This window comes from Papio anubis, chromosome 7, assembly GCF_008728515.1.
Source record: "Papio anubis isolate 15944 chromosome 7, Panubis1.0, whole genome shotgun sequence".
Taxonomy (NCBI): domain Eukaryota; kingdom Metazoa; phylum Chordata; class Mammalia; order Primates; family Cercopithecidae; genus Papio; species Papio anubis.
Window position 1 is genome coordinate 83029146 of NC_044982.1, and position 105534 is coordinate 83134679.

The 105534-nt window shown below is 49.6% G+C and overlaps 6 protein-coding genes and 1 long non-coding RNA gene across 20 annotated transcripts; 3 read left to right on the forward strand and 4 right to left on the reverse strand.

The window, feature by feature from the left end:
• The first annotated feature begins 3017 nt into the window (after nt 1-3017).
• Nucleotides 3018-28536, forward strand: LOC101005856 (myosin-6). Its single transcript, XM_009211222.4, has 38 exons — nt 3018-3088; nt 3428-3640; nt 4898-5041; nt 5290-5446; nt 5542-5569; nt 5835-5946; nt 6253-6345; nt 6841-6904; nt 7167-7265; nt 7811-7914; nt 8009-8147; nt 9660-9928; nt 10213-10383; nt 11586-11895; nt 12926-12996; nt 13282-13369; nt 13459-13576; nt 13723-13846; nt 14133-14269; nt 16210-16465; nt 16625-16867; nt 17015-17191; nt 17476-17621; nt 17881-17971; nt 20086-20475; nt 20807-20933; nt 21021-21139; nt 21475-21671; nt 22192-22375; nt 22612-22777; nt 22882-23006; nt 23911-24219; nt 24410-24613; nt 25498-25623; nt 25823-26098; nt 27223-27318; nt 27956-28090; nt 28455-28536. The coding sequence occupies exons 2-38, from the start codon at nt 3440-3442 to the stop codon at nt 28476-28478; spliced, it is 5820 nt and encodes a 1939-aa protein (XP_009209486.1). The 5' UTR covers nt 3018-3088; nt 3428-3439; the 3' UTR covers nt 28479-28536.
• Nucleotides 28537-30750: 2214 nt separating this feature from the next.
• Nucleotides 30751-33726, reverse strand: CMTM5 (CKLF like MARVEL transmembrane domain containing 5). 6 transcript variants are annotated; one of them, XM_003901598.5, is made up of 5 exons: nt 33114-33703; nt 32020-32172; nt 31399-31491; nt 31141-31225; nt 30751-31049 (listed from the first exon to the last, which is right to left on the reverse strand). In XM_003901598.5, exons 1-5 carry the CDS (start codon nt 33243-33245, stop codon nt 31036-31038), a joined length of 477 nt encoding a protein of 158 aa, XP_003901647.1. In that variant the 5' UTR covers nt 33246-33703; the 3' UTR covers nt 30751-31035. The 6 variants fall into 6 exon arrangements, with proteins under 6 accessions (XP_003901647.1, XP_031524102.1, XP_009209484.1 ...); XM_031668242.1 differs by lacking the exon at nt 32020-32172 and having other exon boundaries at nt 33114-33719; XM_009211220.3 differs by having other exon boundaries at nt 31141-31491; nt 33114-33715.
• Nucleotides 33727-34085: 359 nt separating this feature from the next.
• Nucleotides 34086-43954, reverse strand: IL25 (interleukin 25). Of its 2 annotated transcripts, XM_021941027.2 has the most exons (3): nt 37510-43954; nt 37089-37309; nt 34086-34866 (listed from the first exon to the last, which is right to left on the reverse strand). In XM_021941027.2, exons 1-3 carry the CDS (start codon nt 37516-37518, stop codon nt 34611-34613), a joined length of 486 nt encoding a protein of 161 aa, XP_021796719.1. In that variant the 5' UTR covers nt 37519-43954; the 3' UTR covers nt 34086-34610. The 2 variants fall into 2 exon arrangements, with proteins under 2 accessions (XP_021796719.1, XP_021796718.1); XM_021941026.2 differs by having other exon boundaries at nt 37089-43954.
• EFS (embryonal Fyn-associated substrate) lies at nt 43954-53801 on the forward strand. 4 transcript variants are annotated; one of them, XM_017961043.3, is made up of 7 exons: nt 43954-45480; nt 49355-49633; nt 49908-50048; nt 50150-50872; nt 51235-51324; nt 52543-52800; nt 53266-53801. In XM_017961043.3, exons 1-7 carry the CDS (start codon nt 45463-45465, stop codon nt 53338-53340), a joined length of 1584 nt encoding a protein of 527 aa, XP_017816532.1. In that variant the 5' UTR covers nt 43954-45462; the 3' UTR covers nt 53341-53801. The 4 variants fall into 4 exon arrangements, with proteins under 4 accessions (XP_017816532.1, XP_009209482.2, XP_003901644.2 ...); XM_009211218.4 differs by having other exon boundaries at nt 50150-50444; nt 50691-50872; nt 52543-53801; XM_003901595.5 differs by having other exon boundaries at nt 52543-53801.
• Nucleotides 53802-57282: 3481 nt separating this feature from the next.
• Nucleotides 57283-63911, forward strand: SLC22A17 (solute carrier family 22 member 17). 3 transcript variants are annotated; one of them, XM_003901594.4, is made up of 10 exons: nt 57283-57553; nt 57748-58251; nt 58344-58447; nt 60791-60945; nt 61544-61709; nt 61909-62054; nt 62219-62324; nt 62484-62755; nt 63003-63114; nt 63279-63911. In XM_003901594.4, exons 2-10 carry the CDS (start codon nt 57985-57987, stop codon nt 63565-63567), a joined length of 1617 nt encoding a protein of 538 aa, XP_003901643.1. In that variant the 5' UTR covers nt 57283-57553; nt 57748-57984; the 3' UTR covers nt 63568-63911. The 3 variants fall into 3 exon arrangements, with proteins under 3 accessions (XP_003901643.1, XP_003901642.1, XP_009209476.1); XM_003901593.4 differs by having other exon boundaries at nt 57286-57553; nt 62484-62701; XM_009211212.4 differs by having other exon boundaries at nt 57301-57553; nt 57751-58251.
• A 2479-nt stretch (nt 63912-66390) lies between these two features.
• On the reverse strand, nt 66391-81581 carry LOC110743741. The gene is made up of 3 exons (XR_002523257.2): nt 81040-81581; nt 70062-70142; nt 66391-66654 (listed from the first exon to the last, which is right to left on the reverse strand). It is a non-coding gene; the product is annotated as an uncharacterized LOC110743741 (long non-coding RNA).
• Nucleotides 81582-84615: 3034 nt separating this feature from the next.
• On the reverse strand, nt 84616-102918 carry LOC101002474 (bcl-2-like protein 2). Of its 3 annotated transcripts, XM_031668245.1 has the most exons (7): nt 88294-89921; nt 87815-87929; nt 87045-87112; nt 86624-86730; nt 86062-86149; nt 85825-85976; nt 84616-84863 (listed from the first exon to the last, which is right to left on the reverse strand). In XM_031668245.1, exons 1-7 carry the CDS (start codon nt 88642-88644, stop codon nt 84824-84826), a joined length of 921 nt encoding a protein of 306 aa, XP_031524105.1. In that variant the 5' UTR covers nt 88645-89921; the 3' UTR covers nt 84616-84823. The 3 variants fall into 3 exon arrangements, with proteins under 3 accessions (XP_031524105.1, XP_003901639.1, XP_003901640.1); XM_003901590.4 differs by lacking the exons at nt 84616-84863; nt 85825-85976; nt 86062-86149; ... (2 more) ...; nt 87815-87929; nt 88294-89921 and adding exons at nt 97935-100863; nt 101483-101922; nt 102405-102492; nt 102790-102918; XM_003901591.5 differs by lacking the exons at nt 84616-84863; nt 85825-85976; nt 86062-86149; ... (2 more) ...; nt 87815-87929; nt 88294-89921 and adding exons at nt 97935-100863; nt 101483-101922; nt 102405-102492; nt 102737-102913.
• Between the last annotated feature and the right edge of the window lie 2616 nt (nt 102919-105534).

Here is a 105534-nt window from a genome sequence, read left to right on the forward strand (position 1 = left end):
GGGGTCAGGGAGAATCGGAGGCAGGCCCCACTCTGAGATGGGGAAGCAGGCAGAGGGAATGAAGTTGAGACATAGAGACAGATGCAATGGGGAGCCAGGCAGAAGAGAGGCAACCTGTGCCAGGGAGGCCAGCCCTGCCTCCTTGGCACCCTCACGTGTGGCCAAAGCCTCCATCCCTGTCCTCATACGCCAGGACTCCCAGCAGAATGAGGAGCTGTTTCATGGCAGCTGAGGGAGGACAGAGAGCAGTATGTGAGAGCCAGGGAGAGAAGCAGCCTGGGGAAGGGAGAGGACAGTACAGAAGAGCAGACAGGGGCAGGGCCTGGGGCTGAGCGAACACCTTCCTTCCTCCTCCTTCCATAAAGCGGGGGACTAACCCCCCCCCATCTCCACTACCCGCTGCCCTGCCACCACCACCTATACCAAGTGAGGCCTGCTCAGAGCACAGGGTTCCCTGAGGACAAAGCCTGGTCTTTGTCACCTGGACCCGACCCAGACTGACCTGGTGTTCTCAGCTCCTTATCATGTCCCCAGAGCTATGGGAACCAAGCAGTGACGCACTGGGCCAAGGGCTAACCCCCTGGCTCGAATTCTGGGGCCTCGAGTAACCTAGAGCTGGGACAGGTGGCCTGCATCCCCTGGGGGTAATGATTTGGCATAAGCACCTGCAGGAGATGGAGATGTGGGGTCAACTCAGGTCCCTCCAAGGACACTGAGAAAAGGTCCAAATGCCCTGGGGAGAGAGGTGTGTTCCTGAGCCCAGGAATGGGGCAGCTGCGTCCTAGGGAGCTAGGGAGCTTGGGGAGAGGCCACATCTTAATGGAAAGTGCTCCTGCCCAGAGAAGCTGACCCCTGTCTCCCTACCCACCTCCACACCCTAGAGCTATATTGAGAGGTGACAGTAAACTGGTGGGAGGGGGGCTGGGAGAGTGTTCCTGGGTGTGAGGGTGGGGGGAAGCCAGAGCAGGGGAGTCTGGCTTTGTTTCCTGAACACAATGTCCACTCTTAGTCATAACAGGAACAGCCTGCTGAAGACCTGACACCTACAGCCTCTGAGAGGTGGCAGCATTGGAGGATGGGGAGCAAAGCCTTGAGGACCTGGGGTGCTTGAGGACACCCACAAAGAAGGGCATGTGAGTATTAGCCCTGGAGGGCTTGGAAGGGGGCACCAAAGTTCTGCCTGGGGAGGGGGCAGGCAACAGAGCCCCACCCCCATGGAATGCGGAGCCTGGGGACTAGCTGGTGTAAATCCCCAGGCCTGCCAGGCACCTGCACCCTCTGGCAGCCCGGAGAGGCAGAAGGGGGCAGCCCCCCACCCACCCCCCTCCTCCCTCAGGCCCTGGGATTAACACCATCTGCTTCTGCCCACCCCACCCCAGGAGCAGAGAGTAGCAGGGGAGGGCAAAAGCCTATGTGTGCAAATGTGGACGTGCAAATGTGTGCATCCGTGTACACAAAAGAAAGTAGAAAAGAAATCTGCAAGCTTGAGTGGGTAAGTGTGAAAAATCTGCATGTGTGGCTGAAGATGGGCACAGACACGGTCAAGTCTACATGTGAGAGAGCTGAACTGGGGCTCTGTGAAAATCTGCCTGAGGCGGCAGGGGAGAATCCCTTCCATTGTTTGAGCAGGTTGGATGATGGCCACTTTATCAGGGGCATCAGGGAAGGGGTGGGGACTCCAGATGTGTCCCCAAACCCGGGTGGCCTCAAGACCTCCGGAGGACACTTGTCTGGAGACTTGGGGAATAGAAGGAGACCAGGCATGGCACTTGTGCAGACTGAGGCCAGGACAGAAGTTCCTGACAAAAGAAAACTGAGCCATGGAAGTGGACAGCAGATCCCTTCCCTGGGCACCATACTCCAGTTTTTAGTCCCTAGCACTGGGGACTCCAGTTCCAAGAGCAGGAAGATGCTCCCAGCCTGGGGCTGTGTGAGGGCAGGTCAGAGTGGGAAGGAGAGGCTGGGGAACAGGGGAGGAAAGCCCATGGTTGGGAGGGAGAGGACAGGCATTTGGTCTGCAGCAGAAGGTGACCCTCACCCATGTGTTCAATTCACCCTTCAGGTTAAAAATAACTGAGGTAAGGGCCATGGTGGGGTGGGAGAGGCGGTGCGAGAAGGTCCTGTCTTCCCACTATCTGCTCATCAGCCCTTTGGAGGGGAGGAATGTGCCCAAGGACTAAAAAAAGGCCATGGAGCCAGAGAGGCTGAGGCAGCAGACCTTTCATGGGCAAATCTGGGGGCCCTGCTGTCCTCCTGTCACCTCCAGAGCCAAAGGATCAAAGGAGGAGGAGCCAGGAGGGAAGAGTGGTGGGAGGGAGGGTCCCTCCGGAAGGACTCCAAATTTAGACAGGGGGTGGGGGAAATGAGATATAAAGGAACTGGAGCTTTGAGGACAGACAGAGACTCCTCCAGGCCAGGTAAGAGGAGGTTTGGGGTGGGATGCCCTGTAGCCCGTCCATAGATCCCCCACCGTGAGGGACCTCCTTCACCAGGAGTGGGGTGCAGATCAGTTGGAGGCCTAAGGGCTCTGTTAAAACTGCCTATCTCCAGGCCCAGGAAAGTTCCCCCTGACACAAGGGGGTTCCACAGGAAACCCAGAAACCTCTTTTCTTCTCTGACTCTCCATTTCTTTCTCTGCATCATTCTGTGTCTCCTACATGTTGCTCCCATCTTTCCATCTTCCTTCCTCCTTTGGATGGCTTCCTTCCCTTGATCCTGGTTTTATCTTGCCTCTTGGTCTTCATCGACACTTGTCACAATCGTGCTTCTTTGTCTCTCTCCCTTGCCCTTCCTTCTTGGCATGTGTTCTCACATCCCTGCCTCTCTGCTTCTAACCCTGTTTCCACACCCGGTCCCTCACACTAGTACTGACTCGGTGCCCTTTCTTTTCTGCCTCTGCGTCTTTCTCTTTCTGACTCCCTGGTCTGTCCTGCCTGTCTGTGCTCTGGGGCTGCCTCCACCCCCGGTTGGCCTGCCTCTGTTGTTCTTCAGTCTCCTCATCTGTTCTTTCTGCCCAGCTCTACCTCTGTGGTTCCTCGCTCCACCCACGGTTCAGATTCTTCAGGATTCTCCGTGAAGGGATAACCAGGTGAGAACTGCTCCCATTTTCTCTGCAGAGAGCAGGGCACGCTTCTCCTGAGAGCCAGATTGCTGCACCAGGGTTCTGCTGTCCCAAGCACTCAGCGTCACCCCTCAGCAAACTCCAGCCAATGCCACCCCAGGCAAACCCCTTACAGAGATTGTCCTTCAGCGTCACCTCAGAGAGCAAGAGAAGCAGAGCCCTGAGTCGGGGAGGGTGCAACAGCAGGTGCCTCTCCCAGGGTGGAGGAGAGGAGCGGGTGCAGGGAGGGGGGCTGCAGAGCACAAAGTCACTCGCTGGAGCCTGGGCCCCCTCAGGAGTAACACAGCCCTCCTGTCTCTGACCCAGGGGAGCACCAAGATGACTGATGCCCAGATGGCTGACTTTGGGGCAGCGGCCCAGTACCTCCGCAAGTCAGAGAAGGAGCGTCTAGAGGCCCAGACCCGGCCCTTTGACATTCGCACTGAGTGCTTCGTGCCAGACGACAAGGAAGAGTTTGTCAAAGCCAAGATTGTGTCCCGGGAAGGGGGCAAGGTCACTGCTGAAACCGAGAATGGGAAGGTGAGTGGGGCATGGCGCCAGGGCGGAAGGGAAGGAGGTCTGGGGAAGAAGATGCAGAGGTGGAGCCACTTGCAGTGGGAGCTGAGAGGGCTGGAGAAAAACCAAGGCCAGTGGGGATGCCAGGACATGCTTCTTTGAGGAGCCCAGAATCTGATCTCTCTCAAATTGACCTAAGCAGGTGCAACAGGTGCCACCCAGGGCCATGTGCCCCTTGCCAGAGAGGATGCTGAGGGAGAAGGACCTCAGTGTTCGTCTCAAAGGTGTCTTGTACATAAAGAGGACACAAACACAGCATTAAATGATGCCCCCTTCTTGCACTTGTATCCCTCTTCCCTGTGCCTCAGTTTCCTCTGTAGGTCCACTTTCTCAAATTCTGTTCACCCAAATCAAGAGTAAATTCTTAGACCCAGATGAACACAAAGATCAGAAACTGTTGAACTGAGCACTCCATCCTTGACTGGCACTCAGAAGCTGCTGGTCCCTGGTTTGCTCATGCCAGCCAAGAGAATCACCCCTGGTTACCAGCTGTGGCTCAGGGCTGTGTGTCTCATGAACTTGTTGACTGAATGTTACAACCCATTAAAGTGTAGAATAACAGGCCACAATCCCCTGGGGCTTTTGACTCTGATCCCAGCTCTGCCATCCGCTAGTCACTGTGCAGGCAAATCATTTAGTCATTTAGAGCCACGGATTTCTTCACTATAAAAAACGCTGGAATACCTATTGGCAGGATCTAGTGACATCAGAGCATGGCAAACTGCTGCCAATCAAACCACACCAACAGTGATGGATGGGGAGTGTGGAGTAGATGGGTGAACTGCTTTTCCAGCAGGGGTGAAGGTTTGCCCTGAGCAACAGATACTCTAGAGCACTGCCCGTGGGAGACAGCCTTGGGGTCAGCATAAGGTGTGCACACATCTGAGAGCTGCCAGTCTCCAGGTTTGCCCCAAGATCCTTGGAACATAGGGACTGAAGAGTGATGGTCATGGGCACAGGGTGTCCCCAGGATGGTCTGGGCATCTGGCAAGAGAAAGGTATCCTAGGACAGTCTCTAGGATGGGAGATACAGTGGGAAGGGACATTATCTGGGGAAAGTGTCCCGGGGGACATAGAGGGTAGGGGCTGGGGCACTGGTCAGAGCAAGTGGAGCAAGGCTAAGTCATGGCCTGTGTCCTGGGAAGAGGTCAGTGGGCAATGCCGGCAAGGGTCCCGGAGGGAGTGTGGTCACCCATTCTCCCGCCTATGTGCCCCCTCCAGACGGTGACTGTGAAGGAGGACCAGGTGTTGCAGCAGAACCCACCCAAGTTCGACAAGATCGAGGACATGGCCATGCTGACCTTCCTGCACGAGCCCGCGGTGCTTTTCAACCTCAAGGAGCGCTACGCAGCCTGGATGATATATGTGAGTGGCTCCTGCACACTGCAGAGACTTCCTGCCCTGCACGGAGGCCAAAATAAGCCAGGGAGGCTCTCCCAAGGAAAGGGGGAGGACTCTACCAAGGGACCCAAGTCCCCTTCCCCACTCCACCCCTAGTCAGTCACAGGAGGAGCAGAGCCAGCTGAAGTGAACAGGGACTTGCCTGGCTGCCACCACCACCTGTCCCAGGTTGTCCCTACCAACCTCATGACCAACCTTGTCTCCTGCTCCAGACCTACTCGGGCCTCTTCTGTGTCACCGTCAACCCCTACAAGTGGCTGCCAGTGTACAATGCTGAGGTGGTGGCCGCCTACCGGGGCAAGAAGAGGAGTGAGGCCCCGCCCCACATCTTCTCCATCTCCGACAACGCCTATCAGTACATGCTGACGGGTGAGCCTGGTGGCCCCTGGCCTCTGCCCCTCCTCCCGGACACACACCCAGACCCTCAGCCCTCACCCCATTGCTTCTCCTCTTTTTTCTTCCAGATCGGGAGAACCAGTCCATCCTCATCACGTGAGCAAGTGCCATCCTCCCACAGAAGGGACTCAGCTGGGGGCATACAGGCTGATGCCTGCGGTTTAGCTGGGAGGAGAGGTTTAAGGCTGGGATTGCAGGGAGCATGGGGCACTGAGCTCTCATTAGAGGGGTGCCAGAGCAATGAACCATGACAGGCATATCCTGCCGAGTGCTGGGCTCTGATGGCCAGGCTGGGAAGGGAAGCATGCTGTATGGAGAACAGTAGGAATTCTGAGTTTTGATTGGTTCCTGTGGCCCCCAGGGGAGAATCCGGGGCGGGGAAGACTGTGAACACCAAGCGTGTCATCCAGTACTTTGCCAGCATTGCAGCCATAGGTGACCGTGGCAAGAAGGACAATGCCAATGCAAACAAGGTGCCATGGGGGCCACAGGCTCGGCAGAACAGGGGTGGGGGGGGCAGGCTGACCCGAGTTACCTGTGACGTGGTGGGGACAGCCACACTGAACTGGACTTCTGATGGTCAGCCCAGTGTGGAAGACCTTCCTGACAGGAGACACTCTCCCTGAGGTCTGGGTAGGATCCTACGGAGTTGCAGACCCACCAGAGGTTCACCCAGCCCCCAACATCCATTCCTCAGGGCCAAGGCAGCCTCCCGGCCTTCTCACCACTGCCTGGAGGTGGATGGAGGATGAACCCTTGTAGTTCTGTTCCTTTCATAGGGCACCCTGGAGGACCAGATCATCCAGGCCAACCCCGCTCTGGAGGCCTTCGGCAACGCCAAGACTGTCCGGAACGACAACTCCTCCCGCTTCGTGAGTGCCTTTGACCACTCCCAATGGCCTCATCCATCTTTGACAAGAAAAAAGGGGTGCTGTTTTGCCACACCCAGTTGACTGTACTGTATCTGGCTTTGTGATATCAACATGCACATGTTGGTGGGAAGAGAGCTTAGGCTTTGAAGCCAAAGGCCTGACTTTCCACTTGCTCAGCAAGTCCTCACACCTCTCTGAGCCCTAGTTCCTTCACCTGTGAAACCTAATACTGGGAGGATTAGGTGAGATCATATGAGGGGTACGAGCAGGTGGCATTCCATGTGCATTCCCCTCTGGGCCGAGGTTCCACTAGGAGGTCCCTGCACATTGTGTGAGGGTGGCATCCTCTGCCCGGCTTCGCTTATACTCAACTGAGACACCAAAGAGGTTGTTTACATTTCCAGAACCATCCAGGACTTCTGGGCTGAATAGAGGTCCAGGATTTCATTCTGTCCTTCCCACCAGTTCCCTTACTCTGTCCCATTCGTCCGCCAGGGGAAATTCATTAGGATCCACTTTGGGGCCACTGGAAAGCTGGCTTCTGCGGACATAGAGACCTGTGAGTACCAACAGGGAGGCTGCCACCCTCCAGGTCCCCCTCTGCCTTCTCTCCCTGCCCGGTGGCCAGTCTCATCATTCCTGCCATCTCCTGTCTTTGTCTGCATTTGCCTCTGGGCTTTAGAATCCTTTTTGTTTAAGCCACATCTTCTCGCCGGGCCCTCTTCATCATACTGTGGGTAACCCCTGCCCCCATGGCCACCTTCTTCTGGCTCTACTCTCTTTCTTTCCTCACCTGCCTTCTTCCCCTCCGCCCACCTCAGACCTGCTGGAGAAGTCCCGGGTGATCTTCCAGCTGAAAGCTGAGAGAAACTACCACATCTTCTACCAGATTCTGTCCAACAAGAAGCCGGAGTTGCTGGGTGAGCCTGCCTGCCACCCCCCACCCACTGCTGTCCCTGCTGCCCTCCCCAAAGCCAGCTGTGTGCAGGGCAGGGCCCTCCTGCTCCCCACTGTGCCCCCATCTTGCTGCTCACTTCCCTCCTCCCTCTGCTCACTCCGCCAGTTCTATCTCCCTTCCCGCCCAAGATCACCTGCATCTCCTCTCGCCTCCCTGTGCAGTCACACACCTCACTCCTTCTCCACCCTTCTCTCCACTCCTCCCTCGGCTTGTCTTTGCCTTCTCTTTATTTGCCTCCCCATCTCCCATGTGTCACTCCCCTGCCACCCTCCCTCCTCCTTGTTATTGGAGCCCCTGCCAGGGCCCCTCTTCTATCCTTTCACTTCCTCTGGGTTCACTCTTGGTCCTGGCTGACTTCTCTTCTCTCCCTGCTCCCTGTCCTCCCCTCCTCCATTCTCCCCATCCCTTACCCCTCCTTGCCCCCTCCCTCCCTTTCCCAACTCTCCCTGCCTCTTCCCTGCCCTCCGCCTGCCCCCTTGCCCCTGCCCCGCCCCTTGCCTGGTGCAGACATGCTGCTGGTCACCAACAACCCCTACGACTACGCCTTCGTGTCTCAGGGAGAGGTGTCCGTGGCCTCCATTGATGACTCTGAGGAGCTCATGGCCACTGATGTGAGTGAGGGGGCTGCTGCAGCCTTTCAAGGGGCCCTAGGAGCTCCTGGGGCCACCACTCCAACCCCTCTCTTTGCTTTTCGCTCTGTCCCAGAGCGCCTTTGACGTGCTGGGCTTCACTTCAGAGGAGAAAGCTGGCGTCTACAAGCTGACGGGAGCCATCATGCACTACGGGAACATGAAGTTCAAGCAGAAGCAGCGGGAGGAGCAGGCGGAGCCAGATGGCACTGAAGGTGGGAGGGGCAGGCAGGCAGCACTGGGAAGGCCGGAGGTGCTGACCAGGCTCTCCGAGGGACTCAGATCCTAGAGAATCTGAGGCTTGTGGGGCAGCGGGGTGTGTTGAGGGATGGTGAGGGACAGGGACGTGGGAGAGGTGGGCAGACAGAAAGTCCACCATAATCCCACCAATTCCTCAACCTCCTGCACTCACCAGAACTGAGGTGGGGATTTTTCCTCCATGCCCAAGACTCGCCCAGCCCCAGGAAGCACAGCCCCTGAGCTCTGCACATCACCATCACTAATGCAGGGCCTTTGCTCCTCAGCCCTTGGGTAAGCCCCTGGTGGGCTCATACCATGTTCTATTTGGGAAGCAGTGGGCCAGGGGTCAGGACACAGCCTAGGGCATTCGTGCATCAGTTTCCTCCTCAGTGAAATGGATCAACGATCTTTACTTACTCCTCTGGTGGCTACTGTGAGGTCCTTTGAGAAAATGTGAAGGTGCAAACAGTGTTAGATAGGTGCCCAAGAACATTCCTTCCTACCTTCAGGGACCCGTCTCCAAGTCTGCCCAGATCAAAATGTCAACCTGAGGTTCATGATAACATACCAACAGTTATTACAACATTCTTGAAATTACACCAAATAACTCCTCTAAATAGAGAAATCCCCATGTTAGGTGGCACATTTGGAAGGCTGGGGGTGGGAGTGTGGTGCTGTCTGATATACTCTTGGGGGTCTTGATCTCCCAGCCAGTCAGATTCGGTAACATGTGGATGGAGAGGACAGCATGGCCAGTCCAGGGCTAAACATTGGGGTAGAGAACGAAGGAGACAGGGAGCAGAGGACATCTAGCCCCTGAGCCACATCCCTGCCCTGGAGAGGTGAGGGACACAGTGAAGGTGGGGATATGCCCACAGCAGTGCTTGCGAAAGACCTGGCCCAGAGATGCCAGAGATGTAGAGAGAGAGCTGAGAAGAGCCAGCTGTGGCAAGAGACCATAAGGGGGCCTGGGCTCCAGCCTGACTCAGGCACACATTGGTTGAGCAGCCACAGCAAGCCCTGTGCTCTTCCAGGCCTTGATTTCTTCGTCTTTAAGGAGAAGAAATTGGACCTGATGCTTCCTAAAGTCTTGGCCCCAGGACAGAGAAGGAGGCTTACTCATTGAAAATGCTCAGTCAGGCCAGGTGCAGTGGCTCATGCCTGTAATCCCAGCACTTTTCGAGGCCAAGGTGGGCAGATCACTTGAGGTCAGGAGTTTGAGACCAGCCTGGGCAACATGGTGAAACTCTGTCTCTACTACCAATACAAAAATTAGCCTGGCGTGGTGGCTCACATCTGTAGTCCCAGCTACTCAGGAGGCTGAGGCAGGAGAATTGCTTGAACCCAAGAGGTGGAGGCTGTAGTGAGCCAAGATCGTGCCACTGCACTCCAGCCTGGGTGACAGAGCAAGACTCTATCTTAAAAAAGAAAAAAAAAAAAGAAAGAAAGAAAGATAGTGCTCACTTACTCCTTTCCCTCTCATCAAGATGCTGACAAGTCGGCCTACCTCATGGGACTGAACTCAGCTGACCTGCTCAAAGGGCTGTGCCACCCTCGGGTGAAAGTGGGCAACGAGTACGTCACCAAGGGGCAGAGCGTGCAGCAGGTGTACTACTCCATCGGGGCACTGGCCAAGGCAGTGTACGAGAAGATGTTCAACTGGATGGTGACACGCATCAACGCCACCCTGGAGACCAAGCAGCCACGCCAGTACTTCATAGGAGTCCTGGACATCGCTGGCTTCGAGATCTTTGATGTGAGTTGGGACCCCTGGGAGGGGGAGAACAATCACTCGCTGGCTCCCACATTCAACAGCCATTTGCTGAGAGCCAGCTGTGGACCAGACATGAGAAGGCAGTGGGGACTGTGTGGTGACAGAGGCAGTCATTGTCCCTGTCTTCAGGGGAAGCCCTCCTCCACTGCCCTGACATGGAGGGGACAAGCCACGCCCTGCTGGGCTCAGGCACAGTGCACGAGCACAGCCCCAATGGCCACTCACACCCACTTCCTGACTGCTCCCACCCCTCATGCCCCCTGCAGTTCAACAGCTTTGAGCAGCTCTGCATCAACTTCACCAATGAGAAGCTGCAGCAGTTCTTCAACCACCACATGTTCGTGCTGGAGCAGGAGGAGTACAAGAAGGAGGGCATCGAGTGGACATTCATTGACTTTGGCATGGACCTGCAGGCCTGTATCGACCTCATCGAGAAGGTGCCTTCTTGGCCTCACCACCTATGTTCCCTCCTCTGCCATCCAAAGTGGCAGCCGAGTCACTTCTACACACAAGAAACTAGAGTCCCAAGAATCCCAGGCCTTTCTCCAGGCCCAGCTTCTCCCCACTGTGAAGTCATGGGCATGAACAGGATGATCCCCGCTCCGTTCTTCCTTTTCCAGGAGCTTGCACTTTATGTCCCTGTGTGGTGGTCCCCTCAGTGTCTTAAGAGTGAGATGTGGTGAAGGAGAGGCCCCTGGCCCCTCTGCCCATGACAAGCGTCATTCATGGAAAGATCCTAGGCTGAAATTAGAGATGTTTGCCTCCCACCACCTTCCTGTTGGTTGAGAAATAAGCTAGTCTCCAGCTCTCTTGCCTATGGGCATTCCTGAGAAGAGACAAGGCCACAGGCGGAAGGCCCTGTGGCCCAGGTCTGACTTGCTCTCAGGAAACCTCTGCTCTTTGTCAGCACAGGCCAGAGCCAGGAGTGTCTGATCCACACCCAGCCCAGCCACGGCCTTCAGAAAATGGGAGCTTCCCCACATATTTTGAGTCATTATCCAGATTCTTAACCAGAGTTCTCATCTTTCAGAGCCCTCAGAATCCCATAAAACTGTGTGTGACAAAAGCATGTGTACATTCATACATGTGTGTGCATGTGTGTGTGTATGTGTGTTTGTGTGTACATGTGTTTTTCTGGAGAGACAGTTTTTAGTTTTAACAAATTCTTAAAAGGATTCCTGCCCCCAAGAAAAGTCAAGAACCACCACGTTTTCAGAAGTGCAGAGTATGGTGAAGAACCTGGATCCTTCTATCTAACCCTTGAAGAATTGCTACTGGTGTCATATAGACAGAGCCTGGCCCAGTGCCTTTGACACACATCTGTCCCTGCCCTCCTGCCTCTGGGGCAATGAGCCATCAGAGAGAAGAGGCTGTGCTGTGAGGCACTGTGGGCCTTGCGGAGGGTGATTAGGAGTGCATGGCTCTTTGTTGTATCCACTGGGCAGAAAGAGGGAGGAAGGGGCTCTTTTAATTCCAGGAATATTGGATTCCTATTTTGGGCTAAGAGGTACCAGCACAGCCCCCCTTCAGCAGGCCAGTGCTACTGGCTCTAGAGTCCTTTTCCTGTCAGGGTGTGGGACTGTGGAAGCCTGGGAGCGTGCTCAGTGATTTTCTCTCTGCCTCTTCACCCTGCCCTCAGCCCATGGGCATCATGTCCATCCTGGAGGAGGAGTGCATGTTCCCCAAGGCCACCGACATGACCTTCAAGGCCAAGCTGTACGACAACCACTTAGGCAAGTCCAACAATTTCCAGAAGCCACGCAACATCAAGGGGAAGCAGGAAGCCCATTTCTCCCTGATCCATTACGCCGGCACCGTGGACTATAACATCCTGGGCTGGCTGGAAAAAAACAAGGATCCTCTTAACGAGACTGTTGTGGCCCTGTACCAGAAGTCCTCCCTCAAGCTCATGGCCACTCTCTTCTCCTCCTATGCATCTGCCGATATTGGTAAGTGGGCAGCCCTTGCGCTGGGCCAGGGGACTTCTGAAGGCACAAAGGGCCAGGGTCCTGATGCTTCAAAGCACATGACTCCAGAGGCAGGCACAGGGCAGCCCATGAGTCAAGCCACCTCCTGGCTCACCTCACCACCGTGCATCTGGGCTTCTGTAGCACTTGCCGTTCTCTGCTTTGTGTTATGGGTGTTGATATAGCTGTTTCATGTTTCATCAAGATTGGGAGTAACTGGAAGTCAGTGAGGGTGGCGCATGCATCCCTGTACCGTGCCCAGCAGGGAGCGATGCATGAGGGAGTTCTCAACAAACATTGAGAGGACACTGAACAAAGGAGCCTCCAGTTCAGAAAAGGAAGAGAAAGGATGTGGCTTGAAATGAAGAAGATAAAGTGTAAGAAGAAAAGTAGAGGCTAGGCGCAGTGGCTCATGCCTGTAATCCTAGCACTTTGGGAGGCCGAGGCAGGTGGATCACAAGGTCAGGAGTTCGAGACCAGTCTGGTCAACGTGGTGAAAACTCCTATCTACTAAAAATACAAAAATTAGCCTGGTGTGGTGGCGCATGTCTGTAGTCCCAGTTACTCGGGAGGCTGAGGCAGGAGAGTTACTTGAACCCAGGCAGCAGAGGTTGCAGTGAGCCAAGATTATGCCACTGTACTCCAGTGTGGGCAACAGAGTGAGACTCTGTCTCAAAAAAAAAAAAAAAAAAAAAAAAGAAGAAGAAGAAAAGTAGAATGTGGAAAGATATAAGAAGGAAGGGCAAGTCTAGAAGAGGGAGGGCTAAGGGCACTGATGTATGTCAGTGCCTACTATGGGCAAGCACCAGTGAGCTGCCCCAGAGGCGTGGTCTTATCTAATCCTCTTTACAACTTTGGGAAGTTGTTACTGTTATCCTCATGGTAAACTGAATCTTGGAGAATTCCTTACCCAAAGTCTCAGAGCTACCAAGCTAGCAGCAGAGCTCTGCCTCTGCTCAAGGGCTCCTCTATTTTCCAGCTCCTGTTCATTATTCCTCCTCTCGTTATTTAGGGGAGAGTGGTAAAAGCAAAGGAGGCAAGAAAAAGGGCTCATCCTTCCAGACGGTGTCAGCTCTCCACCGGGTAAGAAGGGCCCAGGGGTGCCAGGACACTTGGTGGAATGGCCCAGCCCAGAGTCTTCTGGCTGCATCACCTATTCTGATGCTTGAGTTTAATGAGGAAAGAAGCTAGAGTTACTTAGTCATTTTTTGGTGTGTAGGTTCCACACAAGCCTAAACTCACATCATAAATTATGTGCCAGCCCCTGTCCCTTTGATGATTCTGGTGAAGAGTGTCTGGGAACCAGGGTTTAAGGGCCTAAGAGATGGTCCTTGTGGCTCCTAACTCCCCACCTTCATCTCCCTCCAGGAAAATCTGAACAAGCTGATGACTAACCTGAGGACCACCCATCCTCACTTTGTGCGTTGCATCATCCCCAATGAGCGGAAGGCTCCAGGTGAGCCAGGAGAAGGCCTTAGTCTGGGGAGGACAGCTGCCATCCACTTTACCCTAAGGCTGACCCTTTTCCCTTCCCTCCTGCCATAGGGGTGATGGACAATCCTTTGGTTATGCACCAGCTGCGCTGCAATGGCGTGCTGGAGGGCATTCGCATCTGCAGGAAGGGCTTCCCCAACCGCATCCTCTACGGGGATTTCCGGCAGAGGTGGGTATGAGGGCGCCCCAGAGCTCAGAGAACAGGGAAGCCAGGGCTACTCTGGTGGGAATGGGAGGCTGCAGGTGGCCCTGGAATTCTGTGGGCAGAGCAGATCACTGCAGAGCATGGGTGACTCTGGGCACTTCCTTCCTCAGGTATCGCATCCTGAACCCAGCGGCCATCCCTGAGGGACAGTTCATTGACAGCAGGAAGGGATCAGAGAAGCTGCTCAGCTCCCTGGACATTGACCACAACCAGTACAAGTTTGGCCACACCAAGGTGAGTCTAGAGCCCCACTGGGTGGTTGCAGGGCAGGTGGCCATGTTGAGTGGAGCAGAGAGGAGTTTAGGAGGCAGAACCCTAATTCTGGCTTCCTTATCAACCTTATCAAGGGCTGAAACCCAGGCTTCACTCCAGTCTTGTTTGTCTAATTTTTACTCTCACTTCTAGAAGGCATGGGGTGATGGGTCACCTGGGAGCTCATGCAGGGTCTTCCACCCTCTTCTTCCACCCTGGATACTCCCCTCTGAGGCTGCGGCCTGTTGCATCTACCCCTTGCCTGCAGGTGTTCTTCAAGGCAGGGCTGCTGGGGCTGCTGGAGGAGATGCGGGATGAGAGACTGAGCCACATCATCACACGTATGCAGGCCCAAGCCCGGGGCCAGCTCATGCGCATTGAGTTCAAGAAGATAGTGGAACGCAGGTGAGACAGCAGGAAAAGGGAGGCATGCACTAGAGATATAGAGGCATATCTGCAATGTCAACTAGGTGTGGGTCAGGAGACCTGGGTTCAGACCTACCATCTGGCCTGGGAAAGTTACTTTACCACTTCGAATCTCATTGCAAATTCCTCTTCTTCTTTTTTTAAGAAAATTTTCTATAGTAAAATGCAAATTAAGACACCAATGAAATACCATTTTAAAACACTAGACTTTCTTTGCTCAGATGGTCTACAAATTTAAAAAAATGAAAGAAACAAGTAGATAATAATAAAATGAAAGAAAAAATAATCTTAAAAAGTTTTAAAAATCACTAGACTGACAAAAATTAAGAAGCCTGATCCACTGCTTACAGATGTGTAAATCAGTGCAACTTCCTAGAAAAACTGTTTATCACTATCTTTTTTTTTTTTTTTGAGACAGAGTCTCGCTCTGTCGCCCAGGCTGGAGTGCAGTGGCCGGATCTCAGCTCACTGCAAGCTCCGCCTCCCGGGTTTGCGCCATTCTCCTGCCTCAGCCTCCTGAGTAGCTGGGACTACAGGCGCCCGCCACCTTGCCCGGCTATTTTTTTGTATTTTTTTAGTAGAGACGGGGTTTCACTGTGTTAGCCAGGATGGTCTCGATCTCCTGACCTCGTGATCCGCCCGTCTCGGCCTCCCAAAGTGCTGGGATTACAGGCTTGAGCCACCGCGCCCGGCCATCACTATCTTTTAAAGTTGAACAGCTGCATACTTCTCCATTCCACTCCTGAGTACATTCCTAAAGAGAAACTCTTATACATGTACACCATGACATGAAAAATAATCTTTTTAGCAGCATTGGTCATAATAGCAAAGATCTTAAAACAACTTGAATTTCCATCCACAGGGGAATGGGTAAATAGTATTACAGTCATTCAGCGGAACATTATAAAACAGTGAAAAGAAGTGAACTCCAACTACATGGTACAATATGTTTGAACATTAAGCATATTGTTAGTAAATAAAGGCAAATCTTGGAAGGATACACACAGTATGATGTAATTTTTATAAAGCTCATAAATAATCAAAACCAGTCATTCACTGTTTAAAGATATATACATACGGCTCGGCACAGTGGCTTACGCCTGTAACCCCAGCACTTTGGGAGGCTAAGGCAGGCGGATCACCTGAGGTCAAGAGTTAGAGACCAGCCTGGCCAACGTGGTGAAACCCCGTCTCTACTAAAATTACAAAAATTAGCTGGGCATGGTGGCAGACACCTGTAATTCCAGCTACTGAGGAGCTGAGGCAGGAGAATTGCTTGAACCTAGATGGCGGAGGTTGCAGTGAGCCAAGATTGTGCCATTGCACTCCAGCCTGGGCGACAAGAGTGAAACTCCATCCCAAAATAAATTAAATTAAATTAAAATAAAGATACATACATATGCGGTTAAAACAATTTTCGAAAAAGCAAGGAAAGGAAGAATAAGATTCAAAGCAGCGGCTGCTCCTGGTGGGGTAGCAGGGGTGTAGGAAGGAATGCACAGGTAGATTAATGGTTGGTAACATTTCAGCTCTTGGTTGGATGGTAGGTTCATGGATAGTCATTTTGCTTTCATGCTTCATAACTTACATACTTATTATAGACATTCTTATACGTAAACCCCTACATAATTTTTAACATATTTGAAGTTCTTATGAGAATCGAAAAACTGAACAGAGAAGACATTCTATAAGTGGTAGTTTCCATTACCACTAATATCCTAGCTGGGAGGATGTAAACTGCCCTTTCATCAAATTGATTAATAAATATTTATCAGGCAACTCCATGTTCAGTGTAGTGATGTTGGAGGGGGGTGTGCACAGGAAGGAAGTCTACATGCCTACGAACTTGCTTAGTAGGGCCCATGATTGGGAAGCTCTCTTTCATAGTGCCCCACCCTGCCTCCACATTTCCTTGTCAGGGATGCCCTGCTGGTAATCCAGTGGAACATTCGGGCCTTCATGGGTGTCAAGAATTGGCCCTGGATGAAGCTCTACTTCAAGATCAAGCCGCTGCTGAAGAGCGCAGAGACAGAGAAGGAGATGGCCACCATGAAGGAAGAGTTCGGGCGCATCAAAGAGACGCTGGAGAAGTCCGAGGCTCGCCGCAAGGAGCTGGAGGAGAAGATGGTGTCCCTGCTGCAGGAGAAGAACGACCTGCAGCTCCAAGTGCAGGCGGTGAGGCCACATGATTATCTCTTCAGCCCTCGCCTCCCCTCCCCTAGATTATAGCCCATCTCACAACAAGGTACTGGGAGTCTAGGAGTGCCAGCTCTTTTTAAGACCCTAGGTCTCCTCTCTTTAACCATCAGCTTCCTCCCTGTTCTCTTCTCCCAGGAACAAGACAACCTCAATGATGCTGAGGAGCGCTGCGACCAGCTGATCAAAAACAAGATTCAGCTGGAGGCCAAAGTGAAGGAGATGAATGAGAGACTGGAGGACGAGGAGGAGATGAACGCGGAGCTCACTGCCAAGAAGCGCAAGCTGGAAGATGAGTGCTCGGAACTCAAGAAGGACATTGATGACCTGGAGCTGACACTGGCCAAGGTGGAGAAGGAGAAGCATGCAACAGAGAACAAGGTGAGGGCAGCTCCCTCTGGCTTCAGCCCAGGTCTCCTCAAGACTCCCAGACTAGAGTGTGGTCCTGGTCCTTGGCATGGAAGTCCCCATAGATGTCTCCAGGCTGGTGATCTTTGACCCTAAAGGGGATGGGTTTTTGGTCGGCAGGTGAAGAACCTAACAGAGGAGATGGCTGGGCTAGATGAGATCATTGCTAAGCTGACCAAGGAGAAGAAAGCTCTACAAGAGGCCCATCAGCAGGCCCTGGATGACCTTCAGGTTGAGGAGGACAAGGTCAACAGCCTGTCCAAGTCTAAGGTCAAGCTGGAGCAGCAGGTGGATGACGTGAGTAGTAATAACCATGCTCCTGCTCTCAGAGCAACATTTTGCAGGCAACACCAATGGCCCAGAAAGTCCTGATCCCTAGAATTGACTTCTATGGCCCTTGGAGCTTTTTCACTCTCTGTAGTTCCTCACTAGAGTAGGTCTCTGAATCCTTTGTGTTTGCAGGATTTCTCTACTGGTTTGACTTCCAATCCCACTGGACTTCAAGTTTAGAAGGAGGCAAAAGAGCATACACTGTGGATGTCATGTTTTCCACACTTTGCTTATTTTCTTCTCTTCATCAGTTGGAGGGATCCCTGGAGCAAGAGAAGAAGGTGCGCATGGACCTGGAGCGAGCGAAGCGGAAACTGGAGGGCGACCTGAAGCTGACGCAGGAGAGCATCATGGACCTGGAAAATGATAAACTGCAGCTGGAAGAAAAGCTCAAGAAGTAGGACACTATGGTGGCCAGGAGGGGCTAATGGAGGTGTCTGACCTGGTAGATAGAATGCAGGGTGCTGCACCTCCATTGCCCACTGTTGCTTTGGGCACAATGGGAATGAGGTCAATCACAGCCCTCTTCCTCCACTCTCTGGGCTGGCCTGGGTAGGGGGAGGTGCTGATTTTGGTGTACTAAGGCCAAGAAGACAATGAGTGCCGGAGGAAGGAAGGTTATTTGTCACTCCCCCACCCCCACCCTTCTCCTGCAGGAAGGAGTTTGACATTAATCAGCAGAACAGTAAGATTGAGGATGAACAGGCACTGGCCCTTCAGCTACAGAAGAAACTGAAGGAAAATCAGGTGACTTTTTTTCCCCAGTGCAGGAAAGTGGGAGCTCAATAGCCCTGAGGTGACTGAGGCTGCAGCAGCTGCTTAGGGTTCCAATATCTGGAACTCCAGGCAGCCTCATAGATCCAACCATCCCTGAATTACAGGCACTCAGGAGCACTAGCCTTCCTCTGTAGAGCAAGAATACATTGTGTTAGCAAAACTGTTTGAGAAGGGAGACTCATACCTACTAAAGGGCTTCTCCTTTTGAGATCTGCTCTGCCTCAGGAACTTTCTACTCTAAGACAAATGATAGAGCTCTATTCTCCTCTAACCCTTCCTCTGGTAGTTCTGCCCTCTGAATGTGAGGTGAAAAAAAAAAAAAAAAAGCTTCAAGGAGCACCTTCCTGTGAGCTGCTCTGTTCACATTCTTCCTGATACTAACCCAGTCACTAACCCAGGCTGAGTCCCCATAGGGCACTCATGATAAGAGCCAATTCCTACAACCTTGAGCAAGTCACTTACCCTCCCTGATCCTCAGATTCTCTTCTCACCTGTAAAATGACACCGATAATACCTACCACACAGGACCAGAGGGGATAATGTATTTGAAACCACTTTGTCAACTGGGAAATTCTATACAGGTATCATATTAATATAGCCCAATTTAGAGAAGTCAGCCAACCACTAGCCTAAGAAGACATTGTTTTGTCTTCTCCATGGCCTTCTCATTCCTCTGCAGGTCAAGATTAAGTGAACAGCCATAGTCTCCCTTAGCTTTAATGAACCTCAAACCTCAATATGCTTTTAGCATCGGGTTTGTCAGAAGAGCCTTGAAGTCCACTGTCATCCCCATTTTAGAGCTACAGAAGCTACATGGCCAGGACTTGACATAGTGACCCCAAGGGCAACAGGAACTCAACTACTGGGGCAGGACCTTGTCCTCTCACTTTGGGGCAGACTGTGGCTGGTAGATAGAGGTAGTCTCCCCTCTGCACTTGAGGCCCATGGCCCAGGCTGCAAGTAATGTATGAACATAATTCCACTCCTCTGGGGCTGCACAGGGATTGGCCCACCTTCATTAGTAATTTGCCCTCCCATCTTCTTGGATGCCTCTTCTGTGTTTTAGCTAGAATGTCGGGCCATCCTCAAGTTCTTCTACCCTAGGTCTGGGCAACTTCTTTGGCCTCTTGGACTCAGAATAACAGTCCTGTTAATCTCATCAGGTCTTGGCACTAGGCTGTGGCTCCTCCTTCATCCCCAAGATCTTGCTCAGAAGTCTCACCTTTTCCATCCTGGGAGCAGAGGCATGGTGGTCCTCTCTGCTGCTCCTAGGACTCATTCATGGACAGTCCTTTAAAGCTGTCCATAACCCCAGGTGAAGGGATTCCCACTGAACCCCCGTTTTGCTCCTGGCTAACCAGACAACAGATCAAAATGGTGGATAGGACATTCTCCCAATTTAGCCAGGACCAAGGCTAAGGTCAGAAAAGTGAGGTAAGGGCATTTAAAGAGGATGAGGAGATGAGGTGAAGAGGAGAGTACCCTGCTAGCGCTTTCCTGGCCTGGAAGGGAGCAATCGTCTTGAAACCCAGCCCTGGGCATAAACACAGCAAGCCTGGGAGAGCAAGGAATATGGTTGATTGGACTTTGTGGTTAACTTAGAGAATTGCAAAGGTATTTGATTGTTTTGAGGCATATTGTCACAAATATTTGTAAAATACAAGCACTCAATTTCCTGCCTTATGGATAGCGGAACACAGCCTAGTGAATCTGGGGACTCTGAACTTCTTGATCTCACAGGATCCTAGGATTCCCCTTCAAACACAGATTCTCAGGATTCGGGGCTGTAGATGCTCAGACTGGGTCTGAGATGCCCTCGGGAGCTTCAACCAAATTGCTATTGATGGCCTATGCATTATAGGATGTTCAGCAGCATCCCTGGCCTCTCCCCTCTAGATGCCAGTAGCAAGCCCTACCAAGTCATGACAATCAGACATTGCCAACCATTCCCTGGGGCACAAAATTGCCCCTGGTTGAGAACCACTGCTTGAGAGGGACGTGAGTTCCTGGTAGCCTTTTAGAGCTGGGGGGATTCCAGTGGAGGGGTCCAGGCAGTGGGTCTGAGCCCTTTGTGTCTGACCCAGGCGCGCATCGAGGAGCTGGAGGAGGAGCTGGAGGCGGAGCGCACTGCCAGGGCCAAGGTGGAGAAGCTGCGCTCAGACCTGTCCCGGGAGCTGGAGGAGATCAGCGAGCGACTGGAAGAGGCCGGCGGGGCCACGTCCGTGCAGATCGAGATGAACAAGAAGCGCGAAGCCGAGTTCCAGAAGATGCGGCGGGACCTGGAGGAGGCCACGCTGCAGCACGAGGCCACGGCCGCCGCCCTGCGCAAGAAGCACGCCGACAGTGTGGCAGAGCTGGGCGAGCAGATCGACAACCTGCAGCGGGTGAAGCAGAAGCTGGAGAAGGAGAAGAGCGAGTTCAAGCTGGAGCTGGACGACGTCACCTCCAACATGGAGCAGATCATCAAGGCCAAGGCAGGCTCTGCTCGGCCTCCCCTCTCCCTCTCCCCTGCACAGGGGCACCTCCCTCACGCCTTCTCTCTGTCCAACATCTCCCTTGTCATTCTCATTCCCTTCATCACCCTTTAGTCTCTCTTCCTCTCTCTCCTGCCCCTCTCTGGCTCTCCTCTCCCTATCTCTTCATGTTCCTCCTTTCTTTAATTCAAGTACCTCTTCAGACTGCACCCTCCCACACCTTCTGTGTCTCCTTCCTGCCCTCTGGCGTTCCCCATCTCTGACCCTCTCTTCCTTCCTCTGGTCAACTCAGCCCCTCCCACACTCACCTTTCCTGTCTTGCTTCCTGAAGGCAAACCTGGAGAAAGTTTCTCGGACGCTGGAGGACCAGGCCAGCGAGTACCGCTTGAAGCTAGAAGAGGCCCAACGCTCCCTGAACGACTTCACCACCCAGCGAGCCAAGCTGCAGACTGAGAATGGTGGGTGCCTCTAACCAGCCCTGCACCTGCCTACAGCAGGACATAACTTGTGGAATGGCCCACAAGCCCCTCTCATTTCACCTCCAGGAGAGTTGGCCCGGCAGCTAGAGGAAAAGGAGGCGCTAATCTCGCAGCTGACCCGGGGGAAGCTCTCCTATACCCAACAAATGGAGGATCTCAAAAGGCAGCTGGAGGAGGAGGGCAAGGTGAGGCCCAGTGGGGAGGGTGGGCAGGCTTGACGGCAGCCCTGGAGCAATTCACCTCAATGCCAGAAACGGAGCCTGGAGCTGGAGCGAGTCCTCTGCAAGGGAAAGACCCTCCAGTCTAGGTTCTGCCCTGCAGCTAAACGTCATTGAATGCATCTTTCCTTATTCTTAAGGGAATGGGGTGAGCAGACTGGAAAACTCCTCAGACAGTGAGGTTTCATATCAGCCCACATGGTGAATAAGGCTGGGCTTGGTTGAAGTACTAGACAAGAAGAGAATCTAGAGAATGGGGCACAGGGAGTCCCTCCCACCTCCTGGTGCCCACCCCTCCCCAGGCAAAGAACGCCCTGGCCCATGCACTGCAGTCAGCCCGGCATGACTGCGACCTGCTGCGGGAGCAATACGAGGAGGAGACGGAGGCCAAGGCTGAGCTGCAGCGCGTCCTGTCCAAGGCCAACTCAGAGGTGGCCCAGTGGAGGACCAAGTATGAGACGGATGCCATTCAGCGGACTGAGGAGCTCGAGGAAGCCAAGTGAGCTCCAGATACCCCCTTAACCTGACTCTCAGAGAGGAAGGGGTGAGAGGACCTGGGGTGGGGACCGGCAGAGTGGTCATGGGAAGGAAGTGGAAGAGACAGGAGGAACTCAGAGGGCAACAGAAGTGCTTGGAAGAAAGCCTGAACTCTATACTCTGTGACCTCTGGCTGGCCCTGACCCGCTTCCTGTGACAGGCGAGCTTTTGGCCCGGGTTATACCTGATGCTCACGTATAAGACGAGCAAAAAGCTTGTTGGTCAGAGGAGCTACCGTCGATCAGCCTGTGTGGGGGGCGAGGGCAGGGGGCACTGACGCCCACATGCCATTGCAGGTAGGGAGGATGCCTGGGCAGCACAGGCTGGTGGACTCTGTTCCAGGCACGAGCAGGCTCAGCTCCTGCTAGGCTGGACTTACGACGTCTCAAGGAGATACAGGGAGGGGGTGGGAGGAGGTCCACCCAAGGCTCCACTGTTGCCCAGTAGAGTCACACACACACCCTCCACCCTCACCTGGGCAGAAAGAAGCTGGCCCAGCGGCTGCAGGATGCCGAGGAGGCCGTGGAGGCTGTTAATGCCAAGTGCTCCTCGCTAGAGAAGACCAAGCACCGGCTACAGAATGAGATTGAGGACCTGATGGTGGACGTGGAGCGCTCCAATGCTGCTGCTGCAGCCCTGGACAAGAAGCAGAGGAACTTCGACAAGGTGGGCCCTGGGTGAGGGCTGCAGCCAGCATGCAGGGCAAGGGGGCGTGAGGGGTTCAGTGCGAGGCCAGAGCCATCCTCCTTGGAGGCTGGGGAGGAGGGCAGGGCTGAGCCCAGGCTCCGGGCCAGGGACAGATCTTGGACATGGGGCTGAGGCTGGGGGCTGGGGCACTGGGAAGCAGGAGGGCTGGGGGGCTAAGGCTGGGGGTCTGAAGAGTGAGCCTTGTCCCCGGGCAGATCCTGGCCGAGTGGAAGCAGAAGTATGAGGAGTCACAGTCGGAGCTGGAGTCCTCACAGAAGGAGGCTCGCTCCCTCAGCACAGAGCTCTTTAAACTCAAGAACGCCTATGAGGAGTCCCTGGAGCACCTGGAGACCTTCAAGAGGGAGAACAAGAACCTTCAGGGTGTGCTGGGGGTCCAAGAGGCCAGAGATGAGCTGGTGGGAGGGAGGGCCATGAGGGGGCAGGGGGAACACAGGCTTTGAGCTTTCTGGCCCTCTGGTCCCCAGAGGAAATCTCGGACCTTACTGAGCAGCTAGGAGAAGGAGGAAAGAATGTGCATGAGCTGGAGAAGGTCCGCAAACAGCTGGAGGTCGAGAAGCTGGAGCTGCAGTCAGCCCTGGAGGAGGCGGAGGTGAGGGCCGAGAGCTCCCAGCACCCCAACCCTGGTCTGCCACTGTCTCCCACATCTCCCTCACCTGTAGGTGACCCTGAACCCAAGACAAAATCTATTCATTCCATATTCTTTGTTCAATGTTATCTACCCACTATTCACTAACCATTACTACCTCCAAAGCCAAGGTCTGCACAAAGGAAAATGTCAGTCTGATTAGACGCCAAAGGTTTTGTTTCTTACCAGGTTTTAAAAGTTGGAATCTGGCCATGATAATAACCACTTAAACAGTGAGTAGGAGTGTGGGCTCCAGAGTCAAACAGGCCTGAGCTGGAACACAGCTTGAGGACTTTCACTGTGTCATTGGGCAAAATCTTTAATCACTCTCTGCCTCAGTTTTCTCATCTGTAAAATGGAATTAATTGCACATACCTCATACAATTTTACACATGATTATTATAAAGATTAAGTGAGGTAACACATTTAAGCACTTAATATATATTAGCTATTGTTACTCTTCATTTTTATGCACCTGGGAATAGCCCTGAGTTTTCTGGGCTTCTAACTTTTCTCAGGAAAGGGTGAGGGACCTGGAAAACAAAGATAAAATTTTGAATTTGTGGTTATAAAAATTCTTCTCTTTTCTATAATACTTTAGACAGGTCAGGAATTTACGCAGTGTTAGTGCCGGAGGGTCTGGCAATTGTGAAGTCCAGACCCTTTCCTTGACAGAGGAAGCCCAGGGAGTCCAGCACTTTCTCCCCAATAGCACCATGGGGGGCATGAATGCAGATCCCACCTCCCCATCTCTTCTCAGCTCTTCTTCTCTGGGCCATAGTCCTGGCTGACACCCTGTATCTTCTCATCCTCTCTCCCAACCCTGCCCTGTGCCCTGTCTGCCCGCCCTCACCCCACCCCTTCCCAGGCCTCCCTGGAGCACGAGGAGGGCAAGATCCTCCGGGCCCAGCTAGAGTTCAACCAGATCAAGGCAGAGATCGAGCGGAAGCTGGCAGAGAAGGACGAGGAGATGGAACAGGCCAAGCGCAATCACCAGCGGGTGGTGGACTCGCTGCAGACTTCCCTGGACGCAGAGACACGCAGCCGCAACGAGGCCCTGAGGGTGAAGAAGAAGATGGAAGGAGACCTCAATGAGATGGAGATCCAGCTCAGCCACGCCAGCCGCATGGCCGTCGAGGCCCAGAAGCAAGTCAAGAGCTTGCAGAGCTTGCTGAAGGTACACGGGGACAGGACGTCCCCTCACCCAGAGGGGACTGGCCTCCACATGGCCTGAAGAAGCAGTGGTGTCTCAACACAGGCACCAGATTCCTCCTGCCCCTAGGTTACTGCAGGGACCTCTGACAGGTGCCCTCAGTGAAGGGCACCAAGGCTGGCTCCCCGCTCATGCCCACTCTCGTGATTCTCAGGACACCCAGATCCAGCTGGATGACGCGGTCCGTGCCAACGACGATCTAAAGGAGAACATCGCCATCGTGGAGCGGCGCAACAACCTGCTGCAGGCTGAGCTGGAGGAGCTGCGTGCCGTGGTGGAGCAGACAGAGCGGTCTCGGAAGCTGGCAGAGCAGGAGCTGATTGAGACCAGCGAGCGGGTGCAGCTGCTGCATTCCCAGGTGAGAGGGTCAGGAGCCACCTTGTAGAAACCTGCCGAGTGCAGAGCCCAGGACATCTAGAAAAGCCAGATGTTCTAAGTGAGCACATCTAGCCAGGGTCAGAAATCATTTCCTCTCTTAGGCCACCTCTCATCTGTGGTGGCTGCAGAACCATTGTATTGAGAAAGCCATCTCTGCTTAGAAGCTAAGAGTGTCATGATTGATTGCTGATACCTGCCAAAGTCACAAATCTGGGAGTAGTGGAGCGTATCCTGTTATTTGATATTCTTGAACTAAAGGACAGCCTCCAGCTTGTTCTGTAAAGATGAGAGTTTGGGAGTTTAAAGAAGCATAACTGCATCTCTTGCAAACCACGCTGGATAGAACACCATTTTTCTGCAGTCCCACCCACCCGCACTGTTTTCAGTTATACTCTGCAATGAGACTTTGTGCCCACCTTTTACAGTGCCCTGTGGAGTCTTGTTCTTTAGTATATGTGAGAATGACATCATTCGCTTACCTCATCCCCTCTTCCTTACCCCACTACATTCTTGGTATAGCTGTAAACATCTCTGGAATATTGTCCCGGTAGAAAGTTGTTTCCATTTTCCTTGGAATATTGGCATGCTCCTACAAAAACATGTTTCTAAAGAGCTCCAGGGTATTACTGCAGACCTTTTGCTATTTGAAGTCTTTTTTCAGAATTTAGTAATCTTAGATATAATGTCTAGAATGTATCCACTTTCACAGGAAAAGGGAAAGCAGGTACAAAACAAGGAATAGTCTAAAAGCAGGCTTGTTGTTATTTTAAAAAATGACCACCTTTAATTCTCTCTGGAGAAAGGGCATGAAATCGGTAACAAAGTGCAGTATATATTTGATCATTTTTCTCTCTCCATGTCTAGAACACCAGCCTCATCAACCAGAAGAAGAAGATGGAGTCGGACCTGACCCAACTCCAGTCGGAAGTGGAGGAGGCAGTACAGGAGTGCAGGAATGCCGAGGAGAAGGCCAAGAAGGCCATCACGGATGTAAGTGACCGCCCACCTTCTGCCTCCTCTAAAGACACAAACAAGGCCCTGGGTTCAGGCCAGGCCAGGCCGCTGTGCTGTAACACCAAGCCAACTCTGCAGTTCTGAGGGTTTGAGGGCCTGATGGGAGAAAGATCCTTTGGGGGCAAAAGCCCCGGCCCTGGGCCCGTGTTCCTTGCCACCTCTCTCCTGCACACAGGCCGCCATGATGGCAGAGGAGCTGAAGAAGGAGCAGGACACCAGCGCCCACCTGGAGCGCATGAAGAAGAACATGGAGCAGACTATTAAGGACCTGCAGCACCGGCTGGACGAGGCGGAGCAGATCGCCCTCAAGGGCGGCAAGAAGCAGCTGCAGAAGCTGGAAGCGCGAGTGCGGGAGCTGGAGGGTGAGCTGGAGGCCGAGCAGAAGCGCAACTCAGAGTCGGTGAAGGGCATGAGGAAGAGCGAGCGGCGCATCAAGGAGCTCACCTACCAGGTGCGGCAGGGGGCCAGGGGCCAGGAGTACATGTGGAAGTGGCTTCTCTGGCCCCGCTGCCCCACCCACACAGGGCTCCTGTTACCTCCTCCTTGAGATGCTGTTGGTAGATTTAACCTTCTTCTCACGCTGTGCAGTCAGTTTGACTTGAGCCTATGAGTTTTTCCAGCAAATGAAGAATCTACTTCTACTTCCTGAAAACTCTTCTAACTAGCCTTTCCCCAGGTTTTGTTGTTTTTTTTTTTAAATAACTCAAAGTGCTACCATGAAGACTTCAGAACAGTCCAAAGAATCTTTCCACCTTCCACTGTGGGGTTAAGAGTCAGGCGAGGGGAAAAGACACGGAAATCTTCCATGGAACTTCTGGCACACAAAGAGAAGGCCACAGAGAAAGAGGACCCCAGAATGTTTTAAGACTTCCATTTGCATAGCTCAGAGTTGTGCCCTTGGCCCGTTATTTTCAGCGTACCTGGGAAGAAAAGGCCAAGGAGACGAGGGTGTCAGTCCATTTGATAGATGGCTACCAGAGGCACAAGAAAGAGGTTACAGATACAGAACCACAGAGTGATTTGTGAACAGAAGTAGAAATGGCATCCTGGCACATATAATGATGAAGAGATAAGAATGATCGAGTGATGTTGGAGCCAGTGATCCCGATGCCTGAATTCTGGTCTAGTACAATATATTACAATGTAGAATAATCTGGATTATGATAATACCCCCTTTTTTCTGCATTCCTCATTATTCCTCTTCTGGTCAAGAACTGCTGGCCAAGAGAACCTATGTAGGTCCAGGTTGGAGCTTTAGCCACCAGATTGGAGCTGGAACAGATCTGGTGCTTTTATATTACCACATTAGGAAATTCCATAGGTTCTGAGCCCCTCCCCCCACTTCTACCTTTAAGACTTCAGCCTTCATTGCTTTGTGGATCCTTGACTGACAACCCTGCATTGCCCCTTTGACCTGCAGTGGAGTCAGAGAATCTTCCCCACCACATCTTTGACCTGGACCATTGCAGGGAGGGGCAGCAAAGGCAAAGGGAGAAGAGTAAAATGATGGAGGAGGGAAAGGTGATTGCATTTGCTCCCCCTCCAAACTGGCTTCTCTCACCCTCCCACCCCCAGACAGAGGAAGACAAAAAGAACCTGCTGCGGCTGCAGGACCTGGTGGACAAGCTGCAACTGAAGGTCAAGGCCTACAAGCGCCAGGCCGAGGAGGCGGTGAGTTCAGAGTTTTCTTCCCTTTCTCATCAACACACCTACTATATGTGAGAACCAATGCATGTCTCCCCCAGAGGGGCCTGGTCAAAGAGTTTGCTGTAAGCTGTAACTCTCAAACATTTATTGTACACATCTGGTATGCTCAGAGCCGTCAGGTGTTCTGAATTAACAAAGGCACCACCTACAAGCTGCTTACAATTCAGACACCATAACCCAACAGAAGGCTAGTGCAGGACATGGGGCAGCCAAAGCTGAAGGCAGGAAGGTGGCATTGGAATTGGGCCTGGAAGGGGACCCAGCTAGGCACAGGGCAGTGGGGAAGACATCTGGGTGTATGTGAGTTGCTGGTGAGCATGCCTGCGCAGGGACAGGTGCAGCAAAACAGGATTCTGAAGGGTCCCAGATCAGGCAGCATGGGATTTGTCTTGGGCAGTGGATGGCCGTGAAGGACTCTGAGTGCTGGACATGTTTGAGGAGAGCACAAGGCAGGTGCAGGATACCCTTGGAAAGGCTGTTGCAGGAATATGCATGAGGCATGGGTGCCTCAGGGACAGGGAGCTGGAACCTCAGGTTGAGAGGCTGAGAATCCCATAGCCCATCTCCAGCTCATTCACCCATCCCCATTGTCCCACCACAGGAGGAGCAAGCCAACACCAATCTGTCCAAGTTCCGCAAGGTGCAGCATGAGCTGGATGAGGCAGAGGAGCGGGCAGACATCGCTGAGTCCCAGGTCAACAAACTTCGAGCCAAGAGCCGAGACATTGGCGCCAAGGTGGGTCCCTTCCCTGGGCTTCACTAGTCACTTCCACATTAGCATGCCCCCTGATTTGGGTGCCCCTCGGAGTGGGCACTGCTTGCCCTATATGTAGGCAGTTCTGGGGGTCCCACAGCTCACATAACCTGAGAATCCACTCTCCTGCTCAAAATAGCCCCCCACTGACTAGAACTTCTGCAGAGATCCCCAGTTCCATCCCCCTAAATCACAAGTGCCTCTAACTTGAGACCACAAGATCCCTGGGGCCCTGCCTCTCCCCCCAAGGACATCTCCCTTAGGCCTCTGAAAGCCCCAGGGATTTGTCCCCACACACTTCTCCCTCTTGCCAGCTCCCCACTCACACCTCTTATCCTTGTTACAGCAAAAAATGCATGACGAGGAGTGACACTGCCTCGGGAACCTCACTCTTGCCAACCTATAATAAATATGAATGCCAAACTCTGCCTGAGCCCATCTGTCCTTCCTGCCAGCTGTCCATCCTGGATCAAGGCAGTAGGGGGCCTGAGAGGAGGGAGGCCCCCAGCCCCTGTATCAGAGCTGCCAGAGCCAAGGCATCTCATATCCACAAGGAAAGAGACCGACGTGCAGAGGAGTGAGGTGTTCTGCCTGAGGTGGACAACTGTGAGTCCCAGTTCTGCTCAGTCAACCACACAAGGGCGGAGAGGGAGAAATTTCAAAAGTGGAGAAAACGATGGCATCAAAATGGTGAGCCAGTCCTAGATGGTAGGAGATAGAATTTTGGTGCTGAAGTTGAAGCCACTCTCCACCTACCCCACCCCTGAGGCTGCAACGATTAAAGGTGTCCTAGGACCCCCTTTCTTTCTTAAATGAATTTTTCACCAATGCCAGAAAAAGCTCAGAGCTGGCTGAGAATTAAGGTATGGGAAAGGAGATGGGAGAGATTCCATTCTAGTCAGTCCCTAGGAAGTAACTCCCAGGGAGCCCCCTCCCTGTCTTCCCCAGGGGTCTCCCCCTGTCCCCTGTGATTCAGCACCTCACTGTGAGGGCATCTTGAGACTCTGGGGCCAATCAACACTAAGCCCAAACCAATATGCCATGAGGACCAAGCCTGGGCATTGCTCATTTCATGTTAGTTCTCACACAGACACAGACAGCACAGGTGCCTGTACAGGGAAACACTGCGGTCATATTTCTGCTCTCTCTAAGCTCCTATTGGGGACAGTCTTGCCTGGATCACACAGCTGCTTGTGGGAGAGGACCGGTCCTGACACCATTCTGCACAAAGCAAATCCCCATTCCCCACTGGGCTTTGCAACCAGGCTCTGCTAACCACCTCCTTAACCCTTCACCTGGCACCCTATCTCCCTGACTCCCCAAGTGGAGCCTCTTCTATCCCTCCTCTGAGACTACGAGAATGGACTGTGCATAAAGCCCTGAGAACTGTGAGCAGTGACCAGAGAAACACAAAATCCTGTTAGTTCTAGCCCAGGAGAGGCTGCCAGCCCTGATGGTGAGCCAGGACACAAGGATAGGAGAACAGGAAGCAGGAGGCAGGAAAAAGACCAAGAGAGAGGAGTGGTTGCCACCAAGGAAGCAGAGCACAGTGACCAGAGTTCAAGATCCAGGGCTCAGGCAGGACTTGGGAGCTGGGGCCTGCAGCTGGAAGGAGCGCTCCAGAAGAAAGATTGTATCTCAGGGCAGGAACACACATGCATCAGGGAGAGGAGATAGCACGTCAGCTGGGATGGAACTGCTGAGCCAGGTCATGCTGGGCTCCTTGGGCTGGGCAGGAACGTCTGGCTGCATGTCCGTCTGTCTCAGCCCAGCAGGGCTGACTCCCAGGATGCAGCAGTGTCTGCTCCAAACTCCCCCGAGCCTTCCCATAGCGTTCACCATGGGGATGCCTTGACCAGCTTGTCTCTTTCCCAGCCTTTGAGTACTCAAGGGCAGGCCCCCCTGTCACCTCTGAGGCTCTGGCACCCAGCACAGAGTCTGCGCATGGGAGATGCTCAGGAAATGTGTGCTGAGGAGCTGGCAAGCTGGGAAGGTGGACCCACAGTGGAGGGACGAGTTGGCCGTTCTTTTCTGAGCTACAAGGAGGCTCAGTACAGTATCCAGAACACTCGCTTAGGTGTCAGAAGAGCTGTGTTCTGGCCCTAGCTCTGTCACAAATGAGTTCACCTCCCCTAGCTGGGCCTGTTTTATCTTATGTGAAATGAGGGCATTGCACCAGCTGATATGCACAGGCTCTCCCAGCATTCACATTCTGGGAAATCTCTCCCTTCTCTGATGCCTCAGGCTGCCCTCTCCCTGCGTCCTGTGGGCCAAGTTTTCCCCACACCACAAGGGGGAGCTCTGCACACACCCCAGGCGAGTGCCTCGCCTCCAGCCCACTAACCTATGGGAACAGGTGTGGTGGTGGGTACACGCTCCCTTGAGGAAGGCTGTGCCTTCTCAGACACAGAACTCCAGATGCCCAGCCACCAGGCACACCACAAAGTGGCCATGCACACAGAGGTGTAGCGTAGAAGTTTTGTGTTGGAAGATGTCTTCAGCTTCTTCTAGCTAGCCCCCACATCCTCACTGCTCAGACACGGTCCCAGAGAGAGACCACGACCTGCTCCCGCAACATTCCCATGAATACTCCTTGGCATTCCTGACCTGCCTAATTTCTGGGGAAGAAAGAGACTTGCCAGTAGAATTTGAATATTTTAATTTGGGAATGACTTAGGGGCCCAGATTCCTCCCCACCACCCTCCCTCCCCCAATAAGTTCCCCTCCTCTGGCCAGAGCTTCATCAGGAGCCAGATCCCGGAGCACCAGGCTCCACAGATAAGTCCCCAGTGACGTCTCAGGCTGGACATCTCCGTAAGGCTGGGGTGGGGTTTGGCGGGCTGGGGGTTAGTGAATCCCAAGGAGACGTGTCTGGGCTCCACTGTCCCCTCTGGCTGGCTAGGCCTAGAAGCCAGGTAGCCCCAGAGTCACTGCTGGTCCCCTGTGAGGATGGAACCAGGTAGAGAACCACGTCAGGATGAATAGCTAGGGTTGGGGAGGGCACCTCCTCTCCACAGAGCACGGGCACTCACCCTGGATGGCCCCGGGTGCCATCTCAGTCCGGTAGATCTTGAATGCATCATAGGCAAAGACGGAAACCAGGATGATGCCAAAAACCTGTGGGAGTGCAAGTGGGGACGGGAAAACAGGCTATCTGGCCATTGGGTTAAGGTATAAGGCGAGGTGCAAGCCAGAACCCCAAGCCCTGGCTGTGGCCTCTGACACAGAAAGTGTGCAAGCACCAGCCTGAGCTCTTGAAGGGCTGAGGAGTCCTGCAGGGCTGAACTCACAAAAGCAGCAATGGCAGCTCCATCCCGGGAGGTCACAGCTGCAAAGGAGACCACCAGGAAGATGATGATGGCACTGACACAGCGCAGGAAGTCCTGGGGGCCAGGGGTGCAGGGTTAACAGGACCTCAGAAGGCAGGGGGCGTTGCTCTGAGGTTTTCCAGGCTAGCCAGAAGCCCGACCCTGAGGGATTCTGAACCCCTCCATGGGATACCCCTCACACAATATGAAGCACATTCAAGAGACAGAGCGCTCACACTGCTACCCAGGGAGTGGAAGCAGATGAACCAGAGCAACCAGGACCAGAAGCCAGGTGCTAGGGCTGGAGCCCAGGTGACAGCAGCTGGAGTCCACCAGCCAGGGGGGTCAGGCCAGGCCAGGGCTAGGGCTGGACCTTTGCTGAGTGGGAGAGCAGATCTAGCGGATGTGGTCCTCCTGATTGCCCATGGCCCTGCAGCTGTGAAATCAGTGTGAGTCAAAGCACACCTTTGAGCGCAGGGCATAGCACACGGCAAAACCCAGCTGAAATGTGGAAATGGAAAGAAGCTCGGGGAGGAAAGGAAAACACACCATTTAGAGGAGAAGGAAGGGCCCCAAACTGGGCTGGGGGTCAAGGTTCCTCACCAGACAGGGCCAGTTAAGCCGGTTGAAGTGCTGGTAGTACTGGGTGGCATAGAGGAAGAGGAAGGCAAGTGTGATGAAGAACTCCAGCAGCGCCGCGGCCATGTAGGCAGAGATGGAGGCCGTGAAGCAGATGAAGATGATGAGGGTCAGGGCCTGCAGTACCGAGCATGTGGAACATGCCAGGAAGGGGACACAGGCAGGGGCCAAGGCTTTGCCTTCCCCTCCTTGGAAGCTCCCCTAGGCTGGCATCTACCACCTGTCCTTGGAGGGAAGGAAGGACTCTGGCACATCTCCCTATTCCCTGGTGTTAGGAACCACCGTTGCAGGGCATTTGCCCATCAAGGGCAGTCTCCGGCCTCCCATTCTGTTCACCCAGCAACCCCAGCAGTCTGGCCAAGTCATACGGCTCCCAGGAGCACTATTCCACAGTAATTCACAGGTACAGTGTGAATGCCAGCCCCTGGAGTTGTGCCCACAGAGACCCCACTCCACAGGGACCAAGAGGCGCCCCCTGCTCCATAATTCTTTCCCCACCCCTAGATGCCTTTGATTCCATGCCAAGAGAGAAGGCAGACGCTGCACAGTAGACTCTGGGGACCCCTTTAGCTCTGATGACCTAGGGTGGCATACATGCAGAGGCCTTAAGTCTACACTGTGGTCTTGCTAAGAAGGGGGAAGATCCTTTCCTGAGAAGAGATGTTTCTGGGCAGCAGACCACAGATAAAGTGCAGCTGCAGGAAGTCTGCCCTTTTTGATAGTTAGACTTCTTGGACATGCTGAGAAGTGGCCATGTTAGAGGCTGTCATTGCCCCTGTCCCATCCCTATGTCTCATGCTCCCTCAATGTCCCAAAAAGTCATCCTGTCTAACTGCAGTCCTTTCTGCTGCAACTGAAACCTGCTGTAAATGCCTCCAGGTGCAGAGGCAGCAAGAAGGCAGAGTAGGAGACGAAGAAGGGGCAGCTGGGGGAAGGAGAGGTGTCCAGAGGGCCTGGGGAGGGAGGCTACTGAAGGGCAAGCTGGGGACTGGCATAAGGCTGGCCAGGAACCAGGGGTCAGGGAAATGGAGGCACCAGGTTGGGGAGGCAGCTGTTACCAGCTCGGTTTCCAGCAGGATGCCTTTGTGGGAGGTGAAGAAGGTCTTGTCCACCGCGAAGCCCTGGAGCTCTGCAACTACCCCCTCCTCAGGGGGCCGGTCCCGGCGATCCCGAACACTGAGCATCTTCATGGGGCCCACCAACACAGCCCCTACTGCCAAAAGCCCAGCAAGAGAAACAGAAATCTGGCAGGATGGGGAAACAGACAGGAGCAAGAAGGCACTTCGAGAAACCTGAAAGTGAAGCAGGAGCCTTGCCCACAGGGCCCCGCGAGAGAAGGCAGCCGCTGGGGGCCTTGCCCAGATGGGCCTTCACCCAGCTGCCCAGAGTGCCTCTGCTGCTGCCCGCACCAGCCCCCTAGAGACCCATGGGGAGGGGCAGAGAGGGAGGAGGCTCTAATCCCTCCCCTTGCTTAGAGCCCAACCCAGCCTGGAATAGAGAAGGGAGGGAAGAGGAGGAGGTCCGAAAAGAAACTGGGAGGGGCTGGGATGTGAGTAGAGGAACAGGGTCAGGACTGGGAGCCCCCAGGGACCTAAGCCTGAAGACATTTGTATCCCCCTTCCCTAACTTTAACCCTCTTCTTTGGCTGGTCCTTTCTCCCATTTCCTTTTAGGGAGGGTGTAAGCTGGAGCCCAGCCCAGGCAGCACCCCCAGGACCAAGCTGCAGCAGCCAGGACTGGAGGACAAAGGCGGATTGTTGGGGGACAAGGGGGCGCTGTGTGCCTGCTGCAATGCCTCAATGGACCTCTGTCTCTCCAGCATGCTGGGAGCGCAGCCTGGCCCCCACCCTGGTGTTCGGGATGGGCCAGGGAGACAGAGATGGGAGAGGACGGGAGGGTGCAGCAGAAACTCTGCAGGGCAGAGAGAGCTGGCAGGGTGGACAGAGGTGAGGGCCGATGGTGGAAAGAAGGGACAGGCTGGGAGACCGCGAGGTGTTCAGGCACCACAGATGCCAAAAACAGATTAGGCCATTTTAAAATAAAGATATTTATTTGGATAAATCTCTATACATTCAATAACAGCTTCCTCCTCAGAATCATCCATGTCAAAAGACCAGTAACTACACCAGAATGCACCCAAAGTAGATGCTTCCTGAGTGATGAGTAAACAAGCAAGCCAATAAAATGATGGGCTCTTTCTTCTCCGGCAAGGGGAAAATATTTAGAAAGTGCCTGTGCTGGGCCAGGATAGCAGGGGATGGGAAGAGAGGAAGAGACAGGAGTGGTGGCCTCCAGAAATGGGCAGAACTTTGAAAACCTTTCCTGAGAGAAAATGACAGGACACCAGCTTCCAGTGGCCCTAAGCAGCAGTTGCTCTTTTCAAAATGTGCAGAAGTGCAGGTTTCCCCCGAAGCCCCCCATCCTGTCCTGGGATCTTGCTGCTGCAGACGGCACTTTACAGAGGCCAAGCATCTGGGCATCCTGGCCCTTCGTGGCAAGTGGTTGTACACCTGGCTCCAGGTTTCCCAAAAAGGGACCAGCCTCCAGCAGGTCCGGCTAGCCCATCACACGGGGCCGCACACACACACAAGCCAAGGAAACACGGTACAGCCTGCGCTCCAGGCAGTAGCCCTTGTGGTTGCCCTTCTCGCCATGGCACGGCCGCCGGTAGAAGACAGTCTGGTTGTGGTAGAGCAGCTCCGAGTTGCCCCGGGGGTCCATGTGGGAGCCTGTCTGTAGGCTGACGCAGTGTGGGCACAGGCAACGGGCGTGGTACAGGTCCTGGGGGAGCCGGTTCAAGTCTCTGTCCAACCTGTGGGGGCAGCACTTGTCAGGCCCTGGAAAGATGGGCCAGAAACAGAGAGGGTAGGGTGGCCTGGGAGTGCCAGAGGAAGGAAATGGTCCCTCTGGGGCCTTGGCCTCTTGTCTCACTTCTGCACCCACTTGCTGTGTAACTTTGAACAAGTCACCTCCCTCCTCTATTAATTTTTCCCCACTGTAAATGACGGTAGCAGGTGACAGAGTACTTTCCAACTGGTCCTGGGACCCTGAGGGAGGCAGCGGAGGGTGAGCAGGCTCCTGCCTTAGCCTCCATTGACTAGCACTGCTTCTATCTGGCTCAGCATGAGGTTTCTTACTGTAATGATTACACTTTAGATTTTTGTTTGTCTGTTTGTTTTTGTTGTTGTTTGTTTGTTTGTTTTTGACAGAGTACCCAGGCTGGAGTGCAGGGGCACGATCTTGGCTCAACTGCAACCTCCACATCCTGGGTTCAAGCGATTCTCCTGCTGCGTGCCACCATACTTAGCTAATTTTCATATTTTTAGTAGAGATGGGGTTTCACGATGTTGGCCATGGTTGGCCAGGCTGGTCTTGAACTCCTGACCTTAGGTAATCCATCCACCTGGACCTCCCAAAGTGCTGTGATTACAGGCATGAGCCACCAGGCCGGACTTTAGGCGGTGTTTCTATTATTATTATTACAGCATTATTGCAAAAGTAAAAACTACTCTGACATCCAAGTATAAAAGAGTATAAAGAGTGAAAGCTAACAGTCTCTGCCTACCAGTCCCACTCCCGAGAAGCTATCCTCAACTATTTCCTGCACATTCTTCCAGACGCTGTACAAGCTTATATTATAAGCATACTTGAGAGTGCATGGAAAGACTTCTTTACTTATTCTGAAAGGATTTCATGGCAAAAAAATTAAAAAAGAAAGATGAAAAACACTGAAAAGTAGATGTCCCATAGGTCTGCGACTCCGTTAGTCTGGCAGGTGACAGTCCCCAGCTTGTAGGACTATTCCCCACACAGACAAGCCCTGGCAAATGGGTTTAGCTAGCACACCACTTCCCAAAGTGGGTTCCCTAATAAATCACCTACACCTGTTAGGTGCTTAAATGAATTTGGGAAACACTCGTTTAATGGTTTACTTTCTATAGACTTCTTGCAGACTTTAATGTACAGATGACAGTATGAATCTCCAAGGGGTAGGAGATAGAGCAGTCTTTCCTAAGTTTACCTGGCATAACTTTTTTCTGAGAAGCAGCTCACGGGATGAGCGTTGCACAGAACACACTTTGGGGAAAGCCACCTGAGTGGTTCACAGACTCCCAGCAAGGGGTCTGGAAGACAGCTGAGTTAACCTCTGGCACCCAGCCTCCCCTAAGAGGCTCCCGTGCCATCTGATTTGGCCCAGGACCCAGCCGGCTTTTGAGACCGCTCCAAAGCATCATGACCTGTAGTATCCACACTAGATCCAATCTCAGTTAAATCTGACCCCCTCCCCACCACTGAACTTCTCCATCCACCCCAAAGCCAATGCTAAGACAGAACTAGAAGGAAGAAGTGAAATCATACGTCTGGAATCCCTAAGACCCTAGTTTTTAATATTTTGCTTCATTTTTCTTATTTCAGGGCTTCCTAATAGTTTTCATATCATGGCACAAATAGAAAATTATAATATTTATGTGGCACACTGAGTGAAAGAATACAGTAACCATGATAATGATCAAAGATATCCAGTCCACAGCTCCAGCCAGCCAGCTGCCCGTAAAAGTTGAGGGTTTCACTCCCTTAGTATGCTTATAATTAACCCATTCATGGCCCGGGCAGTATCATTTGATATTGGGATGCTTCATGCCTGTATCATGCTATTATTCCCTAATATTTTACCCAGAAAAACATGGGCCATTATAGATATTTTTTTTAAAAGAAAAGGAGAGAACCAACATAAATACAGACTTTTACATAGATTATATTTCATTTGATTTGCACATTAGCCTATGGGGCATTATATCATTTTACAGGTGAAAAAAAAATCCTGAGTTTTGAAAACTTGAATTGACTCAGGATCATCCAATGAGAGTCAGAACTAGGACTCAAATACAGATCTTGTCCAATTCCCAAACCTTTACAGCCCCTCCAAGATCAAAATGGGAAAGTAAGCTGGAACTGCCCTGGTCCCTCACACGTACCCTGACCAGCACACACAGGGGAGCATGTGCAGGCATTTGGGAGGGGCAGCAGACTCACTCATATCTCCAGGGGGAGATGGCCCTGCTGTTGAGGGGCCCATCTTCACTGGCCCTACAGGATACTGAGCGGAGGTTGAGGTTAGCCAGCTTTAGGGGAGGCACAGGCACAGTGCTCCACCTCAGCAACTCCTCAGACGAGTCCTGTCCTTTGCTGGGGCAGCAGCTGGGCCAGTGGCTGTAGGTGTGGGTTCCCATGACCATTGCCAAGAATGCAACCACCTGTAGGAAAAGGCTAATGAGAGAACTGTTCTCACCTAATCTGGGTTGCCCCCTCATCTGCACCCTCCCCCTGGGATCCCAGTTTCTCACTCCACCTGGCCCCCTTCCCCAAACCTGGCAGCTTGGCCTCCCTCCACCCTCAGCAGCATCTCTGCTCCTCTCCCTCTCAGCATAGCCCTCAAGCAGCCCTCTGCACTGACCTGGTACATGCTGGGCACTGTGCACTCAGTCAGGTGGAGCACTGGCTGACAGGCCTCGTGGAAGCAGGCTGACTGGAGCAGGTTAGGAGTCCTGATTTTATTTTCAGCAAGCCTGTTTTGTTTATTCAAATTTATTTCCACTATCTTTTTAGGGAGTGACTTGAGATTAAAAAACAAAACAAAACAAAAAACTCTGAAAGTATTTCCAAAGGCTGCCTAAAATGCGATACTCATGGAAGTTGTGATGACCATCATTATATGCCTGGTAGCTGATTGGGTAAACTTTGCTCTTTGAACTTTTCTAGACGTGGGGTCAAAGCAATAGTGGTCTGCTGTTCTGCGTTCTTGTGAGCTGGCATTAGCAGAATTTCCCTGGTTGGTTTGGTAGCCAAAATTATGAAATGTCTTGTGGCCTCCCTTCAAGAGGCCTCATTTCCATGATCCATTCTGCTCCCATCCAGGGTCTGGTTTCACCATTCCCCTCTTCTCAGGTGTCCTCCTGATCATCCACCTTCGTGATTATTTCCTTTCCCCTAGATAACCTTTGACTCCTATCCCCTTTGTTCTATGACCTCTTCCACATTTTCGATGACCCCAAAATTCTATGACCCCCATCATCTGTGACTTCTCCCCCATTGTCCATGACCTGCTCCCTAACTCCCCCTTGCCCTCGCCAGTCACTGCCCCCCACCCGGGTATACAAGCCTACCCTCACAGGGCTGCCGGAAGGCCCTGACTTCCTGAGTTTGTTGACTGGATGGGCAAGGTCTGATGGAAGAAGCTGTGGGTGAGTGTTCCCATTGCACAAATGAGAAAGTGAAGCAAGGAAGAGGAGGGAAACTGAAACAGCCTCACGTAAGACCCAATAGGAAGGAGGTCTCAGTTCCAGGGACCAACCTGCTCTCATTCACAGAGCCGTGGGGACCAAGCCTATGACAGGGCCAGCTACTGCTTTCAGGCCAGGAAGTGAGCCCACTCAGCCTCAGCAGGCCCAGAAACATGGGCCACTGTCAGCCAGGAGGGAGTATGTGTGCCCCAGAAAGGCTTAGAGTTGAATTTGACCCCAAAGACACAGGTCAGCCGGCTCCAGGCTGCTTGAGAGACACTGTGCTGAGAGTGGGCCAGCCCGTCCTTCCCCCCAGGTCCTTCTCTTAATGCTTGCCTATTGGCTTGCCTCATCCCCCACACCCACCCAACATACCCATACACAGACATTGCCCCTAGAATGATGCGGCTTGATTTGCATGTGCTTTCCCTTAGAAAATACTCCTCTAGTAACCAAGGACTCAGGAAATAAACAAAAGGAACCAGGAATAACTTAAACTGCAAAGTGAGGAGGAATCTTTCCAATGCATTAGGGCAAAGCAGCCCCAAAAGAGAGAAGTGATGAGGTCAGAGGGCGCTCTGGAAAATTGGGAGAACCTGCTCTGCTCTGGTGAGTCTTGGGGCACCTGGAACTGTGGGATGGGGGGCACTTAGAAGAAGCAGGTGGTGGCTGGGAGAGCTGGGGCACTCAGGAAGAGTCATGAGGCCAGTATCATGGCCCTACTCTCACTGCCTCACCCTCTGCCCCCAGTACTTGCAGACGTCCTCTCCCTTCCATATCCTGCTGGCCTCAGCTCCTGTGCACTTACATGTGCCAGGCATGGTGCTAAGCCCTGGGCATGCATCATCTCATTTTATCCTTACAATGAAACCATGACATGGAAACTATTATCCCCATATTATAAATGAGGAAACTGAGGCCCAAGGAAATTTAGAAACTTACCCAAGATCACAAAGAAAGAGGCTGAGCTGGTTTCCCATTTCCAGCTCTGACCAATTATTCCACATCTAACCTGGCATGGAAGTGCCACACCGTGCCTACCCCCAGTTGGCTGTGAATGGAAGGGGAGCCCCACAGTGAATGCTTTCCTACTCACCTGGGCTTGGGTTGGGACAAGTTTCAACAACACCTGCTGAGGGCCACAGGGTGTGTCTGCCTGCTTAGACATCCAGCCCTGCTATTGGGATTCACTGCACTAGCTCCCTTTCCTAGCCTTTGGTCTGGCAGACATGGCCTCAAGGTGGCTTCTGGTGCTCCTGGGAAAACTTCAATCCCAAAACAGACTCTTACGAGGCAGTGCTATTTCAGGAGAGCTGGATTCCTATGGATCTCACTCTCACCAATCAGAACCTCAGGGCTAAGAAGGTAGTAGAACTGGAGTTGGCTCAGATCTCCTATCTTGACCCCTTCCCAGGAGGGGATGTTCAAAGGAGCCAGAAGTGATCTCAGCTACCTGTTTCACTTGCTGACACTGCAGGGAAGACCCAGCCTAGGTCACCAGGAACGTCGCCCTTCAGAAGAGTCCTTTGGGGTGTCCCTTTAGGACAGAGGGATAACCCCTCCAGGAAGGGTTGGCTTTTCCCACCCCCATGATGACCAGGACTTACCTGAGAAACTGTGCTCTGAGCCACATGGCCCCACCCCACCCCACTTGCTCACCCTCTGTCCTTATCTCAGTAGCAGCTTTGTGGGACTCCTTAGGGTGACTCCCTGTCATGAGAAACATTTTCCAGTGGGGTTTCCTCCTGCGGTGACTAGTTTTGGAATCCCTGAGTCACTTCAGGTTCCAGGGAACCCTTGGGGGTGTGAGGATAGGCGGGTGACAATAGGGAGAAGGCTGGAGGCAGGGAACAAAGGAAGGTCTGCATGTCACATGACATCAAGGTCCCCTCCCAGCACGTCTTCACCTGCCTAGGCCTGACCTGGCAGCTGAAGAGACCTTCCTGGGATTCCTGTCCCTGTGGCCCTGAGGAAAGAGAGAAGCACCTGTCAGGAAAGGGCAGGGAAGATGTGGTGGAATACACTTCCCAATCTTGGCTTGGAAAGGCTCTTGGGGCTTGCAGAACGTGAGAATATGTCTTCCCTGCCCCTTCTCAGGAAGATATGCAAGTTTCCACCTGCTGCCTTGAAGTCTTGGCCCTGCCAATGACCAGCTCTGGACCTTGGGCCCTCTCTCTGCTCCTTCCTCTTCAATTGTAGAAGTGGATGGGTTTGGGTGGGCGGGGATTGGGGGGAACATTAACCTGGATGGCCACAAAGGTGCCAACCAGCTTAGCTGCTCCAGATCTCAGCTCTTGAAATAGTGCTGAATCCATAGGACTCATCAGGGCCTATCGAAGCTCATCGGCACTCACTGTACGTGAAGCTAGGGCACTGAACATCAAAATGTTGAAATACTTCTGCACCTGCTGGTAAGTACAAGCTTCCCTCAACCTTGGGACATCACCTTACCATACCTCTCTATGATCCAGCAACTAAAGGTTGAACACCTGGCACAGATGGAGGCCCCCAGAACAGTGCTCCCACTTTCTGATTGGTAATGGTTTAGCTACAAAAATGCCTAGGCTCAGGAGCAGCCTTCAAGGAGAACTCAGTCTAGACCCTGGGAGACACATGGAGAATCAGAGTTAGCAGAACAAGGAACCCAACAAATCCATGTCTTTAGCCCAGGGCTGGAGCCTTCCCCAGGAGGCCCCTCAGCTTACTCAGCTTTGTCCTATGGTCATGGCTGCCTTCGTTCACTCATCCACTCACCTAATATTTATTGTGCACCTACTGTGTTCCAAGCACTATTCTAACTACTAGAAATGCAGAGGCGGACAGGCCAGACAAGGTCCCTGCCTCATGAAGCTTACGTTTTAGGAGAAGAGAGATGATAAACAAGGAAACAAGATAATTTCTGATAACAATAAGTGCTATGAAGAAAATGAAACAGCATTATGAGATAGGGAGTTACTGGGGGTGGGAGAGAGGAAGGCGGGGCAACTTTAAGTTGGAAAGCCAGGAAAGGCCTTTCTGAGGATGCAGGATTTGACCTGATGACGGAAAGGGTCTGGGGGAAGTGGTTTAGGCAGAGAGGGCAGGACATGCAGAGTCCTAGAGGTGGAAAACAGCATGGCATATTTGAGAAACAGAAAGGACAGTATAGATGATGAACAAGAGATAAGGACGAGAGATGAGATGAGGTGAAAGAGGTAGGCTGGGAGCAGATCACATAGGGTCCTCCAGGCTACCACGGAGCATTTGGATTTTATTCCAGGGTCAGCAGGAAGGTATTGACTGGATTCAAGCATGAGCTACATGATATATTTCTTGAGGACAGGCACCATGTCCTTGACATGCTAGTGCCACCACAGGGCCATCACCAAATAACAATAATAGTAGTTGCCTTTGTCCAGAATTTGCACCTCATGGGCTAGATACTGTTCTTGGGATTCTCTTAATCCTCATAACAAGTAAATGCTAAAAGTTTGATTAACACTCCCACTTTACAGACAAGGAACCAGAGGCTCCAGGAAGTCACAGAACTTGCCAAGGTAACGAGCCAGTGTTGGAACCAGAATTAGAACCCAGGCAATCTGGGTGCTATGGGTCCAAAGAGAGGAGGACTGAAGAACTGGTGAGCACCCAAGAAGTTTTGGGTAGCAGGGGAAACAAGGAGAGGTCCAGGAAGTCTTGGGGTCAGTTGAGGAAAAAACCAGCTCATTGGACCTGCAGGGAAGGGGAAAGAATGGGAGAAAAGACTAGGACCCAGGAAGCCAGATGGAGGGGTTCCTTCCTTTCTTCTCCCTGAATATGGCAAGGGCAAACCTTGAAGACCTGCTGCTTGAGGCTGCCACCCACCCAGGGTCTCAGCTACCTGCCAAGTCTGGGTTTTCTCCCACCTCACCTGCCCTCAACAACGAACACGTTCAGCTTTCAGGAAAGCATAAGTCAGAGGGAAAGCCAAGGTAAAGAGGAAAAGCCACGGAAGAAAAGCACTGTGCCTGGCAATCTACATAAGCATACTCCTCACCAAAGTCACTGCCACAGAGGAGGAACTGAGACTCGGATGCCCTATAACTGGACCAAGGTCACACAGCTAGTTAAGTAGGATTAACTAGCTGTGTGACTCTGACTGGCTACATTCCACACCTGGGTATTCCAGAAGCAGTCTTATTCCCACTGGTCTGCCCTCTGCTGTCCCTCTTCTACCCTTCCCCGGGCAGGGAAGCTGCCTGCCCATCTCCCAAGCCACCACCTTGCCTGGTCCTAGCAGCTTCCTTCCTGCTTAGCCTTTTCTGGCCTCCATCTATTTCCCCTCATGCCAGTCAAGGCATTCATCTTTGAAGACAGGGTTTCCTGACCGCCTCCACCTTGGACCCCAATTTGCCTTGGCAGTCCCCTGGGCAGCGATCACACCAAGTCACTCCCCAGCAGCTGGATATCTATGTGCCTGACAGCCAGGTGCCCCAGGGCTGGGGTCTGGAAGAGGTTGGAAAATCTTCCCTAGTGGCCACCTCCAACCTAACTGGAGCTGGGAAGCAGGAGATCTCCCTGGAAATTTAAAAGTTCCTCTGCCATCCTAGTGGAGTTGGAAACTATTCAGGAGTCTTCCATCACAGACAGCCAGCCTAGAGCCAACACAGTTCATCCCCATCCCCATGTTTATCCCAGAATCTCTCCCTATTCCACCCCATAGGCTCCACCACACCCTTCACACAGAGGTTTCTTCACAGGTGCCCAGGCAATAGAGTGGGGAAGGAGCTGGGGCAGGTGTCCTGACCACACTGTCCTAGGAAATGCCTAGATGTGTGGGTCTGTGGAATATTGAGGTGGGGTTATCTGTTCAGGTCCTCAAGTTCACCAAAGGCCTTGTATTACATTTCTGATCTTATCTCCAAATAAGGTTATGCACATACACACAATAAGGTTACATATGTGTTTGAAGGGTTAATTTGTTCAATGTAAACATCCAAAATATACCACAGCTTTCAATCCTGTTTATCATCTTGCTTTTAAAATACCAGGAACCTCAAAAATGCAAGAAGGTAGGTGTCACTCAAGCTTGACAGGCCCTGATGTGTGTGTCCCAAAGGAAAGGTCCAGGGAAGCAGCACACACTAAGGAGTTATCCCAGGGCAGAGGAGCTGTGGGGGGTTAGGAGCACCGTCCTTTCAGTGGAAACTCCTGGCGGGGCTAGATCCCAGCTTCTCTGAAAGAGTTCTAGCAACTTTTGTGCCAGCAGTCCCCAGTCCTCTCCTCATAGCAGCAAGAGCGAGCCAGGCTGAAGAGGCCGACAGGCCCAGACTGGCAGAGGAGTGTAAGAGGCCGCACAACCTGCCCGCCTGCAGCTCTGGGGCCAGACGCCCTGCTTCATGTTCTGTCACCAGGGCCAGAATCCATGTCCAGCGCCAGACTCCCGCCCTGTGCCCCGCAAGAACGGCCCAGCGAACCCCGCTGCCCTGCAGGGGAGGCGCCGAGGATTGGAGAGGCTCTGCTAAGGGCCCCGCTGGGCTGGAGGCGCGCGCTCCCTCCATGGGGAAAGACAGATGTGGGGCTAATGAAAGGGAGGCCGGGAGGCGCGGGGCCAGCGGGGGAGACGGGGGCGTGGCGGGGAGAGGAAAGCTCCCGGAGAAAGCCGACCGGACTGCCGCGAGCGAGGCCTGCAGCGGAGTCCACAGGAGGAAGGCGCCGGGGACTGGGGCAGGGCCAGGGCGGGAACGGGTGGGGGAGGGGTACCACAGGCAGTTGGACCCGAGGGTCCTGAGCTGAAACTCAACACCCGCCTTTGGAAGGATCGTCCCCCTTTCTCCTCCGCCCCTTCCCTTCCCCTCCCCTTTCCCCTCCCTCCTTTCTCTTAATCCCCAGGACTGAGCCCCGCGCCGGAGAGGAGAGGGCCTGAGGGGAGGAGAAAGGAACAGCACTGAGAGGGGCCAGGAGCCCAGGAAGGGGAGGGAAGGGCAGCCGCGGGCCAGGGGTGAGCCTGGGGGCCACGCGCGACCCCCGGAGCCTTCGCAGCCCTCTCAGTGTCCCCACCCCCAGCCCAGGCGAGTCCGCAGGACCCGGGACCCTGCTCCTCCTTTGCCTTCTCTTTGCTCCTTCTTTTGCTTTGTGGCCTTTCTTTCCCTTCCCAGAGACACCTGGGAGCTGCCCCCAAGCTGTGGGGCGCGCCGCGGGGTCCTGCCAAGGGTGCCTGTGAGAGGGGGCGGCGGGGCCGGCGCCGGGTGCCAGGGGCCGAGGGTGGGAGCAGGAGCTTGTGGCCTTGCGCCCTGGAGCCGAGGACTGGAAGGGGGCTGGGCCCCTCTGCCGCCTGGGAGCGGGCAGCGCGTCGGGAAGGCTGTCCCGCCTGTTCCAGTGGTGCCTGTGTGCTGGTTGCTGCTGCTTGGGGTGAGGCGCCGTGGCGGCGACCTCAGACCCCCGGGCGCACTGAGTGAGTGCGCGCGTGAAAACCGCCGCGCCGCCGGGGGTGCGAGTGTTTGGGCAGAAGCGGCCACTCCAGCGACCCAGCCCCACCGCCACGCTCTCGGGGGTCTTTGGCTCCGGGCAACTTGGGACAAACGTCTAAGTTCTCGCTCTCCCTCCCTCCCAGCGGGGTCGCCGCAGACCCAAGCCCTGGGAGCACCGCTCTGCAGCACAGCCGGCGGGTGGAGAGGGTTGGCCCCTAAACTCGCTCGTCCAGCCCAACCGCCCCAGCGGCTTCTCCCAGCCCTCGAGGCTCTCGTGAGCGGCCTGGAGAGGCGTCGAGCGCAGCCCAGCGCCCGCCTGCTCACCTGCCCCGGCCCCCGAAGGGAACTTTCGGCTCCTGCGAGCCCGGGGCGCCCCCGCGGCCTAGAGCGGGCAGCTCCCGGGGACTGGACGAGGTGGTGGCGCCCGGGAGGCCGCGGGGACAGCACGCAGCGCGCGCCCTTGGATGCCGTCCCGCAGCGACGCCCCGGCCCGCCCCGCTCCTCCTCCTGCCTGGCTAGCCTGCCTCTCATTTGGGAAGTTTTGTGGGTTTTCTTTCTCCTCCTCCAACCTTGGCGGAGGCCACGACTCAGGCGCCACAGCTGGGGGCTAGAGGCCGCGGATCATGGTGCGGGGCAGCCACCGCTGAAGTCAGCAAAACCGAGCCTGGCCTGAGGCAGGCTGCGCGGGAGGCCAAAGCCATGGCCATTGCCACGTCGGTGAGTCCACCAGAGAGAGGAGGCTGCCGGGGAGAGACCTCCACGGCCTGCCCTGCGCTCCTGTCACTTTATTTCTGCCCTCTCTTTGTCTCTCTCCTTGGTCCCTTTCTTCTCCAGGAGGCTGTGTCCCCCTCCTCTCACTTTTGTTTCCCTTCTCCCTCTCACTCCTCATCCCCTGCTCCTCCTGGCTCCGGGCTCTCCCCTCTTCCCCGCCCCCTCCCGTTCTCCTTTTTCTTACTAGAGGCTGCGCCTGAATGGAGGGGAGGGGGCAAGCGTAGCCCGAGTCCTATCTGCTTCTTTTGGGCGGGAACAGATGGCCACTGGTGGTTGGCAGGGGCTTGTGATTGGGAGGCAAGTAAAAGGTTTGGAGGGGGCTGAAAGGACCTAGTGGCTCACGGAAAACGAAAAACGAGAGGCTGAAGGACCCAAGGAGGCCCATCTCTAGACGAGGGATAGGGAAAAGAGGGAGATAGACCAAAGGAGGGAGATCAGGAAGGAGAAAGAGAAGACAGAGGGAGGAGGGGAGGTGATGTCAGCCAGCCTCAGGCCACTTTCCAGGGATCAGGACAAAGGGAGGAGACAGCTGGCATGATGGGACAGTGGGAGGAGGCCTTCCAGAGAGCACAGAGGCCCTCTGCCACCCACATTAGGCTGGCCATTCCCTCACCAGTCAGCTGGACCGCTGGGGGATAGAGCAGGAGTGGCCACACCCATCATCAATCAGCCCATCAACAACTCTGTCCTGCAGTGGCAGGGCCCAGAGGCTTGGCCCCATTGGACAGAACTCAAATTTAACACCAAGGAGGAGCGCTCTACAGCCCCACCTCAGTTTTCTGTTCTACAGTCTATGCAGTCTGAATCCAGGCAGCTCTGTTCCCCTTCCACCCTCTTCTAGGTCCTGCCTAAGCTTCCCAGGGAAGCGAGGCCGTCACTTGCTTTCTGGTCCCTTCTCAGTGGGGACTCTTGGAGAGATAATTGTGAGACTGGAAAGAGAAGCACCGAGCCACCCAATGTCCTCCCATACCCTTTGAGGACAGGTTCAAGTTTGGTTCTTTCTCAGACCAAACTCCTTTTTTTTTTTCCTGAGACAAGGTCTCACGCTGTCACCAGGCTGGAGTGCAGTGGCACAATCATGGCTCACTGCAGCCTCCACCTCCTGGGCTCAGGTGATCCACCTACCTCAGCCTCCTGAGTTGCTGGGACTACAAGCACGCACCACCACATTGGCTAAATTTTTGTATTTTTTGTAGAGGCGGGGTTTTGCCATGTTGCCCAGGCTGGTCTCAAACTCCTGGGCTCAAGCAGTCCATCTGCCTCAGCCTCCCAAAGTGCTGAGATTACAGGCATGAGCCACCGCACCTGGCCCCAAACTCCTTTTAGTTCCTCAGTCTGTAACAATGGCCAGGAAACCCTAGCTCAGAGTGGGGACGGAGGCCCTCTGGAGATAGAGTACCTCTGGGAGTACTCTGGCATAGAGATGCTGGTTCAGGAGCCAGCTAGTCAGCTTTGTAGTCCCAAGAAGGTAGATTTTTCTTTTTATGGTCAGGGGCATTTATGCTAATCAAACTCACAGGATTCTAATAACAGCTATTACTTATTGAGCATTTACTGCACCTGGCCCTGTGCTACGCTTTGTCATAGTTTCTTTATGCATTATCTCATGCAACTCTCACAACCACCTTGTGCAGGTAGTACCGTTATTATCTGAAAATGGATATGTGCATACAGAATTCTACAAAGCAGAAAACTGAGACTCAGAAAGATTAAACAATCTGCCCAAAGGCACCTGGCTAGAAAGGGACAGACCGCCAAACAGTGGGTCGCAACGGTAATCCCAGCTGTTTAGGATGCTGAACCCAGGCATTCGAGGTTACAGTGAGTTATGATTGTGCCACTTTACTCCAGCCTGGACCACAGAGCAAGAGCTGGTCTCTAAATAATTAAATATTTTAAATAAAATGTTTAAAAGAAAGAGACACAGCCAAGACTCAACCCCAGGTCTGCCTCTAGAACTGTGCTTTTAATCCCCTGGCTAGATCCAAAAGACTGATTTATAATTTACAACTAAAAAGAAAAGTGCAGCACTAACCGGGAATTTGTGTCATCTGGTTAGCGTGTTTCTTTGTGTGGGACAATATCCTTTAGAAACCAAAATATAATCAGAAAATGGTTTGACGGGTTGGGAATCAGGCAAGAAGAGGAGTCAATTTGTTGTTAAAATCACCCAGCCATGAGGGGCCGGACAACCTCACCACCAGAGGGAAACATCAACCAAGAGGAATATGCACTCCTGCTGGCTCTAGCAGGGCACCCTTCTCCCCAGGGTCTGGTGGCAGCCTGCCTGAGATATTTAACTTGAGATTTTTTTACTGCATTAGTCGGTCCATTTGGCTACCTGGCTAGTAATGCCTAACTAGCTGCTGTCCAACACTACATGTAAGTCACCACTGCCTGGGACCCTACCAGCAAGCATCATCATTTAGCAATCAAAACTGAAGCTGAATGTCATTGTACGTTTTGAGTGGTTTAAGCTTGATTCTACCAAAAGACATCATGGAGCAAGAGCACTAAGAAGGGTTATAGCAAAGGGAAATTGGATATAAGAAGGCCTTCCTGTGTGCTTGACTTGCTTTTGAGTTAGGGACTTTCTCAGCCACTGTTACTACTATTTCTTTTAAGTAGATTTCTACATTTGTGATTGTGGAGAAGCAGTAGCACAAGTAATTGAGAGCACAGGCTCTGGGATCAAGCAGTTTAGGGTTCAGATTATGCTCCACCAGCTGTGCCAGCGATATGGCATCAGACAAAGTACTAACCTCCCTCTTCCATTTTTCTTTCCAAAATGGGGTAAGGACGGTTCCTCCCTCGTAAGGTTGTTGTGGGAATTAAATGAGATGAATTGATTAATGCAGAGATTTGCACAGTGTCTGGAAACATTGTTTGCACTTGGTACCTGTGACTTATTACTTGAGCCTGTGGCCCTTGATGGAAAAAGCTTATAAGCCCCCACCAGACAGGACTGGAAACAGGATGATACATGTTTCCTTTTGGTTGGCCTGCCAACCCCCTTCACACACACACAAAGACACACTCTGTCCTTCAGTGGAAGGGCCCATTGCTAAATGATGATGCCTGCTGGTAGATTCCAGGCAGTGGTGACACACACACAAGAATACACACTTTTCTCCATGGTAACCTCAGCCTCTTCTGGTCGAACCTTATTTGTTCAGACTGAGAGCAAACAATTGCTTTGTTTCTGTTTTCTTTCTTATTATGCCTAGGCACACTGTCTGGACTAGGCCTCTCCCAGTCTCTCAGAATGAGGGGTCTCTGCGGCTGCTTAAGCTAACCTTTTGCTAGTGAGGGATAATGACTTGGGAACAGAGAGAAGGTAAAGGAGATTCTATGAGAGACTGTAGCAGGGCTTCATATGTTTTGGAAGAAATTCATTCAACATGTGTATTGACCAATTCCAGGTCAGGCCTTATTGCAAGGACTACAAACATAGCAGTTCCCATGTCCATAGGGTTTACAATATAAGGGAAGAAAATCGATATAAAAAAAGCAAATAGACAAATAGTATGAAGTATGAGGACAGAAACAGTAGGTGGAGACAAACAGAGAATGGGGTGGGGAGAAAAGTAAAAAATCGGCCTCTCTGAGGAGAACTGGTCTAGTTGAAGGAACTGAAAGGAAGAGGGAGAATGCAGGTGATGAAGCTGGAGAGAAGCTAGGGCCCAGGCAGAAAGCTGCATCCAGAGTGCAGGTTTTTAGCTTGAGGGAAATGCAGAGCTCCGAAGGGTTTTGAGCAGGGGATGACATGACCTGAAAGGGGTCTGAAGACCCTTCTCCCCACTCCCACCTCCCCCACCAGGCCCAGCTGGCCCGGGCACTGTATGACAACACCGCTGAGTCCCCCCAGGAGCTGTCCTTCCGCCGAGGGGACGTCCTACGGGTCCTGCAGAGAGAGGGCGCTGGTGGACTGGACGGCTGGTGCCTCTGCTCCCTACACGGCCAGCAGGGCATTGTGCCCGCCAACAGGGTGAAGCTCCTGCCTGCTGGCCCAGCACCCAAGCCTGGCCTCTCTCCTGCACCCCCAGCCCAGCTTGGCTCACCATATCCAGCCCCAGATCACAGCAATGAGGACCAGGAGGTGAGAGTGGGAGCCTCCCCAACCCCAAGCCAGAAGAGCCCCATTCCTCCCTGACTAGCCCCACCCAGGGCCTGCAGCAGGTGGGCAGGAAGAGCCCTGAGGCCACAGCTCCTCACTGCTCTGCGCTGGCCAAAACCTGTCTACCAACCTTTCTGAGCTTTGGCCCTCTAGGTACAGGGGGAGTTGGAAGGTCTGTAAGCTCCTCGCACTCAGACATTATTTGATCACTGCCCACTGCGTTCCTCCTGACCCCCCCGTCTATTTGATCCTTCAGGTCTATGTGGTGCCGCCCCCAGCTCGGCCCTGTCCAACCTCAGGACCTCCAGCTGGACCTTGCCCACCCTCTCCTGACCCCATCTACAAGATCCCCAGAGCCAGTGGTACCCAGCTGGCTGCTCCCAGAGATGTCTTAGAGGTGAGGGCTAGAGGTCCCTGTGTAAGTTGGGTGGGAGACAAATCGCCCCAAGGGAGGGTACATTGCTGAGCTGACAGATGACTGACCACTCCTCTCCACAGGTCTACGATGTGCCCCCTACCGCCCTTCGGGTGCTCTCCAGTAGCCCCTATGACTGCCCTGCCTCCTTTTCCCACCCTCTGACCCGGGTTGCCCTGCAGCCCCCTGAAGAGGATGATGCTCCCTATGATGTGCCTCTGACCCCAAAGCCACCTGCAGAGCTGGAACCAGATCTGGAGTGGGAAGGAGGCCGGGAACCAGGGCCCCCCATCTACGCTGCCCCCTCCAACCTGAAACGAGCGTCAGCCTTACTCAATCTGTATGAAGCACCCGAGGAACTGCTGGCAGATGGGGAAGGTGGGGGCACTGATGAGGGGATCTACGATGTGCCTCTGCTGGGGCCAGAGGCTCCCCCTTCTCCAGAGCCCCCTGGAGCACTGGCCTCCCATGACCAGGACACCCTGGCCCAGCTTCTGGCCAGAAGCCCCCCACCTCCACACAGGCCCCGGCTCCCCTCAGCTGAGAGCCTGTCCCGCCGCCCTCTGCCTGCCCTGCCTGTCCCTGAGGCCCCCAGCCCCTCCCCAGTGCCCTCTCCTGCCCCAGGACGGAAGGGCAGCATCCAGGACCGGCCTCTGCCCCCACCCCCACCCCGCCTGCCTGGCTATGGGGGCCCCAAGGTCGAGGGGGATCCAGAGGGCAGGGAGATGGAGAATGACCCAGCAGGACACCACAATGAGTACGAGGGCATTCCAATGGCCGAGGAGTATGACTATGTCCACCTGAAGGTGAGCGTCCCTGGGCAGCCCCACCAGGAGGGACCCCAGGGGCACCAGGGGAGGAGTGTGGAGACCTAGGGCACAGAAGCAGAGCCTCCCTGCCTCCCTTCTGTCCCCCTTCCTTCTCCCCTGGCCCTCTACCCTGCAGCCTGGGACCCCAGTACTTGGCCACAACACTTGTACTAGTGCCACACTGTTCCTCCTAGACCCAGCCTGGGGCCACCAGAGCTCTCTGGAGTCAAGGGACTACAACCTCTGATAACAGGAATGTCCTTGGGAAGGAAGGGAGGCTGGGAAGGGGCAGAAGGGCCACAGAAGCCACCCCGTCCTGCTCCCCCACCCCAGCACTAAGACCTCATGCCCCCCTGCAGGGCATGGACAAAGCTCAGGGATCTAGGCCCCCGGATCAGGCCTGCACAAGGGATCCTGAACTGCCGGAGAGGGGAATGCCGGCGCTGCAGGTGACCCTGGCGGGAATGGTGCTAGAGAAGGGGGCTGGGGAGGGAGGAACAGGGACTTGGGAGAAGAACTGAGCCATCATCCATGGAAGGAAATAGGTTAGGATGGAGTGAGAGTTCACAGGAACCAGGGACAGAGTGGAGGGCATGTTAGAAATCTACAGGAAGGAACTGGAACCTGGAAGAGGATGTTAGGAATTCAGAAAGAGGGGAAAGAATGTGTTGGAGAGGAGTCAGAAAATCAAGCAGCCAGGAGAGCAGAAAGTTTCTGAGTTGTGGGGTCAGAGCTAGGCCTGGGGACTTCTAAGCCTCCTTCCAACTGTGAATTCCTGGGCTCCTAAGAGACCTGGCTTCTAATCCCAGCTCCACTACTGAGAAGCCAGGGGCTTTGAAGCTGTCAGTTAATCTCTCCAGGCCTCAGAAAGTGAGGTGGTTTCCTCAAACCTGTGTAGAATGGTTGCAACACAATAGCTACTATTTATCAGGTATTTACCAAGTGCTAGACCCTGTGCTAGGCATGCTGCATGTGTTAGTATTAATCATAGTCGCAGTTAATACGCATCTGGTGCTCACAGTGTGCAATGCACTGTGATAAGCCTTTCTCTATATTATCTCAATTGATCTTTTCTGCAGCATCATGAGGTACATACTAGAACTGCACAATCTAGTACAGTAGCCGCTAGCTACATATGGCTATTGAGCACTCGAGATATGGCTAGTTCAAGTTGAAATATGCTGCAAATATAAAACGCACCCTGGATTTTGCAGACTCAGTATGGGAAAAATCTCAATAATTTTCATATTGATTACATGTTGAAATTATAACATTTTTATATTTGGAGTCAGATAAAATATATCAGGGTTTTTTTTTTTTTTTTTTAACCACTTTTAATGTGGCTGCTAACTCATCTAAAATTTCACATGTGGTTCACATTATGTTTATATTGGACAGTGCAGTACTAGACTCCCTGTTTTAGAGTTAAGGAAACCAAGTTCAAAGCCTTGTCTGAAATCAAGTTTGAGGTTGTTTGAATCCAGATCTATCTGATATCAAGTGTGGGCACTTCACTGCTGCTCTCTCTAGAATCTAAACTTTCCGATGGGCAGAGGTAAGAGCTAAAAGGATCGCCCTTGGGAAGAAAGGGAGGAAGGAGAAAAGAAGTGAGGGAGGAAATGGCACTGATGAGAATGTTCTCTCTGACCACTCCTCTTGCCCCTCAGGAGGCCCTGTCCCCAGGGGAGCCACTGGTTCTGTCCACCGGAGATCTACAGCTCCTGCACTTCTACGCTGGGCAATGCCAGAGCCACTACTCGGCCCTGCAAGTGGCCGTGGCAGCCCTGATGTCCAGTACCCAGGCTAATCAGCCCCCGCGACTCTTCGTGCCCCACAGCAAGAGGGTGGTGGTGGCTGCTCATCGCCTGGTGTTTGTTGGGGACACCCTAGGCCGGCTGGCAGCCTCTGCCCCTCTGAGAGCACAGGTTAGGACTGGAGGTACAGCACTAGGCCGGGCATTGCGGGCCACTGTGCTGGCTGTCAAGGGAGCTGCCCTGGGCTACCCATCCAGCCCTGCCGTCCAAGAGATGATGCAGTGTGTAACAGAACTGGCAGGGCAGGCCCTGCGATTCACCACCCTGCTCACTAGCCTGGCTCCCTGAAGGTCCTTTGGCACAGCCCTGTCCCTCCCCTGTCTGCCAAAGCCCCCCTCTAGGCCTTGGGTGGCTGGAGGGCTTTGTTAAGGGACTAGGAGAAGTGGGGGTATCTTTCCCCTTTCCTGCCCTTTCTGCTCATCTCAACCTCTCACAGAGGTGTCTTCTCCCCCTAACCCACAGCTTTTTGTATGAGCCATTTTGTATAAATTATTTATATTTAATATTATTCCCTGCTTTGTCAGGAGCAGGTACTAGGCTCTGGGGCAGTGAGGAACTGGACTCTTCTCTCCTCAGCCTAGGGTGGAGGTCATTGCACTGCCACCCACCTCTGGAAGACTGGCCATGAAAAGTCAGGTGGCAGAAACCTGAGGCCACATAGAGCCTCTCTCTTTTCCTGTATCTTGGCTCTAGAAGATCAGCACTGCACTGTTAGCTGACAGTGAGGGCAAGACATAAACTGTCCAGAGTTTGAAGGTCTCAGGAAGACCAGAGAGCTTCTCCCCACAGAAGGTGGAGAGAGCTGGGACTCAGACATGGTTGTGCACCTCAATAAACCCTTCAGTCTGCCTCCCTGACTCTGCTTCTTGGGAGCATGGTGAGCAGCCCTGGTGCTCAGCAGCCATACCTATGGGACACACACTATGAACAGGATGCCTTTAGGGATTTGGGGGAGATTTTGCTCCTTTCCTCAACAACTATTCACTGGACAAGTTCTCTGCTCCCATGATGCGCCAGGCACAGTTCTGCAAGTATATTGTGAATGTATCATTCTAGTGGGATACACAAATAAGTCAGTTAAAATACATAAATAAAAACATAAACCTGCCATAGATTTCACATTTGCTGGTGATGGAAGTCGGCAGGATGGTGTGAAGAAACTAAGTAGATGAGGGGAGAGGCCAGTGAAGGAGACTTTAGACAGGATGGTTGGGAGGTGAGATCCGAACTGCTACCCAGAAGAGGAGAGTCTGAGGACTAGTATTCCCAGAAGGCAGATGCCAATGACTGACCTGAGGGCCTTCCTCCAAGACTTCATTGTCATATGATGTCATTAGAGAGGTGTCAATGTGGAGAGAAGCTGACCACACAAGAGCCTTGAAATGTGCCATCCTGGAGAGGCCACCCCAACTAAAGGCCCAGCCTCAGCTTTGCACCACAGGATAGCTCTGGCCAACTGGTGACTGCTGCTGGCCAGTCTAGGCACCCTCTTCCTTAGGTGACACCAAGAGGGTATAGGCCCTTTCTCTCAGCTTCCCAGGTAGATCATCCCAGGATGACCTGCGCATCATCCTTCTGGACAAACCATTTTCAGGAGGATCCACGGTGGCAGATGTCGAAAGGTCAGTCCTCAGGACTTTGGTGAAATTGATGAGACCATGGCTCAGATAGGAGATCATTCTAGCCATTTACCACAAGAGAAAACATCCAAGCTACAAATCAATTGCTTCAGTTCTGCTTTCCCAAGATATTACCATGGCATGATGACTGGATTGGGGGCATAGTCTGTTGGCACCCCCACACATTTGCCACCTCCCCTTTAGGTTCCTTTCTCATCTCACTCTCAAAGAAAAATGCACTTTCAGATTTTGGGGCCAACAAAATTCACCCCATGTGTTGAAGTCCATCATCTATCGTCTTCCAAACAGAATTTCAAGAGATTAGCCTGGAATTAGAGTCAGAGGTTTCAGTTCAAGTCTCTGATCTGCCATGTACTTGTTCATCCATGGGTAAATCATGCCAGTCCCTCTGAAGTCCTGGTCTCATCTTCAATATTAGCATGATCATAATGGTCCTACAGGGTTATTGTGAGGACCTAACAAGATAATGCATGTGAACAGCCCCACAATGTATAAATTAAGTGATTATCATTATTCCAGGACAGACACCAGGAGTCAGACGATAAATCCCCAAGGAATATTGGCTATGCAGCACCATAGTAAAACCTGAAGAGATGCTGAAACGAGTTGGGAGAGGGGAAGTGGTGGGAGGCTGCTTGATGCATTAGAAAAGAGGTTTCGGCGGGGGGCAGTGACTCGCACCTGTCATCCCAGCATTTCAGGAGGCTGAGGCCAGAGGATGGCTTGAGCTCAGGAGTATAAAACCAGCCGGGGCCACACAGTGAGACCCTATCTCAACAAAATATCAAAAAATTAGCCAAGTGCGGTGGCATGTGCATGTAGTCCCACCTATTCAGAAGGCTGAGGTAGGAGGATTGCTTGAGCCAGGGAGGTGGAGACTGCAGTGAGCTGTGATCAAGCCACTGCACTCCAGCCTGGGTAAGAGAGTGAGACCCTGTCTCAAGAAAAGAGTTTCCTGTATATGGAAAATTTCTGAACAGAGGAGACAAGTTAAAGGTGTGGTTCAGTGGAGAGAAGGGGGAACGATTTCCTGGCTGACAATGATAGAACACTCCTTTCTAGCCCTTACCTAGGATTAAAGAATAAAGTACCTATCAGGTAACAAATCTCTTAGAGATGTGTGTCTCTACCTTTAATATATAATACCTACACCTGGAGATCTGGTTAAAATATAGATTATGATTCAAGGGTCTCTCAGTGAGGCTTGGATTCTGCATTTCTAACAAGCTCCCACGTATGCTGCTGGTCCATGAACCACACTTTGAGTAGCAATTCTAGAGGTTAGGGAAGACTCCTGTGTAGCAAAGATGTTTGAGCTGAGAGCTGAAGGATGAGAAAAATGTGACTAAGAAGTTTTTTAGGTGCAGGAACGAGCTTGTTCAAAGGCCTCGTGGCACTGGGGAAAACTAGAAAGTCTGTGGCTGGAGTGCAGAGAGTTTGGGGAAAGAAGTGAGACGGAACTACAGAGAGCATGTGACCAGGCATGCAGAACCATGTATGAGGTATCTAGATTTTTAATATTCACTTTGACAGTGAGGAGACACCACTGAAGACTGGTTAACAGGAAAGATACATGATCAGATCTGTATTTTGAAAAGATCATTCTATCTGACTATAAATGACATATGGGTGGCAAGGAAGTGTAAACAAAGTGGATGCAGAACACCAGTTAGGAATTAGGGGGCGAAAGTGGTCTTTACAGCAGGTAGTTTGACTAATAGTGGCAGAGATGGAGAGATGTGGGATATCTGAGAATATATAGGAAGTAAAATGGGCAGAATTGTGTAAAGGATTCAACATGGGTAAGGAAGAGAAAGCTCTAAGGGATGTTGCCTGAGCATTTGGCCACAATGTGATGTTGAGGGTGCCATTCACTGCAGAAAAAAGCAGTGGAAGACAACCAAGTTATGGGGGGAAAGCACAAATTTGGTCTTGAACATATTGAGTTTGAAGTCCCTGTGAGTGATCCAAGGTGAAGGTCAAATAAGAGGTGGCTTCATGGGTCTGGAGCTCAGAACAGAGGTGGAAGCTGGAAATCAGTCTGGACATCAGGTTTGTATTGTTTGTATGGGTGGTGTTTGAAGCTGTGGGAATAGGCAAGATCCCAAGGTGGAGACAGTGTGAGATGAGAGGAGGGCCTAGGACTAAGTCTCTGAGGATTCCAGACACTGAACGATGGTGTCTAAATGATCCAGACAGGAATGGCCCTAAAAGCCAGCACCACCAGCCTCGTCACTACCAATACAGACCCCTCCTGCAGTTGCTTCATCCCATTGGACTTCAGTCATTGCCTCAAGAACCGGGATGATAATGGCCTGCCCATGCTCAGCACCAGTGCCATGAGCTGGAAGACGATTTCTGCAATGGAGAAAAGGGGAGCAGGAGAGACTCAGCAGCAAAGGAAGGGAGTGTTTAAAGGAAGAGGGGGTCAACAGTGCCAAATGCTGTTGAGAAATGGAGATTCAACCAGGATGGGAGTGATGAAACCCAAGGAAGTGGTCTCCTTGTAGAGGACTGAAGCTAGGGCTGAATACAGGGCCAAGCCAGTCTTCCATATGCATAAGTTGTACTGTAATAGCCAGTTTACATGTCTGTCTCCCTGGAGTAATGGTCTCCAAAGCGGACCTTGTCCACCCTATTATCCTTAAAGTCTAGTGCAAGTCCTGGAATGTAGTGGACACTTAAATTTTACTGATTAGTGAATGGGTGGATGAATGAATGAATGAGTAGTGGCAAATGATTGGAAGCAGAGGAAGAATCTCTGGCATCTGCCTGGACTAGCTACTATCCTTCAGCTTTTTTTGCTTTTTACCGCAATGGCCTGCAGACCCAGGAAAGAGACGACAGAGCCCCATTCCCCTCCCTCCCCTGGGCCCTGGCCCCCCTTCCTCTATCTGACGAAGAGTCTGGACCGAAGGTTCTGCTGACGTGGGAAGGGGAGGAGAGTCTAGAGGAAGAGGAGGGGAAAGCAGCGCAGAGATCGCAGAGACCAAGGAGGCGCCCGCGGCTGCAGAGCTTCGGAGCGGGATCTCTTCGGGCTCTCTGGGTCCGGGCAGTCGGCGCGCAACTGGGCCAGAGGACAGCGCATCCTTTCGGCGCGGGCTGGCAGGGCCCCTGCGGTCAGCAAGCTGGCTCCCCGGGTGGCCACCGGGACCCCCGAGCCCAATGGCGGGGGCGGCGGCAAAATCGACAACACTGTAGAGATCACCCCCACCTCCAACGGAGTAAGTGCCCGAGCCCCAGGTGGCGACGCCATCCTCTCCCCACACCCCCGCCCCCGCGGAGCGCCCTTCATTTTCCTCCTGCGCATCCCCCGCCCCTGACTGCCTTCCTAGCCCTCGCTCCCGCCTGCCCCCTGCCCTTGCTCTGCGGTTTCCTCCTCTTCACCCTTCTCCTGCCACCCCCTGCCCCCCAACAGCAGGTCGGAACCCTCGGAGATGCGGTGCCCACGGAGCAGCTGCAGGGTGAGCGGGAGCGCGAGCGGGAGGGGGAGGGAGACGCGGGCGGCGACGGACTGGGCAGCAGCCTGTCGCTGGCCGTGCCCCCAGGCCCCCTCAGCTTTGAGGCGCTGCTCGCCCAGGTGGGGGCGCTGGGCGGCGGCCAGCAGCTGCAGCTCGGCCTCTGCTGCCTGCCCGTGCTCTTCGTGGCTCTGGGCATGGCCTCGGACCCCATCTTCACGCTGGCGCCCCCGCTGCATTGCCACTACGGGGCCTTCCCCCCGAATGCCTCTGGCTGGGAGCAGCCCCCCAATGCCAGCGGCGTCAGCGTCGCCAGCGCGGCCCTAGCAGCCAGCGCTGCCAGCCGTGTCGCCACCAGTACCGACCCCTCGTGCAGCGGCTTCGCCCCGCCGGACTTCAACCATTGCCTCAAGGATTGGGACTATAATGGCCTTCCCGTGCTCACCACCAATGCCATCGGCCAGGTGAGGCGGCCAGGCGGGCCGCGGGTCTGGGGGCGGGCAGAGAGCTGCGAGGGCGGGGCCTCACGCCCCCTGCACCCTTCTCACGTCCCCAGTGGGATCTGGTGTGTGACCTGGGCTGGCAGGTGATCCTGGAGCAGATCCTCTTCATCTTGGGCTTTGCCTCCGGCTACCTGTTCCTGGGTTACCCCGCAGACAGGTGAGGGGTGTCGTGGGGGCAGGGCTGGTAGAAAGGAGGGGGTGCTAGGGAAGCTAGCCCAAGCAGCGGGCGCTTACAAGAGGTCGAAGACGATTCGCTGGACCCTGCAGTCTTCTCTGGACTTCTATTCAATGGTCTACCCATGTCTCAACTTCACTCCCCATCAAGAAATACACCTTCCCTACCTCTTCCGTGCAAGGGAATGACTCGACCTCCATGGACTATTAGTTCCATTCCCACTAATTAGTGCCCCCCCCCATCCATTAATCAATGGCCTCATCTCCAAAGAGAAAAGTGTCATTCTCACTAACAGCCCACATGGACTGTTAGCTCCATCTCAGTGACCTCATTCCTGAAGATCAATGTTAATTCCTAAACACCAACAGCTCCATTCCCACTGACCAATAGTTCAACTTCACAAACAAATTACCTCATTTCTGACCAGTGGCCCCTCCCCTACAAGTCAATAACTATCTCCAAAGAAAATATCCTCAGACCCAATAATCCACAGTCCCATGCCTGCCACCAAATGACCCTACCCTCTGTAGGTGAATAGCCCATAGATTAAAAGTCACACCCTCATGGATCCTCAGGTCTTTGAGATCATCTCACCAAAATCCCCATTTCCATGAGTCAATAGCTTCACCTCCAGAGATCAACAGCCCAATCCCAGCAACCAATAACTCTTCCCACAGATCAAAAAATCTCATCTCTGATTCTGGTCACCATCACCACTGACCAGATGCTCTCACTGCACTAAACTTCCTCCTGGATGATTAGACTGAGCCCCATTGATCCACAGTTCATCCAAGTGGATTAATAGCTCAAGTTCTATGGATCAAAGCCATCCCAACATTCAGTAGTCCAGTTCCTTAAAATCAATACCCATCCTCACTGCCCAACAGTCACACACCTCTGTGGGCCAATGGTCCTAAACCCACAGGTCAGTAGCCCATGCCTATGCATCAGTGGCCTCATTGCCACAGACTAGTAGCTCATTCCTATGGAACAATGGTTTCATCCCCAAAGATCAACAATTTGGTCTCTTAAAATCCGTAGCCTTCAGCACATTAACCAATAAGCCCATCCTCATGGAAAAATACTCCACCTTATTAGATCAATAGCCTAACTCCCAGGGATTGGTGCCCCCTTTCCAATGACCAGAGGCTCCCTATCTTCATCTCCATAGATCAGTGGTCTTCTCCCCAAAGATCAATAGCCCAGCCTCCAAGGATCAGTAACCATGTTTTCACTAACTCATAGTCAGTGACTATCATCACTTACCAATCATCTCATCTCCCTTGGTCTGTGACCTTATCCTTACGGATTAGTCCCATGGATTAATAGATTCATTCCATTGATCAATAGTCCTGCCCCATGGATTAATAGACCCATGTCCATGTCCCCACTGATCTTTCTTTTTTCTTTCTTTTTTTTCTTTTCTTTTTTTTTTTTTTTTTCTTTTTGAGACTGAGTCTCGCTCTGTTGCCCAGGCTGGAGTGCAGTGGCGCAATCTCAGTTCACTGCAACCTCTGCCTCCCGGGTTCAAGCAATTCTCCTGCCTCAGCCTCCCAAGTAGCTGGAACTACAGGCACACACCCCCACACCTGGCTAATTTTTGTATTTTTAGAAGAGACGGGGTTTTACCATATTTGTCAGGCTGGTCTTGAACTCCTGACCTCATGATCTGCCCGCCTCGGCCTCCCAAAGTGCTAGGATTGCAGGCGTGAGCCACCGTGCTCAGCCTGACCGTTCTTAATGTATTAATAGACCAATGTCCCACCTCCATGGAACAATGGTCTCATCTCCAAAAATCAATTACTCCGTCCCCTAATGTCATTAACTTTACCTTCACTGACCAGTAGTATCCCCATGCACAAGTGGCCAATGGCCTCCCCTCCACAGGTTAATAGTTCCAACTCCGTATATCAATGAACCCCCCTCCCACATCTCCTCTGAACAGTCTAAGCAAGACAAGCTCCATGCCCACTGACCATTAGCTCTATTCCTAAGGATGAATGGTCCCAAATCCCCTAAGCAATTACCCATCCCCCCTGATGAGTGATCTCACATCCATTGACAAGTGCCCTAATCTCTGACCAATAGCCCAAGAGTCAATGTTCCCACCTCTTACAGAATCACAACCACACCCCAGTGCCCAGTAGCCAGGCATCACCCACCCATGGTCCCCATCCCTTCCCATCTTCTCAAGCCTCTTTCCAACTCTTGCTCCCAGAACTTCATTCTCATACCTCTAGCTCTAAAGTGTGCAGCTGGGTCTTTCCCAGTAACTTCCCCACCACCAGAGAGTCTGGGTGACCAGAAGCCCTTCCCACTTTCTAGGTTTGGCCGTCGTGGGATTGTGTTGCTGACCTTGGGGCTGGTGGGACCCTGTGGAGTAGGAGGGGCTGCTGCAGGCTCCTCCACAGGCGTCATGGCCCTCCGATTCCTCCTGGGTTTTCTGCTTGCCGGTGTTGACCTGGGTGTCTACCTGATGCGTAAGTGGCACCCTCCCAGAATTCCCTCCCTTGGGTCTCATGCCTACCTGCCTGCATCCCCAGGCCATCCCCACTGCCCCTTAGGCCACATTTCAGCTGCCTAGAATTTCAGCTATCTTTCTGCCCAGGCCCTTGAAGAATCCAGGGCTCTTGTTTCTCTCTGCACCTATCTCCCTGTCCCCACAATCTTTAAAGTCTTTGCCCTGGACTTACTGCTGCCAGGGGATAAGGTGCTATTCCCCTGACCGTAGTAAGTCCAGGGACAAGGATTGTCCCTAGCTGTGCGACCTTGGACAAGGGTTGATGTGAAGGTCAAATAAGAGGCCTGATGGGAAAGGGCCTATAAACTGGAAATGCCGAACACTCACCAGGGACTCTGGCCCTAGAGCCCTCCTAGGTTTGAGCAGTAGAGGAGAGAGGGCTGAACAATCTCCCCAATCCTTGCCACCCAGAGGTTAGCAAGGGAGGCAATGGCTGCAGCCTTCACTCTGGGTCTGACCTCACTCTCTGTCCTCCTCCCTCCCTCTCTCCTCTTCTCTCTTATGTCTTCTTCCTCCCTGGCCTCCCTCTCCTCTCTCCACCCCTGCTGTATCTCCAGGCCTGGAGCTGTGCGACCCAACCCAGAGGCTTCGGGTGGCCCTGGCAGGGGAGTTGGTGGGGGTGGGAGGGCACTTCCTGTTCCTGGGCCTGGCCCTTGTCTCTAAGGATTGGCGATTCCTACAGCGAATGATCACCGCTCCCTGCATCCTCTTCCTGTTTTATGGGTCAGTATTGCCCTTCACCTGTGGTCCGGCAATTCCCATCTCTGCCTCCAAACTAGCCCTAGCCCGGAGACCCCTCCTCTTCTCCAACCACCCCTGGTCCAGGCCTACCCCAGCCCCAGTCCCTCAGAGGTGCATGTTTCCCACCCCTAGATCAGGAGAAGGGAGACCTCACAGTATACCCCTTCCACCTTGCCCCCAGCTGGCCTGGTTTGTTCCTGGAGTCCGCACGGTGGCTGATAGTGAAGCGGCAGATCGAGGAGGCTCAATCTGTGCTGAGGATCCTGGCTGAACGAAACCGGCCCCATGGGCAGATGCTGGGGGAGGAGGCCCAGGAGGCCCTGCAGGGTAAGAGATAGGGGTCCCTGTGAGTGTTGCTTCACTTGCACACATGATGGTGCCCTCTGCATGGTTGTAGCTGTGCCACCTTCTCCCAGGGTCCCCACCACCCATGTGGGAGGATCCTGGGTTCTCAGGGTTTTCTTCTGACAGCTCCTCTCTCTCTCCCAAAGACCTGGAGAATACCTGCCCTCTCCCTGCAACATCCTCCTTTTCCTTCGCTTCCCTCCTCAACTACCGCAACATCTGGAAAAATCTGCTTATCCTGGGCTTCACCAAGTGAGCCTGGGTGTCTGGGCTGAGGGCCAGGCCAGTAGCTGGAATGGGGGCTGGCCGGGTGGGAAGGCCCAAGGACCCCTGCAGAGGACCATCAGCACTGTGGAAGGCTGCACGAGGGGATTCAGACTCTGTTCTTTGCTTCCCCACCCCTTCTCACAGCTTCATTGCCCATGCCATTCGCCACTGCTACCAGCCTGTGGGAGGAGGAGGAAGCCCATCAGACTTCTACCTGTGCTCTCTGCTGGCCAGCGGCACCGCAGCCCTGGCCTGTGTCTTCCTAGGGGTCACCGTGGACCGATTTGGCCGCCGGGGCATCCTTCTTCTCTCCATGACCCTTACCGGCATTGCTTCCCTGGTCCTGCTGGGCCTGTGGGATTGTGAGCATCCTACCTTTCCCACAGTGTGGGCTCAACAAGGGATCCCCAACAGAGGTGCTTCAGACAGGCTCAGCCATTTCTTCTGGCACAAGCCTCCCAAGACAAGCCCCAGACCCTGTCCAGCTCTTCCACATGCCTCCACCAGGCCGCACAGCCCCATCTGCTCTCCCAGTCAGTTACTGAATGCCCAGAGCCTGCCCAGCTAGAGCCATGGGAACAGAGAGCCAAGGGGATGACACCCAGGACTAGGAGAGCCTTGACCTCCCCACCTCCATTCATATCATCCCTTTTGCGTCTGCAGATCTGAACGAGGCTGCCATCACCACGTTCTCCGTCCTTGGGCTCTTCTCCTCCCAAGCTGCCGCCATCCTCAGCACCCTCCTTGCTGCTGAGGTCATCCCCACCACTGTCCGGTGAGAGCAGGGGTGTCCCCAGGGGCAGAGCCAGGACCCTCGGCCTCCCCCTCCCCCAACCCACTCCTGAGGACGGGGCTTGTGGGCTGGAGGAGGGGGTGCTGTGGGAGAAGGGCAGGGCAAGGCCACAGCTGTGGGCTGAGCTCCTCCTCCTTCTTCCCCAGGGGTCGCGGCCTGGGCCTGATCATGGCTCTAGGGGCGCTTGGGGGGCTGAGCGGCCCGGCCCAGCGCCTCCATATGGGCCATGGAGCCTTCCTGCAGCACGTGGTGCTGGCGGCCTGCGCCCTCCTCTGCATTCTCAGCATTATGCTGCTGCCGGAAACCAAGCGCAAGCTCCTGCCGGAGGTGCTCCGGGATGGGGAGCTGTGTCGCCGGCCTTCCCTGCTGCGGCAGCCACCCCCTACCCGCTGTGACCACGTCCCACTGCTTGCCACCCCTAACCCTGCCCTCTGAGCGGCCTCTGAGTACCCTGGCGGGAGGCTGGCCCACACAGAAATGTGGCAAGAAGATCGGGAAGACTGAGTAGGGAAGGCAGGGCTGCCCAGAAGGCTCAGAGGTACCTTATGCCAGCCATCGCGGAGAGCTCAGAGGGCCGTGCCCTCCCTGCCTCCTCCCTGCTGCTTTGCGTTCACTTCCTTGGCCAGAGTCAGGGGACAGGGAGAGAGCTCCACACTGTAACCACTGGGTCTGGGCTCCATCCTGCACCCAAAGACATCCTCCCAGACCTCATTATTTCTTGCTCTATCATTCTGTTTCAATAAAGACATTTGGAATAAATGAGCATATCATGGCCTGGACTTCTGTTTGTCCTTCTATGTCTTGGGGGAAGGTTTTTCTCAGTGTAATGCACACCAATAACAATCTCCCCTCTCCCTCCCTGTGTCCTGCCCAGAGTGATGAGTTACAGACAACTGTCACCACTTACTGACTGCTTGCACTTTGCCAGAACGGGGCTAAGCATTTGACACACTTCGTATCATTTAATTTTTACAACATTGCAAGGTAGGTGTTTGGATCAATGTTTTTGTTATTGTTGTTGTTGTCGCAAGCAATAAAAACTGGCTCTAATTAACTTAAACAAAAAGGGAATTACTAGATTTGGTGGGGCAGGTTGTGGTGGGAGCTCACAGAATGAAGGAGAAGCAGAACTAGTCATAAAATAACTAGTCAGGAGCAGAGAAGACTCCTTGTCTGAGGAGTAGAAACCAGCGACATTTTTGTCAGGGCTTCTAGATGAATGAGCTCCAGTGGAATGTAATCTTCGGGTTATCCCACTGAAGATTCATTTCCAGAGAGCACGTCACTGGCTAGATAGAGTAACATGCCTCCTACACCCCATTTCTCCCAACTGGGAATAGGGAAAGCAAAAGCAGAAGTGGGACTGGGTGTTACTCAGAAAAAAAACAATAGAAGTTCAATACAGCGTTATTACTCTCTTAAGCAGATGAGAAAACTTATGGTCAGAAAGACTCAGTAACTTGCCCAAGGTTACAAAGCTAATGAGTGACAAAGCTAAGACACGATTAGATCCCAGAGAGCCCTTCATGGATGCATACTGTAGTCACCTTCCCAACTCATCTAACTTTTGGGCACTTTCCTTAAAAGGCAAAAGTGGGTTCTCTTGGCTCTCTGGAAGGTGGCAGCAGAAAACTGAGACTTCTACCTCAGTGCCAGGGCCTGCCTATTAAACCAAACCTGATTTGGCTTTACCACTTTGGGCAAATCTCTTAGCTTCCAACTTCCTTTAAGAGTTGCTATAAGGATTAAGCAAGATAATGTATCCTAAGTGTCTCTTAAACTACCCCCACTAGGTGTAAACTGTGTAAAGCAAAAATTATCTGAGACAAGTTTCAATCAATTTAGAAAGTTTATTTTGCCAAGGTTAAGGATGCACCCATGATACAGCCTCAGGAGGTCCTGAGGAAGTGCCCAAAGTGGTCGAAGTACAGCTTGCTTTATACATTTTAGGGAGACATAATACATCAGTCAGTACGTGTAGGATTTACAATGGTTGGATCTGAAAGAGTGGGACAACTCAAAGGCAGGGCCAGGGCTTCCAGGCCATAGTTAGATTTAAACATATTCTGATTGGCAATTGGTTGAAACAGTAATTATCGGTAGAAAGGAATGTTTGGGTTAAGCTAAGGGGTTTTGGAGACCTACGTTTTATCATGAAGATGAAGGCTTCAGAGAAAATAGATTGTAAATGTTTCTTATCAGACTTAGGTTTATGTTGATGTTAATACTGGAGGGATATAATGAGGCATGTTGGACCTCCACTTCCCATCATGACCTGCACCAGCCCTTCAGGTTAAATTTTAGAGTGCTCTGGCCGAGGGGTTGTGTCCATTCAAATGGTTGCAGTGTGGGTGGCGAGGCCTTTGAGTTTTATTTTTAGTTTACATTCTCCCCCTTCTGGCCAAGATTTGCCAGAGATAACATCAATGGCCACCAATTTTGATTTTGTTCCATAGCATTGCCTGGGTGACATGGCTGCCTACCCCAGGTCCATCTTGTCCCTCAGTGGGACTCCCTATGACCGAGGGACTTACACTCAACAAGACTTACAGCCAATTAATTGCTCTAGGCTAGATAGGAATGGACATGGACAGGCATTCACCCCTTAAAATTGTTTTTTCTTTTAAGTAGAAAGTGAACAAACAAAAAGCCAAAGGAGAGGTTACAAAATTGACTTATTTTTAAACTTCTATGCATTAAGCTACTGTAATCTTGGTTTTAGTTACGGACTTATAGCAATTAGCTATATAAAACATAAGTATTGTTCAAAAAAAGATTTTATATATCTCTATCAGCACAACTTATCACTGGGAGTATTATACCCAGGAGGCTGGGTAAGTCGCAAGGTATCTTTACCTTATCAGTAATTATTTTAATTCTACAGGAAGTAGGAATTTTTTTTTTTTTTTTTTTGAGATGGAGTCTCACTCTTTTTCCCAGGAGGGAGTGCAGCGGTGCAATCTTGGCTCACTACAGTCTCTGCCTCCTGTGTTCAAGCAATTCTCCTGTCTCAGCCTCCTGAGTAGCTGGGATTACAGGTGTGTGCCACAACGCCCGGCTAATTTTTGTATTTTTAGTAGAGACAGGGTTTCACCATGTTGGCCAGACTGGTCTTGAACTCCTGACCTCAGGTGATCCACGCAGCTTGGCCTACCAAAGTGCTGGGATTACAGGCGTGAGCCACCATGCCCAGTCAGGAAATTCTTCTTGGTTGGGATGGATGCAAAGGTGACACATAATAGCTTCAGAAGACAAAGTACTTTATTTTACCATCTGTTTACATGTTTTTGTACCCATCCTTGATTTGGAGGGCCTGACCTTAACCTAATTCTATCCCTTAAAACCAACCCTTAACCATCTCACGCATGCACCTCGTCCACAACAGTCCCTGGGCTTAGAGAGAGGGTGCTTATATAGTCTTAGCAGCAGGGCATTTTCAGTGAATAACAGATCCAGCCCAGTGGGATGCCAAATGAGGGAGATTCACATCTCTGGTCTTCAGAGTACTATGATTTTGGTTTCCTAGGAAATAGAACAAGGAGAGATAAATAACATAAATATTTTGACAATCAAAAGAATATTTGTGTGTCAGAACAGAAAGAGGGAGCTATTCTATTAGAGTACCAACTAAAAATATGAAGAAAAATTATAATCTGGTACTCTTTAGAGGATTATTGTAGCCAAGAAATAATTCATTGTTCAATCTGTGCTCAAAAACAAAAGTCAGGGCTGAAATTTGTGTACAAAATAAGTTTTAGGCTTATTATAATCTGCCTGATTATTCATATAAAGTGCAGCAAGAATTGTTTGGCCATATAGGCTCCTATTAGGTTGACTTTGCTGGAACTTTACCTACAAATATGTTATTCTAGTCAAAGCCTTGGCAAAATAACCAGTGTCTCCAATTGCTCTGTTCTAAAAGACTCTTACTAAGCTTATGCAAATGACTATGTTGTCATAAACTCACAATCCAAATTTTGGAGAACTCAGATAGATAGAAAGGAAAATTTGCTTACAAACACATACTTCACTCAGTTGCTTTAAACTATAAATAACTCAAAAGAAAAAGATTTGTTTGACTCTTCTTTAGCCATAACAGCAGCTTTCAAACAGGATGTTTGTTCACCTTGGAACTGCCATTCACAAGTCAAACAGCTAATGAGAGTTGTCTACCAGGCACTGTAGAATCTAGCAGTTCCTCACATAGTTAGAATCAGTCCTAGGAGGAAAAAAAAAAAAAAAAAAAAGAGGCTTCCTCCTCATGAGTGTCTCCTCCCTGTATCCCCAGGTAGCAAGATCTTATGTAAACCATTTTTATTTTGTCATGGAACTCCTTTGGGCACCATTATTTCCATTGGCATAGGGTAGCTTCAGTTAACATTCCATAGCAAGGCAGTAAATGCCTCTCAAGCAGAAATTCTCTAGCCCAGTCATTGTCATTGGGAAGTGCCCACAGTCTTTTGCCATCAGCACGAATAAACGCTCCACAAAGGGCTATAAAGTGGTGGATTTGTTCGACTAGCACTCCAGCTTCTACCCTACACTTTGTGGGCTCAGGCAATCTTACTAGTTCTCATTTGGCATGTACAATTAACATTTCTGAAAGAGCAGATTTACATGCCTTCAGTTTTATGGCACTAGATAGGGAAAACACACCCCAATTAGATACAATACCCATTTTCTCTTTTCTTTTTTTTTTTTAGATGGAGTTTAGTTCGTTGCCTGGGCTGTAGTGCAATGGCACCATCTTGGCTCACTGCAACCTCCACCTCCCAGACAATAACCATTTTCATAAGACATTTAGGTAAAGGAGTTACAACTACCTTACATAAAGCCTGTTTATGTAAACATCTCAAATTTCATAATCCTTTCAACCTGTGATTTTTTTTTGGGGGGGGACACAGTCTTGTTCTGTCACTAGGCTGGAGTGCAGTGGCACAATCTCAGCTCACGACAACCTCCAACTCCCACGTTCAAGCTATTCTCCTGCCTCAGCCTCCCGAGTAGCTGAGCCACCAAGCCCAGCTAATTTTTGTATTTTTAAGAGAGACAGAGTTTCACCATGTTGTCCAGGATGGTCTCCATCTCTTGACCTCATGATCCACCTGCCTTGGCCTCCCAAAGTGCTGGGATTACAGGTGTGAGCCACCACATCCGGCCAATCTGTACATTTTTATGTTCTGGTCACAGGAACTTTTCTTTTCTACCCACAAACTATTTTACCTTTTCTGGTGAAAAAAGGCTTGGGTTCCCAGCAAGGAGTTGAGCCAAGGGACTTAGGCTCTTTTGCCAATTTTTTATCTTAATTTGCCCCAGCATTGCCCTAGGCAATGTCAGCTTTCTCATGATAACCTTTGCCTTTTGATTTTTTTTTAAATTTCCCAATCTGGGGAAAATAGTGAATAACCATCCAAAAAGGGTGATATTTTCATCACCCCTTCTGGGGAGAGTCCTTCGACTCTGTTTTTCCTTTCTCTTTTTTTTTTTTTTAATTAATTACTTCAATGTGTTATGCCCCACGAGGGATAGCAAATTTGATAAGGCCTCTCAAACAGTTGCATGATTCTGTGGGAGGGGCACCCATGTAAAAATGGGTCCCCTTAACCTCCAGGTTTACCATGACGTGGATAATAGGCATATTCAGTGGGAGAATATCTTGGTCATCATAAAGCCAGTCCCACATGGCTCACATATGAAGCATATTAAGTGCTTCATTTGGGGTGCTGCACTTGGTATTTTATAGGCCAGTCAGGCAGTTCCCTTTTCAGGGAAAACAGATCTTACAGTGGCCACTAGGCTGGTTGTTTTCTCAGTAATAACCTCCTGTACATTTGGATCACATGTAGTTATCAGTGATTGTTTAATAGTGAGCTGTGGGTCTTACATCAACCCAAACAAGCTTTTTCCTTCTGTAGCATTTAAAATTAAGGAATTGTCCTAAAAGTAGTTATGTAATATTTTTACTATCCATTATAGTAAAGGTTTCTCAAGAAGTTGATGACTCCAACCTACAAAATGGGACAATTCCCTTACATTATACCCTATGGTTTAATAGTTACTCGGTTTTGCCCTTCCCTCACATTGACTGTCTTCTCTGTAACCTCAGAGGCAACTTTTGTTGCCCTGGCTTAATTTTTTTCTTTTTATCCATTTAGTTTTATCTCTGTAATTTTTCCTTTATCTTAAAGTGACTCTTAAATGGTTTCTTAGCTAGAAAAAAATTACAAAAAATTACACTTTTTTTAGCAAGAACCACATCCTTGTGTTGTATAAACTTCACCAAAAACACCTTTTACGCTCCTATTATTTTAACTCTTAGTAACCCAAACTCCTAGTGGGAAAAAAAACCTAAGGTTACTTAATTTAACATAACATCACTTTAAGATTTTAAACTATTGCAGAGAATTTTGAGATTAAATTTACCAAATTAATCTTACCAAAGACTGCCAAAGTCATGAATTAAAGGGGATCTGAGCTAGGTTCTATCAGTCTGATGAGTTGTTAGTTTTCTTCAAGTCAAATCATTAGAACTCTTTCCTACAGTTTAGTTTAATGGTGAAATGTAACTTCTTTGTGATACATGCAAACATATAGATATAACAGGCAAAGCAGGCAAAAGCAGACCCAAAAGATTTCTCATTCACCCATTTTCAAAAATTTTCTCCCTTACTTTAGACTATTAATTTTAAAAGTTACAACAAAAGTTGAAGGAGAGAGTTACCATCCCAGGCCTTCTCAAAAGAGAGAAGATAGTGAAATAGCAGGATACAGCTTCTGAGACATCAATCTGAATAATTTCAAAAAGAAATAGATTCTAGAATTTAAAAATTAAAAACATCCTGCATTGTGTATTAGTCCATTTTCACACTGCGTTAAAGAATTCCCCAAGACTGGGTAATTTAAAAAAAAAAGAAGTTTAATTGACTCACAGTTCTGCATGGCTGGAGAGGCCTCATGAAACTTAAAATCATGGTGGAAGGGAAAGCAGGCACGTCTTAAATGGCAGCTGCCTAGAGAGAGAACATGAAAAGCCCAGGGGAAACTCCATTTATAAAATCATCAGATCTCGGGAGAACTCCCTCACTATCACAAGAACAGCATGGGGGAAACCACCCCCATGATCCAATCACCCACCACCAGGTCTCTCCCCTCAATACCTGGGAGGGATGTTAAATTAAAATTCAAGATGAAAATGGGACACAAAGCCTAACCATATTACATTAAGTAACTCTATTTTAAATGAAATCTTGTTTTAACCAATTCTTTAGATTTTTGTGAGTGTATTTTTAATATCAAAATTCAATTTTTAGAAAAACTATTTACTATAATTTCCTTTAATTATAGCCAATTAATTGCATTTTTATAAATTCCTTTTTTACCAACCTTATTACAACTTAGACCATTTACAACATGCTTAGACTTTTGGCTTGTCCTAAGTATTCCTCTTTCTTGAACAATCCATTCATTTTATTTTATTTTATTTTATTTATTTATTTTATTTTATTTATTTTTTTTTTTTTTTAATTTTTGAGACAGAGTCTTGCGCTGTCGCCCAGGCTGGAGTGCAGTGGCACTCTCAGCTCACTACAACCTCCACCTCCTGGGTTCACGCCATTCTCCTGCCTCAGCTTCCCGAGTAGCTGGGACTATAAGCACTCGCCACTATGCCCGGCTAATTTTTTTGTATTCTTTAGTAGAGACGGAGTTTCACTGTGTTAGCCAGGATGGTCTCAATCTCCTGACCTCGTGATCCACCCGCCTCAGCCTCCCAAAGTGCAAGGATTACAGGCGTGAGCCACCACACCCAGCCCATTTTATTTTAGAACAAAAATTCACCATACAAGACTCTTTCTCATATAAAATTATTTTAAGCTTTCTTACCAAAAATACCTCTTTATTTTCTATAACTTTCTTTGCATGTCTCTTATTTCCTAGTTCCTCTTACCTTGTTTTACACATAACATTTAAATAAGCTTTGAATAGACAAAAATTATTCACCTTTTAATAAGAACATATTTTTTAGAATGTTCTCCTACACTGTAATTTTTTTAACTGGAAAATACCTAGGCATTTAATGAAATATTTAATTTAACTTTAGATTCTAATTTATGACAAGTTTGTTTACAAGTATTTATTCCATTACATTTACCTAATTATTTTAATAGTTTACCTAGTGATATAGTTAGGCCTGTGTGTCCCCACCTAAATCTCATCTTGAATTATAATCCCCATAATCCCCATGTGTCAAGAGAGAGACCAGGTGGAGGTAATTGACTCAAGGGAGTGGTTTACCCCATGCTGTTCTCACAATAGTGCGTTCTCACGAGATCTGATGGTTTTATGTGTTTGGCAGTTCCTCCTGCATTCATTCTCCTTCCTGCTGCCTTATGAAAAAGGTGCCTTGCTTCCTCTTTGCCTTCTGCCATGATTATAAGTTTCCTGAGGCCTCCCCAGCCATGCTAAACTGTGAGTTGTTTGGACCTCTCTCCTTTATAGATTACCTAGTCTTGGATAGTTCTTTATAGCAGTGTGAAAATAGACCTCCAGAGAGAGAAACTAGATTATTTATGAAAATTGTGATAGTCATTATTTAAAGTTATTTCCCTGTCAACCATTTTTATAGCCTGTGAATTTCAGGTTATCACCTAAGTAAGTACCTTAAGATTAAATACATGATTATTTTACCAATAATTCAAGATTTAACTGTTTTCATTAAATCAATAACATTAAGTTCTTTTTTATTAAAAATGACATACACAAAAATCATTATGTTTTTTATTGGGTTTATAGTTTTATAACCCTTATGCCAAATTTTGACACCTTATAGTATTCAGCAGAGATAAGTATGAAATCACTTGATCAATAAATGTAAACAAAAATGTATGCTGACAATTTTTTTTTATGCTGACAATTCTTAAGACATTTCAAATATTTACCAATAATTTTAAAGCTAGCTTATTAAAGATTTTACTTAAGTCATGTAAACTTGAAATGCATTTGAGCTTATCATTTAATTTATGGTTAATCTATAATTGGTAGCCAATTTGTTACCTTGTGACCCAAAACACAACAGAATCCATGTATGTATACATAAACACACATACACACTCATGCAACCAAAGATCCTATAGCTTTTACTTCAGAACATTAGCCATGAGACATTAATAAAAACTCGTTGGTTTGCAAAAACAATAACAAAAGAAATGGTTGGATACCAATAGTGGATTTTATCTCAGTAGAAAAGTAACAGCAGACTTAAAGCAGGCAGAAAAGAAAGCAAAGAAATAGAGAACTTCGGAACTTTATAGTTGCAGATTGACCTTCAGGCTCTGAATTCTCCTTGAGGTGATTTGCCCATCAGTTTAAAATGTGCACAAGAGCAGACCTGATGTTTAACCAGCTGGAGTATTAGAAAACCTGGTGTGCCATTCCATTTACACAACCACTTGCAAGTAAAGGGTCATAAAACCAAACAGGGTGTCTGAGAGGGGTCATTCTTCTTGTCTGTCCTCATTCCTAGAAAATTCATTCCCCACATTTTTTCTTAAAAGGAGGAACTGAGCTGTGGCCTAGAGTTTGGTGGAGTGGGGCAAAGTGTGCTGGTTGTGGGTGAGACTCCACAGTGTGTCACACACAATGTGTCTCAGTTTCTCTCTCTGGAGGTCTAGCACCTCCAGGAGGGCTGATAGCATGGGGTGACCAGCTCCTATATGTGCTTCCTAAATGAGCCTTTTTAAACTAATTTTGTTTGGAGTTCCCTGTAGGGCCACTGTACATCATGGGGGCTCAACCCCCCAACATTCCCACTCAGCCCCCTGTCATTCAGGGGCACCTTTAGACTGGGAAGAGCAAAATGCCCTTTCTTTTTGGAGCTGTGGAAACTCAGTCTCTCATTTATCCGTGAAAAGGACAGTTCACTTCCTCCCACGAATGCAGAGCAGCCAGTCAAGACAAATTTCAGGAGGAAAGGCAATGGAGAAGACACTGTTTTTTTTTTTTTTTTTTTTTTTTTTTTGAGACAGAGTGTAACTCTGTCACTAGGCTGGAGTGCAATGGCACAATCTCGGCTCACTGCAACCTCCACCTCCTGGGTTCAAGCAATTCTCCTGTCTCAGGCTCCTGAGTAGCTGGGACTACAGGTGCACACCACCATGCCCAGCTAATTTTTGTATTTTTAGTAGAGACAGGGTTTCACCATGTTGGCCAGGATGGACTCGATCTCTTGACCTCATGATCCACCCACCTCGGGCTCCCAAAGTGCTGGGATTACAGGCATGAGTCACCGCATCGAGCTGGGGAAGACGCTTTTTTAAATGTACCTCCAAACTAGAATTAGGATCCTAAATATCTTCCCAGGAGGAAAAAAAAAAAAAAAAATCTAAGACCCCTTTCTGTAAACTGTTCTCAGCCACGCCTAACTTTGTAGCTCTTGTCCGCCATTACACACACCAAAGTCAAATCCTCACACAGTGCAAGGTAATCTTTGGTATCCCCCAAAGCCAAAGAGGTCAGGTAATAAAATACAGGAGAGCAGAACTTTAGACCAAAGAAGAATCTGCCTATGAATCTTGAAACTTCAAAAAGAAACCAGAACACTCCAAAAGGGGTGAGTTGCACCTTTGTTTTGAATTATTTGAGGAATTCGGGTCATTAGAAGCCTTCTCTAGATTTTTTCTTGGTACTGAAGATGGCAAAAGGGAAGGAGGAATAGGATAGAAGGAAATTAAGACAGCAAACACGGAAACTATGCCCATGGTTTCTTTTTTTTCTTTTTACACCTGTGAGAAATTTTAGCTTATTCAGAGGCCTTATTCCCCATAATTTGGAATTTCATTAGGATTTGACCAAGACAGGTAGAGTTGGTCAAATCCAATGGCAAAAAGGGACAATAACAAAGAAAACCAACAATATGATCACTTAACGCTCTAATGGTAAGGAGAAACTAAGACCAACTGGTTGTCAACTTTAACCTTTAGTCATTATGGAGAATTTTCAAGACAAAAGAAAAGCCAGCAAGAAAGAAAAAAAACAAATCAGCTTCTTACCTAAAAATGGGTCTTAGGTTGAAGACTACTCTCTACCATCCTAGAAGCAGGAAGAAACTCAAATTTGCCTTGCCTGTTAGATATTAGCTAAAAGTCCAAAAAGGAGTTACAGCCTTCCAACATCATGGAAGCAGGAAAACTTGCCCTCCTTGTTGGAAACAAGTAAAACTCCAGAAAAGGAGTTGTCGAGCAAAATAAACAACAGATCTCAACCAAATTTTGAAAGATCAGGGATTCTCTGGAGAAAGGGGAGTTCCCAAGCTTCAACAAATCAAATTGTCCTGTTGATTTGAGCCATAAAGATAGCTCAAGCTAGTGCCAAGAACCAACAGGAGATTAGTCAAAGGTCAGGGCTACATCTCCACCCAGAGTCCCTTCATGGTCACCAATTTGTAAACCAAAAATTATCTGCGACAAGTCCCAATCAATTCAGAAAGTTTATTTTGCCAAGGTTAAGGATGCACCCATGATACAGCCTCGGGAGGTCCTGAGGACGCATGCCCAAAGTGGTCGAAGTACAGCTTGCTTTATACATTTTAAGGAGACATCAATCAGTTTGTGTAAGACTTACAATGGTTGGATCTGGAAGGATGGGATAACTCAAAGGTGGGGCCAGGGGTTTCCAGGCCATAATTAGATTTAAACATATTCTGATTGGCAATTGGTTGAAAGAATAATTATCAGCAGAAAGGAATGTTTGGAGTAAGATAAGGGGTTTTGGAGACCTAGGTTTTATCATGAAGATGAAGGCTTCAGAGAGCCACTGCGCCCGGCCTGTAAATGTTTCTTATCAGACTTAAGATTTGTGTTGATGTTAGCGCCAGAGGGGTATAATGAGGCACATCAGACCCCCACTTCCCATCATAGCCTGAAACAGTCTTTCAGGTTAAATTTTAGAGTGCTCCAACCAAGGAAGAAGTCCACTCAGATGTACATGGGAGGCCTTCAAATTTTATTTTTGGTTTGCAGCTCCTTGAGGAGGACAGGAACTTTGTCTTACTCAACTTAGAAACACCAATGTGTGACACATGGTAGATATTCTAAAAGTTGAGTAATATCTGTTTATTCTTTCAGCAAATGTTTACAAAGGCTAGAGGTATGACATGATATGGTGTGCTTGGAGAACAGCAAGTTTATTTCAAACATCCATGGATAAAGGACATCTATGAAAAACCCACAGCTAACATCACATTCAGTGAAAGACTGAAAGATTTTCCCCTAAGATCAGGAACAAGATAGGGATGCCTGCTCTTGCCACTTTTATTCAACATTGTACTGGAGGTTCTAGCCCAGGTAATAAAGAAAGAAAGTGAAATAAAAACCACACAGAATGGAAAGGAAGAAATAAAACCCTCTATATTTGCAGATGATATGATCTTATTTAGAGAGAATACCAAGAAATCCATAAAAAACTATTAAAAATAAATATGTTCAGCAAGGTTACTGAACTTGCAAGATACAAATCAATATAGCTGGGCAAAGTGGCTCATGCCTGTAATCGCAGCACTTTGGGAAACCGAGGTGGGAGAATCACTTGAGATCAGGAGTTTGAGCCCAACCTGGGCAAGATGGCAAGACCGCATCTCTACAAAAAAAATTTTTTTAATTAGCCAGGTGTGGGGATGTACACCTGTAGTTCCAGCTACTCAGGAGGCTGAGGTGGCAGGATCGCCTGAGCCCAGGAGTTAAAAGCTGCGGTGAGCTATGAATGCACCACCACACTCCAGCCTCAGTGACAGAAAAACTCTGACTCTAAAAACAAATTAAGAAAAAATAAATCAATATAAAAATTAAATTGTACTTCCATACAATAGCAATTTAAAAAATCTGAGAATGAAATTAAGAAAACAATTCCATTTACAGCAGAAAAAAAATCCCAAAATACTTATGAATAAATTTAAAGAAAGAAGTGCAAGGCTTGTACACTGAAAACTATGGAACACCAAGGAAAGAAATTAAGGACCTAAATACATGAAGAGACATCCTGTGTTCACGGATTGGAAGACTTAATATTGTTAAGATGAGCCAGGTATGGTGGCTCATGCCTGTAATCCCAGCACTTTGGGATGCCAAGGCAAGTCACTTGATGTCAGGAGTTCAAGACCAGCCTGGCCAACATGGTAAAACCCCTTCTCTACTAAAAATACAAAAATCAGCCAGGCATGGTGGAGGGTGCCTGTAATCCCAGCTACTCTGGAGGCTGAGGCAGGAGAATCGTTTGAATGCAGGAGGTAGAGGCTGCAGTGAGCCAAGATTGTACCACGACACTCCAGCTTGGGTGACAAGAGCAAGACTCCATCTCAAAAAAATTAAATAAAAAAATAAAGTATATACATATACATATAATTAAGATGGCAGTACTCCCTAAATTGATCTACATATTCAGTGTATTCACTATTAAAGTCCCAGCTGTCTTTTTTCAGAAACTGATAAGCTGATTCTAAAATTGACATGGAAATGCAAAAGACCCACAGTAGCCAAATAATCTTGAAAAAGAGCAAAATTGGCAGACTCACACTCCTAAAATTTCAAATTTTTTTACAAAGCTACAGTAATATAGACAGTGTGTTACTGCCACAAGGACAAACACGAAAATCAATGGAATAGACTTGAGTCCAGAGACTGGTCAAATGATTTACAAAATGGGGACCAAGACCATTTAATGGGAAAATAAGTCTTTTTAACAAATGATACTGGGACAACTGGATATCCACATGCAAATGAAGAAAACTGGACCCCTGGCTTATACCATACACAAAAATAAATTCAAGGGTGGAGTTCAGTGGCTTATGTCTGTAATCCAGCACTTCAGGAGGCCGAAGCAGGCAGATCACTTGTGGTCAGGAGTTCGAGACCAGCCTGGCCAACATGGGAAAACCCTGTCTCTACTAAAAATACAAAACTTAGCCGGGCGTGGTGGCAGGCACCTGTAATCAGGAGGTGCTGCTCAGGAGGCTAAGGTATGACAATTGCTTGAATCCAGTGGGCAGTGGTTGCAGTGAGCCGAGATTGCACCACTGCACTCCAGCCTGGGTGACAGAGTTAGATTCTGTCTCAATAAATAAATAAATTTTTTTTTAAAAAAACTCAAAATGGATCAAAGACCTAAACATAAGAGCTAAAACTATAAAACTCTCATAGAAAATATAGACACATCTTCATGACTTTTGTGCTTCAAAAGATGCTATCAAGAAAGGAAAGAACCCACAAAATGGAAGAAAATATTTGTAAGTCATATATCTGATAAGTCTAGTCTTCAGTATTCAGTATTCAGCAAAGGAAGGCTGGGCAAGCTGTTGGGGAGGCTGAGGCGGAGGGTTTGCCTAATGCCAGGAGTTCAAGGCTGAAGTGCACTATGGCATGCACTGGAGTACCATGCCTATGTACGCTAGCCTGAGCAACATAGCAACACCTCAGCTCCAAAAATAAAAATTAAAAAATTTTTTAAAAATTAAAAAGAAGTCTTACAAGAAGACAATCTAATTTAAAAATGAGGGCCAGCCTTGGTGGATCATCCCCGTAACCCCAGCACTTTGGGAAGCTGAGGCAGGCAGATTGATTGAGCCCATGAGTTCAAGAGCAGCCTGGGCAACATGGTGAAACCCCATTTCTAGAAAAATTAAAAACTAGCCGGGCATGGTGGCACACACCTGTAGTCCCAGCTACTCAAGAGGCTGAGGTAGGAGGAAGATCACCTGAGCCCAGGGAGGTTGAGGCTGTGGTGAGCGGTGATTGCGCCACTGCACTCCACCTGAGGGACAGAGTGAGACCCAGTTTCAAAAAAAGAAAAAGGGCAAAGAATCTGAATAGACATATATATATACACACACACACACACATACAAATGGCAAATAAGCACATGAAAAGATGCTAAACATCTTTGAGTCATCAGACAAATGCAAATTAAAACCACAATGAAATACCTCTTCATACCCTCTAGGATGGCTATAACCAAAGAGATTGACAATAACAAGTTTGGTGTGGATGTAAAGAGACCAGAAGCCTCATACATTGCTGGTGAAAATGTAGAATGATGCAGCTGCTTTGGAAAACAGCCTGCCAGTTTCTCAGAAGGTTAAAGGTAGTTACCATGGGTCTTAGTCCATTAATTTGGGCTGCTGTAACAAAATAAGGTAGACTGGGTGGCTTACAAACAACAGTTTATTTGTTGCAGTTCTGGAGACTGGGAAGCCCAATATCAAGGTTCTGGCAGATTTGGTATCTGGTGAGATCCCATTTCCTGGTTCATAGATGGCACCTTCTCACTGTATCCTCATGTGATACAGTGAGATACAGGCTCTTGGGCAAGGTAGCTCTTGGGGCTTCTCCTATGAGGGCTCTGCCCTCATGACCTAATTACCTCCCAAAAGTACCAAACTGCTAATATCATCACTTTGGGGGTTAGGATTTCAGCATATGGATTTTGGTGGAGGTGCAAACACCCAAACCATAGCACAATATGACCCAGCAACTCCATTCTTAAGTATATACCCAAGAGAAATGAAAACATATGTTCACACAAAAACTTATATAGTTGTTTGGAGCAGGACTATTTGTAATCGCCAAAAAAATGGAAACGACCCAAATGTCCATCAGTTGATGATGGAAGCAAAACGTGTTATATCCAATGAAATAATATTCAGCTATAAAAAGGAATACTGGGCCCGGCATGGTGGCTCATGCCTATAATCCAAGCACTTTGAGAGGCTGAGGTGAAAGGATCACTTGAGCCCAGGAGTTTGAGGCCAGCTTGGGCAACATAGCAAGATCTCATCTTTACAAAAAATAAAATATAATAAAATTCTGGCTCTGCGTGGTGGCTCACGCCTGTAATCCCAGCACTTTGGGAGGCCGAGGCAGGCGGATCATGAGGTCAGGAGTTCAAGACCAGCCTGGCCAATATGGTGAAACCCTATCTCTACTAAAAAATAAAGAAATTACCATCCTGGCTAACACAGTTAAATGCCATCTCTACTAAAAATACAAAAAATTAGCCAGGCGTGGTGGCAGGTGCCTGTAGTCCCAGCTACTCGGGAGGCTGAGGCAGGAAAATGGCGTGAACCCGAGAGGCAGAGCTTGCAGTGAGCCAAGTGCGCCACTGCACTCCAGCCTGGGTGACAGAGGGAGACTCCGTCTCAAAAATAATAATAATAATAATAATAATAAAATGTGATCATAATTTGAGAAAGGCTGCTCATTCTAACCCTACATAAAAACAAGGAAAGCAGCAATATTATTGTAAAAACCCACCAACTGCTTCTTTTCTCCATTGCCAATGTCGGATTGGGTGAATTCTACCTTAAAAAGCACTGGGTTGCCTCGGTTTATTTTGCATCATCCAAAGGCCCTCTAAAGATCTCTGATTCACAGACCTTCACCCCAGACAGATTTTATACACAGGCTCTCCCAGTCTCTTTCTTTCCATAGAACTCCAGTGAGATTGGGCTCATTTCTATCCCTCAGTTAACAGAGAACTGATCAGGAGTGACTGACAGAAATCATCTACCAAAAATAACCAAGCTTGCCCAAGGAAAGTAACTTTCGCCTGGCGCGGTGGCTCACGCCTGTAATCCCAGCACTTTGGGAGACTGAGGCGGGCGGATCACCTAAGGTCAGGAATTCGAGACCAGCCTCAACATGGAGAAACTCCGTCTCTATTAAAAATACAAAATGAGCCAGGCGTGGTGGTGCATGCCTGTAATCCCAGCTACTCAGGAGGCTGAGGCAGGAGAATTGCTTGGACCTGGGAGGCGGAGGCTGTGGTGAGCCGAGATGGCGCCATTGCACTCCAGCCTGGGCAACAAGAGCAAAACTCCGTCTCAAAAAAAAAAAAAAAGAAGTTAGCCGGGTGTGGTGGCGGGTGCCTGTAGACCCAGCCTCTGGGAGGCTGAGGCAGGAGAATGGCGTGAACCGGAAGGCGGAGCTTGCAGTGGGCCGAGATCGCGCCACTGCACTCCCAGCCTGGGGAACAGAGCGAGACTCCGTCTCAAAATAAAAAACAAAAAACTGGGCCGGGCGCGGTGGCTCAAGCCTGTAATCCCAGCACTTTGGGAGGCCGAGACGGGCGGATCACAAGGTCAGGAGATCGAGACCATCCTGGCTAACACGGTGAAACCCCGTCTCTACTAAAAAAAAAAATACAAAAACCTAGCCGGGCGAGGTAGTGGGCGTCTGTAGTCCCAGCTACTCGGGAGGCTGAGGCAGGAGAATGGCGTGAACCCGGGAGGCGGAGCTTGCAGTGAGCTGAGATCCGGCCACTGCACTCCAGTCTGGGCGACAAAGCAAGACTCTGTCTCAACAACAACAACAAAAAAACAAAAAACAAAAAAAAAAGAAAGTAACTTTCTTTCCATGCTTCTTCCTCTAAACGTAGTATCTTTTAAGTAAAATAGTTAGTCTGACTCTTAAAAAGAATAAAACTAAAGGCCGGGCGCGGGGGCTCATGCTTGTAATCCCAGCACTTTGGGAGGCCGAGGTGGGTGGATCACGAGATCAGGAGTTCCAGACCAGCCTGACCAACATGGTGAAACCCCGTCTCCACTAAAAATACAAAAATTAGCCAGGCGTGTGGCGTGTGCCTGTAATCCTAGCTACTCAGGAGGCTGAGGCAGGAGAACTGCTTGAACCTGGGAGGTGGAGGTTGCAGTGAGCTGAGATTGGGCCACTGCACTCCAGGCTGTGTGACAGCGCAAAACTCCGTCTCGGAAAAAAAAAAAAAAAAAAAAAAAAAAAACTCCAGAAAAGGAGTTGTTGAGCAAAATAAACTTTAGATCTCAACCAAATTTTGAGAGATCAGGGATTCTCTGGAGGAAGAAGAAAACTATCAGGTCCAGGTTAAAGGCAACACTATTGTTGTTATTACCTTTTCCAGGACAGGAAAGGCAAGCCCAGGGTGAACAAACGTCTTTTGGGCACCTACTAAGTGGCAGGCCCTGTGAGGTAGACACAAAGTCACAATCGATGCCCTCCAGGAGCTTGCATTCTAGTGGGAAAACAGAAATGTAGTTATTTCCATCATAAAACCACGAAGTAAATATTAAACAGGGATAGGACCAGTTTGTCCTGACTGCAGGAGTGATTACTTCTGACTAGGAAATCAGGAAAGGCTTCATGTCTGTTGTACCTGGCTTACACTTAGAAGGATATGCATGATTTTGATAGAAGAGTTGGAATGAGCATAGGAGGCTAGAGGGAACAGCATGAGGGATACATGAAAATAAATAGAATGCATAGTACATCAGATGTAGGACAGGATGTGGAAGGGAAATGTAATCAGGATCAGATTGAAAAAGGTTGTAGTTCCGGACAGGCGCAGTGGCTCACACCTGTAATCCCAGCACTTTGGGAGCCCAAGGCGGGTGGATCATGAGGTCAGGAGATTGAGACCATCCTGGCTAACACGGTGAAACCTCGTCTCTACTAAAAATACAAAAAAAATTAGCCAGGCGTAGTGGGGGGCCCCTGTAGTCCCAGCTACTCCGGAGGCTGAGGCAGGAGAATCGCTCAGGAGGCGGAAGTTGCAGTGAGCCGAGATCGCGCCACTGCACACCAGCCTGGGTGACAGAGCAAGACTGAGTTTCAAAAAAAAAAAAAAAAAAAGGTTGTAGTTCCATGTTTGCGTTTGTACTTTGTACTTATCAGTGGCATCATAGAGGACTTTTTTGGCAATAAGAAGTTTGGAGGCTGAGCATGGTGGCTTATGCCTATAAACCTAGCACTTTGGGAGGCCAAGAGTTCAAGACCAACTTGGCCAACATAACAAGACCCTATCTTTTCAAATAATTTTTTTAGGAATTTTTATTTTTCAAAAAAAAGTTTGAAGCCAATACATCCGCCAGGACCCCTGCAATGATGATGGGGAGTTACTCAAGCAGTGAATGTAGGAATAGAGAGAACAGACAAATACAGTAGAATTGACTGAATTGACTGAACATGGAAAACTAAACCCGAGAAGGGTCAAAACATGATTTACCCTCCAAGACCCAACCATGTATAGGGATCTTTTAGAGCCAGCCACTTAGTGCTCCCTGGTGGACAGATGAGGCCATCACAGCATTAACAGCAACAAGTCACTTAGGTTGTTTCATTCTTCCAGTAAAAAGTTTATATTGAACACTATCCAGACCCTCATTAATCAGCCCCTGCAGAAGCCACAGAGATCACCAGGCACTATTTTAGGTGAATCTAGTTAGGAGAAAAGATAGACCTCAAATGCCTAACCCATAACAAGGTAGAATAAATGACAAAATGCTAAAATATGTGGTGGGTAACACTGACATGAGATTTTAGAAAATACTGCAATTTGAGAGGTGGGTTAAGGCTTCAGATATAACAATTTTGTGTTTGTTTTGTTTGTTTTGAGACGGAGTCTCGCTGTCACCCAGGCTGGAAGTGCAGTGGCTCAATCTCAGTTCATCTCCATCTCCACCTCTTAGGTTTAAGCGATTCTCCTGCCTCAGCTTCCAGAGTAGCTGGGACTACAGGTGCAAGCCACCATGCCTGGCTAAGTTTTATATTTTTAGTAGAGACAGGATTTCACCATGTTGGCCAGGCTGGTCTCGAACTGACCTCAAGTGATCCGCCCACCTTCGCCTCCCAAAGTGCTGAGATTACAGGCATGAGCCACTATGTCCAGCCACAGAGCCATTTCTTTAACATACGATTTTTGAAGAGCATCCAGGTCAGAGGCAATTGTGAACAAAACATCCTGAGAAGTAAATGAAAAAACAGTAAGTTTGAAATGCTAAGGAATTCTATAGGCAACAAAGTCTGAAGGCTCGAGCTGGCTAACAATGTAGTGTTCAAGTTTTAAGACCAATCTGACAATTGAATAAAAAATGGAGAAATTACGATGCTCAAGACAAATTTTAGATATGAAAACAGTGAAAGCCAGCTGTGAAGTCCTAATAAACTGATCCTTGCCAGGCGCTGCGGCTCACAACTATAGGAAGGCCAAGCCAGGACTGCTTGAGCTCAGGAGTTCGGGACAGCCTGGGCAACATAGCAACAACAAAAATTAGCCAAGTGCGGTGGCAGGCACCTACAGTCCCAGCTATGTAGGAGACTGAGGTGGGAGGATCACTTTAGCCCAGGAGGTTGAAGCTGCAGTGAGCCACTGCACTCCAGCCTGGGTGACAAAGCAAAGACCATCTCAAAAAAATAAAACGGTCCAATCAATGTAAGTTAGCTAGACACATTAAATGGTTACTGTATTGTTGGAAAAAACAAGCTTTCCCATTGTCTGTTGGCTAAGTGTATTTTGTCTTTTGCATTTCTTGGGCCCACCTTGAGGTAGAAAAGGTAGCTGGGCGCAGTGGCTCACGCCTGTAATCCCAACACTTTGGGAGGCTAAGATGGGAGGATTGCTTGAGAAAAGCCTGGTCAACATAGTCAGACCCCAAAGACAAGAAAGGTTAACCAGACCTCAATCCAAAGTTCTAGGGCTACTGGCATGGATAGTTCATTTGCATGTAAGTTGTATCAGGAGCACACAAAAGCGCCATGAGGTCAGTAATTCGGTTATTCTTTTACTTTCCCAGGCTTATTTCTCTCTCAAATGCCAATCAGGGTTACATGTTATCCAGAAAACCTATCATTGTCAACTAAACACATAATGTTCCTGCTAGTTGTAATTTAACTCCTACTCCTTAATTCACAAGTGGCAACCTCCCTTCCACAACACCAGTACTTCTACCGCAAAGCAGAATTAATAGCCATCTGTGATCTAAGAGAGAATAGGAAGATAAATAATCCTTACACCCAAAAGGCCAAACAATTTTTATTTTCAAAAACAACTTTATTCATGACACATATTAAAAAAAAATTCCCACCCCTGGAAATGAGCTAAAAAAATAAACAAAATCCACCTCCCACCTCCCTGTTCCCACTTCCTCCCATTCCCTCCAAATAAAAGGGAAAAAAGGCAAAGAAAAAAACAAAAAAACAAAACAAAACAACTGAAAAACAAAAACACCCCTAAACCCCCCAAAACAAGGTAGTGCATTTCCCCAGGGGGAAGGGGAATTTACACTGGAGCCGCTGGGAGCGGATCGGAGATCTTCCGGCTACAGAAACCTGCAAAGAAAGACACTCAAAACAGAAAAAGAAACACAAAAGGAAACAAAATAGATCACCAGGCAATCTGGAGGGGCAGGGAGCCGGAGAAGAGGGGTGGGGTGGGTGGTAGACCTGGCTGGACAGGAGCAGGCAGGAGGGGACTGTGAAAGGCGAGAAGACGGAGGGAAGGTAACAAGCAGAACAGTTTGGTGTCCTTCCAGAGCCCTGGGTAAAAAAAAAACCTCCTACCACCCACGCCCACCTACCCTTGAGCAGCCCCCAAGGGGACGAAGTGGGGCAGGGAAACATGGGGAGCAGCTTGCGCAGTTGAGACGTGTCCATGGCGAATCCCCAGAGTGAATAAGCAGCCCCCTGCCCCACTCCCTGGGCCTTCCCCTACTCCCCAAAGCAGGTCCCTCCTCAGCAGTTAGTTATGGGATTCTCCCCCCTTCCACAGTATATCTTTTTTTTAAAAAATATTTTTTTTCCATCAAGGTCATCTTCTGTTTTTCTTTTTTTTTTTTTTTAATTCTTTTTTTTTTCCTTCTTTCCTCTTTTTTTCCTCTCTCTCCTCCTAATACACACTTTTTTTAGTAAGGGGAATACCATGATGTCGCTCTAGCCCGGCCCCTGGAAGAAAGAAGGAGAGTTAGGTGTTAACGTGATCACTAGATAGTTCAGTACAAGCCCCTCCCCGTGGGCCCTTGACCCAGTTACTGTGAAGGGAAGTGGGGAAAAGAAGTTTTCAAGTGTCCTAAAACTGACCCCATGATCCCAGAAATAGTAACACACCTTGAGAACTGGGGCAGGGGGAGGGGGGCTTAACAGAAAACTTTGCCAAACAGTGGCAAAAATGAAGTGCATCTGAGTGAGAAACAAGGGCAAGAAAAACGACCCTCTTTTTATCCAGTTTTCAGTCCTCCACAGCTCTTATACCCTAGGCCATCACAAATAGATCCTCCCTAACTCCTGGGAATAGGCAGGTAGAGTTTATGAAAAGCCAAGGTTTATATGCCTAACCTGTCTATTTACATGTAAAGAGACAAGTGAAGCAAGGCAAAAACCTGGACACCACACTAGGCCCAGTGAGAAGTTAACCTTGCAAGACTGGCTCAAATAAAGAGTAAATATCTCAAAATCCTCCCACAAGGCTGTTGGGGAGGATCAACTAGCTAGCCTCTGGTATTCTTCCAAGGGAGGTTCAGTCTTCAACCCCTCCCTCCGAAAAAAGAAAAAAGTAACAAATGTCCAAGCAGTGCTTTCACTGCCTGGAGGCCCTGTTCCTCCTGGCTTCGTGTAAACACCTTCAAATGCCACCAACTCCCAAGAAAAAAAAGGCTGGGGGTGGAAGCCTCTTTGAACCAAGGGAGGGATGCAGCCCTTATCACCAATTCCTACTGCAGAAAAGATGATGAAGTTGGCCTTCTGGCCTGGCCTGCAACTACCTTCCTCACCCTGCACAGGCAGGAGACAAAGTTCCTGAAGACCACAGGGAGGGGTGGGGGAGGGAGGTTCCTCAGACCAGGAGAGAAGGAAGCATACAGGGCTCATGGGAGGCGGGGGGGAAGAGGAGCAGCCCATCTATCCTGACCTGTAGACACGACCCCGGGGCCTGCTGTTAAAACCACTGTAGAATCGAGAGCGGGAACTGTTGTAGTTGGTGGTCCGGGCGCGGTAGCGGGCTCGTGGAAAACCCCGGTCTGTTGTGCTGATGCCTGGTCTGTTGGTTCGTTTTGGGATCACCTGAGTCAGAGATGAACAAATGATAGCCTTAAAGTCAACCCAGAGAGTTTATACAGAACCAGAACAGCAATGGACATAGGCTTACCTTGATTTGCCTTCCTCTAAATAGGGACTCATCTAAGGCCAAGGAAGTCCTCACTGACTCTTTGTCTGAGAACTCTATATACGCAAATCTGAAAAGAATTGTCATTGTATCTCTCTGAGGTTACAAATACCTCACAAGTCAAATTCAACTTGCAGGCATGCTTCTTTTTGGGCTACAATGTGGTTACATTTTTTACTTGTCAAAATTCTTCTAAATGGAAAATTTCATTCAAAATCATTTAAATTTTAAAATTTCCAGCTACTCTTTGAAACTTGTAAAAATAAGACACACAGGGCCTGAATTTCCATATGGCCATAACAGGCCAAGTAGAAGCTGCCCGTCCCCTTCTAGTTTGTGATCCCACCCACACCTAGCCTTCATTTTTGTTATCTGGCCTCTGAAGACATTTAGGTGCAACTCTTGATATATATCAAAATTGATGCCATGATCTTAAATGACACAGATCACCTGTGTTAACAGCAAATAACTTACTGCTCACTATAAAACATAATTTATCTATTTTTGCACTGTAAATTATCTCAACTTACTCCCCTTTACTTACCCTTTGGGATGGCCACTAAATTTGTCACAGAGTATGGTAACACGGTTGACTGATCCACAGCCATGAAAGTGAGCTTCCAACTCTTCTGCTGTTGCACCATAGTCCACCTGATGAGAGGAGAAAAATTTCACAGGCACCAGGCAAATTCCTGTCTCAACAGGAACCCTCCCTAGCCTTTGGTCTGGGCCATCTATACACCAAAGCACATGAAATCTGGTAATTTGAGGAACTAATCCTTTTGCTTCCAAACCCAGAGCCTTTGCTGATTACTGATCATTCCATTACCTTTAACCTCCTTCCCACACTCCCTCCACACACCCCCAAAACCACACCGATCCCGGAGATGTTCCTTCCAGGACTATTAAATAACTCCCCAAAAGAAGAACTTGCCCCCAACCCCAATCAGAGCCCCAGCACATACATTGCCAACATAGATGGAACGGGCATCAGCCTCCATCTTCTCCTCAATGGACATGATCACTGGGCCAGCTATCAGGAAAAAATAATATTTTTTAAAAACCACACACTTGTTTTTGACCAATATATTGCACTTCCACCACCAGCACTATCCCATTAGCTCAACGAAAGCAAAGATTTTGGTCTGTTCTGTTCTCTGCTGTACCCATAACCTAGAATAGTGCCGAGTCCATAGCAGGTACTCACTAAACATTCGATAAATTGAAAGAATAAACTAATACACACTTACAACAGTATAGGAATCCCTCCTGCCTCCAAATCAAATCCCTAATGAATGGCTTTGGCTGAAATGCTTTTAAGAGTGAGCAAAATTAAGTGGGCTGAGACTCCACATTTCTAGATTAAAGGGGAAACCCCTTGCAGCTTGCTTTCTCTTAGAATCCTAACTAAAGCGTTTCCAATTGGAAGAAAACTATTAGATTTGAAGGTCAAATGCGAGCTTGCAACCTCTACAAAGGATAGACGTAGACTAAGAACAAAGAGCAACACAATTATAACAGGGACAAAGGGAAGCACAAGGCTACCACCACCAAAATATAGGTTCTGCCTCACAAAGGTCAGGCGAACACACAACGGATTATGACCGCGGCACAGTCATAATAGCTCAGACAAGCAGCTCCAGGGTGCCGAGTATCTTACCCCACATTCCCCATCTTCCCCACAACCCTTCCAGCCCGAGAACCCTGGCTCCGCGTGCAACCGCCAGTTACTCACCATTGCCTGGAGGTGGACTCATATTCATCTGCTTCTCTACCTCGTTCTGTAGCTCCTTTAGCTTCTCAGCTTCTTCCTCCATCTCCCTGACTCGAGCTTTGATAGCTTCCAGCTCCTAATATAAGTGGGGAGGGTATGGAGGAGAGCTTAAGAGGAACCAACGCAGGGGCTGTGCCCTGCTCTCGGCCGGAGCGCGGCCTCAGCCACGCTCGGCCATTTCCCTCGCCCCATGCGAGGGTCGTGATAAAAGAAAAGCAAGCTACCCTCTCTAGAACAACACTAGGCACCCGTGACGCCCGAATCAAGCCAGCCGGGCCCCTTGTAGTGATCGCTGACCCATCCCCGGCCCGACCCGGCCCCAGCCACGTTATTCCCCGCCCAACCCCACCCCCCGCCTGCCTCCCGCTCGCCCGAGCTCTGGGCCTCCAGTGACCCGGCCGGCCAGCCGCCGGCCTGCTGGCTCGCCCTCCTTCCCTCACCGGGTCCTCAATGGCGCCGTCCCCCGGGTCACCCTCGACCAGTCCCGGCTCCTCCTCCTCCTCTTGGCTGCCGGGGGCTCCCGAACCAGGCCCAGGGCCCGGAGCTCCCGGGGGGGCGCGGGGCCGGGGCGGCTCCTCTTCGGGCTCGGGCTCCGGCTCGGGCTCCAGCAGCAGCTCCTCAGGCTCCAGTTCCTCAGACTCCAGGCCGTTCCCGTAGTCCCCTGCGCCCCCCGGGGCCCCCTCCCCGGCCTCCCCACCGGCCCCGGGCACAAGATGGCGCCGCCGCCCCGGCCCGGAGCCCCGACCGCCCGCAGCCCCCGCTGCTGCTGCCGCCGCCGCCGCCGCCGCCATCGCCGCTCAGACTGGGGCCCGCCGCCCGGCGATTGGAGAGCTGCGCCGGCCACGCCGAGGACTCATTAGTCAAGCTGCCTGCCCGTCACCACGAGCTAGTACTCCATTGGGGAATATTACTTGGCAATCAAATGAGACCCCACCTCTAAGGCGGGGTACTGTGCCAAATTCTCAAATCCCGGTAGGGGAAATCTGCCTGTCAATCAACACGCGTCCCACCTCCTATCGAGTCCTTAGGTAATAATACCGCCACGCTGTGACGATATTCCTGCTTCTCCCCGGCCTACGGGCGGGCCCGCGAAGTATAGGACGCTCCGTGATTGGCCCTAGCTAGGCGACTGGAAAGGACCAATCTTCCGATCGCCTCACCGCAGTGGCCCAGTCTCAGATGCTGATTGGCTCGCGAGATTCGAAGGAGTGACACTCGTTTCGTGACAGGTGAACCTTGCCCCCGAACGGACTGCCCGGCTTCAAACTTGGAAAACCCGAAGTCACATGACTAGCCAGCCCTTAGGGGGCGGCCATCTTGATACTACTGCTTGCCAGCTAGTGAGCTGTTGGCCGGGTGAGGCCCAAAACAGAGCAGCAGTTTCAGGAAACTTGTATCCTGACCAGGAAGCACTAGTAGATGGGATATTGCTGAAAATGGAGGTTGTGAATGAATCATTCCAGGAGGGAGCTTACTTTCTCCATCCAGGTTATTGGCACCATCATCCACTAGCTCTCCCACACCAGAAAGCAGGGAGGATTCCTCAGTCCAGAGCTACTAATCACGAGTCCTGTCTGTCCCGCCCTCTTGCGTAGACCTCCTGCTCCCTAGTTCCAATTTCTTCTCTTCCCTGGACAGCTTCCAATGTCACCCTTCCACTCTGCACCGCTAACAGACTGGCCCCCCTTTGCAGGCGAGGTAAAGCCTCAAAACGGTAAATCACAGCCTTGGACACCCCAGCATGTGGTTACTTTGTGGATGTCTCCTTCCACCCTTCTCGTTCGTTTCATGTACCTGCACCCAGTCTGTGCCTCTAACATGTAGTCCCCCTTCAACCAAACCACTGCAAACCCCAGCTTCCCCTCATTTCCCAGGACAAGTGGGCCTCTCTCCACAGCGCGCTTAATTGTTTTGTGGTTTCTTAACTAGGTTGTGAGCGCCTTCAAATGAGGGGCCGGATACTATTTATATTCACATCTCCACGGCCTGGCAATATGCCTACCACATAAGGTCCTGTTAGATGTTTGTTGATTGAGCATGCATTGATTGGGGATCTGGGTGCCACCCTTCATTTCAGCCCTCAAGCTCCCAAGATCCCAGAGGAATTTCTCCTGGCAGGCTCCCACTACACGGCTGCATCCGAAATATCAATGAGACCTAGCCCTGGAGGGCAGAATTGCCACATTTTTGTAGCAATCTAACACATTTATTAAAAAGGAAGGAATGGCAGTGTAAGTTTGCAAGAGAAATTTTTGTGGGCACACTAACCTACAGTTCGAAAGATACGTATAAGCCCAACCAAAAAGTTAAACAAACATGGTTGGCGGAGGGATTTGGACAAGAGAACATCTTCATTAGCAAACCAAAAAATCAAAAGTGATTCATTATACCCCACTATTCCCCTCACCCCCACTTTTTCTCACAATTCCTTACCTCGAGATCTGGGGAACTTGGAGCAGAGTCACAGTCGCTTAAAATTTCACTGCAAATTACTTCATCAGCCATCTCAGCTTCAGTGATCTGGGATAACTAAAGTTGAGCACCGAAGACAAGCTCTAAATGATTGAATACCCTGGAAGAAAGGTCTTTTATACTAATCTTAACCTAATCAAGATTTGTTTATCTTATTGGTACCCAATTTAATCAAGTCAATGAAAGGAAATGTGATTTTTAAAAATGGCTTTGAATCCTATTTTTGTTGAGCGCTTGATTTTGTAATAAGCACCACTCCTTATTATCTCATTGGACTCTCACAACAACCCCATGAGGAAAATATTTCCAAAACCATAATCTTCTTTAGGGAAAAATAAAAAGGCTTAATGAAATGAAGAAACTTGCTTAAGTCATTGGACTAATTAGAAGTGTGCAGTGCTGGCTGGGCACGGTGGCTCATGCCTGTTATCCCAGCTCTTTGGGAGGCTGAGGCGGGAGGATCACCTGAACCCAGGAGTTTCAGACCAGCCTCGCCAAAATGGCGAAACCACATCTCTACTAAAAATACAAAAATTAGCTGGTCATGGTGGTACATGCCTGTAAACCCAGCTGTTCGGGTGGCTGAGGCAGGAGAATCGCCTGGGCAACAGCAAGACTCTGTCTCAAAGGAAAAAATATAAATAATATATATAATACATAATATATATTATGTAATATATATAATACATAATATATATTATGTAATATATATAATACATAATATATATTATGTAATGTGCAGGGAATTCAAAGCCAGCTTTCAAAGCTCAGATCAAAACTACTATAAGGCCTGCTTTAATACATAAAAATTATGTGTGAAAAATGGAAAGACTAAATCCAACAACAGACAAAAGTTTAAGCAAACTATAATTATATCCAAGAAAAAATTATTATGCACCTATTAAAAGGGTTACCTAGTGTGACAAACATGTGAAAATAATTTTGTTAAGCCAAAGAAGAATGTAAAATTGTACATAAAATATAATTACAACTATGATTTTTTTTTTAAAACTTAAGCATGGGAGGAAAAAAGGAGCAAGAACCAGTACAATCTTTCTATTCTTTGGCAATATGTACCAAAAGCTTTTAAAATGGTGAGATTCTTAAGATCAGGCGGAGTGGCTCACAACTGTAATCTCAACACTTTGGGAGCCAGATTGCTGAGTCCAGAAGTTCAAGACCAGCCTGGGCAATACGGCAAAACTCATACTCCACTAAAAATACAAAAATTAGCTGGGCATAGTGGCATGCGCCTGTAGTCCCTGCCCAGCTACTTGGGAGGCTGAGGCCACAGTGAACCATAATGGTGCTACGTGCACTCCAGACTGGGCAACAGAGTAAGACCCTGTCTCAAAAAAAAAAAAAAAAAAAAAGGCCAGGCGAGGTGGCCCATGCCTGTAATCCCAGCACTTTGGGAGGCCGAGGTGGGTGGATCACCTAAGGTCAGGAGTTTGAGACCAGCCTAGCCAAAATGGTGAAACCCTCTCTCTACTAAAAGTACAAAAATTAGCTGGGTGTGGTGGTGGGCGCCTGTAATCCCAGCTAGTCAGGAGGCTGAGGCAGGAGAAACGCTTGAACCTGGGAGGTGGAAGGTGCAGTGAGCCAAGATCGTGACACTATATTCCAGCCTGGGTGACAGAGCAAGACTCTGTCTCAAAAAAAAAAAAAAAAAAGTTGAGATTCTTAACCCAGTAATCCTATTATCTCTTCTAAAAATGTAATCCAATTTGTGAATAATTTTTTTTTTTTTGAGACGGAGTCTCGCTCTGTTGCCCAGGCTGGAGTACAGTGGCGCTGTCTCCGCTCACTGCAAGCTCCGCCTCGTAGGTTCACGCCATTCTCCTGCCCCAGCCTCCGGAGTAGCTGGGACTACAGGCGCCCGCCACCACGCCCGGCTAATTTTTTTCTTTTTTTTGTATTTTCAGTAAAGACGGGGCTTCACCGTGTTAGCCAGGATGGTCTCGATCTCCTGACCTCATGATCCACCCGCCTCAGCCTCCCAAAGTGCTGGGATTACAGGCGTGAGCCACTGCGCGCGGCCTGTTTGTTTTTGTTTTGTTTTTTGACACAGTCACTCCACAGCCCAAGCTGGAGTGCAGTGGCCTAATCTCAGCTCACTGCAACCTCCGCCTCCAGGGCTCAAGCGATTCTTGTGCCTCAGCCTCCTGAGTAGCTGGGACTACAGGCGCACCACCACCACGCCCAGCTGATTTTTTTGTATTTTAGTAGAGATGGGGTTTTACTATGTTGCCCACCTGAGCTCAGGTGATCAGCCCACCTCAGCCTCCCAAAGTACTGGGATTACAGGCGTGTGCCACAATGCCCAGCCAGAATAAATATTTTTATCGAAGTGAAAAAATACAGATAAATCACCAAGTGGGCATTAAAATTATTGTACACAAGTAGATGTAATTGTATATAGTCATTATGCCTTTGAAACGTTTTAACATCAAGGAAAAATGCTTGCAATATAATCATAAGCAGAATTGCGTATACAAAATCGTATGATCATAAAAGTAGACAAAAAAATACTGGAAAGAAGTATACCAAAATAGTTATCTCTGGGTGACAGCATTATGATTCATTTTCTTTATAATTTTCTATGTTCTACAAATTTTCCGCAATCATTATTTATTTACTTGTTTATTTTGCTGCCGTTGTTTTTTGAGACAGGGTCTCTGTCACCCAGCCTGGAATACAGTGGCATGATCACAGCTGACCGCACCCTCAACCTCCTGGCTCAAGCGATCCTCCCTCCTCAGCCTCCAAAGTGGCTGGGACTACAGGCATGCACCACCATGCCCAGCTAATTTTTTCTATTTTTGTAAAGACAAGGTCTCACTATGTTGCTTAGGCTGGTCTCAAACTCCTGGGGCTCAAGCCATATGCCCAATTCAGCCTCCCAAAGTGTTGGGATTATAGGCATGAGACACCATGTCCAGCCCATTACATATTTATTTTTAAAAAATCACTCCAACTTTCAAATTTCTTCTAATAAGCATGATTACCTTATGAAAGAAACAAACACATTTGGCTGATTGTGGTGGCACACACCTGTAGTCCTAGCTAATTCAGAGGCTCAAACAGGAGGATCACTTGAACCCAGGGGTTCCAGGCTGCAGTGAGCTATGATTATGCCACAGTACTCCAGCCTCAGCAACAGACTAGGACCCTGTCTCAAAAAAAGAAAAAAGCAAACATATTTAAAAGACTATTTGAGGGACAGGTGCGATGACTCATGCCTGTAATCCCAGCACTTTGGGAGGCCGAGGCAGGTGGATCACCTGAGGTCAGGAGTTCAAGACCAGCCTGGCCAACATGGTGAAACCCTGTCTCTACTAAAAATACAAAAATTAGCTGGGCATGGTGGCGTGTGCCTGTAATCCCAGCTACTCAGCAGGCTGAGGCATGAGAATCACTTGAACCTGTGAGACAGAGGTTGCATTGAGCCGAGGTCGCGCCACTGCACTCTAGCCTGGGCGATCTCAAAAAAAAAAAAAAAAGAAGAAGAAGAAGAAGGGAATGGCTCTGTGGAATTGAGAAAAGGAGAATTAAGTAGTAAAAATGGGTGAGGGCATTCATAGTTCTTCCCAGAGAAGTTTTCTCACCAAACAACATAAATATTTGACGTCTTGGTAGTTTACTCCCTATTTTTATCTCTTTTCTTGAAATTTTTACAGACAATAATGCTCTATGATCTGGAACTACTTTGAAATTTTTACAGACTGCAATAATGATCTACGATCTAGAGCTACACTTTAATATGATAGCCACTAGCCACACATGGCTACTGACCATTTGAAACATGAGTAGTCCAATTTGAGATGTGCTGAAAGTGTTGACTACACACTGAATTTTGAAGACTTAGTATGAAAAAGAGAATGTGACATAATTCATTAATAATTGTTTAATATTAATTCCATGTTGAAATGATAATATTTTTATATACTGGGCTAAATAAAATATTATTAAAATTGGTTTAATAATTTCTTTTTGCATTTTAAATGAGGTTACTAGAAAATGTAAAACTACATGTGGCTTGCATTATATTTCTATTGGACAGTGCTGATGTAGAAACTTGGAGCCTTTCTCCTTTACTGACCTCTATCTTGAAGCAGACCTCAATAATCTTCTAATGTGGTCTGGTCCTGCTTACCTTAGCTCCCTGTTTGCCTTTGCATGGAAGTGGGGTAGCCACTTAAATATGAAGGACCCTCTGTTGGGCTGCTTAATTTCCATTCTGCTTCGTTAACTTTTTAAAAATTTTGTACCTAAAGAACTTGTTTTAATATACTGTACTGGAAATATCTGGAAATATATGTTCATGGTCAAAGAATCAGAAAATACTGACAGCAAAAATAACAAAATAAAAGCACTCATAAAGCCCACTATCCAGAGACAATCACTAATGATATTTTGGCATATATGCTTCCTGAAACTTTCAATATGCAAATATATATCAAGGCGCACAGATATAAATATTTTAGCAAAATGGGATCATACTGTATATATTATTTTCTAATCTATTTTCTTTTTTTTTTACCCAATCAAAAAAAAAAGGACAAACATCTTGCCACATCAATAAATATATTTTTCCAATTTTGTCATAGTTTTACCCAAAAGTCACCTCAGAAATGAGGCCTTCTCTGACCACTCAATTTAAAATTGAACTCTTATGTGTATATATATACACACACACATTCCCCTCAATGAATTACTTTTCTTTATGGTATTCATCACCTTCTCACATATTATATAATTTTAAATTTTTTGTTTCTCTTACTAGAACATAAGCAACATGAGAACAGAGATTTGCATCTGTCTGTTCACTCTACCTCAGAGCCTGTAACTGTGCTTAGCACATAGATGATGCTTGAATATTTTCTGCATAAATGACTGAATAAACTACACAGCATTTCATTGTGGTGTGTTTTCTGGTTGAGTTTCAAAATAGTTGATTTATTTCTGTATTTCTCCTATATCTACATTTAAGGCAGCATTTTATTTATTTATTTTTTTTATTTTTTTTTTGAGGCGGCGTCTAGCTCTGTCGCCAGGCTGGAGTGCAGTGGCGCCATCTCCGGTCCCTGCAACCTCCACCTCCCGGGTTCAATCGGTGCTCCTGCCTCAGCCTCTCGAGTAGCTGGGACTACAGGCACTGCGCCACCACACCCAACTAATTTTTTTATTTTTAGTAGGGACCGGGTTTCACCGTGTTAGCCAGGATGGTCACGATTTCCTGACCTCGTGATCCGCCCGCCTCGGCCTCCCAAAGTGCTGGGATTACAGGCGTGAGCCACCGCGCCCAGCCTTAAGGCAGCTTTTAAAGTCTTCAAAGGATCTGCTATTAAGTAACAACACAGAGGGCCGGGCGCCCTGGCTCACGCCTGTAATCCCAGCACTTTGGGAGGCCGAGGCGGGCGGATCACGAGGTCAGGAGATCGTGACCATCCTGGCTAACACGGTGAAACCCGGTATCTACTAAAAATAAAAAAATTAGCCAGGCGTGGTGGCGGGCGCCTGTAGTCCCTGCTACTCAAGAGGCTGAGGCAGGAGAATGGGGTGAACCCGGGAGGCGGAGCTTGCAGTGAGCCGAGATTGCGCCACTGCACTCCAGGCTGGGCGACAGAGCGAGACTCCGTCTCAAAAAAAAAAAAAAAATCTACAATCTATCCATTTACTAGAAATTGTAACTAAGTGTTGCACAACTTTATTGAAGATGTCATTTGTCCTAACACACTTAGGACCTTCTAATAGATTCAGAAGGTCCTAGGTGTGTTCTATTAGGCTCATGACAAATTAGCCCAAATATGCTGTTCTGTGATGATTTGGCTTAATACAGGACTAAATTTTGGACTATCTAAAGTGATAGATGGATTGTATTTCCTTCATACAGTTCTCCACCAGTGTTATTTCTCGCATAGGACCTTCTGAATCTCCATTTGGTGTTTTTCGAAGAAACAGTGGTCAAAACTCAACATCATATTTGCTTTTAGATGTCACAGAAGGTGGTGTCCACTATATCACTGTCTTCTCAGAAAAGCCACAATTTTTTTTTTTGCCCCTCTTAATAGGCTTTTATAAATCCTAAGAGGAATGTGAATTTCATTTTGTATTTTAATTTGCTTTAGCCACCAAGAAGCTCACAGCCGAATTCACAGCCTAGCTTTAGTATTTGGAAATGCTACTTATAGAATGTTTTTCTGTGCATTAATTTTCCTTTTGCTGCCATCTTATTTCAGTTTTCCCTTTACCCCTACTTATTTTTTTTACTTAACCTTGAAATTCAACCCTGACTTTAAAAATTTGTTTTCCTATTATTTTGTGTATTATAGTAAGATGTTGCAAATATTTTTTGGAACTAGGCAAATGTAAATCAATCATTAAATCAATCACACAGCAGTGGAGCTAAATGCAGCAGCTATCATACTTGATGATATTAACTATTAAGAACATCTAATTTCCTTTCCCATAGTGCCATATTCACTAAGCCACTCTCTGATTTTAATATGGCTTTCCCTGTCGACTTTTGTATAGAGAATAGAAAGAGAATGCTGGATTCCTCTAAACAATTATATTTCTTGCAATTTAACACATAAACCCAAGTACCAATCTATTGCACTGGATTACAGAAAGGCTAGAAATTCCCACCTGAAATTTAAAATTAGGATCACTGTTTCAGTTAGACATGACTTTGATGTGGTCCAAGACTAGAGGTAGAGAAGGATGGGCTGAATATTCCTAGAAATTCCATCCAGTTTATCAATTTGCATTAAAATGGCTGAAATCAAATGTCTCACAGGACCAGGAAAGGAAGCAGGGACTCAATTTTTGCCAGACCCTCCCCGCCCCCCCCCCCCCGGCCTTGTTTGTTGTTGTTGTTGTTGTTGTTGTTTGTTTTTTTGAAATAGAATCTCCCTCTGTCACCCAGGCTGGAGTACAGTGGCTCAATCTCAGCTGACTGCAAACTCCACCTTCTAGGTTCAAGCAATCCTCATGCCTCAGCCTCCTGAGTAGCTGGGATTACAGGCACGCACCACCATGCCTGGCTAATTTTTGTATTTTTAATAGAGACAGGGTTTCCCCATATTGGCCAGGCTGGTCTCGAACTCCTGACCTCAAGTGATCTGCCCGCCTCGGCCTCCCAAAGTGCTGGGATTACAGGCATGAGCCACCGCACCTGGTCCAGACCTATTTTTAAGTCTGAGGTAGGCAGCAAGGCACCATGGAGAAATGTTTATTATTATCACACTCTTCTGATTAGAGCCTGAACCACAACTGGGGACTTGATTACTAGCATACAAAGATTTTTGGTAGGTTTTCTTTGTTTTTCATTTGGTTATTGTTAGTGGCAGTCCCAGAGTACCGTATACACACACCCTCCCGAGGCTCAGGTTGGAACAGATGGAATTCTTGGCTTTGACCATTTTGTAGGAGTCGGGTGAGGAGGATGGGGGAAAGACTCTTTTTTTTTTAATGATCCCAACACTTTCTCTCAAATCCCTGTTATTCTAATTCTTGCCTTTTACAAGGTCATGAAGAGATGATTGGATCAAGGAAATGTCCTGACCCCAGGCTATACAGTGTAGAAGTCACAAACCCTGTTCAGTCCTTCTCATTAAACTTCTGGGCTTTATTTATTTTTTTAATACGACCATTACATATTACACAAAAATAAAAGTCAAATGAACTTGGTATTTATAAATTATTAAATAAAAATACAGGAATATAGATTTATATTTATAGAGCTTTCTTTTCTTCTAAACTAACCAAATCTGTTCTGCCATTTTATGATTTTAAAAAAGTAAAATAGTGTATGTGTGCCCTAGAATAAGTGGGGAGTGGGATTAATAATCGCAGGACCGAGTTGCCCTACTTCCGCTCCTTCCTTGGCCTAAGCAAAGTCTCTATTTGTCCCTTTGGGCTCTGGAGAGCAAGAAACCCCTCTCCTCCTACTTAATCTTTGAAAAATGGCAATTACATTTATTTCCCTTGTTTTTTAAAAAATGAAATGGATTTAAAAATTGGGAGCCATACTCAGCCTTCTTGGCCAAGAGCTAATCCCAAGGAACTATATGGCTCTAGAAGAGAGTCCCTAGTTTTCCCTGACAGAAGAGTCTCTGGGGTTTCCCTTCAAGCTAAGAAGGGCAGGACAGGTCAAAATTGCCCACTGTGGTCCCATCTAAGCTCTGTTTCTGGGAATCCAGACCAAGCCCTTTACCCTTTCAGAAAACAGCCTCTCTTTCCACCCAGGTGTCAAGACTTCAGAGCAGGGCATTTTGGTAACCTGGCCATGGTCCCTGCAGCCCCTCTTGGCTAAAGGTCCCGGGGAATGCTAACAGGGATATGCGTCCTGTGGTAGAGGGTAGGGTGAAGAGTGTGCTCCAAACCTGGGGAAGGAAGCACAGGTTCCAATTTGGAGCCGATGGTCTAGTCAGTGGTTTTCCAACATTTTTTCAGCAGCAAACCCCTAATGCAAATAAAATCTTACCCTGAACCCCGATATGTAAGACAGCTACAAGGGGAGCTGTTCAGTTTGAGGGCAAATTGCCCAGCCTGCTCAACTCCCCACCCCCTTCATCTCCCCAAGGACTCCTGAGGCAACCCCTAGGAAACTTCAGGGCTCTGCCAAGCAGTTTGAAAACCACTGGCCTAGTTTGTCCTGAGCAAGTCAGAGACCCCCCACCCCAACTGCTTGCCACAAGCTGGCTCTGAGTTTCTGGTGTCAGCATACTCACAAGACCAAGTGGCACATGCAGCCTACCACCTCCCCTAGAAATACCATTAAAAAGTGCAGCCCTCTCTCAAAAGCAGAAGTCTGGACTAAACACCTGAGGCCAATTTGGTCCCACATTCTAGCGAGCACAACTACGTTGCCACATTCTAGGACCAAGTGAAAATCTCCAAGAAGAGTCAACCATGGTCGAGCTAAGCTGATCAGTGCTCAGGACCACAGGCAGGGTTCTAGAGCACTGTGTCAGAAAGTTAGCATTGGAGAGCAGCAATCTTAGCACCTTGGAAAGTGCAGCAGTGAGGTCTGGCTCAGGGCATGCAACTGGAGAGAATAATTTCTTCCTCAAAAGAAAAAGCCATAATCTGAAGCTGTTCTAGAGGACTGCGAGTTCCAAAGTTAACATCCTCAGACTCTGAGGTACAGACAAGTAACACCCATGCAAACAGTGTGGCTTCAAATCATAAATGCTTCTAGGTCATGGTAGGTACTCTAGAACCCATATGCCTGGCCCCTGATAAAGCCGAACCAAAGCCCACAACACAGCATAGGCCAGTCCTGGAGTGCCCATCACCCTCACACCCATGGGATTCAGGGCTGAAATGGTCCTCTCAAGGCATCAGCAGTCTCACTGAGACACAGTGTGGGACCCAGACTGTACTCAAGATCAGCACTTATGTCCACAACCTCGAAAGGAAAATTAGTTAGGGCCCCAATTTAGAGTTTCAGTTTGGGTACAGAGGTCCCAGAGATTGGAAACACTTTAGGCACCATTGTGCCTGAGTGGGAGAGGAGGGTGGCAGGCAGGTCCAGCTACCTAAGCCTCCACCCATCCAGGCTCAACAGCCCTGCCCTTCTATCAGAGCCCGGGAGGCAGCAGCAAGTGCATGATGCACAAGGAAGGGGGATGATGAAGGAACAAGGCCAGCTGCAGAACTGCTCTTCTCTTCAAAGCCTTGCCAATTACTTTCTGGAGAGAAGCAGCAGAGCCCTCGGTCTGGATACAATGTTTCTCTCTAAGCCTTGAGGCATCAGGACAAGGGCAGGGGAAAGGAGGGGTTGGGAGGAGGGACAGAGAACTGCCCCTAGTTCTTGCCATTGCAAGAGGGAATGTTTTCTCCTTGAGGAATCCCACCACCATCAGATTTGCCAGGCAGCCCAGCATGCACACCAGCATGCGTGCACATGCACACGTGTGTCCAAGCAGCCCACTGTTACAGCCACCTCTCCCTATCACCTGAGAACCCCCAAGCTTCCATTCCAAAAGGATGTGCCTTCTGCGTTCCCCAAATCCCACTCATCTAATGGAATACAACTGCTTATGCAAGTCCACCTTCCTCAGGGCTGCAAACCAAGTTCCAGGTCATTTCATGTGCCCACACCTATAGGTGTGATCCCTCCCACATCCCCCAGCCCTGGATCGACTCCATCTCCTGCGTCCCTAAACTTGCCAAAACATTTCCCTCACCTATGTGTCCTGCTCACTCTTCCAATCGCCTACCTGGCCTACTCAGCTGCCTCACACACTACCCTTCCCCTGCCCATCCTGTTCCATGCCCACCCATCCACCAACTCCATTTCTTCCAAGGGCATTTCTCTGTTCTGTTCCTGCTCTCCTGGCCCCCAGCCACACCTAGCCCCACCTGGCCCTGGACTTTCACTTGCTAGCAAAAAAGGCCCCTACAGTTACCAGGGCCCCCAGTGCCACGGCCCCCGTCAGCACTGTCCTCACTGATGCCCAGTTCCCCTCCCGCAGACGCCGCGCCTCCTCCAGGGCCCCGTCCCCGTATAGAGCTGTGAACTCCGCCTGTGGGAGAGAAGGGAAGTAGGAGAGAAAGAAGGAGAAAGGGATATCAGGAGAGGAAAGAGTGGACAGAAGAGGAGAGGAAGAGTTCCAGTTCCATCCACTGCCAACACTACCCCATACCCAGCTCCTCTCTGGTCAAAGCTCTTCTGGCTGCAAGCCCCTCTGATCCCCCCAGGTGCACCCCCACCCTGAGAGACTGGTTCATTTGCCGCCCACTCTGCCTCCAGTGAATTCCATCCTTTCCTTGGCAAAAAATTCTGCTCAGAACTAGCATCCTTTGCCAAGGCTTGCCTGACCACCACCCATCCCTGGTCCTCCCCACCTCCCACACCATGACTCAGGTGCAAAAAGTCCCTGACAACATTCCCCTGCAGGCACTCCTTGGGTGTGGATTCTGTCCTCTGCTTGGGACCATGAGCCCATCCAGTGTTGACTGCATGGCAGCCCTGGAGTGCAGAGTCCAGGCATCTCTCAATCTGATTCCACCCAGACGGGGAGACTCAGCCCCGCACCTCATTCCCAACATAGCTGCCTCAGTCTCCAATCAGAGCTCCCATCTTCCCCCTGGAAACCAGCTTTGCAGAGGGATGTGCAGAGTGGCAATTGAGAAGCTTCTTACCCAGCCCCCACTGCTGTGGATCCAGTCAGCCAGCCGCGTCTCCAGGTAGGCCACCATCCACTCCTGCACTTGTCCCACCAGTGGTTCCATCTCCTTGTTGACACTCTCAGCACACAGTGCAGCCCCAAAGACAAAGAAGGCTACAAGGCGGCCCCAGTTGGGGCCCCCTTGGAAAAGTTCATCGGAGACCTGGGTGAAGCGTTGCTGTGCTGAGCCTGGGGTCACATGCAGCTGAGCCGCCAGATCAGAGAAGGTGCGCCGGAAGCGGGTCTCGAACTCATCTCCAGCTGCCCGCATGGCTTGGTGCAGCGGGTCAGCTGCTGGGCCCTCCCCGGGGCCAGCTCCACAGACATAACCCTTCTGCCTCAGCTTATAACCTACAAAGTCTGCCACCAGAGCCCGTGTGTCTGGGGCCGAGGCTGGGGTCGCCATCCGGGCAGCTATAAGAGGCAAGGATGAAACACTGGCATGAATATATGGAGAGAGAATCAGAAGGGGCATTTCTGGTTTGACCGACCCAGTGAGATGAGGAGGAGAGAAGAAATGCTCAGAGCTCACTGGACAGGGAGAGGCAAGAACAAGGGAATTAAGTCATGATATGAGACCAGGCTGTGAGGGGCTGGCCATTACATTCCTAATATGCCAAATTACATTTAAAACAAGTAAATTTTCTGTTTAGAGATACTTTAGATTCTTTTCATAATAAGACAACGTCAGCTCTGTGACACCCCTACAACCCTCCCACCCCCGGGGCCTCCTTAGTCCACACCTCCTTGGCTAGAGGAAGGGGCTTAGGACCTCCCCAAATGCAAGATATAAAGATGTTGGCAGAGGCACAAGATGAGGGGGAGCAGATGGGCCGAAGAGAAAGGTGGGAGACGCAATGGTTTACTCCAGACAGAGAAAGGAAGGAGACACTCACCCAGCCGGGATGGCAGCTCTTAAGACACAGCACTGGTGGCAAGGAGCCCCCAGCTGGGGCCTTTCATCCTCCCGGCCAGCGTGGAGCTCTGGAAAGGGGAGGGGGAGATCAGAACCAGGAGGGGAAGGCCAGGGATCAGGTTCTGGCCTGGGAACGGCTGGGGTTGCAGCTCTGGGCCTGGGCCCCTGCCCCCAACGCTCTACCAGCTGTGTGGCCGAATCCATGTTTAATGACTGTCCTCCCGGGAAACCCAGGGCCAAGGGCTTCCTGCCGACACCATCTGTATTCGCGGTTCCCCCTAGTGCAGCCCAAAGGCCCAACTCCTCCCTTACCCCCACCTCAGCCAGTCTCCAACCCCGCCCGCCTGCCAGGTTAGGGATCTCACGGGTCAGGCCGCTGCCGGGATCCGGGCCGTTTCCTGGTGCAGGAGCTGGGAGGGAGGGAGAGAGGGAGGAAGGGAGGGAAGGAAGGAGGGAGGAGAAAGGGGGGGCAGAGGGAGGGCCCGGCGCCGGGTGATGATGGGGCCCAAAGATGCGTCCAGAGAGAGGGGCGGGGCTGGGACGCAGGCCTGCGAAGGGCCACTACTCAAGAAGAGGGAGGGCTGCTGAAGGCAGTGAAGGGCTGCCTGAGAGGGCACGGTGGGCTGGGCTGGGCTGGGCTCCTGAGCCTCGAGGCTGCCCAGAGAAATATGCCGGACTTCAGGACATCTTGGGGCAAATTTAGCATTTCCAGGAGGTTTCCGATGTTCCATGCACTTGTTGAACTTTTCCAGCCCTGAATTGTGTGCCTGGAAAACAGGAGCAGTTCCCATTAAGCTGGGAACCTTCTACTAGGTGCCTTACCCTTTTGGGACTAGCAGACACTACACAGACACCAAACCTTTCCCATCTTTTCTCCAGGACCTTTAACCCAGTGTTGTCTTTGTGGGCTGGGCTTCAGCCAGGCATCAAGGAGCCAGGACTTGGATCACAAGCAGTTTCTGCCGGTACTTTTCTTTAATTCATCTTCTTTTGTAATCAGATTGATTTTAGTGGGTTTTTTTTTTCTTTCTTTCTTTTCTTTTTTTTTTTTTTACCCAACACAGGAACTAATTCTCATTGTGAAAAAAATCAAACAATAAAGAGGTATGGAGTAATAAAATACAGGTTCTCAAACACACACACACATACACACCCAATTCCACTTCCCTCCCTGCAGGTTGCCATTGTTAAGCTTGATGTTTATCCTTCCAGATTACATATATATGGGGCTATTATTTATACATGGCAGTATATTTATACAGGGTGGGTCACAGGTGTGAAGCAATCTGACCACAGCTGATCCACATGAGAGCACTCACAGCCAGCCCCCTGGGCTCTTGGATCTGGCACTTTCTTCAGCTCCATTTAAAAAGCAACCCAACCAAAGGCCAGAAAGAGGCGACCCAGTTCTCCTCTTCTGCTAGTACCCTTTGCTTCTACCTCCAAACCAAGCTTCTGTATTACCATCTGCCCTTATGGTCACTTGAGAAGTAAGGTCTTTTCTGCAGCAATAATAGTAACAACTAGCTGGGTTTGGTGGCTCACACCTGTAATCCCAACACTTTGGGAGGCCAAGGCGGGTGGATCACTTGAGGCCGGGAGTTTGAGACCAGCCTGACCAACATGGCAAAACCCCATCTCTACTAAAAATACAAAAATTAGCCAGCCTGTAATCCCAGCTGCTCAGGAGGCTGAGGCATGAGAATCGCTTGAAACCAGGAGGCTGAGATCATGCCACTGCACTCCAGACTGGGTGATAGAACGAGACTCTATCTCAAACAAAAAAAAAAGTAAAAACATATTTTGAGGAGTTATTAGATGCTGTGCTTTTTTTACATGTATGTTTTATCCTGTCACTAATCCTTATGCTGTTTTATCCTCATTCTATGAATGAGGAAATTGAGGTTTGGAGAGGTTAAGTGATTTGCCCAAAGACATATACTAATATGCAAGAAGCTAGGACTCCCATCTCATGCTGTAACTTTGACACTATTGCTTCAAGATCACTTCTTGCCTTCGCATAGTCAATACTGTTTTCATAGTCTGAATCCACACCATTTACATGTCCACACTCAATTCTCTCCTCTATTCTAAACACACAGCCTATTACACTCCTTTATGGCTGTATCCTTTCAGCCAATCTTATTTCTTTTTTGTTCTTAGCCTGATCATTCTGGCTGCCACCAGCAAGCTTGCCCCCTTTAGAGAATAACCTACTCCAAGTCTTCATTTGCACTCCTGGTTTGTTTGTTTGTTTGTTTGTTTGTGAGACAGGGGTCTCATTCCACGGCCTAAACTGGAGTGCAGTGGTACAATCAGTGTTGACTTCAGCTTCCACCATCTAGGCTCAGGCAATCTTCCTACCTCAGTGTCCCCAGTAGCTGGGACTAGAGGTGTGCTGCACTATGCTTAGCTAAATTCATTTTTTATAGAGATGGGGATCTCATTATGTTGCCCAGGCTGATCTCAAACTTCTGGGTCAGCTTGCTTGTAATACAAAGTAACGTATGATTTATTATACATTAATTCATATATATAATATACATATTATATTGTGTATATATACAATATATACATTGTATATTGTGTATCATATATAATGATATGAAGAGAATACATCCATGCATTCTATATATGTATAAAATAAAAAAGTCAATATTGCTTTAAAAATGAGTCCTAGCTAAGTAGTATCGCTGCAGTCAATACTAGTGTGAATACATGTAAACAGGAATGAGTTGTATAATAATAAGATAACATGTGTCTTATGGTTTATTTTCAACTTAGTCACTTGTGGTTTTACAGTTAAACTATCCTGCTGCTTTAAATTTAGAGACTTCATTTCTACCCTAAGATTCCCTCTTTTAACACTCTGAGAATGTTACCTATTATTGTTAAATGTTTTAATCTTATATAACCAAGTGGATAAGAGCGTGGACTCTAGAGCTAAACTGTTTAGGTCCTGATCCCACCTCCCCAATTATTAACTATGTAACCCTGGGCAAGAGTCCTCTCCCCTACCTCAATTTTCTCATCTTTAAACTAGGCATAATAGTCTCTATTCCTCTGATAGTTGTATTACATGGGTTAGTATTTGCAAAACCCTTACAACA

Bases quoted from the DNA above. Each gene is read 5' to 3' on its own strand.
- EFS (XM_003901595.5), top strand. The intron at 49,634-49,907 runs GTGAGAGTGGGA...TTGATCCTTCAG, and splicing joins ACAGCAATGAGGACCAGGAG to GTCTATGTGGTGCCGCCCCC. The intron at 50,049-50,149 runs GTGAGGGCTAGA...TCCTCTCCACAG, and splicing joins CTCCCAGAGATGTCTTAGAG to GTCTACGATGTGCCCCCTAC.
- SLC22A17 (XM_003901594.4), top strand. From the start codon at position 57,985: ATGGCCTCGGACCCCATCTTCACGCTGGCGCCCCCGCTGCATTGCCAC. The intron at 58,252-58,343 runs GTGAGGCGGCCA...TCACGTCCCCAG, and splicing joins CCACCAATGCCATCGGCCAG to TGGGATCTGGTGTGTGACCT. The intron at 60,946-61,543 runs GTAAGTGGCACC...CTGTATCTCCAG, and splicing joins CCTGGGTGTCTACCTGATGC to GCCTGGAGCTGTGCGACCCA.
- IL25 (XM_021941026.2), bottom strand. From the start codon at position 37,366: ATGAGGGGGCAACCCAGATTAGGTGAGAACAGTTCTCTCATTAGCCTT. The intron at 34,867-37,088 runs GTGAGTCTGCTG...CTGCCCCCACAG, and splicing joins ATCTCCCCCTGGAGATATGA to GTTGGACAGAGACTTGAACC.
- LOC101002474 (XM_031668245.1), bottom strand. From the start codon at position 88,644: ATGGCGGCGGCGGCGGCGGCGGCAGCAGCAGCGGGGGCTGCGGGCGGT. The intron at 87,930-88,293 runs GTGAGGGAAGGA...CACTTATATTAG, and splicing joins ACGGCGCCATTGAGGACCCG to GAGCTGGAAGCTATCAAAGC. The intron at 85,977-86,061 runs GTAAGCCTATGT...TCTCTGACTCAG, and splicing joins TTAGAGGAAGGCAAATCAAG to GTGATCCCAAAACGAACCAA.
- CMTM5 (XM_009211220.3), bottom strand. From the start codon at position 33,245: ATGAAGATGCTCAGTGTTCGGGATCGCCGGGACCGGCCCCCTGAGGAG. The intron at 31,492-32,019 runs GTGAGGAACCTT...CCTGGCCCCCAG, and splicing joins GGCTTAACTGGCCCTGTCTG to GACTTCCTGCGCTGTGTCAG. The intron at 31,050-31,140 runs GTGAGTGCCCGT...CCATCCTCACAG, and splicing joins GGCACCCGGGGCCATCCAGG to GGGACCAGCAGTGACTCTGG.
- LOC101005856 (XM_009211222.4), top strand. From the start codon at position 3,440: ATGACTGATGCCCAGATGGCTGACTTTGGGGCAGCGGCCCAGTACCTC. The intron at 13,577-13,722 runs GTGGGTATGAGG...TTCCTTCCTCAG, and splicing joins TACGGGGATTTCCGGCAGAG to GTATCGCATCCTGAACCCAG. The intron at 17,192-17,475 runs GTGAGTAGTAAT...TCTCTTCATCAG, and splicing joins TGGAGCAGCAGGTGGATGAC to TTGGAGGGATCCCTGGAGCA.